This window comes from Pinus tabuliformis, chromosome Q (genome assembly GCF_031772625.1).
Source record: "Pinus tabuliformis cultivar Carrire ecotype Pingquan chromosome Q, CPIR1, whole genome shotgun sequence".
NCBI lineage: Eukaryota > Viridiplantae > Streptophyta > Pinopsida > Pinales > Pinaceae > Pinus > Pinus tabuliformis.
This window is the reverse complement of record NC_142296.1, coordinates 61,132,860-61,277,038: the sequence shown is the minus strand read 5'-3', so window position 1 is coordinate 61,277,038 and position 144,179 is coordinate 61,132,860. Positions and strand designations below refer to the sequence as shown.

General features: G+C 37.3%; 1 pseudogene; it reads right to left on the bottom strand.

Moving 5' to 3' along the window:
• Nucleotides 1-97,584: 97,584 nt before the first annotated feature.
• LOC149218291 (origin of replication complex subunit 2 pseudogene) lies at nucleotides 97,585-98,646 on the bottom strand (annotated as a pseudogene).
• Nucleotides 98,647-144,179: the final 45,533 nt, after the last annotated feature.

Sequence of the window (144,179 nt, the reverse complement as noted above, 5' to 3'; positions counted from 1 at the left end):
AGCTGATAACATCTTAAGAGCTGGTTTTTACTAGCCCACTCTGTTTTCTGATGTGAAAAAGTTTGTAACCTCATGCCACAAATGTCAGATCTTTGAAGGAAAAAGAAAACTATTGCCATTACCTTTGAAACCTATATCTACCGAAACACCATTTCAACAGTGGGTTCTTGACTTCATTGGTGAAATTCATCCCCCTTCCTCTGCCTAACGCAGATGGATCTTGACTGCAACAGACTATTTTACAAAGTGGATAGAAGCAATACCCTTAAGAAAAGCTACTGATACTGTCATAATAGGTTTCCTTGAGGCCAACGTTCTGTCTAGATTCGATTTCCCCACCAAAATCATCACAGACAATGCAGGGGCCTTTAAATCAAAGAGGATGATTGATTTCTGCAACAAATATCACATAACCCTTGGTCACTCCACAGCTTACTATCCCCAAGGAAATGGACTTGTAGAGTCTTCCAATAAGAGCTTAATGAATATCATCAAAAAACTGTTGGAAGATAACAAGAAAACCCGGAACAAGAAACTAGTAAATGACTTGTGGGTAGATAGGCTGACCACAAAGAAATCCATTGGTACCAGTCCCTATCAACTAGTCTATGGAATGGAGGTTCTCTTCCCATCTTCTTTGGGAACACCAGTGATGAAATTACTCCAAGAAGCATAGGTTGAGCCAAATGATATTCAAAGAAGGATCAACTAGACAATTCACTTGCAGAAAACCAGGGAGGAGGTGTATATCGGATCCTAGGTTGTGCAGGAGAGAATCAAGAAAGCTTTTTACAAATGAACCAAGGCAGAATATTTCTATCTAGGAGATAAAGTTTTGAAATGGAACTCAAGAAGGGAGGATAAAGGGAAACATGGGAAGTTTGAATTCCTATGGAAAGGCCCTTATATTATTTATGCTTTCAGAGGTAATAATGTTTATTTCCTCAAAGAATTGGATGGTGCAGAAGTAGAAGGAGGACCTGTCAATGGTCGGATGCTTAAGCACTATATAGATCCCTGTCACTAATTTCACTAATCACTTATACATAATATATCCTTCACAAAGTTTAGTGTGGATTGGATGGTAAATTTTGGAGTTGAAGCCCAAAGAGAAGGCCCTAAGCCTCAAATGTTTCACAATCAATAACTATCAATAAAGCAACAAAGTAAAAGGGAAAGTTACAGAGTAAAATCACAATGATTTAGAAGGCCATTGATCTACTAGTTCTTGACATTTCACCAGGAAATGCCATCCCCAAGTGGAGCCACTATTATGTTCCTATACCAATAGGTGTCATAATTTTTGAATGTCTGAGGTCAAATATGTAATATGTACATACCTTTGCTTTCTGCAAAAATTTTCCATATTCAAAAAAAAAAAAATATGTAAAGAGGGTATGTCCTAAAAGAAAAATCAAAGGACAAAAAGAGTAAAAAAGGTCAAAAAGATGAAAAATGAATCCCAAGGAAAAATAAAAAGACTATGAAAGTGTGCAAGCTCAAATGCCACCACTATTTACTTTTCTACATAATAATGATTGTGTGAAACTTGTTATTCATGCCACAATCAATGGTAACCAAACAGTTTAATCTTGGTTATTACATGTTTTGAATTTCATGCTTAGAGATAGAGAATAAAATCTGACCAAACTGTTTAACCTTGGCAAATAAGTAGATAGGTAGAGTAAATAAAAGGAGCTCAATAGATTAATCTGAGCCCTTGGATGTAATAAGGATAGACTTAGATAGATTTTTATTGTAAAAGAAAAGAAAAATGTTTTGAAAAGGGTTTGCGAGCTTAAATGCACCCTAATAAAGAGTAGAAGAAATGGTAGGATGAGTAGATGGGTAAGTAGTTGAATGGTTACAGAATTGTGATGAATGATTAGTTAAGATCATATCATTTATTTTCATCATCAAGTTGCTACAATATGGATGATAATTATACATTTACACAAAGTCAAGTGATTAATTTCCCCATTCATTTTACCTTTAATTTTACTAATTTCCTATAAGCAAAGTCAAAAGTACCTAACACCTTAAGTTAAAGGGGCTTCGATCATTTCTCTGACTTCTGGAGGGACCGGACCCTCGGCCCAATAACTTATGGGTTCTAAGTACTAAAAGTCGCCTCACAAACATTCACCCCCTCAATTCATCCATTTTCCCCTAAAAAATCCCTTTTTCTAAGGTAAAATGACTATTTGCGTGGGAAAAGTAACCCCCCCAAGCAAAACCCTTTTTTCATAAAAACCCACAAATACACATTTAGCCTAAGTTATAATTTTTAATGTAAAAAGAAAATAAATTCAACATACATTATACTTAGCGCACTTTGTCTTCTGCTTTCATTTCATATTGACTTCTAACCTTATTTATTAAATCCAAAAAAATACCCCTTTCTCGTATGTTTTATTAAAAACCCATATGTTAATAATATCCCGCCCCAAAGTTTGAAACATAAACTTATTCATAAACTAATTAATGGGATTAATTAAGTCGATCAGCGACTAATTAATAACCATGACCCATCGCCGAATAAAGAAATTAATTAATCAATTAGTGATTAATTAATAATCTTTTCCTAGCAATGAAATCCATCCCCATGTCACTAGGCCTCCCTAGTCCAGAATTAATTAATCCCTCCGTGCATTAAAACCCTGTCAGGCCCCTCCATTAAACCTCAGATCAAATCATTGCCCTGATCACAGTGTGACCTGACCCCTTCAGATCCAACAGTCAACACTCATATCGGGCAGCCTCCGAAGGTCGACCTTTACCCGCCCAAAATGTGGGTGGTTTTACTGTTCACCCTGCCGATACGTGGCGCCTGATGAATGGCATTGGACGACCTCCCCCCTAAACCACTTTACCCCAAAAGCAGTGTGATATGTTCCCGCTAACGACAAACTACCACGTTTCCCACTTAACGCCAAGTGTCCTTTTTCCAGTGTACCCGCCAAAATAATTAATTTTACAAATAAAACCAAAAAACGCATTGTTTTTTGTTTTATCCTGAAAAAGAGCACTCTAACATCCATGCAAGCACCAGAGTACATGCAACCATTAACCTATGTCCAACTGCTAATTTACCAAAGCTGCTGAACTGCAGACCACCTTGCAAACTTGTACGCTCCTTGCAAATAGTGCACAGTCGCCATTACTCAGTCCAAAAGCCAAAACTAGGTATTTATCCCAATTCACTGAAAAACCTTGTTTTGTTCTGCAACCTGGACTAAATTGCTTCCAATTCCTAAGTAATTTAGTAAGAAAATTACCTTGTGACTCCAAAATAATTGAATTAGACCACCTTTTCCCAAAATTTACTGAAAAGCCTTCGCCCCCATCCTTGAATCCATAAGAACCAAGGATGGATGCCCCAATTGCATTGAATTTCATGCCCATTTCTACTCCTCACAGGGATTTAGACCATCTCCCACTAGCAGACAAAGATTTCCAGATTAAAGATACTTTTGTCCAAGAATCCCCTTTGAAACTATTCTACAGATATAGATATTAGTACCTGAACCACGCAGACTACATTGGACTTTGGGAATCACGATTACCCAAGTACCAATTCCCCAGAGTTCATATCTTCCCATAGATTGTACATTACTGCCACATGAACTATGATCCTAGCCAAAACGCAGTGAGAACCCTTGACCAGTCTATATTATTTACCGTCACTACTGAGTCCGTAAATGAAATGCTACAATTATAACAAAGCCAAAGCCTGACTCCTCTTTCTATTGGATATTTGCTGAACAGATACCCTACACTCACCGCAATCAAACTTGCTCGGTTATACTAGGCTTTCATCAAAGAAGAATAATACACCCCAAAGGACTTTCCCCCTTGCCTATGGACTATATTATCTGACCTCGGTTGAGACATCATAGACATGATATCCAGTGTGCTAGGCTATACTACAAGTGAATTTGTTGATGAAATCATTATAGCCTTTGTGTCCATCTACTCTCCTGGGCAACCACCAACCATCATGTTTGACTATGCTAAGTTCATTGTTGATAAAATGCATGATCAATTCATGAGGTTGGCTAATGAAAGAGTGTTTAAATATTCTTCAGTTCTATATCATTTGTTCTTGTATTATCAAGCTGATAGATTTCCAATCATCCTCCAAAAGCTTGATACCAGAGGCAACCCCAAATCAGTGATCTTCTGGACTTCATTAATCCATCAATTTGACTCTCAATATTCTTATACTGATTTCAAAGATCTCTTTGTGTACCCAGTGAAAACTATGCTACTAGGAAGCCCTCCCCCTAGGATCGGTGCAGACATCAGGAGGATCCTTCAGTTATCAAAACAGTATAGAGTGGGGGATTGCTACTTGTACCAAAACCACACTGAAATCAAAATCTATGGATGTGAGTTGGCTCCCTACAAACTGCCCAAATATCTCCCTATGAGATTGTTTGCCCTGGAGTACTATAGGCAAATGATCAATTCAGATGAGGTACATTTTGTGAAATCCAAGAAGAAAGCTTAACTTAGGATAAAGGATCAGCTTGGCCCATTTATATGTAACAGTAGAGAAGCAGGAAAGGAAGCAGAGGAAATCCTCCAAAGTTTGAGACTGAAACAAAGTTTTATCTGGAATTATGACCCTTTAGACTTAATTTGCAATAGGAAACAAAAGAATAAATTATCTCCTTACATCCACCATAGAATCCCTGAAATTTAACAGTATGTTAATCAACTTAAATGGGTGGAGAACACTCTAGTAGACCGGGATAGCACAAAAACTTATGCCAATAATGTATTGATTGATTTAGATAGAAGAATTGATGAGGATTCATTTGTACAGGTGCCAGGAGAGTATCAATCTCAAAGCCAATCACAAGAACACAATGGGCAAATAGCAAAATAAGAGCCATCAGAGCAGCCAGAGGAATCAGAACAGCATGAGATTTTAGAAGAACTTGCTCAACCAGAACAAATCATGAGCAATCCTCCTAGTTTCCAGACTGCTCTAAATGAGAAGAGGAATCTTAAAATAGATAGAAGGGAGGCCACTCCTTCTGGTAGACCTATTTCCCAAACTCATGTCAAAAGGCAAAGGTTGAACCCATTTTCAGAACAGGAGTATACTGAGGAGACAACAGGAACTACAGGTGCAGAAAGAATAGAAAGCAGGCAGACCACACCTTCAGGAGGTACACAAGAACCTTCCACCTCACAAGCTCAAATGCTAGAAAGGAAACATAGCATGGAAGTATCCTCCTTCAGGGCTCCTACTAGCTAGACCCAAGATATCAAAGAGAAATACAGAAATCAAGGCAAGAAATGAAAAATTAAAAGCCCAAAGTTATGCACACTACTTGAAAATGTCTCCAACAAATCAAACAAGGATAATGTCACCATTTGACATAAAGGAAGGTAAGATGCAGATGAGTTTTTTGAAACCAATTACACAGCAACCTAGATCAATGGTAGATTATCTGAAAACATACTTTGAAGTATTGGCAAAGGATATCCATCCTATTGACCAAATAGAACTACACAAGCAGACTGGTGAAATGGTTACTCCACCTTGACCAACAAGGCAATTGCAGCCCACCAACTCCAAAATTCGCTGAATAATTTATCAGCACAGTTCCCAAGGATGTGAAAGCTGTAAAAAAGATTATCAAGAAGAAAAACGATGACATAGCTACACTGAAGAAGCATCCTAAAATTCCTCCTCTACATAATCCTCAGATAGTTGAAGTGTTGGAAACACAGAGGGAGGAAGAGCTTATGGACTTAGTCCTAAATCTGAATGAACAATTAAAAGATAAAGAAAAGGAGCTGGATAACTTGATACAGTCTAAGCAAAGTGAGTTGGCCACCACTCCTCAGACTGTAATCCCTACAGTGTCTACAGTAGTACCCTCCACATTGGCTATTGTCTTAGCACCCACAATTCTACTAGCTACAACTTTGCCAGTAATAGGTACATAAGTAGGCATAGGGGCATCTACAAGCGCAAGTACTTCCATAGAACAAACTGCTAAATTGGTAAAGGCCATGGAGGAAATGAGCATCCAAGCTGCTGAACTTAAGAAACATAGAGAAAAAGTGTCAAATCTGGAGACTAACTGTAAACTTGCCTAGATACAACAAAAGGAATAAGTTCATAAGAACCAAAGAATGGTAGAAAGAATAGAAGTCCTTGAAAAGTAATTGACATTGCAAGCGCCACTGGGAGACATGAAAGAAATTCTTTGGGCCAACATAATTGATTCCATCAATGATGTTTGGGCTTCTATTCAAGTTATTTTTTAATAGACTGAACTAGTAAAAGTGGCTACAGAGGTATTCCACAAGACAAGAGAAGAATTGGGGGATATGCCTGAAGCAGCCAACCTATTGATCACATTTTTGAATAGAAGAAACAAGTACCAACTTGATGAACTAGAAATTGATGATATAACAGCAATCATCATTGAAATAAAGAAGGTTCTCACCAAAAGGAACCTGATGGTAAATCTGGAGAAAAGGTGTCAAAGAATCTAAGAAGACATTGATAGTTTTATGACAAAGTATGGCATCTTAAGGGAAAAAAGACTTCCCAGACCTCTGGTAATAAATGACAAGCTAATGACTCAAGAGGATTATATTGAAATATTAAACAAGCTGGCCAGAAACCAAGCTAGTACTTCAGGGGTGAAATCTTTGCCCCCCGGGAAGGTACTATATGATGGTCTTGAAAATTTGTTTTACATAGAGCATGAGGTAAAGCACCTTTTTACCAGCAAGCCAAATTTTGCTAAGTATACAGAAGCTAAAACAATATATAGAAAGATAATAAGAATGAAGTTACCTGACAGTGAATGGTGGACAAAACTTACAAATTTACTATAAAGTTACTGCAGTAAATCTACATGGTAAAACATGGCTACCAGGTAGAACAGGTAAGACAGAGTCAAATCAGAATAGGTAAAGAGTATCAGTAGGTAAGAGATAGAAAGTGATTCCAGCATAGAACTACAAAGCAAGTAAAAGAGACAAATCCGAATTACAATAGCCAGCACAATCACAATAAAAGGGACCACAAGAAGAGAGTTCTCCATCTGTCTCTATCTTCTTGTTGAAGATATTTTCAGTTTCCTAGAATAGTTCTCATATTGTTATGAGATATTTTTTTATCATTTTTTGTATGAATACTTCACAAAATGAAGTCATTAGTGTGTATTAAAATACATTTCTGTAGACATTTTATTTTGAGCAAAGGAGCTATTGTACTCAAGACTCGACTGCATTTACTGGATATGAAATAAAGCTGAGGACATTTCTCTGGATTCTTGTGCACAGTTGGAACAAATAAGTATTATCTTTTCATGTTTAAATATTGTTTCCTTTTCATGTTATAAATATTGATATGTGTCACTTACAAAATCTAAAAGTAAACAAGGAATGATATCATCAGAATTAGCTTAAATGCTCTCTGTTTTAACTGTTTACTTTCTATATGTTTTCTACTAAACTATCTTGGCTTGGGAATTCTTAATTGCTCCCTTACTTCCATAGTTTACCCCTCTTTTAGTCAATAGTAAAGGATTCTTCATTACCCTTTTCTACTGATCATCCTTCCTTTCTTCATCTTAATCCCAGTTAAGGATCCTTCATTGCCCTTTGTCCTGGTTAGGACTACCTCATCCATTTGAACCTGCAGATTTGATTTTTGCTGTGCTAGCCTGCCCTGTGAACTTTTACTTTAGTGATTGATCAGATCCAGTTAAGCCACTCTTTGATTGACTCCACAACCCAATGGCCTGAAAACTTGCTCTGCCCATCTGTTTTCTTAATTCCACCACCCAATCAAAACAAAACAATCATGAACACTAAGAACTAGCTTGAAATATTATTCAAAACAAAGTTGAATTATAAAGAGAGAGCCCTCTATGGACTTAGGTTGACTAGAACCCGAGTCTAAAAGATTAGGTTTGTGGTTACCTCTGACTATTCCTTCTTTGATAACTTCTAAGAAAAATATCTAAGTGATAAAACCATCCAAGATGAATATTTTTTCTTGAAGGAGGCTTGTTTTTTAGGCATCTGTTTGAAGAATGAGTGGTTTTATAACAATGTACACATGGATGAAGATCAAAACAATGATATTTCATATGGCCAACTTTGTGAAAATGTTGGCATTTAACATTTTGTTGTGTCTGCTATGGATGAGGAGCAAGATATGGAACAACGGAAGGTGAACTGTCATAAAGAAATACAACACTTTGAAACTAGAAGGGATTTGAGTAATTTAGAATATGAAAGGATACGTCTTTGTCATCTCCAAGATCGGTTATGTTTATGTTATTAGCAAGCTCTTCCCAAGACATGATGATGGGATTGGGAAGTGTATGTTGAATGTCTACTTCTACATTCAAATCTGTTCTTGTACTGGGCTCAGTGATTTGAACAATTTCTGGCCGCTGATTACAGTCAACTTTGGACTAAAAACTAGGATTATTCTAAACAAGATCAAGCTCAGAATTATGTTTTTTTTATTCTAACACATCCTACTATAGTTGAGATTCCAACTGCAAAAATTTCAATGTTTTCTTGTGCATTTCGTAAATAGATTCTGATGTCATCAAGAGAGGATTTTTTGACTTTTATTGTGTCATTAGTAGTAGACCATATGAGAGTCTTCAAAAACTATAATAATTCATAAATCTTGGCCATAATCGCAATAATATAGACTCGAAGAATGCGATGTTGTCTTCTATTGAAGTTTTTCTTTTCCCAATAGCTAATGGCCAAAGAAATAATCTCCTTCAAAAGGATAATTACAAGAGAAAAATGTAAACCAAAAGCGTTACCTCCGTTGGACAAATTCAGTCTTGTTGAGGGACAATTCGACCCATAATCAAAAGGATCCCCTACTATCCATAGTGAGAATTGTTTTGCAAGCTTAACTTGAACTTGGCCTCCTAAAGGAATGCTAATGTCTAGAACAACTCAACCTCCTCAAGGAAGTAAAGTCCTACAAAAATGAATTTTCTCTAATTCACTTGATAATTTAACTTCAAACAAGGCAACAATTCAATTCAGGCCTCAGAAAGATATGTTCCAGTACCAATCTTGAATCCAAGAGAACTTATCTTAGAAACAACAACATCAATCTAGTTCAATAACAATATGTGATATGAAAAATCTCCAAGAACATACACCAATTCGTTCCACAAATGATAGACTTGGCCTCAATGAAGAGGGAACCCATCCTTCAAAAAATTTACACTGAACTCCTAAATAATTCCAAAATTACAATCCACAGTGATAAGCTAATTTCTCCCCTTTTGCAAAGAACCAATCGATATCACAAAATATTCAAAAGGAAATCTCTAGACAATATCTCAAGCTACACGAAGATTGGAAACTCGTCCCACAAATGGAAAATTCTGATTGCTGGTAAATTGAGAATTCAACCTTCTATATATATGATCAGTTGAACTCAACCCTTTCAAAGATAAGAATCTCAACCTCAAAGAGACAATAAATTCTTAACAATTCAACCTCTTCTTTCAGTGTAAGAAAATCTAGAATAACCCTCTCCTCTCTCGTTATTATCCTATTCTACATATTTGTAGTCATGGGTTTTCTAGTGCCCACCTGTTCCTGCTCACTCACAACAATGTAAAGCTAGACCTTTCCACATCATCTCAAATCTGTGGTAGATTTGATTCAACATGGGTAATTAAATTACATGAGCAAGTTTTTACCATATTAATAGGAAGATCGATGAATAGAGGACTTTGCTTGTAGTTAAGCCCACAATGTTGGGTCCTAATAAGATTTTCAAGCTAAACCTTATCATCACCCCAAGTATGCTAAAGGTGGCCAAAGAAGGTAGGGAAGAGACCATCAACCTGATGGTAGGGCCCTGGCTTTTCATCACGTTACTACTGAGCTTTGTTCAAATTTAGAATGTTGTGTGTTATGGCGCAAGAGGTGTTATGATGAAATATTGTATAAACACTTTTGAGAATTTTCCATGTCCAATGAAGATAACCCCACCAACAACCCACAAGGACCATGCCCCTTCTATCTTAAAAAGCACATACTCCTTCAAATAATTTTGTATCTTATATTTTGAGTAATCCACATCCCTTAATGAAACTCACAACCTTCCTTGCCAAAGCCCCGAAAGGTAGACCTAAAACCTTGTCCCGATATAAAATTATGCATTATAAATCCATAATACTCGGTGCGAAAAAAAAATTGATAATTTTGTATGTTATGTTTTGGGTAATCCACATCCCTTAATGAAATTCACAGCCTTCCTTGCCAAAGCCCCCAAAGGTGAACCTAAAACCTTCTCCCGATATAAAATTATGCATTAAAAATCCATAATACTTGATGTGAAAACAACTTGAAACCATGTGATAAATGAATTATTGTTTGGTGACCACTTTGGAATTCGAAATACAAACTATCTATGCTTATGTTCTATTTGGAATTTGGAAACCAACCTTTTTACATGTTTTCTTCCAATTACAAGTTTTTAATACTACATTTCATGGATAATTGAAATTTTTACCTGTCAAACAACCCATGAAACATAATTTTTCGCAATATTGATTGTGGCTAATGAACATCGCGATTCATTAATTAAATGATATTTTAATTTGATCTAGAACATTTCCCATCGCTTCGCTTTATTTTCTTCGTTTATTTATTTATTCACATCTACAACCACCAACATTCGGCTTCTAGCTTGCAAGGGTTGGGAGAGATATAAGAATAGAAGACCTGTGGCTGACTTATCACATAGTTTCAACATATTGCTTCTGTTCAATAGTTCAGTATCATATTACTCCATTTGTAGTAGGAAATTGTCAATGGCTCCCACTAATAGAGATTGTAGCAAGAGAGTGGTGGATGTGAATGGTGCAATGGAAGTGAATTACAGAGGTGTGAGAAAGAGACCGTGGGGTAAACATGGGGCTAAAATCAGAGATCCTTCCATTAAAAGACGCAAGTGGTTAGGTACCTTCCTCACAACCAAGGAAGCGGCGAGAGCATATGACAACATCGCCAAAATTTTGAAAGGAGCGAGAGAAAAGTATAACTTCCCACCTCCCTTGCTTCCTCTTGACACGGTCCACATCAACAAATGCAACCCCTCTGCCTCCACCTCTACCTCCCTCTCCGTCTGCTAATCATGACAACAACGAGAATATGTTGTTTTCCCATATCTCTGAACAAATAAAACCCTTGACAAACATTTATATGAATGAGGTATTGGGAGTACAGAGAGTTAGGGATCACAGGAGGAGTATGTCAAGCACTAGTTTTAGTATTCCTAGTATCATTCCCACCAATCTTATAGACTACACTATCCTTATGCAACAACAGCCACAACCGATGGTGATGCCCTTTTGGGGACAAATTGTGGTGCCTCGCATGATATATAAACCCAATGGAAATGAGTGTGTGGGAGTAGGTGTAATGAATAATATACTTCCTATAACTAACTCACAAACTAGTACTTTTGATTCGTCTTCCTCTATAGCAGTATTAAGCACTCAAGTGTCCCCTCCCAATCCTTCAACAATGGAAAGAGTGACTTCGATGACATTTGATTTGAACCTTTCAGAAGGAAAAGAAGAAGAGTGTTCACCCTTGTTGGATAGGCAGAGGAGACAGAACATAAATTCACACAAAAAACGCGAGCTACAGCTCTTCTATTGATCACAGAAAAATTGATCCTTAAAATGAACCCGGTGAAGGGTATTTAACCTTTTCCAATTAGCGATTTGCCTAAAATATCTTGACATGCAACCACATGTAGCCACACACTAGAAGTTGTCTATCACTTAACTCAACTTGACACAACACTCAAACACTCAACCCTCAACACTCAGTTAACTGACTCTCTAAGTTTAGCCAACTCCTCATGCATGAGTAATTAACTTATTTTAACACTCCCCCTTAATTATGACCGCTAAACTAAAACATGACTCATGACAACTCAAACATGCATGTTGGTCTATGTCTCAGCTAGGCTTACAACACCCAAGTTTCTTCTATGAAACTCAAACACATATTTTTATAATGACTTAGTAAATATATCAGCCAATCAATCACTAGATTTACAAGGCTTCAAGTGAACTTCTCCATTGCTCACAAGTTCTTTAACGAATTGATATCTAGTATCAATATGCTTTCTCTTCTATTGAAACACACTATTCTTGGTGTTAACACCCAGGTTGTTCCCTATGACTCCCAAGGGAATACGGCCGGGGTAACCACTAACCAATCTTTGGATCACAGCTTCTAGCCAAACTGTGATTAGAGAGGGCTCTCTCTTTATGATTTGTCTCTGTTATGATGGTGTTTTAGGCTAGCTATTATGCTCAGGTTTTGGTTTATGTTTTGGTTGAAGGATTTCTTTCAGGTCTTATGATATAGTGTTTAGATAGTGTAATACCATTGGGCAATGGAGTCTGGAGTTGTGAAATGCTTTGAAATGCAGGCTTGGTGGTGTTCAAACTGGAGGGCCGATTGTGTATCTCAGACAAACAAACTTGGATTAAATGGTGAGGCATGTTAGCCAACAGAAAGAAATTAAGAATTTTCTATTAAGCTGGTGAGGTGAAAGTGTAACACGCTGCACAGGAGCAAACTTGAATTCCTGTGACAAAGGCTACTGTGAAAGATGTATTCTGAAAGTGCAGCAATTAAGAATTACACTTATCAAAATTACAGCTGAAGAAAACATTCATAAACAACACAGATTGAACTCAGGGTACTCAGTGAATAAATCCTGAAAGTTATTCTTTTTCCTTGTTGCTTAGTATTGAAATCAGATAACATATATGGATTTTAACAAAACAACTAATTGACAGAGAGAGATACAGAGACTTATTGTATGGTGAAATACACAGGAATCCAGCAGTTATCAACAGACACCAGAACGCATCCAACACCTCAGAAATCCGAGAAATTCCATTGCTTTCTTTATTAACTTCTGAAAGGATTACAGCATAAGAACTTCTTCAGGAGAAATCAACAACAACCCTTGCAAGCTCATGCGAAGGGGGCTTTATAGGAATGCGTATACAAAATATCTCAGGCATTGAGTCATCTGAGAGAGAAAATATCTTCATAAATTTGTTCAGAAAGTAGAGAAGAAGTTATTACAACTTTAAATGCAGCATAAATGCCCTTTATGTCTGTCAGAGGATAATTTTGACCTTTGGAGGTCATTGAGTCGGTTGCAACGCTTAGCTTTAATGCTGATAAATGCGCCTTTATTTCTTGCTGCGCTATATTTTCTCAGCCCTGCCAGCTGTAGTCTTCTATCTCTGCTTTGTTGGCTAATCCATCTGCTGAGTTGGCTCAGCTTTAATCCGTCGTGCATGCTGATTTTGTTAAACTTTGCTTTGCATGACCACTGATATTTTTAAGAAACAAAATTGTTAAGTGACTCCCTGTTTACAAAATCTTCTGTATTGCGTTTGTCCACCATTCTTGCGTAGGGAGTTGATGCCTGAGAATAGCATCCATTGTCTCCTCTGCCTCTGTGTACTTGAAGAAATTGGGAGCCACCCCAAACAGGTGATTGATCTCATTCATTATAAAAAACAGATTCTCGACTCTGTCGTAAAGAGACTGTCCTGTGGCTGGCCCTGTTTCCTCTGAGGTGCTGGGCTTATCACTGATCTGGCTAGTGGAAAATGTATTGACCCTTTTAGCATACTGGTCATGTGTGAACAATCTCCCTGCGCTGTTCAGTAAGCCAGGGAGTCCTCTGCTTTCTAACACTTGAAACTTTTCCAAAAACTTGTTCACCTCAGTCTGCATATCCTGGGTTCTTCTCTCCAATGTCTGCACTAAGTTTCTCAGTGTGAGAACCCTTTTGACCATTTGGATAGTCTCAGTTCTGTTTGTAATTCCCATGGTAGCCAACTGAGAACTTGTTCTATGGTTAAGTACATTGATCATTCTGGTGGCCACTTCAGGCATATTGCCCAATGAAGCTCTTGATCTGTAAATCTCCTTCTGTGCCTTTGGGATGAGCTCTAATTGCTCATGGATTGTATCAATATATGGCCATTGCACATTGATAGATTGACCAATGTTAGCCCACAACACTATTTTAAGCTCAGCCACCACCTTGTCTAACTTGAGCTCATTCTCTAGCTCTTTGATCTTGTCTTTGAGGGCTTTGATTTCCCTGCCCTTTTCTGCCACTTCTCTCTTTGATTTATCATGTTTGTCATTTACCTTGGCCAACTTATCCCTGGTCTCATTTAACTCTATCATTTGAGCTTCCAGGATTTGGATTTCATTCTTCAGCTTTTGCATATCCAGGCTTTGGGCCTGCTCTGTAGTTGTTGGCACTGCTGAAGTAGATGTTGCTGTCTGTTCAGTCTGTTGAGGAGGAGGAGCAGTGATAGGAGCAGTTTCCTCAAGATTTATGATTTGAGGAGGAGGCTGAGAGGTCTGACCCTCTTCTCTTTGTTTTAATGCTGCTTGCAATGCTGCCTTTGCAGCCTCTGATTCTCCTAATTTCTCTTGTGCTTGAACAAGCTCTTTATAAATGGAGATCAAAAAATCTGTGGTGTCTTTCTCCTGCCTTTGTTGGGCTACTTCATCTGTCTGAGGGTGCATGGTGGCTGGGAGTTTGATTTTCTTCCTCATGGCAGCCATGTCAGCATCCCTTAACTTCAAGATTTCCTGTATCCCTGAAATATCTTTGGGATCATGCCCAATTTCGATGATTATGTCTTCCAGGGACCTTATTCTGTTGTCCTTCGCCTGGGATGATTCCTTCTCCAATTCCAGTTGAGAGGCTGTGGCATTGAGGCTGCTCTTTAGCTTATAATTTTCCAATGTTTCATCTGCTAAGGAGGCATACACCATCTCACCAGTTTGTTTGTGCAGTTCAATTTTGTCCATTGGGTGTATGTCTTTGGCCATGACCTCCAGGTTAGTCCTGAGATAATCTGAGGTAGATTGGGGTTGCAGTGTTGTGGGCAAAAAATGGCTCATAATCATTTTGCCTTCACTTACATCAAAAGCAGACATAAGTCTCTGCTGATTAGTAGGAGCCATGTTTAGCAGATGGTTGTACAGCTGTATTTTGATAGGCTCATTCCTCCTTTTGATGTCTATGAATTGTTGTTTGATGCTTATTTGTCCTTCTTTTTGCTGGCTGGAGGAGCTGATCTCCCCTCCCATAGTCCTGTCCTGTTCCTGCTGGAAGGAACTTGCTGAAGCTTCTCTGCTGGGTGGGCCCATGCCCAATGCTTGTCTTATTGCTGCATCATCCTCAGAAAAGTCATTTAATCTTTGTCTCTTCTCTCCCTGGTTGATAGATGAAGTGAGAGGAGTTTCTCTATCCCTTTTCCTAAAAACAAATGTATCCTCCTTTTGAGGAGTTTGGAGGACCGAGGCATCATTGGTGACTTCTGGCCTAGGAGGCACTATGTTCTGAGCCTGTTGCTCAGTGGAAGTTGGAGTATCAATCACCCTCTCTTGCTGTAAGGGCTGCTGTCTGTCATGTTGCCCTTCTTCTTGCTGCAAATCTTGTTGCTGTTGTTGCTCTGCCTGCTGCTGCTCTTCTTTATCTGTCTGCTCTGTTTCCATTTCCTTTTCTTTGCCTCTGCTGGATATATTCTTGGTGGCCTTGGTAGTTTGCTGCTTGACAGTTGAGGAGGATTCAGCTGCTCCCGTTTGTGTGCTTGGAAGTGTGAATACCTGTGAACAAAGCTCAAGGTCAGCCAACTTCTTTAGATTCCTTAGTGCCCTCTTGTTCAGATCTTCTTGTGACAAGGGCTCTTCTAAGGTCCCTCTCCTCCATTTGTCTTGGTTTGCATATTTTTCAATGTGAGGGATGCTATGGTGATCATAGGAAAATAACTTATATTTGAGCCTCCTCATGGATATGAAATGATTAGGGTCATAGGGTACCTATATGAAACTGGTTTGCAGGCCAAGGGCCTCAAGCATTGTCTCTGCTTCCTTCCATCCTTGCTCCCTCTCATTATGGATAAAATGGCCAAGTTGGCTTTTGACCTTCAACTGTGCCTTTTTGCCTTTCCCTGAAAAATGAAGCACATCAACTCTGCCAAATTGCCTAAAGTACTCTAGGGCAAATAGCCTCATAGGCACATACTTGGGTAATTTGAAAGGAGGTAGATCACACCCATATATCCTGATGACAGTGTGGTTTTGGTAGAAGTACCAATCCCCAATGCTATAAACTTTGGACAGCTGAAGAATTCTCTGCATGTCATCAGTGAGTCTCGGAGGAGGTGAGCTCATCAGCATTGCCATAGCTGGATGGATGAACAGATCCATGAATTCACAGTAAGTATATGGAGACTCAGGTCTAATGTGGAAGACAGATGACCAGTAGACCACTGATCTGGGATTGCCTTGGGCATCCATTCTTTTGATTGAAAAGTGAAACTTCTCATGTTGATGATACAAGATCAAATGGTAAATGTAGGAGGTGTATCTGAACACCCTATCTCTCCTTAAATTCATCAATTGCTCATGAATCTTGTCTGATATGTAGGTGGCGTAGTCATAGCAGATTGGTGACTTGCCAGGAGCAAACATAAGCATCAATACCAGCACAGTTGTATCAATATGCTCGATTGAACTATATCCCAAGATGGGAGAAATCATATCTGCAAGGTCTCTGCCCAGCTCATTGAGGTATACATGAAGAATTGGAGGGCCCATTACAATGTTAGTTTTGATGTATAATTGATTGAATTTGACAATTTGAGCATCTGTGAGTTTATCCCCTTGTTTTATTAGATTTACCAGTGATAAAGGAACCAACTTCTTCTGAGGGTTGAAGCAAAGCATGTCTCTGATAGCTTGAGGGGTAACATAGAAAAGTACTGCACCAGATGGGTCAACAACAGCTCGCTGAGAAACATCATATTGTTCAGCACAGAGGTGGATTAGTTCAGGGAACTGGTTGACCTGAGGGAGCTTAAAAATAGGGAGGAAAGAGTCCCATAAGCCCAGTATATCTGTCCCATTTTCATGCTTGGCTTTTAATTCATTCAACAGATGAAGGTGGAATTTGCTGCTCATAAGCTTCTCTTCTGCAATTTGGTAATCCATATCTGCCAGGGCTTGCCATTTCAAATTCTTTTGAGGGGCATTCAGGGGTTGAACATTTAACACTATGGGAGCCATAGGGGGATCCATGGTTCTTTTTAGGATTCCGTTCTTTAGGGGCCGGTGTTACTATGCAGAGTAACACAAAAGGAGCTTCTTTTGAGGAAAATGGGAATTTATGAGGACAAAGAGTGAATGGGAAAGGTTGCAGCAATTGCAATACTGCTTTTGAACAAAATAGAGCAGTAGCAGAACTGAGCAGAGTTTGCTTTGTGGTGAATTTGTTTCTTGCAGGTAGCTGGTTCACGATTGTGCGAACCAACGAGGAATTTCCACTAAATTTGCCCAATGTGGCCTCCTAAACGTGTAATGGTAGCACTGGTTTGGTATGAATGCTGGTACAGTGGAGTTTTAATGGTGAAATTGGCGTTTTAAGGTCTGCTCACAGGCTATACCGGAATTCACGAAAAAATGGACTTGCAGAGTGAAAATGGAGAATACCTGGTGAATTTCGTCGGCTTAATCTTGCTAATGCACGAGTGATGGACGCTCTGGTGGTCTCGAAATTTCCTCAGCAGGCTGGTGCAAGTTTTATACGTAAATTGCATGCAGAACAACCAGTGCAGCTTTTGCCAAAAATAGCAAAAAACGCGAAATTTTCGGTCTAAATATGGATTTTGGCGATTTTGGCGCGTTTTTGTGCTGACGTCAGCATGACGTCATAGGTGGGGTCAGGGTCGGATGACGTCAGCATGACGTCATCAGGCCAGGTGGCGGGCTCTGATTGGTCCACGGGGATGGTGAGGTGGCAGGATAGGTCAGCCAATGGTTGAGCGGGAGGTTGACGTGACGGCATAAGTGGCAGTGACGTGGGGTGACGGGGAAATGACGTGGTGATGACGTAATGCAAATGGAATGGGGGAAACCGGAAACCGGAGGCGGTTTCATATCGCACCGCTTACGGTACGGTGGCGGTAAGTGTCAGTTGTACCTCCGATGAGCCGTGGAGGGGACGCGTGGCTATCGCATGACGTAGCCAATAATACGGCCGTCGGAAGATATCGCCCGGACAGAGGATCTGCTCCGATGCAGTGATGGCCGTCAGATCTGGGGGGCATGATCGGACGGCTATCGGAGGGTTGATGTGATAGGGGGATAGGGCGGGTAACCAACGGTCGTCGGAAAGGGTCCGATGCCTTGAGAGCCGTTGGATCTTCAATTCTTTAATCGGACGGTCGTCGGGAGGACGAAGGGATCGACAGGTAAGGGGAGGGGCGGGGATTATTTTAATAATTATTCTGGGGATCTGTGCATGGGCGAAAAACTTTGGTATAGTGGGTTTTCGCGAATTTTCTGTGGAAATGCGCCCGCCCTTTGGACTTTAGGTAAAAGGGAAAAAGTGGGTTTTCCATGTTTTTAGCCATTTGAAGCGGGTAAGGGTATAAACAAGGCTTTTTTAGGAGGTTTTATGTGTAAATGGGGGTTAAAAGTGAAAAAATGGATTTGTAAAGGGGAAAGGGGGTTTGGCTTAGGCTTATCACAATGACCAGATGTCATTTGATTCCTTTAGAGAACATATGGCTATAATGCCAAGGGGAGGGATATTTATACAAAATTTGGGGTTTATACACCATGGTGTTAATACTAGTAGGGGAAAGGCAATATGGGGGATTTACATAGTAGAGTTAGAGTTAATATGGATGGGGGGAGTGAATGGAGGGAGAAAATACTAAGTTTACTTGAAACTCACTTAGTTTAGGGAGTAGATCAAAATGAAAAGATTTTAGACAAGAAATGTGGCTTCTAAAAGATTAAGAACCACCATGAAACCATAATTTTTCCATGAATCTCAGCTGATGAGGGGATGTTAGTAAATGACATGAAAAAGGGAAAAGGGAAGTTAGTCATGCTTTCTGTTGCAACTTGATGAAGAAGAACACCTTGTCAACTGATTGACTTTGCTCTGGTAAACATAGTCAACACATTTGCAATGGTAAAGATAACCTTTCTGCAACCCCAACTACTTACCCAGCTACTTGCCTAGCATTTTTTATTTCTTCTTGGAGGGTGCACTTGGACTTGCAAACCCTTACTTGCCTTTTCTTTTCTTTGGCTTTTTCTTTGTTTTTCCTATCTACTTCTACCCTTATCACTTCCAAGGTCCCAGATTAAGCTGTTGGGAGCCTTTTCTTCTCTACCTGAACTACTTGTCTGCCAAGATTAAACAGTTTGGACAGACTTCCTTTCTCTATTCTACAACTGCAAATTTAAACCATGGAATGATCCAGATTAGACTGTTGGACCATCCATCAAAATTTTAAGTCCATACCAAGCTATAAGCACAGATCAGACTCTCTAGGAAATATGTGATCTTTGAATCATCAAAGCAGAGCATATTTGGACCTTCCATAGCCAATCATGAAATATGAAACCTATTGGTATAGGTAGCTAACAGTGGCTCCACATGGGGATGGTTTTTCATTTGAAAGACCAAGAACAGCAGGTCAGATTGCCTTGGTCTATGGCTGCCCAAATCATTCTTGAAGTTTGCTGCTTTGAAGTGCCAAATTTTGTGCTTCTCTTCTTGGTAGACCTCTGATTCTATTTACCTTTTGCTGATAGTCAATAATCTTCAAAAAACCGCATTTTTACAATCTAAACAGAAAATAATATATACATCTGCATATATACAAGGGAACCTCAGGTTGCACTCATGGGAAATAGTCAAAATAGTGCTTCAGCATCCTGCCATTCACAGGACCTTCATCCAAATCAGTTTCATTGAGACTCTTAAGGAAATAAGTGTTGTTACCTTGTACTGCTTGGACAACAAATGGTCCTCTCCACAAGGAATCAAATTTTCCATGTTTTCCTTTCTCTTCTCTTCTTGCATCCCACTTGAGGACTTTATCACCAACATTAAAATCTTCTGCTTTGGTTCTTCTATCAAAAGCCTTCTTCAGTTTTTCTTGTAATACCTGAACTCTGCTGAAAACTTGATCTCTGGTTTGCTGCAGACATATGATTTGATTTATCCTTCTTTGCATATCATTTGGCTCAGCTTGGCTTTCTTGAAGAAGCTTCATAACAGGCACTCCTAAGGATGAGGGGAACTTGGCCTCTAATCCATAAACCAACTCATATGGGCTGGTCCCAATTGATCTTTTGGTTGTTAGTCTATCTGCCCATAAGGCATTGACTAGTTTCTTATGCCAATTCTTTTTATTTTCTTCCAACACCTTCTTTATGATGTTCACCAGGCTTTTGTTTGATGATTCAGCAAGGCCATTTCCTTGGGGATAGTATGCAGTAGAATGGCCCAAAGTAATATGAAATTTATGATAGAAATTCACCATTTTCTTGGATCTGAAAGCAACAGCATTGTCTGTTATTATTTTGTCAGGGCAGCCAAATCTAGCCAGTATGTTGTTCTCCAAAAACTGAATAATTATTGAATCATTTGCTTGTCTGCATGGGGCAGCTTCAATCCACTTGGTGAAGTAGTCTGTGGCTGTCAAAATCCATCTGGGTTGTCCTGAAGATGAGGGATGAATTTCCCCAATGAAATCCAAGCCCCATTGTTGAAAAGGTCTCTCCGTTGCAATGGGCTTTAAGGGAAGAGGCAGTAGCTTTCTTTTCCCCTTAAACACTTGGCATTTATGACATGAGGTTGTGAATTTCTTGACATCAGAGAACATGGTGGGCCAGTAGTATCCAGCCCTTAGTATCTTATCCACAGTGGACTTCCAGTACAAGTGTCCACCGCAGTCACCTGCATGAAATTCTTCCATGATTTTGTTAGTTTCATTTTCAATTAAACAGTGCAGCAATATACCTTCATGGTTTTTCCAAAGCAAATTGCCATCCATTACACAAAATCTTGATGTTTTCATTTTTAAGAACCTACACTTAGTTCTGGACAGTCCTGGGGGAGCACACAGGTTTTGTAAGACATAACAGATATCAGAGTACCAAAGAGATTGTTCAAAGGCTACATTGATCTTTGGAGTCGCCAGCTCTGTTTCACTGTCCAGCTGATTGATATCTAGGGCTTGGAAATTTTCTTCTGTCATTAACTTGGCCAGACCTTGCCCTTTTATTAGTTTAGTTGGTTTTATCTCAATATCAAATTCCAATATGTTGGCAATCCACTTTCCTCTTCTGCCCTCTAAGTTTTCTTGGGTGAGAATGTCTTTGACAATAGGACTTGGTACATAAGCCACAACATGGGAATAGAGGATATAAATCCTAAAGTCTTTAATGGCCTTGACCAAAGCATAGGCTTGTTTCTCCATGATTTGATATTTTAGAGGTGCATCTCTAAGAGCCCTGCTGAAGAAGGCAATAGGCTTCTCATTTCCTTGGTCATCTTTCTGTAATAAAACAGCAGCAATAGTATGCTGGGAGGCAAAAGAGAAGATGATGAATTCTCTGTCAAACTGAGGATTGGTCAACACTGGGGTTTGAGTGAGGGCCATCTTTATACCTTCAAATGCTTGATTTGCTTCGACTGTCCATTTCACCTTTGAATCTTTCTTTAGAATATTATTAAGCAATCTGATAAACTCGGCCAGATTTGGGATAAATCTCCTTAAGAAGTTGATTTTTCCCAAGAATCCTTGCAATTCTTTTATATTTCTTGGGTGGGGCATTTGTAGGATAGCTTGTATCCTATCTAGATCAATTCTTATGCCATCTTTAGAGATGATGTGGCCCAATAGTTTACCTTCCTCTAAACCAAACAGGGATTTTTTGGGATTCAACGAAATTCCATATTTCCTACATGTTAGGAAGATCTGTCTCAAATGTTTCAAATGTTCTTGGTCAGACTTGGAAAAAGGTGTGAGGTCATCTAAATAAATGACAAGGAAATCATGAATCTCCTTCGCGAAAGCAATATCCATTGCTCTTTGAAATGTTGCCCCGACATTCTTCAACCCAAAAGGCATTTTAACATACTTGAAAGTTCCCCATGGGGTTGTAAATGCAGTTTTGTCTTGATCATCAGGGTGTACTAGGATTTGGTTGAAACCCAAGAATCCATCAAGCAATGAGATCCTTGAGGCCCCTACCACTCTTTGGAGAATATGATCCATCTTAGGTAAGGGATAGTTGTCTTTGAGGGATACTTGGTTCAGATTCCTTAAGTCCACACACAGCCTAATTTCACCGGTCTTCTTTCTTGTAGGGACTAAGTTGGAGATCCATTCAGAGAATCTGATTGGTGCTATGATGCCTGCCTTAAACATTTTTTGTACTTCTTGTTCCATTGCTGGGAGAAGCATAGGATTGATTCTCCTCAATTTTTGTTTAAAGGGCTTTTGATCAGGCTTGAGAGGGATAGTATGCTGGATAACAGAGGTGTCATAGGACTTTAGGTCCTCATAACTCCATGCAAAGACATCCTGGAACTCTTTAAAAAGGTCAATGTATTTTGGCTTTTGATCAGGAGGTAAAGATGCAGACAATTTAATTATCTTGGGTTTGTCAATTGTACCTATGTTGCACTCTTCAATGGCTGCATTCAAGGGCTGCATTTTTGGTTTTCTGGGAATATCATTTGAATCAAAGATGTCCTCTAAGGGAGTTAGGCCTGTTGGTAGAAAGTTGTCTTTCAGCTCTATGATTTCAGTTTCAGCATTGGCCACTTCCTCACAATTGATTGATTGAATTTGCTGAATGTTGTCCTTGTCGAAAATAGTTGGATTTAGCATTTGTTTTGCTGTCCTGGGTGATATTGGGTGAGTAATCTCCTGAAACTGTATTTGTGATGGACTTGCTCCACTAAATATTTGTGATTGACTTGCTGTCTCAAGTATTTGTGATTGACTTGCTTTGTCATTGTCAATATTTAGTCCTGAAAATTCTTGCTGCAAAGTCAAGAAATTGTTTATTTGCTTGTCATCATCAAACACTTGCCAATCAATGATATTGTTTGGGACAGATGGTCTGTGTTTTATCTCAGCTGTAAAACAATGATGGGGCTCAAAAGGCAGCTTGCAGGTACTTGCAAAGGTAGCTAAACTATGAGCATGTAGATTGTGGGTCCTAGAAATCTTAGTGATTTGGAATTCAAAGAAGGAGTTTAGTACATCTGCAACAGCAGACCTATAAGACCTCAATCTTTTATCATTGGTGACAAAATTTCCCTTTACTTGTTGGATAACTAGGTCTGAGTCTCCTAGGATTGACACTTTTATCGCTTGTAGGGACTTTACTAACTTGAGACCTATTAAGAGAGCCTCATATTCAGCCATGTTATTAGTACATCTGAAATTCAATCTGTAGGCTCTGCCTTCTGCATAGCTATTTTCTTTATTGTGTATCCAAACTCCAGCCCCTGCTCCTAATTTGTTAACTGCACCATCAAATTCAAGGAACCATAGAATGTCCTGTTGGGAAGGAGTTTTAATGATCTTTTCATGGGCTGGCAATGTGAGTAGGAGTTGTGGTTTTTCCTTTAGGTCGTCTTCTAGGACAGTTTCATCATTTGATTGGGTATGCTTGGGATTTAGAACAGCAGCAGTATCTAGTGTTTGATTAACTGCTGTTTCATGGGTGGTGATACTTTCATTTGAGTCTTTCTCTTGTATGAATATCTTGGTTTCAACTTCACCTTTTGAGGGAGTTGTGGTGTCATTGAAGAGAATGTATGAGTCTATGTCTGAATGGATAGCATATATGGGAAAGTTTTGAGGCTTTTCCTCACTGCTGACCATGTATTTCATCAGTGTTTCTCTGTACAGTCTTTTTGGTTGCCCAAAAACAGAGATGGTGGCATATGACATGTCTAATTGTAGGGAACCTTGGAGTTTAGCTCCCCATGATCTTGATAACAGCATCCCATAATTGGGTGGGATATCAGCAACTACCACATCCATTAGGATTGTTTTGTTTGGGTATTGAACCAAAGACACACATAAATCTTTTATGAGACCTAGGCACTTGACTTGGCTGGAATCAAAGGAAAACAGGTCCTTGTATGGTCTAGTTATGTCCAAATTTAGTCTTTCCATGACTGCTTTTGGCATGAGGTTGTGAGAAGCACCTAAATCAAACATTGCATTGTGTAGTATTTTGTCATGAATATGTAGGCTGACATAAAAAGGTAGTACCCCTGTGACTATTGTTTTTCCATCCACTTCTGGGCCAAATAACAATTCTGGAGTGTCATCCAGCAAATTGACATCATCTATGTTGCTGGTGAGTTGAAGGGATCTTTTGATCTGTAGTTTGTAGATGTCATGCATGGCTAGTTCCACGAGAGGAATAGCTATCTTTATTTTGCCAATTTCAGTTTCTAGATCAAAGGATTTTTCAGATTGGGTCATGGGGTTATAGGTGACAGTCCTCTCCTTATTCATTAAATCTTCTTCTTGATTTTTATCTTGATTTTGGGACTTATCCTTTTTACTCATTTCTTGAGGAGAAATAGTTGAATAAGGATGAGAGGGGGGATTGACCATAGGCTGCTGTTTTGTGGACAGTGGTTCGGTGATCTCTTCAACAATCACTTCTTGTGTATTTGAATTTATTTTGTCATTAGGTTCTGTGCCTGTGACTCTTTCGGGCTGCTGATTATCCTTTTTCTTTTCAGGCTGGTTAACATTTACAGTTCTGCTCCTCAGCTTGTATTGTTTATGGACTTCATAAACAGCAGTGTCATAGCCTTGTTTGAAATCAAAGGATTCACCTGATTTAGTTTGGAATAGTTTGATTTCATCATCCTCATGATCCTCTTGTGTTAAGAAAACTTGACTTTCACCATCCAGACCCATTAAATTAATCTCAGGATCTTCATTGGGCTCAGTTGATGTGGAAGTTTCTGCATAATTTTCTTGGAAAGGGGGTCTTATGTCTTGGTCAGCACTAGCCTTGCCAATGTTTGGGTTTGGATTTCTCCTAAAATTTGGATTCCTAGGAGGATTGTTTTGTGGTGCTTCCCATAATGCTTTTCTCTCAACCGATTCTACCCTATCACCCAATCTCTTCATACCATTAAGTATTGCATCAAGTTTTTGATCAAGGGCTGTAGGTTCTTCTTTGTATATGCTTCTCTTTTCTAACCTTGCCCTGCTTCTTTTGGCAATCGGGTTTGCCTCCACTGTGACAGCAGCCTTTTGAGCGTCTTCAAGGGTTTCAGGTTCTCTTTCCTTCAACTGATATGCCATGTCAGGATCAAATCCATCAGGGAATTTGTACAAGGCCAAATCAGGAGGAGGTCTTAGGTTTTGTGGTATTGCATTGTACACATTGTTGAATCTAGCACAATACTCCAGAACGGTCTCTTGCAGACCTCTCTTGATTGTTTCATATTCTGCAAGTATGTGCAGGGGATCTTTCTTCTTCTCCCATCTGGTAGTAAAGGCTTGATACAGATCATCGGGAGTTGCAATGGAGTTTGCATTTAGGGATCTAAACCAAGTTCTTACATCCCCAGTTAGGCTTTGGACAAACATCCTCATTCTGACGCTGTCATCATCTATTTCATAGGTCTCAAAATGGTCTTGCATCTTCTTCGCATGCTGGACAGCTGTCAGAGGGCCATTGGAGTCAAAATATGAGATTTTGGTTTGGTAGTCTTGAGGTAGAGCTGCAGCATTAGCTGGTATTCGCAAGGGTGCATATCTGTTAGCCATATTTGGAGGGTTGGGTGTATTACTAGGTGCTGCTGGGATAATAGGAACGATGGGTACCACAGGGGTAACAGGTGAAGCTGAACCTAAAGTGTGGTTCAAGGGGATATGTGCAGTGGATGAAGATGTGAGAGGAGGACTGTGAGAAGTGGATGGTGAACTAGGGGAACCAGGAACAGACCGAAAAAGAACTTTTATTGGAGTAGAAATGGGGTTGGGATGAATTGTACGAGGGGTTAAGTCAGCAGGCTGCTCCTGCATTTGCTGCCTCCTAATATTTCTTGGGATGGTATTTCGATTATCAACAATGATAGGTGGATTAGGGTCAGGATTTGCCCTAGTATGCCGTGGATTTTTCTTAGGAGCCAGCTTCTAACTGTTTTTTAGGATTTTGTAGGAAATTTTATTATCTGGAAGGACTGGATGAAGATTTTGGAATGGCTATGTATATTTCAAAGCTAAGATGAAGATTCCCTAAATAAGCTCTTCCCTAAAGCTGTCACTGTGATGCAGAAACAGTTTTAAGGCCTCTTGGCTGATTTCAGGCTTGATGGTAGCTATGGAAGATAAATAGCAATTTAACGAATCCTAAAAAGTCCCCAGTGGAGTCGCCAATTATGTTAACCCCCAGGTTGTTCCCTATGACTCCCAAGGGAATACGGCCGGGGTAACCACTAACCAATCTTTGGATCACAGCTTCTAGCCAAACTGTGATCAGAGAGGGCTCTCTCTTTATGATTTGTCTCTGTTATGATGGTGTTTTAGGCTAGCTATTATGCTCAGGTTTTGGTTTATGTTTTGGTTGAAGGATTTCTTTCAGGTCTTATGATATAGTGTTTAGATAGTGTAATACCATTGGGCAATGGAGTCTGGAGTTGTGAAATGCTTTGAAATGCAGGCTTGGTGGTGTTCAAACTGGAGGGCCGATTGTGTATCTCAGACAAACAAACTTGGATTAAATGGTGAGGCATGTCAGCCAACAGAAAGCAATTAAGAATTTTCTATTAAGCTGGTGAGGTGAAAGTGTAACACGCTGCACAGGAGCAAACTTGAATTCCTGTGACAAAGGCTACTGTGAAAGATGTATTCTGAAGTGCAGCAATTAAGAATTACACTTATCAAAATTACAGCTGAAGAAAACATTCATAAACAACACAGATTGAACTCAGGGTACTCAGTGAATAAATCCTGAAAGTTATTCTTTTTCCTTGTTGCTTAGTATTGAAATCAGATAACATATATGGATTTTAACAAAACAACTAATTGACAGAGAGAGATACAGAGACTTATTGTATGGTGAAATACACAGGAATCCAGCAGTTATCAATAGACACCAGAACGCATCCAACACCTCAGAAATCCGAGAAATTCCATTGCTTTCTTTATTAACTTCTGAAAGGATTACAGCATAAGAACTTCTTCAGGAGAAATCAACAAAAACCCTTGCAAGCTCATGCGAAGGGGGCTTTATAGGAATGCGTATACAAAATATATCAGGCATTGAGTCATCTGAGAGAGAAAATATCTTCATAAATTTGTTCAGAAAGTAGAGAAGAAGTTATTACAACTTTAAATGCAGCATAAATGCCCTTTATGTCTGTCAGAGGATAATTTTGACCTTTGGAGGTCATTGAGTCGGTTGCAACGCTTAGCTTTAATGCTGATAAATGCGCCTTTATTTCTTGCTGCGCTATATTTTCTCGGCCCTGCCAGCTGTAGTCTTCTATCTCTGCTTTGTTGGCTGATCCATCTGCTGAGTTGGCTCAGCTTTAATCTGTCGTGCATGCTGATTTTGTTAAACTTTGCTTTGCATGACCACTGATATTTTTAAGAAACAAAATTGTTAAGTGACTCCCTGTTTACAAAATCTTCTGTATTGCGTTTGTCCACCATTCTTGCGTAGGGAGTTGATGCCTGAGAATAGCATCCATTGTCTCCTCTGCCTCTGTGTACTTGAAGAAATTGGGAGCCACCCCAAACAGGTGATTGATCTCATTCATTATAAAAAACAGATTCTCGACTCTGTCGTAAAGAGACTGTCCTGTGGCTGGCCCTGTTTCCTCTGAGGTGCTGGGCTTATCACTGATCTGGCTAGTGGAAAATGTATTGACCCTTTTAGCATACTGGTCATGTGTGAACAATCTCCCTGCGCTGTTCAGTAAGCCAGGGAGTCCTCTGCTTTCTAACACTTGAAACTTTTCCAAAAACTTGTTCACCTCAGTCTGCATATCCTGGGTTCTTCTCTCCAATGTCTGCACTAAGTTTCTCAGTGTGAGAACCCTTTTGACCATTTGGATAGTCTCAGTTCTGTTTGTAATTCCCATGGTAGCCAACTGAGAACTTGTTCTATGGTTAAGTACATTGATCATTCTGGTGGCCACTTCAGGCATATTGCCCAATGAAGCTCTTGATCTGTAAATCTCCTTCTGTGCCTTTGGGATGAGCTCTAATTGCTCATGGATTGTCTCAATATATGGCCATTGCACATTGATAGATTGACCAATGTTAGCCCACAGCACTATTTTAAGCTCAGCCACCACCTTGTCTAACTTGAGCTCATTCTCTAGCTCTTTGATCTTGTCTTTGAGGGCTTTGATTTCCCTGCCCTTTTCTGCCACTTCTCTCTTTGATTTATCATGTCTATCATTTACCTTGGCCAACTTATCCTTGGTCTCATTTAACTCTATCATTTGAGCTTCCAGGATTTGGATTTCATTCTTCAGCTTTTGCATATCCAGGCTTTGGGCCTGCTCTGTAGTTGTTGGCACTGCTGAAGTAGATGTTGCTGTCTGTTCAGTCTGTTGAGGAGGAGGAGCAGTGATAGGAGCAGTTTCCTCAAGATTTATGATTTGAGGAGGAGGCTGAGAGGTCTGACCCTCTTCTCTTTGTTTTAATGCTGCTTGCAATGCTGCCTTTGCAGCCTCTGATTCTCCTAATTTCTCTTGTGCTTGAACAAGCTCTTTATAAATGGAGATCAACAAATCTGTGGTGTCTTTCTCCTGCCTTTGTTGGGCTACTTCATCTGTCTGAGGGTGCATGGTGGCTGGGAGTTTGATTTTCTTCCTCATGGCAGCCATGTCAGCATCCCTTAACTTCAAGATTTCCTGTATCCCTGAAATATCTTTGGGATCATGCCCAATTTCGATGATTATGTCTTCCAGGGACCTTATTCTGTTGTCCTTCGCCTGGGATGATGCCTTCTCCAATTCCAGTTGAGAGGCTGTGGCATTGAGGCTGCTCTTTAGCTTATAATTTTCCAATGTTTCATCTGCTAAGGAGGCATACACCATCTCACCAGTTTGTTTGTGCAGTTCAATTTTGTCCATTGGGTGTATGTCTTTGGCCATGACCTCCAGGTTAGTCCTGAGATAATCTGAGGCAGATTGGGGTTGCAGTGCTGTGGGCAAAAAATGGCTCATAATCATTTTGCCTTCACCTACATCAAAAGCAGACATAAGTCTCTGCTGATTAGTAGGAGCCATGTTTAGCAGATGGTTGTACAGCTGTATTTTGATAGGCTCATTCCTCCTTTTGATGTCTATGAATTGTTGTTTGATGCTTATTTGTCCTTCTTTTTGCTGGCTGGAGGAGCTGACCTCCCCTCCCATAGTCCTGTCCTGTTCCTGCTGGAAGGAACTTGCTGAAGCTTCTCTGCTGGGTGGGCCCATGCCCAATGCTTGTCTTATTGCTGCATCATCCTCAGAAAAGTCATTTAATCTTTGTCTCTTCTCTCCCTGGTTGATAGATGAAGTGAGAGGAGTTTCTCTATCCCTTTTCCTAAAAACAAATGTATCCTCCTTTTGAGGAGTTTGGAGGACCGAGGCATCAGTGGTGACTTCTGGCCTAGGAGGCACTATGTTCTGAGCCTGTTGCTCAGTGGAAGTTGGAGTATCAATCACCCTCTCTTGCTGTAAGGGTTGCTGTCTGTCATGTTGCCCTTCTTCTTGCCTGTTGCTGCTCTTCTTTATCTGTCTGCTCTGTTTCCATTTCCTTTTCTTTGCCTCTGCTGGATATATTCTTGGTGGCCTTGGTAGTTTGCTGCTTGACAGTTGAGGAGGATTCAGCTGCTCCCGTTTGTGTGCTTGGAAGTGTGAATACCTGTGAACAAAGCTCAAGGTCAGCCAACTTCTTTAGATTCCTTAGTGCCCTCTTGTTCAGCTCTTCTTGTGACAAGGGCTCTTCTAAGGTCCCTCTCCTCCATTTGTCTTGGTTTGCATATTTTTCAATGTGAGGGATGCTATGGTGATCATAGGCAAATAACTTATATTTGAGCCTCCTCATGGATATGAAATGATTAGGGTCATAGGGTACCCATATGAAACTGGTTTGCAGGCCAAGGGCCTCAAGCATTGTCTCTGCTTCCTTCCATCCTTGCTCCCTCTCATTATAGATAAAATGGCCAAGTTGGCTTTTGACCTTCAACTGTGCCTTTTTGCCTTTCCCTGAAAAATGAAGCACATCAACTCTGCCAAATTGCCTAAAGTACTCTAGGGCAAATAGCCTCATAGGCACATACTTGGGTAATTTGAAAGGAGGTAGATCACACCCATATATCCTGATGACAGTGTGGTTTTGGTAGAAGTACCAATCCCCAATGCTATAAACTTTGGACAGCTAAAGAATTCTCTGCATGTCATCAGTGAGTCTCGGAGGAGGTGAGCTCATCAGCATTGCCATAGCTGGATGGATGAACAGATCCATGAATTCACAGTAAGTATATGGAGACTCAGGTCTAATGTGGAAGACAGATGACCAGTAGACCACTGATCTGGGATTGCCTTGGGCATCCATTCTTTTGATTGAAAAGTGAAACTTCTTATGTTGATGATACAAGATCAAATGGTAAATGTAGGAGGTGTATCTGAACACCCTATCTCTCCTTAAATTCATCAATTGCTCATGAATCTTGTCTGATATGTAGGTGGCGTAGTCATAGCAGATTGGTGACTTGCCAGGAGCAAACATAAGCATCAATACCAGCACAGTTGTATCAATATGCTCGATTGAACTATATCCCAAGATGGGAGAAATCATATCTGCAAGGTCTCTGCCCAGCTCATTGAGGTATACATGAAGAATTGGAGGGCCCATTACAATGTTAGTTTTGATGTATAATTGATTGAATTTGACAATTTGAGCATCTGTGAGTTTATCCCCTTGTTTTATCAGATTTACCAGTGATAAAGGAACCAACTTCTTCTGAGGGTTGAAGCAAAGCATGTCTCTGATAGCTTGAGGGGTAACATAGAAAAGTACTGCACCAGATGGGTCAACAACAGCTCGCTGAGAAACATCATATTGTTCAGCACAGAGGTGGATTAGTTCAGGGAACTGGTTGACCTGAGGGAGCTTAAAAATAGGGAGGAAAGAGTCCCATAAGCCCAGTATATCTGTCCCATTTTCATGCTTGGCTTTTAATTCATTCAACAGATGAAGGTGGAATTTGCTGCTCATAAGCTTCTCTTCTGCAATTTCGTAATCCATATCTGCCAGGGCTTGCCATTTCAAATTCTTTTGAGGGGCATTCAGGGGTTGAACATTTAACACTATGGGAGCCATAGGGGGATCCATGGTTCTTTTTAGGATTCTGTTCTTTAGGGGCCGGTGTTACTATGCAGAGTAACACAAAAGGAGCTTCTTCTGAGGAAAATGGGAATTTATGAGGACAAAGAGTGAATGGGAAAGGTTGCAGCAATTGCAATACTGCTTTTGAACAAAATAGAGCAGTAGCAGAACTGAGCAGAGTTTGCTTTGTGGTGAATTTGTTTCTTGCAGGTAGCTGGTTCACGATTGTGCGAACCAACGAGGAATTTCCACTAAATTTGCCCAATGTGGCCTCCTAAACGTGTAATGGTAGCACTGGTTTGGTATGAATGCTGGTACGGTGGAGTTTTAATGGTGAAATTGGCGTTTTAAGGTCTGCTCACAGGCTATACCCGGAATTCACAGAAAAATGGACTTGCAGAGTGAAAATGGAGAATACCTGGTGAATTTCGTCGGCTTAATCTTGCTAATGCGCGACTGATGGACGCTCTGGCGGTCTCGAAATTTCCTCAGCAGGCTGGTGCAAGTTTTATACGTAAATTGCATGCATAACAACCAGTGCAGCTTTTGCCAAAAATAGCAAAAAACGCGAAATTTTCGGTCTAAATATGGATTTTGGCGATTTTGGCGCGTTTTTGTGCTGACGTCAGCATGACGTCATAGGTGGGGTCAGGGTCGGATGACGTCAGCATGACGTCATCAGGCCAGGTGGCGGGCTCTGATTGGTCCACGGGGATGGTGAGGTGGCAGGATAGGTCAGCCAATGGTTGAGCGGGAGGTTGACGTGACGGCATAAGTGGCAGTGACGTGGGGTGACGGGGAAATGACGTGGTGATGACGTAATGCAAATGGAATGGGGGAAACCAGAAACCGGAGGCGGTTTCATATCGCACCGCTTACGGTACGGTGGCGGTAAGTGTCAGTTGTACCTCCGATGAGCCGTGGAGGGGACGCGTGGCTATCGCATGACGTAGCCAATAATACGGCCGTCGGAAGATATCGCCCGGAAAGAGGATCTGCTCCGATGCAGTGATGGCCGTCAGATCTGGGGGGCATGATCGGACGGCTATCGGAGGGTTGATGTGATAGGGGGATAGGGCGGGTAACCAACGGTCGTCGGAAAGGGTCCGATGCCTTGAGAGCCGTTGGATCTTCAATTCTTTAATCGGACGGTCGTCGGGAGGACGAAGGGATCGACAGGTAAGGGGAGGGGCGGGGATTATTTTAATAATTATTCTGGGGATCTGTGCATGGGCGGAAAACTTTGGTATAGTGGGTTTTCGCGAATTTTCTGTGGAAATGCGCCCGCCCTTTGGACTTTAGGTAAAAGGGAAAAAGTGGGTTTTCCATGTTTTTAGCCATTTGAAGCGGGTAAGGGTATAAACAAGGCTTTTTTAGGAGGTTTTATGTGTAAATGGGGGTTAAAAGTGAAAAAATGGATTTGTAAAGGGGAAAGGGGGTTTGGCTTAGGCTTATCACAATGACCAGATGTCATTTGATTCCTTTAGAGAACATATGGCTATAATGCCAAGGGGAGGGATATTTATACAAAATTTGGGGTTTATACACCATGGTGTTAATACTAGTAGGGGAAAGGCAATATGGGGGATTTACATAGTAGAGTTAGAGTTAATATGGATGGGGGGAGTGAATGGAGGGAGAAAATACTAAGTTTACTTGAAACTCACTTAGTTTAGGGAGTAGATCAAAATGAAAAGATTTTAGACAAGAAATGTGGCTTCTAAAAGATTAAGAACCACCATGAAACCATAATTTTTCCATGAATCTCAGCTGATGAGGGGATGTTAGTAAATGACATGAAAAAGGGAAAAGGGAAGTTAGTCATGCTTTCTGTTGCAACTTGATGAAGAAGAACACCTTGTCAACTGATTGACTTTGCTCTAGTAAACATAGTCAACACATTTGCAATGGTAAAGATAACCTTTCTGCAACCCCAACTACTTACCCAGCTACTTGCCTAGCATTTTTTATTTCTTCTTGGAGGGTGCACTTGGACTTGCAAACCCTTACTTGCCTTTTCTTTTCTTTGGCTTTTTCTTTGTTTTTCCTATCTACTTCTACCCTTATCACTTCCAAGGTCCCAGATTAAGCTGTTGGGAGCCTTTTCTTCTCTACCTGAACTACTTGTCTGCCAAGATTAAACAGTTTGGACAGACTTCCTTTCTCTATTCTACAACTGCAAATTTAAACCATGGAATGATCCAGATTAGACTGTTGGACCATCCATCAAAATTTTAAGTCCATACCAAGCTATAAGCACAGATCAGACTCTCTAGGAAATATGTGATCTTTGAATCATCAAAGCAGAGCATATTTGGACCTTCCATAGCCAATCATGAAATATGAAACCTATTGGTATAGGTAGCTAACACTTGGATAGTGCAATCATTGAGGTGTTGTCACAATATATTGTTGTTGATCCTTGTTGTTTCTTCTTGAGTCCATCAAATACTCTTCTTAACCACACTGCTTAACATGCTGCTGATGTTCTTGTTACATATTTTTCTTCTGCTGACGAAAGTGTCACAATGGGTTGCTTCTTAGATGCCCATGAAATCACACCTGAACCAAGATGGAACACAAAACCAGAAGTGCTCTTCCTATCATCCAAACTTCCCACAAAATCACTATCTATGTATCCAATCAAATCTTTCTTTTCTGTGCTTGCATACATTATGCCACAATCGCTAGTTCCTGCTATGTATCTCATAATTCGTTTTCCTGCACTCCAATGTGTGTCTTTTGGAGTCTTCATCAATTTGGAAATAAAACTCACTCCTTGCATGATATTCGGTCTTGTAGCTGTGAGATACATGACTCTTCCAACCAATCTTTTGAATAGAGTTGTATTGACATCTAATCCTTCATCATCCTTGCTTAAATTTGTACTCGCTACAACTAATGTAGGGACAGGTTTGCAATTTTCCATCCTAAATCTTTTCAGCAAATCTTTGAATATTTATTTTGAAAAACAAAAATTCCTTTTTCAGATTTCTCAACTTTTATTCCAAGAAAATATTTCATGAGACCAAAATCTATCATCTCAAATTCTTTCATCATGGCTGCTTTAAATTCATCTAACTCAAAATCACCTGTTAAAATCATGTCATCAACATATAAGCAATCAATCAAAAAGTTTCCATGCTCATTTACCTTTGTGTACAAGGTAGTCTCGATGTTGTTTATGCAAAATCCATTCTTAATCATGTAGCTATCAATTCTACTATACCAAGATCTAGGTGCTTTCTTCAGTCCATAAAGCGTTTTCTTCAACCTATAAAATTTATCTTCGTTACCTTCAACTTCATAACTTGGAGGCTACTGCACATAAATTTATTCTTCCAGAATTCCATTCAAGAAGGATGATTTCACATACATCTGATATACTTTCCACTTGTTCTGAGCTGTTGTGGCTAGAACTTCTATTACAACATCCATTCTAGCTACTAGCGAAAACATTTCCCCAAAGTCTATTCCCTGTTTCTACGAGAATCCTTTTTCTACAAGTCTTTCTTTAAATCTATCAATTTCAAATTTTTCATTCAACTTTGTCTCGTACACCCACTTTCACCAATGAGATTTTTTTCCTTTGGTAAATCAATCAATTCCCATGTATCATTCTTTTTAATAGCTTCAATTTATTCATCGATGGCTTGCACCCAATTTTCATCTTTGAATGTGTCTTCAAACGAAGAAGGTTGGAATGAAAACAATGCAAAATTTCAAATAACATCCAGATCATCATAAATATCTTTCAGACTTCTCATTTTTCTCTTACCACTGCTTGATTCATCACCTCATTGACTGTTGGGAGAATATCGATCTGTTGATCTGCTTGAAGATCCATGCTACTTTAAAAATCTTGGAGTCCTTGTTGGTGTGTCTCTGTTTGATGTCTTCACCTATGATTCTTATTGTTCCTTTTCTACTACATCATCTTCTTCCATCAGTGGCACTTTTGCATCAACTATTTTGTCTACAGTTCCATTCCATGACTCTTTTTCTTTGAACACAACATCTCTACTAATAATGGTCTTCTTTGTGATAGGTTTATATAATTTCTAAGCTTTTTATTACTCACTATAACTAGTAAATATGCATTTTTCACTTTTCTCATCCAATTTTCCTCTTCGCTCCTTAGGCATGTGTGAATAAGCTACACATCTAGATACTTTGAGATGAGATACGTTGCAATACATACTTGACCATGCTTGTTCTAGTACTCTGTTCATCACACTCTTTGTAGGAGATCTGTTGATCATATAAATAACACATGCAATTGCTTCTGCCTAGTACTCATTAGACAATTTTCTTCCTTTCAACAAGCTTCTTACCATGTTCATAATTTTCCTATTCTTTCTCTTTGCTACACCATTCTGCCGCGGTGTGTACTTGGTTGTAAACTATCTCTTGATTCCATGTTGTTTGCTGTAATCATGCAATGTGATCTGAAAGAGAAACTACTTGTTTTTGTTGTGCAAGGTATTCAATTCCATTAAAACATATTTGCAAACTGTTACTGATGTCATGGAAAAGAAACAAAGTGTTTTTGGTTATTTTTCTAAGCCTTTAGTGTGAAGGAGGGTTATTTCATTTTCTTGTTTAACATATCAAATCTGAAAAACACAACAAGAAAAGTTCACCACATATAACACAGAAACTGATGAAGCAGTTCACCCCTCCTGGGCTACATCTGTTGGGTCCAAGGCTCCCAAATGGGCATGTCCTTACTTTGATTATATGCTCAAAATGGTTATACAGTGAATAAAAATCCTAAACAAGCAAAACCAGCTGTGAAAATGAATTCAAAACATAGGAAACAGTCAAAATTGACTTTTGTTTCACCTCCAATGGATACACACAACCCATTACAACTCTAACACTGCCTAGGCCCTAGTGGCTCCTAGAACTTCTTCACTAAAAAGGTACCTGAAGATGACCTCTGATGGCTATGAAACCTATCCCAATGGCTCTGGAATGCTTAGAATGCCCAAAATCAAAAATAAAATTCGCATCAAAAGGCCTCTCCTAGACAAAGTTATGGCTCATTCAATTTTTTTTCCAGTTTTCCTCTGAAAATCTCCACTAAAACTGGCTAACTTCCAGTTAGCTCCACTAAAATTGGCATAAGCACCATAATTGGCAGACTCTGGTAATACTGATCGTAACCGCTGCTGCTAACCACGCAAGTGATTGGGAATCTGGTGTTTGGTTGGCGTGTTAACTAACCATCAGGTTTAGAGCCTTAGGTTTTTGCGCCATGGTCATATGATATGGGGCTAGCCCCTTTCTACCCCAAATGAAAGTTTGTTAAGAGTTAAATATATATGGTGACCATATGATGTTAAAATTCACTGTGCAGGTGCACTTGTCGGGCCTGTGGACTTGCAGCGGAGAGACCAAGGTTCAAATCCGTGGAGTTGGAAATTTTTTTCCATAACAAACTTTGTAGTCTAGGGGTCACGTGTCAGCGCATGATTGGACGTCTCAGAACAAAATATTTTGGGGAATATTCTAGGGAATATTCTTTTTTATTTTTTTTAAATAAAAAATTGAAGAATATTGGGCTTTTTAAAATTGCGATAACTTCTCCATACGGTGTCAGTTTTACAAACTTTTTATGGCACCAAAATCAAGAAGACGAGATCTATCCGGTCATTTAGGTTGCAACCAATTCTGAGCAATTCAAAATTTGAGCATTTTTTTCCACTTAGGACATGATCACCTGATCACACCTCCCAAATGGGAAGATTTTGGACCCCAAAAGCTCTTTGATTACCGAAAATGAAGATGAGGAGACTAATTCTCCACTCTTCCAACCTTGAATAAGTGAAATCTTCTTGACTTCATCAAATTGAGCTTCTCATAAAAAGACAAATTTTCCCTTCAATTCACTGACTGGCCGTTGCTAAGATTGACTGGGTCATGATGAAAATTCTTGAAATTTGCAGAATAGCAACTATATTTTGCAGAAAACATGTTTTTTCTACAATGGTCAAACTTCAAAGAAGAAATAGAATAAAGTTCACCTTGTCAACTGTTCACATGGCGAATTTTTGCTAAATGAGCCCTGTACTTGTGCCGAATCCCGACCAAGTTTTCTCGCCATACCAATCTTCCATTCTAAAACCAACATTGACCCATCTTGAATTGTGTGCCCTCTTTGCTTGCATGCTTTTCCTTCTCATGGAATCTTGCACCGCTTTGCACCGACACTTCGTTCTCTGCACCAATCAACACCAAAGGTATCTTGTGCAACCTTTTGTCATCTTCTTTCAAAGACAAACTATTATCATACTGAAATATATCATCATTTATATCAGCAATAATATGAAAAGAAAATTGTACAAAATCTTGTTGTTTAACCATCAACAAAGTTTGATTTTGACTTTCATTAACTAGCCTTTTCAATCGCCCTGCGTGGACTAAAGAAGATTCTAGCTTCTTCTTATGTGCTCTCACAATGTACTCTTTTCCATCTTTGAACAAGTGATACATTTTCTCATGGCGATGGAAGATTGTCTTTTTGTCAAATAAATATGGACTACCCAACACAACACCTGTAATGTCAAGCGGTACTACATCCAGTTCAACCAAATCAACATAATGAGCTATTATGGCGAAGCACAAGATGCACTTCTTTGAGACTTGTAAGTTTGCATCCTTGCATATCCACCCAAGTGGATAAGGCTTTGGATGTGGAATTGTCTCAAGTTTCAGATGTTTGACCAAGTCTTCTGAGATGAGATTAGCTTGAGACCCACTATCAAAAGGTGTGTCTATCTTTGTGTGGTTTGAGATTATCCTCACATGAAATAGCTCTATCCTCCCCTTTTCATCTTGAGTTTCTTTGTGACAGTTTAATGTGCCAGAAATGGGATTTGTTTCTTGTACAACATCTTTCCCCTTTATGTTCTTAAATATCATGGTGATACCTTTTGTCTCATCACCTTATTCAGACCCTAAGTCTTGTTCAACAATTGCTACCGTTTTTTCCTTTTCTTTGGTTTTATCTTTGGTTTTATATTTCTATGGTTTCAGCTCTGGATGAAGCTTACAACAATGGTCTTCATCGTGGCTTGTTTTTGAACAGTTCTTATAAAATAATTCCCCTTTTTCCTTTCTAGCGTTTTCAAACCTTTTTCTTCCTTTGCCTTTAAAATCACTACCCTCATTTCCATCAAAAGTGTTTTTCCCTCTAGCCTCTAAATGTGTAGCTTATACACAAACTTCGCCTAGACTAGCAAGATTGAACATAAGGATAGTATGTTGAAGGTAGTTGTGCAAACCTCCTATATATTTCAGCAAGGTGTCTTGACTTTGTAAGTCTACCGCTAATAAGAGCACTCTTCTCCTAAACTCTTGGGTGTAGTCTTGAACATTTTGTCCTTTTAAGTTGTCTAAGATTTTGCCAATTCATTATAGCCTTTTGTAAATGAGCAAGAGGATAAAATCGCTTCTTAATTGCGGAAATAAATTTAGCCCATGATAAAGTAATCTTACCATTTTTCTTAATTTCATCCTTGGTCTTGGCTTCCCACCATACCAATGTTGCTCCTTCCATTCTTAAAGAGCCTAACTGAATCTTGGCATTGTCATCATGTAAGTTCTGAATCCTTAAATAAACTTCCAACTGTCTTATCCAGTTGTCAAGTTTCTATACATTGACTTCACCATTAAACATGGGTAATTCAAATTTAACATCCAACTTTAAAAATGGACTTTTTCCAGAATATTTAGGCTTATGAGGTTTACTTACCAAAGTAGAGGATGATGATGGGGATGGTGGATCACCATTTCCTCCATGTCCTTTCTTTGAATTGTCATCACCTTTCTTTCCTCCTGAAGAGCCCTCTCCTTCTTTCTAATGCTTAGACCCTTCTCCAACCAACCTATCATTCCTTTCTTGGTATAATATGTTGACCATCTCAGTCCTGTCCAAAAAAGCTTTTCTGAATACTCGTTCTTCCTCTCTTGGATCCATGTCTGTAGGAACTTCTCCTTCCTTTTCAGACATACTTGAAGCTTCTTCCAAGTCTATTGAGGGTGAATCAGAAGGTGGAGATAATGGCACGCTGGCCCTCCTTGGTTGAGGATTATCTTGTGCTCTAACCAATTGTTCTTTCCCTCTTTGAAGATTAAGCCTGGTAAGCATCGAAACTTGTAAAACAGTCAAAATATCTTTGCACAAAACTAATACTCAAAATATAAACTAAACCAGAGATTAACTGAAGGAGCTTTTATCTACTTTGCAATTGTATAAAAAAATTGTTTCAAAGGCTTCCTAGCTTGCTTCAGACTCTGTCTATAGTTTATATTACTACTCATAGATTCACAGAAACAATAACTAAGCTCTGATACCAACTTGATCTGAAAATGAAACTACTTCTTTTTGTTGTGCAAGGTATTCATTTCCATTAAAACATATGTGCAAACTGTTACTGATGTCATGCAAAAGAAACAAAGTGTTTTCGGTTAATTTTCTGAGCCTTTAGTGTGAAGGAATGTTATTTCATTTTCCTTTTTAACATATCAGATCTGAAAAACACAACAAGAAAGTTCACCACATATAACACAACAACTTATGAAGCAGTTCACTCCTCCCGGGCTACATCTGTTGGGTCCAAGGCTCCCAAATGGGCATGTCCTTACTTTGATTAGATGCTAAAAATGGTTATACAGTGAATAAAAAGCCTAAACAGGCAAAACCAGCTGTGAAAATGAATTCATAACATAGGAAACAGTCAAAAATGACTTTTGTTTCACCTCGAATGGATATACACAACCCAATACAGCTCCAACACTGCCTAGGCCCTGGTGGATCCTAGAACTTCTTTGCTGAAAAAGTACCTAAAGGTGACCTCTGCTGGCTATGAAACCTATCCCAATGGCTTTGGAATGCTCAGAATACCCAAAATCAAAAAAAAAAAATCGCATCAAAAGGCCTCTCCTAGCCAAAATTATGGCTCATTCAATTGTTTCTCCAGTTTGCCCCTAAAAATATCCACTAAAACCGGCTAACTGCCAGTTAGCTCCACTAAACTTGGCATAAGCGCCATAATTGGTTGAATCCACTAGTCTTGACCATAACCACCATCGCTAACCACGCAAGTGACTAGGAATTTAGTGTTCGGTTGGCAGGTTAACTAACCGCCGCGTTTAAAGCCTTAGGTTTCCGCGCCAAGGTCATATGATATGGGGCTAGCCCCTTTCCACCCAAAATGAAACTTTGTTAAGATTTAAATATATATGGTGACCATATGATGTTAATATTCACCGTGCAGACGGGCTGGTCGGGTGGTGGGCTGGCAGCAGACAGACCAAGGTTCAAATCCGCGGAGTTGCAAAAATTTCGCCATAACAAACTTTGTAGTCCAGGGGCCACGTGTCGGCGCGTGATTAGACCTCTGAAAATAGAATATTCTCAAGAATATTTTAGGGAATATTCCATGGAATATTCTAAGTAATATTCCATGGAATATTCTAAGGAATATTCCTTAGAATATTCTTTTTTTAATTTTATTTTTTAAATAAAAAATTGAAGAATATTGGGCTTTTTCAAATTGCGATAACTTCTCCATACTGTGTCAGTTTTTTGAACCATTCATGTCACTAGAATCAGGAATACAAGATCTATCCATTCATTCAGGTTCCAACCAATTCTGAGCAATTCATAATTTGAGCATTTTTTTCCACTTAGTACATGATCACCTAATCACAATGCCTTTGAGCCATATTCTCCACCACGATCTGACCTTAATACCTTGATCTGTCGATCACTTTGGTTCTCTACTAAGGCTTTGAATTCATTAAACTTTTCAAAAGATTCATACTTCTGCTTCAAGAAGTAAACCCAAGTCTTTCTACTATAATCATTAATGAAAGTAAGGATGTAACAACTTCCACCAATCGACTGTGTCCTCATAGGTCCACACAACTCTTTATGCACTATCTCAAGAGGTTGCTTTGCTCTATATGCAACTCCCTTTGGAAAGCATTCACAGTGTTTCTTTCCCAAGATGCAACACTCACAAGTACTAGTAGGTTCTTTGATGGGAGGTAATCCTCTGACCATTTATTTCTACTACAATAATCTTAAACTAGAAAAGTGAAAGTGTCTAAATCGAAAGTTCCATAACCAATAATCATCGAAACATGAAACTATAAAATAACTCACCTGACCACTATAATTCATAATTAGAGGAAATAGTTTGTTCCTCATCATCTGCACCTTTGCTATCAACTACTTGCATGGGGGCTTGTCATATATAACACATTATTTATATTGAAAGATAACTTTGTATCCTTTCTATGTCAATTGACCAACACTTATCAAATTATGTTTGAGACTAGGAACATAATATACCTATGAAATTGTCTTCGGCTCCCCTTGCATGGTTAGAATGTTGACCACTCCTTTTCCATCTACATCCATAGTCTTGTCAGTCCCCAACTTTACCTCTATTTTCACAGATTGATTGAAATTTGCAACCAAATTCTTGTTGCCTGTCATGTGGTTACTATAACCACTATCTAATAGCCACACACTATCAGAAGGTTCATTAATCTAAAATGAAGTAGATTAGTAATGTTGTTTTAATTCCCCATTCATAATAAAACCCAATATTCTTATCATTTTATTATCATGTGCTTAAGGATTCCCCAATTTTTTTTAACTAACTAATTCCCATGAGAGGTTTTTATGTAAATGTTATAAACAATTTAACACAAAAAATATGATGAACAACAACAAAATAACAGCAATAACATCAAAAAACAACACACAACATAGAGATTTGATGAGGAGTTCACCCCTGTTGGGCTACATCTCCTTAGTCCAGCTTCCAATGCTTGGGCCTCTCTATTATGCTCAAAATTACAACAAAAGTGAGTTTACAATGCTCAAATGCCTCTGAACCCTGCCTCAATGAGTTCAAAATAGTCAAAACTACTAGAATTGACTCTTTTTTCACCTCATTTGGATAAGAACTGAAGAAGTTATGACCTCTCCCAATTCTCCCACTATTCATTCCACAAAATGCTCCACATTTGACATGATCGTACAAATTAGCCTGAAAATCCGCTAATTGGGCAAATATTTGACCGTGCAGTGGGCCATAACCTGTCAGTTGTATACCAAATCGCAATCCATGTAAAATCCCATCGGATGGTCTTGTGAACAAAGCAATGATTGTGTGATTGCCATATCAGTGGACCCAATGACATTATTACCTGGAATGCATAACTTGTCGCATTTGGGATCCCATCGTTCATATCAATCGACGAATTCTTGTCAGTAGTCATAAATATGAGGGACTTGTGTGCGATTTCGATCTGTGATATCACATCACAACCCAAACCTGTCGGGGGCCGATTATTGAAATGCCTTCCCTTTTCTGATTACGATTGAAATATGCGATTGCCTTATCGCATCACAACCCTAGTTGTTCTGTGGCTGCTTTTAAACACATTCCCACCTAAGACTTGCAATTTGCAATATGTGGAGGCCAATGGTGGACTAGCAGTTGGCACCCTCCTCATTCATTGAAGGGATTTTCCATGTCATCTAATCCTACCATCTAGACAAGACAAACTTGAACTTTTACCTGCTCTAACTTCTGCATACAAGTTTGGATTTGAGTTTGGTTTGCACCATTAGAATCAGTATGACGCACTATTCGATCTGAAGTTGAGTTTAAAAAAATTCTGACACTTTTATTTTTGAGTATAAAGTTGAGAACTTGAGCACTCCTCCCCACTAGAAGCCTTTTGGACCCCAAAAGGATCATATTCAGTCGTTGAATAGATGAGGGTATTGTTCTCTCACCTTCCCCTCTTCAATCCATTTGGCCTTTGATGGATTTGTACCTTTAAGACCCACTTGAAGATAATCAACATTTCCCCTCTTTGATGACCTTATTATTCTGCCAAGTATGGTGTCTTGTTGAAGCTCATTAAGAAGTTCTGGAGAAAATTCTTCAATTGATGGAATCTATACACTTTCTCCTTGATCTTCAATCAAAGGAGGCTCATACAACCTCGAATTTTCAACACTAACAACGGAAAAAATTTGCATATATGAAAGCAAATCAAGCTTGAAAGCATTATTACCAATCTTTTCCAGAATTTTAAATGTACCATAATGGATTGGTTTCAGCTTTTTACCTTCACCTTCAAGCCTTTCCTTGCTAATTAAAGCCAAACTTCATCACCTACTTGAAATTGATGATCCACACGATGCTTATCATGCCTTGCCTTGACTCTTTTCTAGTTGTTGTTGAACTGTTTGGTGAATCAACTGAATTTTCTCAATGAATTTCTTTACTTTGTCTATGTCTCTATGTCCATGTACAACTATATCTTTCTCAAATATGAAATCCAAAGGCGATTTAGGCAAATAACCCAGACATGCCTCAAAAGGCAAAGTTAGAGTAGAAGAGTATTTTTCTTGGTTGTAAGCATGTTGAATATAATGCAACTGTTCATGCCATAACTTAGGATGTTTTCTGCAATATCCTCTTAGAAAATGAATAATTGTCATGTTAACCACTTAAATTTGACCATCTGTTTGCGGATGGCAGGCTATACCTTTCTTCAACTTGGTGTCCATCAAGTTCCATAAATTTGACCAAAAATTCCCAACAAATCGGGAATCACGATCTCTTACAATAGAAGCATGTAATATAAAATGAACCCATACATTTTGAAAGAAAAGTTGAGTTGTTGTTCAGCTGTAATTTGTTTTTTACAAGGCATTAATATGCACATCTTGCTGAACCTATCCACAACTACGTACAAATAATCATGACCTTTTCTTCATAAAGGAAGACCTCCTGCAAAATCTATAGAAACACTCTCCCATGGACGTGAAGGCGCTAGAAGTGGTTTGTACAATCCTAGTTTCCTATTACTAATCTTACTGACTGCACACAATGAACAACCTCTAATAAAATGTGACACCCTTTCAAGCATACAAGGCTAGTAAAAATACCTCTGAAGATTTGTCATTGTTTTACTTACACCGAAATGTCCAACAATAAGAGAAGTGTGCGCTTCCGTTGTGACATTTGCTCTCTCTCCCCATGGAAAACAAAGTTTTCCCAAATGATACAACAGATTATCATGTACATGATAGTCTAATTCCTCAATTTGGTGGCCTTGACTCATGTTTGAATATACCTCTTGAAAGTCAACATCATGTGCATATTGTTCAACATAACTTTTAGGCAAAACATAATGATTCTTGAGTAAAATGGATACATTAACAACCGGTCTAGAAAGCATATCAACAACTCTGTTATAAATACCTCTCCTGTACCTGATTACCAAGTGGAATTGTTGTAAGAATCCCATCCAACGAAAGTGACTTGATTGCTGTAATTTTGTTTGAGATTGCAGATATTGCAAAGGTTGACGATTGATGTGAATAATGGTTTCTTTTCCCATTAAGCAATGCTTCCATTTCTTCACACTTTGTGATAGGTTCCAACCCTAACCCCTTTATTTATGTAATAAACCCAATAGATTCAATTCATAGTCATAGTTAGTTAAAGATTCAATAATGCCTGTATTAATAATTGTAAGTGGTGGACCCGCATTTAAGAAAGGGACCACAGTTAGTTGCGAATGGGCCATAATTAATAAATAAAGTAGTCAACCCATGTTATGCAAAGGACCACTAGACATTAGGTTGTTGAAGGTCATTTATCTATAAATAGTCGTAGTTAGAAGGGAAATATCATCAACTCTTATTTTCTAATTGAGCTCTACTCTGCTGGAGGTTGCCCCCTCAAAGAGGCAAGTGAACATTTCTCTTATCTCTGAATAATAAAATACCCATTGTTTTTCTCATTTTATTTTGTGTTTTGGCTTATATTTCTTTGAATATTTGGTATTTTGGAATTTCTCGCAGGTTAAGAGCGTAACAAGTGTTATCAGAGCACTTTCCAGGGCCGCTGGTACCTCCATTTTTGCTAAATTTGTTTTTAGACTAGAGACATGTTCCGGCATCTTTAAACCACAGGATCTGTCATTGAGTGCATAAACCTGCAGATTTTTGGGGGCATGCACATAGGAAATACAAGAGGTGGTCATGCTTGTTGGACTCCCTTGTAACCCCTGTTGATACCCCTTCGAGTAGTAGCGCATTAGAAAGAACTATGCATGGACTGCACTCCCACGTACCCTCTGGGTATATTGGAATCCCCCTAGGCTCACATGAAACCTTGCCTTAATTAAGCCGTCATCCATCTTGCTGCTACAATACATTGAGAACAACACTAGAGAAGACTACTCGCACGTACAATAGGGTAGTCAGGTAGTACGGCTAAGGGTACAGTTGATCCTCCTTAGTTAGTGCCCTAAAATATTCGGCCCAGTACTATTGTTGGACCCTTATGTATCTTTCAATCTCAAGCACCTAACACTCCTTTGTGACCATAGTTCCCTCGGATCTTTGAAGATTGCTCATTATCTTATTTACCAGATCAAATCCACAAGTTGGGGTTCTACCTCCACAATACAATTCAGATCTAGCAGTTGGGTTTCTGTCGTCGTCGCACCAATCAGATCCAACAGTTGGGGTACTACCGCCGCAGTACAATTCAGATCTAGCAATTGTAGTTCTATCATAATCGCACTAATCAGATCCACCAGTTGGGGTTTTGATGCCGCAGTACAACTCACATTCAGAAGTTGGGGTTTCGCAAACAGATCTGACTCTTTGCGCAGTGAGGCTTGTTGTTGCTATAGTCTGGGCCCGATTTTCGCAGGACATTGGGCAGGATCTAGTTTTCTAGAATTTGGCCATTCAAGTGTTGATCCGTGGGGAGTAAAACTCTATTCGGGACACTTAAAAGAGACTTAGCCCATAATATTCAGGACGACGAGCTGATCGCAGTGGTACCATTCACTAGTTAGCCTCAATTTTCGAGCAGCCCCAAATTTTTTTGGAGTGACTTCAAGTGACCAGGATTTCTGTATGGTAGAAACGAGAGCTCAAATCATGTCCAATGAGAAGATCGAGTGCCTTGAAACAAGGTTGGATACGTTCAAGGAACAATTGGACAACATGTCAAAAACACTTGAACAATTCACCAAGAGCATGACGGGGTATCATCAAGTGGCGCATAGTATTGATGAACACCTTGAAGGAGAATCTAGCTATCATATTCACCTTCGTGGAAATCACCAACATTCCCACCCTCGGCCACCCAAGCTAGACATGTATAAATTTGATGGCTTTAATTCGGCAGTATGGGTAGCACAAATGGAACAATATTTCACCCTGAATGATATCCATGATGATCAAACTAAACTACGTATGGGAGCCCTTTACTTGGACCAAGAAAGGTGGAAATGATGGCAGCGGCATCGGAAATGTTATCTCGGTAACATAACATGGCACGTGTTCTTAAGTCCTTTGTGACCGCTTTGACATAGAATCTAATTTTTTGGGTCGTCTCACTAAGCTCCGACATACAGGCACAATCAAAGAATACATTGCAGCCTTTGACACATTGGCCTTTAGAATGGAAGGTCTGGGAGATGAATTCTACTTGGAGTGTTTCATCAGTGGTCTCAAAGAAGCTATCCAAGTGCATGTCCAGATGCACCACCCACCTACATGGATAAACACTTGCAAAAAGGCTATTGAGGTATAATTTGCCTTAGCAGCCCAGTCTACTCATCCAAATTTCGTAGCCAAGCAGCATTCCACCCAGGCTCAGGGCCCTACCCAAAAACCTAAGGTTGAAAAGGTGTCTCCAGCAGAAATGGTTCAATGAAGAAAATAAGGATTGTGTTACTACTATGATGGAAAATACTCCCCAGGGCATAAATGTAAGGAACCAAAATTCTTTCAAATTAATGTTACTGATCATAAATCATTTGATGAAGTCCCACCCCTTGGGGGGCTAGAAGACGAAGTTGAGGAAACCCAATAGGACAATGATCTCATAGCTACGCCAGATGAACCAGTTATCTCGCTACATGCTTTAGCAGGCCTTTCTGCACCCCAAACTCTCAAAATCAGAGGCTTGCGAAGCTGTTCATTATTTTGTAAGGGCAGTCTCTAATTTCTAGGTCCTTATTGCAGATGGGGGGACAATGAAATGTGAAGGCTACTGCAAAAATATTAAACTTCAAATGGGAGACTACCACCTAAAAACCCAAATGTTTGCGATTAACATGGGTGGTTGTGACATTGTCTTGGGTGTTAAATGGCTTCACACACTAGGCCCAATCACAATGGATTTCCAGGAGTTATACATGAGCTTTAAGTAGAATGACCACATTCATACATTTTTTGGAATCCAGGGAGGTGCTCCTTCTATCATCAGCTCACATCGAATGGAAAAGTTGGTGAAAAAGGGCCATCATGGAGTCATCCCCCAGTTTAATTCCATCCAGGACATAGAATCCACTACTCTTCATATTCATTCGGAGATGTAACAGGTCTTAAACCATCACTAGCAAGTATTTGACAAACCTAAAGAGCTTCCACCCTCTATAGGGGAATATGATTATAGAATCAATTTGTTCTTAAGGGCCCAATGACCTAATGTGCGCCCATATCAATATATTTTCGCCCAAAAGAATGAAATTGAAAATATCATCAAGGAACTCCTTGAAGCAGGTATTATTCATCCTAGCATCAATCCTTATTCATCACGAGTGATCATTGTGCTAAAGAAAGATGGGGAATGGTGCATGTGTCTGGACTTTCGAGCTCTCAACAAGCTCACTGTCAAAGAAAAATTCCCTATTCTAGTTGTTGATGACCTGCTTTATGAACTACGTGGTGCTCAATTCTTTAACAAGCTATATCTTCGCTTTGGCTATCACCAAATACGCATGAAAGAAGTAGAAATTACCAAGATTATTTTCTAAACTCATGAAGGCCATTATGAATTCTTGGTTATGTCATTTGGTCTCTGTAATGCTCCATCTACTTTTCAAAGACTCATGAATCACCTGCAGAAACCATATCTCTGAAATTTTTTCCTCATTTTCTTTGGTGACATTCTCATCTACAACCTAACCTGGGAAAAAAATCTTCATTACGTACAGACCTAATCTTGCAACTCCTCCAGAATCAAAAATTATTTGTCAAATTGTCCAAGTTCTCTTTTGGCATGGAAGAAGTCGAGTATTTGGGATGCATTGTGGTCGTGAAGGTGTTAGGGTTGATACCAAAAATATAAAGGCAATGCAAGATTGGCCCCAACCAAAAACCTTGAAGAGTTTGAGGGGATTCTTGGGTCTCACTGGCTATCGCAATTTTTTCCATAATTATAGTCGCATTGCTAGACCCCTTACTAACCTTCTCAAGAAAAATTCATTCCTGAACTGATGCATCACAACAGGCATTTGTGGCTCTCAAATAGGCCATGTGGTCCACTCCAGTATTGGCACTACCCGACTTCACCAAGTCTTTTTTTATTGAATGTGATGCTTCAGGTACTGGTATTGGTCCTCTTTTAATGTAGGAAGGTCGACCCTTGGCTTTAACCAGCCAACAACTAAGTGGGAAACATCTAGGACAATCTACCTATTGGAAAGAGATGATGTCCATCTTACATGTAGTAGATACCTAGTGACCATACTTATTGGGGCGACATTTCCAAATCCACACAGACCATCAAAGCCTCAAATATTTTTTGGATCAATGTCTATCCTCACCACAACAAAATAAATGGTTGACCAAGATGTTGGGATATGATTATGAGATAATTTACAAGAAAGGATGCGACAATGTAGTAGCAGATGCTTTATCATGCCAATTTGAGGATGAAAGCACCCTGCTATCAATCTCTCTTCCCATACCAGATTGGATTGAAGAGGCCCGCAAGGATTGGTTTTCACACCCTTCTATCCCAACTCATTAATAACTTGAGAGCAGATCCTAATTCCTCAGTTGGCTACTCTTGGAAGGATGAGATTCTTTGCCATAAGGATCGAGTAGTTATATCACCGACATCCACCCTCAAAACTCACATTTTGGCAGAGTTTCACTCATCTCTCACTGCAAGGCATGTAGGCTTTCAAAAGACTTATGCTCACGCTCATCATTCTTTCTTTTGGATAGGAATGAAAAATGACATTCTTACTTCTGTAGTTGAATGTGATGTGTGTCAATGCCACAAAGGAGAAATAGTGAAGTTACCAGGAACCTTACAACTGTTGCCAATCCTTGCCTCCGTCTGGATGGATGTGTCTATGGATTTCATTACTTGTCTCCCAATGTCAGGAAACAAGTCTGTCATCGTGGTGGTTGTGGAGAGACTTTCTAAATATGATCATTTTTTCACTCTACCCATCTATTTACCCCCACTTTGGTGGCTCAAGCTTTCATGGACCAGATATTCAAACTGCAAGGCATGCCAGCTTCCATTATTTCTGATCATGACCTGACTTTCACTAGAAAATTTTGGCAAGAAATTTTCACGCTACAAGGCACCCAATTCCAACTAAATACTACCTATCATCCCCAAATTGATGGTCAAACTAAAGTAGTCAACAAATGTTTGGAGACATACCTAAGGTGCTTCACTTCAAAAAAGCAACATCAATGGGTACAATGGCTACCGTTAGCTAAATGGTGGTATAATACTAACTATCATGAAACCACCAAGATGACTCCATATGAAGTAGTATATGGCCAAGTCCCACCTTCACCTATTCCTTATATCCCTAGATGCGCTAAGGTGCAAGCAGTTGATCAACTCCTATAGAACCATGCCACCATGCTAGCACATCTCAAAGATAATCTCCATCAAACTCAGAATCGAATGAAGCAACAGACAAACCAAAATTGTTTAGAGTGCACATTTCAAGAATGGGATCATGTATTCCTACGATTGAAAGGATATAAGAAAACATCACTCAAAGAAAAGGGTTGTCGAAAATTAACTCCAAAATTCTACAAACATTATCAAATACTTTAGCGCATTGGAGTAGTAGCCTACAAGTTGGCCTTGCCACCAACCTCAAAAATCCATCCAGTCTTCCATGTATCATGCCTCAAGAATGTGGTGGGGAACAATTGTAGAATTCAAACCAGTTTACCCGAATTGGATGAGGAAGGTTCACTTTGGCTCCAACCTGAACAGATCCTCGATACTCGTGAAAGACATTTGCACAGCCACACGATCAAGGAAGTCCTTGTCAAGTGGAAAGACACCTCTCCAGAAGATGCGACCTGGGAACCAACCACTATTCTTGAACAATTTCCAAAGCTTCAGCCTTGAGGACAAGGTTGCTTTTGATGTGGGAGGGCATGTTAGGGTCCAACCCTAACCCCTTTATTTATGTAATAAACCCAATAGGGTTGAGTCATAGTCATAGTTAGTTAAAGAGTCAATAAAGCCCGTATTAGTAATTGTAAGTGGTTGACTCACATTTAAGAAAGGGACCACAGTTAGTTTCAAATGGGCCATAATTAATAAATAAAGTGGTCAACCTATGTTATGCAAAGGACAACTAGTTGTTAGGTTGTTGAAGGTCATTTAGCTATAAAAAGTCATAGTTAGAAGGGAAAGATCATCGAGTCTTATTTTGTAATGGAGATCTGCTTTGCTAGAAGTTTCCCCCTTGAAGAGTCAAGTTAACATTGCTTTTATATTTAAATAATAAAATACTTCTTGTTTTTCTCATTTTATTCTATGTTCTGGGTTATATTTCTTCACATATTTGGTATTCTGGAATTTCTCGTAGGTTAAGAGCATAACACTTTACACCAATATGTAAATCTCTTTATCATATGTAGGATAATTAATAACAATACCAATAAAAATCTTAGAATAAAATGAAATAGGCTTACCGTGCTGTAAAACAACTGCACCCATTGTGTAGTCACTTGCATATGTTTGTATTTAAAATGGTTGTTTCAAATCCGACAATGCTAAAGCTGGGGCTAAACTGAACTTTTGTTTTAAAGCATCGAATGCTTTTTGTTTTTTGCCTCCCCACTGGAAAACAACCTTCACGCTGGTCAAAGCATGTAGTGGAGCTGCTATGGAAGAAAAATTAGGAATGAACTTCCTCCAATATTGCATTGCTCCCAAAAAACTCACTTCTATGATTGATTTGGGTATTGGCCAATTCAAAATGACCGAAACTTTAGAGGGGTCAATGTTCAACTCACCTCCTCCAACTATGTGGCCCAAATACACTAAGGAAATTTTCCTGAATTCACATTTAGACATCTTCAAAAATAACTGTTCTTTTTTCAAGACATCCAACACTTTCCTCACATTCTTGACATGCTCTTCTCGTGATTTGTTGAATATCAAAATATCATCTAAACAGACAATTACAAACTCATCAAGAAAGGATCTTAAAACATCATTTATAACTCTCATGAATGTAGCTGGAGCGTTGAAAAGATCGAAAGGCATAACCAGCCACTCAAACAAACCCTGTTTGGTATTAAAGGTAGTCTTCCAAATATCCTCCTTAGCTATTATAACTTGATGATACCCACTTCTCAAGTCTAATTTAGTGAAATATTTTTCATTCTTCAATTGATCTAGCAAATCATCTATTATGGGCAGTGGGTATCGATTCTTTATTGTAATTTTATTCAAAGCTAGATAATATACACACATGTGCCAAGTTCCATCTTTCTTGGGTACAAAAACAATTGGTGAACCATATGGAGAAGTAGAGGGATGAATTACACCTTTGTATAATAATTCTTGGACTTGTTTCTTAATTTCTAAACTTTCCAGAATTGGCATTCGATACATACCGATATTTGGGAGTGGAGAGTCTTGTTGTAGCTGAATTTCATGTTAAATTCCCCTTTTTGGTGGCAATCCCTTTGCTTCTTGAAAAACATCTCCATATTTATTGACCACATCAACCAATTCGGCTTTCAGCTTCACGTCACAGCCTACAAAGGATTAACGCTCCGTGTCATTCTCCTACTTGATCATAAGGAGCACGATATTCTTGTGACAATTGACCAGTCACTTTATTTGCCATACACTTGCTAAAGACAAATTAAGCTTTCTATGATGGGATATCACAATACGCTCCACTCCATCTTTGAAAAAATTATATATGTTCTCAAATATATGGAAAACGACTTTTTCTTCATATAGTTACAGGCTTACCAACACAATTCCAGAAATATCGAGTGGCACTACATCTAATTCGACTTCATCAATGAAATTGATAGCAATAGAAAACATGAAAACGCGTTTCCTTGTGACCTGAATATTTTCATCTTTGGTTATCCAACCCAATAGATAAAGTTTATAGTGAGGCACGATTTCTAAATTCAACTTCTTGACCAAGTCTGTAGAAATTAAATTTAGCTGGGATCTATTGTCAAACAATGTATCAATCTTGGAGTGTTTGGAAATAACTCTAATATGGAACAAATCAATTATGTTTTCTTCATTTGAAGCATTGTTGGAGTTATTTTCTACGCTAGTTCTTGCCACAAATTCTTCTTTGCTTGTTGTTTCCACAAATTTTCCTTTAGTGACTGTGGCTGCATTATTTGTTTCATCACTTGAGTCACAACCCAAGTCTTGTTCTACAACAATGTTTATCTTCTATTTCCCTTTATTGTTAAATTTATTTGGTCTTAATTCAGGATGAAGCTCCCAACAATGCGCTTCATCATGGCCCTCTTTGGAACAATTATCGCACACATGTTTCTCCCTTTCTTTCTTAACAGAGGCATTTTTCTTCTGCTTTCCTTTAGATTTATTTCCTTTTTCACCACTCTGGAAAGGCTTCTTCTTACCTTTTTCGTGTACATTTTCCCTCTTACTTTGAGGTGTGTAGCTTGAACATAAACCTCCTCAAGATTCATGGGATTAAACATAAGAATGGTGTGTCGAAGATAGCTATGCAAACATCGTATGGTTAAACATAAGAATGGTGTGTCGAAGATAGCTATGTAAACATCCTATGTATTTCAGCAAAGTATCTTATGAATGCAAGTCTACTCCTAGCATAAGAGCGCTTCTCCTAAACTCCTGAGTATACCCTTGCACATTTTGACCTTTTAACTCTCTGAAATATTTCCAATTCATGATAGTTATTTGCATACGAGCTAAAGGGTAGAATTTTATTTTTATAGCAGCAATGAAATCAGACCAAGTGATAGAGATCTTACCATGTTTTTTGATCTCATCTTGAGTCCTTTCTTCCCACCAAATGAGCGTTGCACCCTCCAATCTCAATGAAGCCAACTGAATTTCGATATCATCCTCTTGAAGGTTCTGAATTCTGCAATACACCTCCAACTGATGAATCCAGTTATCCAACTTTTCTACATTAACTTCACCATTATAAATAGGTAACTCGAATTTAACATCAAGTTTAAGTAGAGGTGATTTTCTATCTCCTTCTGAAGAATGATGATGAGTATGATTAAGGATTGTATTAGTGGAAGAGCGTGAATATGCTCGTGAAGAATAAGGTGAGGAAGATGGTGGAGAGGGTGGAAGTTTGTCTCCATTCTACCTCTATTTCCATTACCTCCTCCTAAAGAGCCTTCTCCTTTGGGAGGTTTGGAACTTTCTCCTTGCAATCTTCTATTCATTTCTTCATAGAGGACCTTCACCATCTCTATCATATCAAATAAATCATTTCTTAAGGTCTTCTCATCTTCTGTCATGTTTGTAGGTTCTCCTTCTTGAGATATGATCTCTGGGGTCTCAACTAAAACTTGAGGCTAAACCGGTGTTGGAGATTGTGGCAACCTTGATCTTCCTCCCCTTAACCCAACTTCTAGGATTCCAACCAACTTTCCTTCATCTCTTTTGAGTTTTAACCTTGTTAGCATGACACAAAACTAGAAAACAATACTCCTTCTTTGCACAAGAAAATCCAAAAAGAAAAAACCAGTGCTCTAATACCAACTTGATTTGAAATGGAGCAGATTAGTAATGTTGTGCTAATTCCCCATTTAGAATCAAACCCAACATACTTATCGTTCGCTTATCATGTGCTTTAGCATTCACCATTTTTTCTTAATTAATTGATTCCCATTAAAGTTTCTTATATAAATGTTATAAACAATTTAACATAAAACATATGATGAACGACAATAAAATAACAACAAGAACATCAAAATACAACACACAACACAAGGATTTGATGAGGAGTTCACCCCTCTTGGGCTACGTCTCCTTGGTCCAGCTTCTAATGCTTGGGCCTCTTTATTATGCTCAAAATCACAACAAAAGTGAGCTTACAATTCTTAAATGCCTCTGAAACGTGTCTCAATGAGTTCAAAATAGCCAAAGATGTTCGAATTGACTCTTTTTCCACCTCATTTAGATAAGAACTGAAGAAGTTATGACCTCTCCTAGTTCTCACACTATTCGTTCCACAAAATGCTCCACATCTAGCATGATCCTACAAATGAGCCCCAAAATCTGCTAACTGGACAAATATTTCACTGCGCGACGGGCCATAACCTATTGACTATATCATAAATCGCAATCGATGTAAAAACCTGGCAGATGGTCTTGTGAACAAAGTGACGATTGTGCGATTACAATATTGGTGGACTCGACAGGATTATTAAGTAGAATGCATAACTTATCGCATTTGGGATCCCATCGCTCATTGCAATCGATGGAGTCTTGTTGGCGGTCGTAAATATGTGGGACTTGTGTGCGATTGTGATCTGTGATATCACATTTCAACTCGAACCTGTCGAGGGATGATTACTGAAATGCCTTCCCTTCGCCGATTGCAATTGTGATATGAGATTTCTTTATCGCATTGCAACCCTAGCTATTATGGGGCCAATTTTAAACATCTTCCTGCCTATGAATTGTGATTTGTGATATGCGGGGAACAATGACAAACTCCCACTTGGTACCTCCTCATTCGTTGAAGGGCTTTGCCATGTCATTCGATCATGCCATCTCGACAAGTCAAACTTGAACTTTGACTTGCTCTAACTTATGCATACAAGCTCAGATTTGAGTGACGTTTGCACCATTGGAATCAAAATGATGAGATCTTCGATATGAAGCTGAGTTTTAAAAAAATTCTGACTCTTTTATTTTTTAGCATAAACTTGAGCACCTGATCATTCATGCATGGTATAGAAAGCTAGGAACATGGAGTTAGTACTCTCTGTAGTGACATTAGCTCTCTGGTTCCCTTGTTCATCTATCTTCTTCCTATAATCACGAGCATAATGACCAAATTTATTGCAATAATAACATCTCACCTTTGATTTGTCAACTCTTTGATTATTGTTGAAGCTTTTGTAGTTGCTTCCACTTTCATATTCATGATCTTCTTGGCCATCTCTCTGACCACCATATCTTCTGCTTCGTCCTCTGCCTCTCGATCTACTTTTGCCTCGACCTCTATCTCTTGAAATAGAAACTTGACTTTTGAAAACGGTCTCTAAAGTGGAATCCTTATTTCTGTCTATCCTTGCCTCATGTGATAGAAGTGATCCCATCAACTCATCAACTATCAATGATGTCAATTCCTTGGCTTCTTCTGTGGCTACTACCACTACATCAAATTTGGTAGACAAAGATCTGAGGACCTTCTCAACCATTGTTTGATCTTTAATTTCTTCACCATAAATCTTTAATTGATTTACGACAATTATGACCCGATTCATGAAAGAATCGATGTCTTCTATCTCCTTCATTTGCAGACTTTCAAAATCTCTCCTAGTATTCTGCAACTTAACAATATTGACTTTGGTCATACCTATATAGTTTGTCGCCAAAATATCCCATGCTAATTTTGCTAAAGACGTGATCATAATCTTCTGGAACACTATTCAGTCCACTTCCCGTTGGATACGCTGCAACGCTTGTGCATTCTTCTTCTTATGTTTCTTCCATTATTCCCTCTCTACATTATTGAGATATTGTTCTGCTACTTCATCCTTAGCTTCTGAAAACCCAAGTTGAACATAATCCCAAACATCATGTGCTTACAACATGGTCATCATATTAATGGCCCACACATTATAATCTTTCCCTGTAAACAGTGGGAACTGAGGCTAGAAATTTGAGAAAGTCATCTTTCTTTAAAACAAAGTCATCTTTCTTCAAAACTTATCTTCAGGAACTCTAAATTTCTCTTTTTTATAAGCTTGCAAAACCTCCTTTATAAAAATATATATATATATTTATGAAATAAAATCCTTTATATTTTTTAATATAAAAGTTCTTTTATATAAAAAAATATTTATAAAACAAATACTCTTTATAAGCACTCTTCGAAAATTCATGTGATAACGTGAGAAATTGGATTTCAGAGATCTGTGGTTTGTGTTATTTGAATTTCTGATCGGAGAACCCACAGTAATGGAGTTTTTACACCAACGTTTCGAATCCCAAATGGGATCCATCATAAGTGACTATGCCTTTTGACTTTCAAACATGAAACTGTTGACTCCGAGTTGACTTTCAAACATGAAAATCGTTGACTCTGAGTTACGGAAAATAATAGCTGTATTATAACACTGAATAATAGTTCAAGGCAAACACGGTGGTTTACCGCAACTGCAATTGTACTTTATATCTTTTCATAGGCTCTTCACAATAGCACGACTGCCGCTAAGCCTGCACAACAAATATGGTAGCTATGTAGAGTGGAGGCCAGTCACGGCTCCCTTAACCCAAAAAAATAACAGTGATTCTCTTAACCAAAAAAAATAACAGTGACTTTGCAGACTGAAACCTCGCCTCGATACCAATTTGTTGGACAAACAGAGGAGACAAAACATAAATTTACACACATAACAGGAGATGCGGCTCTTCTATTGATCACACAAAACTTGATGCTTACAATGAACCCGAAATTTGATGATTACAATGAACACTCTGAAGAGTATTTAACCTTTTCCTATTAGAGACTTGTCTAAAATATCTTTACATGCAACCACATGCAAGCACACACTAAAAATAGTCTATCACTTAACTCGACTTGACTCAATGCTCAACCCTCAACACTCAGTGTAGTGACTCTCTAAATTTACTCAACTCCTCATGCTGGAGTAATTAGCTTATTTTAACAACCCTCTCATACTCTTTCTCTTGCATTGGATTTTCACAAAAATTCCTGTTGAACATGAAAATTGATTAATAGGGTTTAGATGAGTTTGAGTTTTGTTCTTCTATTTGGATTTTGTTACATCTCACTCTCTTCTCGTGTTTTAGATTTTAAGTGGAATTTGTTTTTGGGTATATCCATTCAACTTGCTTCTTGGTAACTTACCTATTATTCATGCTTTTTTGCAACTAATTGAATGGTTTGTACAGATTTAAATGTAATATGAAAAATCATTATTACTTAGTTCTAAACTTCAATGAGTAGCTTGTACAAATTTATTGTAATAAATAATTTGTTATTATTAAATTATAAGCAAAATATCTTTATGGGCCTTTTTAAGATGAACATGTCTCATGTTTATATATTTATTTAGATTAATTCAGTAAACTTCAATTTTTTTTGTTAACCATTTTTATTTATTTATTTAAATTTGTTTTCCAAAATAACCCATTCTCAATGAGAATGTATACTTTTTATTTTCCTACTTAATTAAAATATTTAAGCTTCTTTTCACTAAAAGTGTTTAATCGTTTCTTTAAAAAAAAAATTCCCAAAACCCAATGAATACCTTATGCAAATTTATTATGCAATACTCAATGAGTAACTTGCGCGGATTTACCCTCTTGAGAAAAATGATCATTAATTTCTGTTTAGAGCTTGCACTCGCTCAATCTTAAGTGCTTCGTTTCTCGAACTTACTAGATGATTGGAATATTGAATTATTGCCAAGTCAAATAGGTTTTTTCCTTCCCATATATAAATTATCATTTTTTATGATTTAGACTTTATCCATTAATTGTGTGTTTTTAATTAGTATATGTGGTGACATATTTAATTGGGAGTTGTCTATAATGCGACTTTTTGGAGATTCTGGTGACGGAATCCGGCGGAAGAAATTGAGGTTAAATCTTGATTTGTTGCAGTTAAAATGGTTTTTTAACTGCATATTTGGATTCAGCACCCTCGAAAACCCCTGGGACGCTTTCATTGTGCAGAAACAGCTATCAAACTTGCGATTCCAATAAATTCCTGCCAGATTTCGACCGGGAAAACCCGCCGGAAAGGCTTTTAAAAAGTCGCGTTATAGACAACTGTATTTAATTATACTTATTTTATAATTTAAAATTTTCACTATTACTTTTACTTTTTAAATCACATAAAGTTTATGTATATATATATATATATATATATATATACCTTTTTTCAAGAGGAAAGGGTGAAATTTTCTAAGAGTAAAAGGCCATATTTTATGCTAGGAGGTAAAAATAGTGCACCTTTAAAGCGTTTCAGCTACCACCTTTAAAATTACAGAAGTTACAAGTTAAGAAGAAGATTGGTTGTTGACTCTCAGAATTTTCTTTTAATCCTAGTCTCATAACTTTACATATGTATTGAAAGGATTTTTTTTGATGACTTTACATATGTATTGAAAGGATTTTTTTATGAGTATTTTTTTTTTCTTTCTTTTAAAGTTCCAAGTCCACCTCTCATTCGAGTTTTGGGAGTGTGTAGGTTTCCTGATTCCGATGTTGGTAGACATTGTTAAAAGATATATTTGTGAAAAGAGTAAATATGTTTTAATATTTCTTAAGATAGGTGGTAAGGAAAAATGGTTTATCATATATATCTTTCATCGGGCTTATGACCACAAATAAGTCCCCATATATGTGAAGATTTCTAATATTATTTTTTTAATGCAAAATGTAATAAAAGCTTAAAACTCATGAAGTCTCCATAATTGTTTGTGGAGGGCCCACCCGTTCCCAAAATGAAATTTGTGAATTCGTAGACACCTGAACGATGCCACCAGCACCTCCCACAAATGGGTGTGACTTGTGGTACCCCATGGAAGCAAACCAATAGAAAGTTAGTGTGAAAAGTGAGCTTATTATATAGCAGGAAAATAGTAAAGTTTAAGTAGGTTTTTTCACAATTAAAAAAAATATTCCACTCATAATTTACTCCCTTTTATTTAATTTTACATATTTTTATTATTACATTAGTTTTCTGTTTTTTTCTTTTCTCAAAAAGGCTCATCTAATTTAATTAATGGCTTATCTAATTTAATTAGTTATGACTTAAGGAAATACATATTTTAAGGTATATTTATTATCTTTTAAAAACTCATAATTTAAAGGTGTTTTTAGAACCATTTTTTATTTTTATAATTTATAAAGTAAAATATATATTTATTCACGTCATTGTTTTAAGATTAATTTTAAGTTTTTTATTTATAATTTTTATTTAACTATGTTGATCGGTGTACTTATTTTAAAATAATATTTGAAAAATTTAAATTTAATTATCAATATTATTGAGTGGATGTTAGAGATTTAATTTTCATAAATTATTTTAGGAAATTTTTAGTAATAGATTAGAGGTTAAGATTTATTTTAAAAGTAGTTGTACATTTTTTATTAAATTGATTAATTGAACAAAATGTCATATTGACCCATGATATTGTCACAAAGCTTATTTACATACTAAAAATATCTATGGTAAATAGAGATGAATCTAATTACATGTTTTTTTAAAGGTATATATCTTCAACTCATTAATTTTTTAATAATAATAATAAATTTATAGTTTAGTTAATTTTTATGATTTTTTATTTTTTATTTTAGAACTATGAGATTTATCATGAAATGCTTTGATGTCTATCAACATCTACAAGCTATTTAATTTATACTACACTCATTATTAAAGAAGTGTGTATATTGAAAAAAACAATAAATAATTATGCCATAAGGTGTTCCTCTTTGAAAAGAACTCCCTTGACTTCCACTCTACCCCAGTTTGCATTGTAAGATTGTATGTTAGATAATTGAATAATTATGTGTCACTGGATTGATATAGTTTCAACCATTTGAAATTGATACAATTACCTTTCTTTGATTAATTAAATGATCATCCAAGATTGCTTAGTGAAATCTGGGGTAGTCACAAAAGACAACAGTGACAACAGTAATAATAATAACAGTAGTGTTGTTACTATTGGTACTGTAGAGAGCCGCCAACCAGTCTCAGTTTGCGGTGTGCCCACTTCTGGGATAGGGATGGATGGAATGGAAACAATGAAAAATTTGTAGCAACATGCAGAGTGGTACCACTATCCAACACCAAGTGTCCCGTTCCACAGAATGGTCCATTAGGGATCCCTGGTAATCCCCTCCTGGAAGGTGGGTATGGGGGAATCAACTCGCTTTATCATTGCCTTTGATGGCTTGCACATCATCTGGTTCTCAGACTCAAGGAAGAAAGTGGGGAGCACCAGAGAACAGTATTAAGAAAATCGTTGAGCGGGATTGGAAAGGATTATTAAGAACCGCGAGTCAGTTTCATGATCCACGTCAACAAAGCAGGCACGATGATTTTCTTTTTCTTCTTTATGTGGCCCTGATAGATTTACTTAATGGAAGTTGTTCCATTTGATTATCTCCATTTTGTGTTGTTATCCTTTTGTCCCATTTGGTTCTGTTTATCCGACATTTGATCTTCTTTTCACATGAATTAATTACCGACAATGATGAGAGGAATTGGATTACCAAATGCAGGACTCCAGCGAGGATGAGTTATTTTAAAGAAATCGATACAACCCGTGGGGAACTGATTTGTTTATAAATGTAGATAAATACCACCCATGTCATTGTCTATTCCACTCGATGTTCAAAATAAAAACTACAATTCAAATTCATTTTCTTTATAGATGGTATAATCTCTAATGGAATTTCATTTTCTTTAGAGATTTAAAGCCACAAAATCTAATGGTGGACAAAAGTAAAGACTTACTTAAAGTTGGAGATTTAGGACCTTGAAGAGATTTCGTTGTGCCTGTGAAGTGTTACACCCATGAGGTCTTTCCTTGAACTCTCTTCCATTCATTTTGTAATGCATGCCTCATTTAATAGATCATCCTTTAATTTTTTGGGTTATTATTTATTCCCTTATATGTATATTTTGTAGATTACCACCTTGTGGTATAGGGCTCTAGAGGTATTATTGAGATCCACCCACTATTCCACTCCTATTGACATTTGGTTTGTTGGATGCATTTTTGGTGAGTATGGCATTAAACAAACTTGATTTAGAATATTTTTTCCCATCTTCAATTTTTTTTATTGTCTCGATCTATTACAATATTTTTGCTTTAAGCCAGTATATTGATATTCAACAGAATATTATGTCTTGAATACTTCTCGCTGAAAAGGTAGAAAGAAACCACTTTTATGTGGCGATTCAGATATAAGACAATTGCATCATATTTTCATGTATGGTTACAAAGTGGTTTGGATAACTTGTTTACTCACTTCCTCAATCATAAATTCACAAAATGAACTAAATCGAATTCCATTTATGATTTGAAGGTTGTTAGGAACCCCAAGTAAAGAAATGTGATCTCGAATTAGAAGTATAAGTGTCTGCCATGAATATCCTTAGTGGGAGCCTATGAATCTAGCTTTCACAGTTCCCATTCTGTTGCTCACTGGTCTCGATCTGCTCACCGCAAGTTCAGTGGTATCTTTGAAACTTATGGGATTCATCATATTTTTTAATTTTATTTCCTTTAAATGGATTAATATAGTGACAAAATATAGTTATGGCTTGCAGAAAATGTTGTAGTATGATCCATATAGGAGAATTTCAACAAAATAGGTCCTGGGTCATCCTTACTTTGATGATCTTGATAAATCCCAAATATGAGGATTTTCTATTTCATTATTTATTATTGTTCAGAGGTCCTAGAGTTTTTAGGTTAGTATATTTAAGGAAGTGGGTTTCAACACTTTTTTGCTATTGATTAGAAGTCACATATGTTGTTTGCAAAAGAAAACAAATCTTTCAATATTTTTTGTTTTTCAGGCTAATATATTTGTACAACAAATGCTCCTACATGTTTAAAACAATTATGTAAAACTCTTACCACAATCTGATCTACTTCAAACTTCCTCCACGAGATGTTGTTTCCTTTTCTGAATGAAACATTATCTAAACATGAGAGTCATTCTATATATTTCAAACTTCTTCTTCCTAATGTTGTTTTCTTTTATGATTGAAATTCATTATATAATCTTAGCTAGAGATAATAGTATGCATCTGGAGTCTCCCACCTCCTTTCTTCTTCCCTATAATTTTTAACTTCCCTCTCTCCCAGTTGACTTATCCCTCTTTCGTTTTTATGTGATATCTATCCCTATTTGTTCCTCATGCCCCACCAAATTTTTTTCTCAAGGAGGAGTGTAGGGGGTCGATATAGCCTCAACAATGCTCACGATTGATCGAGAGTGCATGCTTTAGCTGGCACATATTGACTACACACTTCTCTTGTGGTGCAACATGAAATTGAGGATATTGAACAAGAAGTGGCTAAGGAACAAAACGATATCTACAATGAAGAAGTTAGGTCATCATTATCCAATTGGGTCCAGAAATCGACACAAATAGAAGCCTCCACAATTAGTGTGTGTAGAAATTCTACAAATTCTCTACAAATCTACCTCTAAGATCATGTAGAAAATCTGACTATAGATTAACCCAATAATGCAATATGCCAAAGCAAAATACTATAACCTACTTCTACTATCAATTTGTGGTAGCTTAAAGATTGATCAAGATCAAGCTGAACACATATAACCAGAAGAAGAAGAAGAATAAATGCACATGAAACACAAAAAATACGCAAGGGAAAGCCTCAACTAAAAACCCCACTATCTATATTATCATACAAGGTGGAAATACATCAGAATTATACAAAGCCTTAGCTCTCATAGCTAGCCAATTCTCAATACAATCCTCCTAGATGCTCACAGGCAATCAAAGCTTCTCACAAGCTTTCTCCTCTGCCCTCCAAGCTTTATTTCCTTGCACAATTCCTCTGGGATGATCTCCTTCCCCCAGTGGAACACTTGTCTCACACACTCCTCTTACACACTGTTAGAACTGCACAATCCTCAAGGAACCTTACCTTGATTGCATGCATGAGTTTCCTTTATAGGAAAACACATGCAACTGATAGTACATTGTCCTTGACATTACTCTCAACTGGGTCTTTCTCAGAATAGACATGCATGAGTTTCTAATGAGGGAATATTGAGTTATTTGGAGTACACTGGTTGAGTGCATGCATGCATCAACTGAGTGATAACTCACAACTAGTTCCTCAAACAGTTTGGAACTAATTTAACTAGACTTAACTCAGTAAACTGAGCTAACTAATTACAACTCAAATATAACTCAATATTATCTCCTTAATTAAGGAATAATCTCCTTAATTTAAGGGATAACTCTTGCATGACATCAGAAAGACTTATAACCTAAATTTATCCAACTAATTAATCCATAATGACTTAATTAATTGTTTCCAAGCAGCTGGTGAGACTAAATTCAATTTTAATTCAAGGAAAAATTAAAATTGGAATTTCTGGATTCTATTTTTATCATTTCTTGTTTCTATTTTCAACACTCCCTCTCAACAAGAAAGGAATTCAACTCGATCTCGATCATGAAACTTTGGAATGTTATGCATGTAACACTTCCCTCTAGTGTTGTTTCTCCAGCAACTCTAGAAACAAAAAACATCCAACCTGAATCAGTATGATGCATCTGTCATCAAAGTCTCTCACTCCTATTTCCTCTTACAACTAAAAAATTTGCGCTTCGACTTACTCCGCCTTTCTGCACTGTTGTCAATCCTTCTTTGCGCTCTTCAGTATTTGATTACTCTAGCCTTTGTCACCTTGATCTCTGACTGCATCAGTCCCACTGATTCCTCCCACTACTATGTACTTTGGGCTCCAGTAGAAGGGTATGATCCATGAGATAAAACCTCTCAATGGACCCTGCATATTTTCAGCCTTCATGGGACTATCACTTCACAGCACCCCACCTCACACTTGGAGGTATGGCTGCATGTGATCCCTCTGCCCACTTGAATCGAAATTCCCCCCTAATGGAGGTATCTGCATGAGTGGAACTCTTCACTCGGTCTCCTCTCTGCTTCTCCAATTGTGGCTCCTCCAAAATTGTCTGAGACTTCTTTTGGGGCTACATGTTGAGAGGTAATTTACTCTCCATCTCAACTACCAAGTCTCTAACATTTTCCTTTCTCCTCAAGGCTTTGCATGCATCTTGAACCTCAAGAGCATACAAGGTCTTAACTCATGAACTGATCTGTTTCACCTGTCTCATGGTGATGTGTCTAAGGAACACCTTTCCTTTACTGAAGACAACATTGTAGCATTTTTCCTCCAACATCACAACCGATACCAAGTTATTATTTAGTCTAGGCACATACTTCACATCTGTCAAGGTGATAGGAACTCCATGCTCCCTTTGAAAAGCAACCATGCACACTCCTGAAACACTATACTTTCCATCGTCACCCATCTCTATGCGCATCTTGAGGTCTTTCTCCTCCAAGGTACTGAATAAACTTTTATCACCGGTCATGTGGAATGAGCCTCCACTGTCAATATACCAGACACAACCCATCATTGATGACACCATGCATGCGATGAGGGTAAAGTCCATTTCGAACTGAGAGGCTAATGCCTCACCTTCCAATCCATTCGAGAATCCCCTCATGGACTTCTTCGATGGGCAATTAGTCGCATAATGTCCCATCTCGATTCGAAGTATGATATGAATTCGATTTGAACCTCCAACCCCAAACTTCAAACTTTGAATTCTCTTCTTCGTATACTGTTCACAGCTTCGATAAACCTGGCTCTGATGTCATGTATAAATTTCTCTATAGATCAGCTAGCTCTGATACCATGTAGAAATTTCTCTATAGATTAGCTAGCTCCGATACCGTGTAGAAATTCTGCAAATTCACTACAAATCTACCTCAAAGATCATTTGTAAAATCTGACTGTAGATTAACCCGATAATGTAATATACCAAAGAAAAATACTATAACCTACTTCTACTATCAATTTGTGGAAGCTTAAATATTGAGCAAGATCGAGCTGAACACATATAACCAGAAGAAGAAGAATCAATGGACATGAAACACAGAAAACACTTAGGGGAAAGCCTCACCTAAGAACCCCACTATCTGTATTATCATACAAGGTGGAAATACATCAGAATTATACAAAGCCTTAGCTCTCATAGCTAGCGAGCTCGAAGTACAATCCTCTTCGATGCTTAAAGGCAATCAAAGATTCTCACAAGCCTTCTCCTCTGCCCTCCAAGCTCCTATTTCCTTATGCAGTTCCTCTCGGATGATCTCCTTCACCCAGTGGAGCACTGCTCTTACACACTACTCTAACACACTGTCAAAACTGCGCAATCCTCAAGGAACCTTACCTTGACAGCATGCATGAGTTTCCTTTATAGGAAAACACATGCAACTGATAGTACATTGTCCTTGACATTACTCTCAACTGGGTCTTTCTCAGAATAGACATGCATGAGTTTCTAATGAGGGAATATTGAGTTATTTGGAGTACACTGGTTGAGTGCATGCATGCATCAACTGAGTGATAACTCACAACTAGTTCCTCAAACAGTTTGGAACTAATTTAACTGGACTTAACTCAGTAAACTGAGCTAACTAATTACAACTCAAATATAACTCAATATTATCTCCTTAATTAAGGGATAATCTCCTTAATTTAAGGGATAACTCTTGCATGACATCACAAAGACTTCTAACTTGAATTTCTCCAACTAATTAATCCATAATGAATTAATTAATCATTTCCAAGTAGCTCGTGAGACTAAATTCGATTTTAATTCACAATTTTAATTCAAGGACAAATTAAAATTGGAATTTCTGGATTCTATTTTTATCATTTCTTGTTGTTATTTTCAACAGTGTCTCCTTACAATTCATCTTTATTGGCTCCTCAAATAATTATTGGGAAAATTGACATAATGACACCCAAGATGAACTCCTCCTTGACATGGACGAATCACATTTATTCTACCAAATCATGGATGAGCGCATGCAATGCATGAAAGTTATGCTCCTACACAATCTACATCCTCTAGTTGATCGAGATCCTCTAGCGCAAGGAAATTAACATAGGTATTCTTACTAGTTACATTGTTAATAACATTCTACTTTTCAATTGAGTTTAATTTGTATTTTACTTAATGTATTATTTGTGTCTATGGCTAGAACACCCTGTTTTTGTAATAGTCTTACGAGATATTGTTTGTATGCCCAATAAATTTTGTTAGTCTTACGAGATATTGTTTGTATGCCCAATAAATTTTGATATACATATGCTGGAACCTAAAATTTTGCCTTTCTTCTCGTTTTCGAACTAACATACCAAGGCATTATGAGGTGTTATCTTTATGTATGAGATGTAAATATTTTTCTAAATTAATAATAGAATATGAGCTTATGAAAAAGAGATAAAAATAAATTAAGAGATTGTCTTTATTAAACCTAAGAATTTTCGAACTAACATGATTATGAAATGATGAATAAAATAAACTAAGAGATTATCTTTATTAAACCTAAGAAAATAAAGTACGGAAACTCCAAAACCATCCAATAATGAAAAACTTAACCTCTTTATAAATCACCCATAAATTATGTCGAATACTATAATTAATTTGATTATTAATTAATAACCAAAACAATAATATATTATTATTAAAAAACAAATACCAATATTTTTAAGAAGTGTAAGATTATATAAACCCCTTCACAATGTGCCATGTCCAATGAAGATAAGCCCACCAACCCCACAAGGCCCATGCCCCTTCTATCTTAAAACGCACATACTCTTTCAAATGATTTTGTAGGTTATGAGTAATCCACATCCCTTAACGAAATTCACAACCTTCCTCGCCAAAGCCCCCAAGGTGGACCTAAAATTTGTGCGAAAACAACTTGATAATTTTGTTTGTTGTGTTTTGAGTAATCCACATCCCTTAACGAAATTCACAACCTTCCTCGCCAAAGCCCCCAAAGGTGAACCTAAACCCTTCTCCCGATATAAAATTGTGGATTTTGAACCTAAAACCTTTTCCCGATATAAAATTGTGCATTAAAAATTCATAATAATCGATTCGAAAACAACTTGAAACCATGTGATAAACGAATTCTTGTTTGGTGACCACTTTGGAATTCGGAATACACACCCTTAATGCTTATCTTCTATTTGGAATTTGGAAAACCAATCTTTTTACGTTTTATCTCCCAATTAAGAGTTTTTAATACTATATTTCCTGGATAACTGAAATCTTTATCAGTCAAACAACCCATGAAACGCCATTCTTCCCGAGATTAATGAACGCCGCTATTGATTAATTAAACGATATTTGACTTTGACCTCCAGCATTGCCCATTGCTTCGCCTCATTTTCTTCCTTTATTTATTTATTCACGTCCACGACAACCGCCAACATTCGTCTTCTGGGTTGCGAGGGTTGGGAGAGATTTACGAATAGGAGACCTGCGGCTGACTTATTACACAGTTTCGCCGAACTGTGTCTGTTCAACGGTTCGGTATCATCTTACTCCACTTGCAGCAGGAAATCGTCAATGGCTCCCACTGACAGAGATAGTAGCAAGAGAGTGGTGGACGCAGATGTGAATGGTACGAAGGAAGTGAATTAGAGAGGCGTGAGAAAGAGACCCTCGGGTAAATACGGGGCTGAAATAACAGATCCTACCATTAAAAGACGCAGGTGGCTAGGTACCTTCCCCACAGCCGAGGAAGCGGCGAGAGCATATGACAACGCCGCCATAAATTTCAAAGGAGCGAGAGCAAAGACCAACTTCCCACGTCCCTCGCTTCCTCAAGACACCGTCCACATCAACAGATGCAGCCCCGCAGCCACTACGAGAGTCGCTACCCCTCCGCCTCCCATCGCCGCCAGAAATTTGAAAGGAGCCAGAGCAAAGACCAACTTCCCACCTCCCTCGCTTCCTCTCGACACCGCCCACATCAACAGATGCAGCCCCGCCGACACTACGAGACTCGCTACCCCTCCCTCTCCCTCTCCCTCTTCCCCTTCCCCTTCCCCTTCCCCTCCACCTGCTGATCACGAAAACAACAAAAATGGGTTGTTTGCCAGTATCTCTGAACAAATAAAGCCCTCGACCAACATTTATATGAATGAGGTATTGGGAGTACAGAGAGTTAGCGATCATAGGATGAGTATGTCAACTAGAGGTATTGGTATTCCCACTATCATTCCCACCAATCTTATAGACTACTCTATCCTTATACAGCAACAGCCGCAGCCTATGGTGATGCAGCAACAACAGCATCTGATAGTGATTCCCTTTTGGGGACAAATTGCCACGCCTCACATGATAAATAAACCCGATGACAATGAGTGGGTGAGAGCAGGTGTAATGAATAATATACTTCCTACACCCAACTCAGAGACTAGTACTTGTGATTCGTCTTCCTCTACAGCAGTGTCAAGCATACAAGTCTCTCCTCTCGATCCTTCAACAATAGAAAGAGCCACTCCGAAGACAGGCACTCAAGTCTCCCCTCTTGATCCTTCAACAAGGGAAAGAGCGACTCCGAGGACAGGCACTCAAGCCTCCCCTATTGATCCTTCAAGAATGGAAAGAGCAACTCCCACGACATTTGATTTGAACCTTTCAGAAGGAGAGCAAGAAGAGCGTTCACCATCTCTCATTCTCTCTCTTGCATTGAATTTTCAATGAAATTCCTCATGAACATGAAGATTGATTGATTTCATTCCTCATGAACATGAAGATTGATTGATAGGGTTCAGATGAGGTCGAGTTTTGTTCTTCTGTTTGGATTTAGTTACATCTCACTCTCTTCTCCCCATGTGTTTTAGATTTTAAGTGGAACTTGTTTTTGGGTATGTTTATTTATTCATTATGGCTCACGTGTTTTAGATTTTAAGTGGAACTTGTCTTTGGGTATATTTATTTATTCATTAAAATTATATAGATGGAGGGACTATGTTGTCTTAATGTATATAGTGAAAGGAACCTACTTCTCTTACGTAGGCATATTCATTCAAGAAGAAATTTCAAATGGAACTTGTTTTTGGATATATTTATTCATTCATTGCCACTCATGTGTTTTAGATTTTAAGTGGAATTTGTTTTTGAGTATATTTATTCATTCATTACCGTTATATAGATTGAGGGACTATGCCCTCCTAATGTATACAGTAAGAGGAACCTACTTCTCTTACCTGGGTATATTCATTCAACCTTCTTGGTAGCAGAGTTTACCCATTATTCATGCTTTCTGCAATTAAATGAATGGCTTGCACAGATTTAAATGTAATTGGAAATTCTAAACCTCAATGAGTAGCTTTTACAGATTTATTGTAATAGAGATTTAAATGTAATTGGAAATTCTAAACCTCAATTAGCATGTACAGATTTATTGTAATAGAGAAATTGTTATTATTAAATTATAGGCAAGTTATCTTTATAGATCTTTTAAAAATGAATATGTTTCATGTTATCAGTGTTTATACATTTATTTAGGTTAATTTCTTAATATTTATTTTGTTTTTGTTTAATAGTTTTTATTTATTTATTTAAATTCATTTTGCAAAATAACTTACTCTCAATGAGAGCCCATACTTTTTTCCTAATTAATTAAAATATTTAACATTCTTTCCCATAACAATGTTTACTAGGTTATTTAAATTTTCTCAAAAAGCAATGAATATCTTATACAGATTTCCTTCCTATATATACATTATTATTTCTGATGAATATCTTATACACATTTCCTTCCCATATATACATTGTCATTTCTGATGATTTAGGTTTTCCCATAATGATATTTTTTTTTAATTAGTACATGCTGTCACATATTTAATTTTACCATTTCTCATTACTTTATAATTAAAAAAAATTATTATCACTTTTAGATTTTATTTCAAATAAGGTTTATCCAATTTAATATATATAAAAAAATTATATATATTTCTTTTCCGAGAAAAAGGTTAGATTTTCCAAGAGAAAAAGGCCAGATTTTATGTTAGCAATACAAAAAAGAGTGCACCCTCAAGGTGTTTCAGCTACCACTTTTAAAACTAGAAAAGTTACAAGTTAAGAAGTACATTGGTTGCTGACTATCTGAACTTTCTCTTAAACCTAGTATATTAATTTTATGATAACTTTACCCATACTGAAAGGATTTTTTTTTAATGAGTATTTGTCTTTTTTTTTCTTCCAAAGTCCATCCCTCATCCTAGTTTTGAGAGTGTGTGAGGTTACTATTTCATGTGTGTAGACTTGCTTAAAAGATATAAGATATATTTCTGAAGAAAGCAAGCATGCTTTCAATATTTCTTTAGGTTGACGGGAAAAATTGTTCATGTATATGTTTTTCATCCAGTTTATGGCCATAAATGAGTCTGATATATGTGAAGATTTCTAATCTTATCTTCTTATATAATATGTAATAAGAATTTGAAAGTCATGAGCTCTACATAATTGTTTTTGAGGGCTACACCCCTACCCAAAATGAGATTTGCGAATTTGTAAACAAATGAAGGATGCCACAGAAGCTCCCAAAGATGGGTGTGCTTTGTGGTACCCCATGGAAGCTCCCAAAGATGGGTGTGCTTTGTGGTACCCCATGGAAGAAAGAAAATGAAGAGTTAGTGTGAAAAGTGAGCTTAGTATGTAGCCTGGAAAATGGTAAAGTTTAGGTTGGTAAAGTTTAGGTGAATTTATGATAACTTTCTTCACAATATAAAAAAAGAAATATTTTACTCATAATTTTTTTTATTTATTTAAATTTACATATTTTACATATTTTTATTATTACATTAGTTTTTCTTTCCTTTAAAAAAAGGCTTATCTAATTTAATTAGTCATGATTTATGAGATATGTTATTTTTTTAAAAATCATAATTGGAAAGAAATCCTTTTCCTCTTTAGAACAATTTTTTATTTTATGATTTATAAAATATATATTTATTTACACTATTGTTTTTTTTAAGATTAATTTTAAGTTTTTCATTTATAATTTTTATTTAATTGTGTTGATAAGTATGTTTATTTTAAAATAAGATTTGGACAATTTTAATTTAATTATTAATATTATTAAATAGATATTAGAGATTTAATCTTCATAAATTATTTTAAGAAATTTTTAGTAATAGATTAGAGGTTGATATTTATCTCAAAAATAGTTGTACCTTTTTTATTAAATTGATTAATTGAACAAAATGTCATATTGACCCATGATATTGTCACAAAGCTTATTTACATGCTAAAAATCTCTATGGTAAATGGAGATGGCTCTAATTACATGTTTTTTTAAATGTATATATGTTCAACTCATTAATTTTTTAATAATAATAATAAATTTATAGTTTAGTTAAATTTTGTGATTTTTATTTTTATTTTAGAACTATGAGATTTATCATGAAATGCTTTGATGTCTATCAGCCTTTACAAGCTATTTAATTTATACTACACTCTTTATTAGAGAAGTTTATATATTGAAAAAAAACAATAAATAATTAAATTTAATATGACTCCATGTCTTTTTTCTAACAAAGATAATTATTACATCTCTTTTTTGTGGGCTCCAACCTATAGGAGGATGCTACCACAATTCTCCAAGTTGCAACATGCAAGGAAGCTCCAACTCCCATATGTTTACTATAGCCGTCAACTCACATGATGCTCCTACCTCAACCAACTTCAACTCGATATTTATCAAGACAGAGTTTGAAAGGAGACTACCATCCCCTCATGCAAACAAGAAATAACAATGTGTTGGTTTATGATGTAGGAGCATTGAGCTCAAGAATATCATTGTATTTTAGTAGACATAGGGGGTCTTGTATTTTAAGGAAGTTGGTTTCCTAAGTGTTGAATTAATGTAACTACTTAGGTTTTGAGTGATTTTAATGAAAATAGGAATTAATTAAGTATTGTGAAGCATATTGTAATGTTCTCGAATGTAGTAGAACATGAGAATATCAGGATAGTTGAAAGATTGAGAGATTTGAGAATTAATTGTAAATCCTAGATTAGGAGCTAGTTCATGATTTTGTGGACTAGAGAGGATCCTTAGAGATCAAGAAGATATTTTAGGGTTTTCGCCGTTGGGTCAGGAGGCTCCGTTCTGCCTATTTATCTTGCTTAGTTGGATCTGTTTCTTCAACTTGTCCTGACGATGAACCACACTTGTTGGTTCGAAACGCGTCGACAAATGATTTTCCATGTGATTTTCGCCGAAAAATCTCTCTCTAAATTGATATGGATCACAGAAGCCTGAACTCTATTATTTTAGGGTTTTGTTGAGAATTTTATGGATTTAAACGAGGAATTGGCTGTAGAATCCTTTTGTATAAATGTAAGCCTAAAAGAGATAGTGAGAGGTTAGCTAGTTAGTCAAGTCAAGTTAGTAGTTAGAGGTTTGATTGTAAGCCTACAGGCAGATTGTGAAACAAAGGCCACTGATATGTGAAATCAGGCTTGAGAGAAGAAACTGTGTAAATACCTATTTATTAATACAAACAACTCGATTATGAGTTTATGTGTGTGTATGTAGTAATTTAGTTATAATATGTGTGTGAACTAGAGTAAGTTATATGTAAAAGAAGTTGCATGTGTAGAATCAGAGGCGAAATATAGAGAAAAGTAACAGAGAGGTGTTATGGATTTGTACACATTGATAGTACACGAGGAAGCCTTTAATGTTACAGTGAAGGTAAAGGAAGCATAAATGTGCGAGTGGAGTTAAGCTCAGGAGGAAGTTGTGTGGCAGAACACCGAAGGACCACAACCCTGAAGAACGCCGAAACCACAGAAGAACACTGAAGAAACGACATAAAAAGAAAGTAAAGAGAAGGACGAAGAAATGAGGTAACGATGCACAGGAGTCGTTGGATCTAAATATCAACGAACGAGGCTGAAGGTGATGGGAGACCAAGATTAAGTCATACAACATAAGAGAAAGAAATGACTGGCAGAGATTAAATCCAAGTACTTGTGGAAGGTGAATCACGGGAATTGCTCTGGATCATCAGATCGAGAGATTTGGTAGATCGATGGTGATTAGCAATTGCAGCGGGGTAGGAGAGTATAGGATGCCTTGCTCATGGTTGAAGGCCTGCACTCAATTTTAACTGTCGATCTCATTAGTCAATGCTTACGCCACAGTAAACTATGGTATTAGGCATGTAATTAACCTGCGTGTTAGTTGAAGGGCCGCAGACTGTCGGATCAAATGGGTCTTGATCTATAGCGTAGGATCACCGAGTAGCTGTGTTGATCAGGGAAGACATCAACCGTTGGATTAAAGATAATATTGACGGTGGAGATTGAAGTGATAAGGCTTGGGCTAGAGCAGTGCTGAGAAGGTTATGGGCAAAGTTTTATTTTATTTGGAGTTCGGTTGTGTTTATCGCATATCGCATGCGAGATGAGGAATCTTAGGAACGCGATAGAGTCACTTGTTGGTGTGATCCACGATATTGCGATAGCCGTTGATCTCATGGATGAAATCAATGGTGGAAAGAGCAATCACATATCACAAATCGAGAGTTTTGAATTCATATTCTATTGAGCCTGTTGAAACTCTGCGATTGCGATATATGATGAGTTGGCACATAGAGTGGGGTTTGGTTAATATGCGTGGGTATAGAATTAACCAAAGTTGTTATAAAGGTTGAAGGGTTGAGTTATAAGGTTCCGCGAAAAAGGATTAACAAAGGGTCAGACTGGGGTTAGTTATTAAATCGTTCTACATGAGATTCAATTAAGGGGCCTTAAACCTTAATCTATGAATGCTTGACTAGGCACGGTACTATAAATTCTCGGAACAGATGAGATTATGCATTTTATATGCATACTGTGGGTATTGTCGGCTTGGCCCGACATCATTTTGGTATGAGAGCAGAATTGTGGTTGAGACATTTGGTAAAGCAGCACAAACAAATTCTGTGTGAAAATTTCTTTGAAAATAATTTAGAACAGAGTTATGTTTTAAGATGTGTATGTAGGCAAGAAGTGATCAGGTTTTAATCTAACAAACAGTAGGCACACAGGGATAAAGTGTAGCAGAACTTGCAGATTCAAGGAAACAGAGAACAATCCATTCAAAGTGCAGGTGAATGGTAGAACAAGATCATGCAGAGGTATTGTTGCAACTTGCAAAGGCAATTCCACAGAGGACGTGGGTAGAATTGCTAAGGGACAAAAGAAGTGGGTAAAAGTGTTGGCATTATGATGTATGTGTTGTACTTGATGGCAACCCAATTGTAGCAAAACAAATCACTTATATATGGTAACTAGATGAATCTATAGAAGAGATATCAGATGTGACAGAATGCATGACAGTAGTGTTTACAGATTTGATGAAATGCAAGGTAGCTTCAAGGAATTAGTTCAGAAGGAAACTCATTCAGATGAAAGATCACAGTATAGTAGGTAAACAACAAAGAATTACAGAATGAAGAAAGAGAGGTATATGCATGTTCACCATTGACCAAGCTATGTATACATGCAGGTTCATTGTATCAAGTCGCGTATACATACACATGCACTTTCACTGAAAAACATGGATACCTTGGAAAACTAAATTTTTGGTCCGAAGTATTTGGTCCATGGTATTTTGATTCATGGTATTGGTCCAAGGTATCTATTCTGAGGTATTGACCCCAGGTTTTAGGTCCAAGGTATTGGTCCTAAGTGTTTTTGGTCCATGGTATTGAGAAAGGCCTAAAACTATAAAAGGAGGAGAAGATCATTAGGCCAATGTGTGCAAGTATCGAATATTTGATGAGTGTGAGATCTAGTATGCAAGTTATTGGGTTATGGTGCATTGCTGGATCTGAACCAAGGACGAACCTTAGCTGCCGATGAGGGATCAGATCTAATGATAGATCGGGATCTTAAGGAGTAAAAAGAATTATCATTAGGTGTTTTTCTCATGAATATTCTAGATCTGAATTCTGACACATATATTATTCTGTAAATGATATGATCTGGGTATAACTAAAGTCTAGAATAGTTGTAGAATTCTTAATTTATATTTGTAGATATATACACTGGTTGGCTTTGAGGAAAGTGTGTATACACATAGGTTCAACACATGAAAGTAATGTATACCTTATAAAATATTAGTTGCTTCTGTTTGCTATTGTAGTGTTCTGGGTTCTGGTTACTCTATTCTGGTGACAACATTCTGAATGATCAGATTGATGGGTTGTCAAAGTAATTGATTGATTCAGTTGTGGTTGGTTCAAAAGGAAATTGGTTGATGCAGATATATTTGATGAGTGAATGATGTTGTTGATGGATCCAGTCTGAAAATTTATGAAACGAGGTCCCTGAAGGAAGAAAGAAGGTCGTAGCCTTCTATAGGTCGGTGCCTACGTACTAGCAAACATATCGGTTAGTACAAGAGCTAGGGGGTTGTAGCTCCCTTCCAGTAGAAGTTGGAGAATGAGAGAAGGTTGTAGCCTTCTGCAGGTAGAAGCCTACGTACTGGTATAAGACTGCACCCGTACAAAAATTGTAAACAAAATTTTCTTATTATTAAAAGAAGATAGAGACGACTACAACAGGTGGTTTTCACCCACATTGGGTTTCCACCTTATATCTTGGTGTTCATGTGTGTTGCTTATTTGTGATTCTTTATTTTGCTTTTACTACACTGCCTAATGAATTCTCAATATACTGATTAAAGTTCAATACATGATAATTTGGGTAAATTAAAATATCTCCACATATACACTGGTTTCATTAAGTATATTTGCGTATACACGCTAGTTCACTGAGCTGAAGTAGCATATACAAATAATTTTTGAAAATTAAATGATTGATCTGATAATATTGATTCACCCCCCCCCCCCGCTCAGTATTATTTCCAACAATTGGTATCAGAGCAAGTCCTTCAAAAGAAGCTTGATCACTTGAAGGAAGATCCATCATCATGAGTAATCAAGAAAGCAGTGGATCCATCAGACCACCAATATTTTATGGGATAAAATTTGTTTATTGGAAGGTAAGAACCACAACCTATCTTCAATCTCTTGGAACAGATGTCTGGGAAATCGTGTGAGGATATACATTTCCATCAGCAATTCCTATAGATACGATAGGTAAAAGGCAACATGAAACCAATGCCAAGGCTGTCAATACATTATTCGGAAGTCTATCACAATCAGAGTTTGTCAAATTTATGCAACTCAAATCAACCAAAGAAATATGGGACAAAATCGTTCTAAGCTACGAAGGAGACTCTCAGGTAAAACGTACTAAACTGCAAACTCTCAGAATTCAATATGAAACTCTCAAGATGCACAATGATGAAAGTATAGCTAGTTACTTCTTACGTATAGATGAGGTTGTTAATTGCATGAAGAATTTGGGTGAAGAGATAAAGGAAGTTACCTTAGTTGAAAAAATTTTAAGATCCTTATCTGCTAAATTAAAAGTATCTGCCATAAAAGAAAAGCAGGATCTACAGATTATTACTATGACACAGCTTCACAGAATCATAACTGCCTTTGATATGAGAAAAGGATGTCCATCAGACATGAGAGAATCCGCATTTAAACCTTCAACAAAAGGAAAATAAGAACTCAATGAATTAGGAATATTTCAAAAGAAGAAGAGGAAGTAAACTTTGTCAAGAAGTTTCAATGGGGTTCCGGAAGATTCAGAGGTAAACTACCTTTCAAATGTTTTGACTGTGGTAGAGTTGGTCATTATGCTGCCAAATGTCCTCATAAAGATAAATATGATAAAGGGAAGGAATTTGCAACATGGAATATAAAACAAAGTGTAAGTAAAAAGGGCTACTATACTCATGAAGATAGCGATGTTTATCTAATAGTGATGAAGATGAAAATAGTAATGACTATAGACTTTTGATGGCTTATGAAGATGATGATTTTTTGGATACCTTAGATGAAGATGACCTTTATGAAGAAATCTCTAAACTCAAAATAGGTTTAGAAGAAATGAATATGATTATAGATACCTTGACATACCAACTTGCTGAAGAGAAACACAATGAAAAACTAGAATGTGAAATTGTGGGTCTAAGAAAGGATCTTGAGAAAACAAAAGATCTCAATCTTAAATTTGCTAAAGGATCATAAACCTTAAATGAAATTATCAAAGTGCAGCGCTCTCCTCTAATAAAGACAGGTCTTAGATATACTAAAGAAGCATCTCAATCACAGAAGCCATCAACCTCCACTAAAAGCTATCTTGATGCAACAAAGAGAAGTGAACAATTTGACAATCGTTAGCAAAGGCATAAAGTAGATCACCAGGTAAATCAGGCTTAAGTTACTTCAAGGATGAACAAAAGCCACAATCAATCTCAGGTAAATCGTACTCAATTTGCTTCAAAGATAAATATCAATAGAAACTACAATCACCAGGTTAGTAGGTTAGATAATCGCAGGAACGTCTTTAATGATCAATGTTTCTCATGCCATAATTTTGGACACAAAGCTGCTCAATGTGTTTCTTACAAAACCATCATGACTAGAGAAGCACGAAATCAAAGGAATGTGACAGGGATCAAGAAAAGTTCCTATAATAACTTTTCTCTTCTTGAAAATGAAATAGAATGCTCAATCTGTAACAACTTTGGCCATGAAGAATCTGAATGTAGGAGTAAATTTCGGCAAATATATCAAAAGGAGAAGACTCAATTAAATCAAAAAATACGGAGAAAGAAAGAACCGCAAATAGAAAGATGTGGTATAGCCCTATATGCAGAAGGACAAGAAAACCAATGGTACATCGACAATGGATGCTCAAAACACATGACAGGTGACAAAGAAAAACTACACTCATATAATGTTGTAGAAAAGGAAAAGAGTGTCTCATTTGGAAACGACACTCCTGTTGTCTTCAAATGTAAGTGATTTGTTTTCTTGAAAGAAAAATTTAAAGCTGGGAATGTTATGTATGTTGATGGCTTAAAGCATAACCTGTTGAGTGTGAGTCAAATGTGTGATCAAGGAAATGAAGTAGTGTTTCGATCAAATGGATGTGTTGTTTGTGAGCTTGATACAAGAGAAACCGTGATCAATGGTACAAGAACTCCAAACAACCTATACATACTCAAGGGAGGACAACAACAGTGATATCTAAGCAAAAATGATGAAAATTGGCTATGACACAAAAGATTGGGACATCTAATCTTTTCTCAAATAAGAAAAGTATGTAGATTCCAGGATGTTCATGATCTTCCAAATACCAACATTCCTAAAAATACTACATGAAAATCATGTAAATTCGGTAAGAAAACTAGATCTCACTTCATCGAAAAGGAAGGGTCAGCTAGTAAGCCTCTTGAACTTGTTCATACTGATTTATGTGGACCATCAAGGAAAAAGTCACCTCATGGAGAAGAATAATTTATATTGTCCATTGATGTTTTTTGCAGAATGTGTTGGATAGTTCTTCTAAAGCATAAAGATGAAGCATTGAAAAGTTCAAAGCCTTCAAATATTTGGTTGAAAATGAATCAGATCATAAAATCAAATGCCTTAGATCTCATCGAGAAGGTGAATTTACCTCGGATGAATTCTTTGACTTTTGTGAACAACATGGAATAGAAAGGAAACTCTCCACTGCAAGGACTCCTCAACAAAATGGAGTGGTAGAAAGGATGAATAGAACTATTCAACAAATGGCTTTTGCTATGCTCGATGAATCTGGAACTCCTGCAACCTTCTGGGGTGAAGCTACATTCACCACCGTCACTATTCTCAACCAAACAAATGTTCGAGTAAATAGCACTCAAACTCCAAATGAACTTTGGTATGTTGGAAATAATACTGAGAGGGGGGGGGGTGAATTAGTATTAGCAAGTTAATAATTTTTCATTTCCATAATTAGATTCTTATACGCTACTTCAGTTAATGGAACTCGCGTGTATACGCAACTGTGTTTAAGGAAACTAGCGTATATCCTGCAAAATTATGATTCAGTTAATTCATCATATGTTGATCTTTAGTCACTGCATTAGAACCATATAAATAGTAACAAAGTGCAGTAAAAATAGAACAGACAATCACACACATGAACATAAGATATAAGGTGGAAACCCAATGTGGGTGAAAAACTCCTGTTGCAATCGTCTCTATCTTCTTTTTAATACTAAGAAACCTCTTTTTACAATTTTTGTAGTGGTGCAGTCTTATACAAGTACGCAGGCTTCTACTTGTAGAAGGCTACAACCTTCTGTCATTCTCTAGCTTATCCTGGAAGGGAGCTACAACCCCCTAGCTCTTGTACTAGCTGATATGTTTACTAGTACATAGGTGCTGGCCTACAGAAGGCTACAACCTTCTCTTTTCCTCCAGAAACCACATTTCATAAATTTTTAGACTGGATCCATCAATAGCATCATTCAATTATCAAATATATTTGCATCAACAAATCTCCTTTGCACCAACCACAACTGAATCACTCAATCACTTTGAAAAACCTTCAATCTGATCTTTCAGAATGTTGTAACCAGAATATAGTAACCAGAACCCAAGCCAAAACCTAGAACACTGCAACAATAAACAGAAGTAGGTAAAACATATTTTATAAGGTATACGCTACTTCCATGTGTTGAACCTGCGTGCATACGCTCTTTTCTCAAGGCGAACCTACGTACATATCTGCAAATCAAATTTAAGATGTATACATTGTTTTGATATGCAGAAATAGTGTGTATACGCGCCTTTTCTAAAGTGAACATGCATATAGATCTATAAATGATTATTTAAACATTACAACAATTCCAGACTTCAGTTATACCCAGATCATCATATTTACAGACTACTACATGCACCAGTTTTTCAGATAAATGATCAAACCATATAAAGATACTTCACTTTAAGCCTTGACATCTTGACCCATCATTAGATCTTATCCTTCATCAAGTGCTAAGGTTCATCCTTGGTTCAGATCTAGCTATGCACCATAGCCCAATAACCCGTATCCAGATCTTACTCTTCATCAGATATTCAATACTTGAGTGTCATGGCCTAATGATCTTCCCCTCCTTTTATAGTCTTAGGCCTTACTCAATACCATGGACCAAAACCACTTAGGACAAATACCTTGGACCCAATACCTGGGGTCAATACCTCGGACGAGATACCTTAGACCAATACCATGGATCAAAATACCATGGACCAAATACCTTGGACCAAAACTTAGTTTTCCAAGATATACATGCCTTACATTCTGTGAAAGTGCGTGTGTACATATATGCGACTTGTATATAGTTAAACCACATGTATACGTGGCTTGGCCAATGATGAACCTACATAGACCTCTCTTTCTTCATTCTGATATGAACTTTGTGTTGTTAAACTGCTGAACTGTGATCTGTCATCTGAGTGAGTTGCTTTCAAGGACAACACCTGTGTCATAATGCCAACAATCTCCCCCTTAGGACTTGATGGCAACCCCAAGTCACTCTCCCCCTTTGTCACCAAGGAAAAAGGGTTATGCTCCCCCTGAGTACATGTTGAATTCTCTGATATGCTGAAGAGTGCTAATTGAGTCCATGCTCCCCCTAAATATAAGAAAGGTTTGCAAAGAGATGTTCATGACTCTATACATAAGTCATAAATGACCTTCCTATCACCAATGACTCATACATACATCCATCTCCCAACCAAGTGGGGATATACCAAGTTTGACTCATCAGGCCAACCAAGGGGATATACCAATTGTTTATACATGTCAACACAAGAAACATTACATCATCCATCCCATGCATAGTGGGGTAAAAAATTAGGGCGTTTCATGACCTTTTCATTAAAAGATATACATGACATATATAACAAAGACCAAATATCTTAAACAAAACCATGATAGTCGTCAACAACTATCATTAGTAGCATCTATCAATCAGCATCCAGACCAACAACCACATTCTTCCCCTGAACCTGTTCCACCTGAATAAAAAACAACTGTGTGAATTTGTACCAAGATCTTCTAAGATAATGCCCACAATGCATTATTAGAAGCATATGCTCCCCGTGAACTTGTGCCAGATGATCATTGTCAGATCTGATCATTTCATATAATAGAAGAGTTATCAAGGAATCTTATCAATCAGATATACATCATGTTATCAACAACTTATGAGAGCCAACATATTTCCACATGTCATCCACAACTGTAACCATAATCAACCAGAGAAGATAATTCACTGAACCATATCAGACCCCTTTCTTCCTGAGTCTGGCCCATTTCTTTTCTTCAAACCAACAGATATGCGACTGTATCCATAGAAACTAGCATATTTACATGACTATGCTTCTTGAAACTCGCGTATAACCACCTTTCTCTGAAATAGATAGGATTTAACAGTAGGATGATGCATCAACTACTCCCAGCTTTTGTCTAAGATATTCAAATGTCTCTCTAGGCAGTGGTTTGGTGCATATATCAGCAACCTATTCTTTGGAGGGAACATACTCCAATTTGACCTTTTGTTCAAGCACTTGTTCACGTAGAAAATGATATTTGATGTGTATGTGCTTGGTCTAGGAATGCATGACTGGATTCTTTGAAATACTGATGGCACTTGTATTATCACATAGAATGGAGATGGGTGGAGTACATGTGATCTGAATTTCTTGCAATGTTTGCATCATCCAAAGGGGTTGTGTGCAGCAAGATGTAGGAGCCGCATATTCTGCTTCAGCTGTGGATAATGCAATTGAACTTTGTTACTTGCTAAACCAAGACACTAATCTGCAACCCATATAAAATGCAACACCACTAGTGCTTTCTCTGTCATCAAAACTTCCTGCCCAATCTGCATCTGTATATGCATGAAGTTTAAGATCTGTATCTCTAGGATACCATAAACCAAAATTCTATGTTCCTTGAAGATATTTGAAAATCCTTTTGACTGCCTAAAGGTGTGATTCCTTTGGATTTGCTTGGAATCTTCCAACTATTCCTATTGCATGCATGATGTCCGTTGGGTACCTGTTACATAAAGCAGACTGCTAATCATGGATTTGTAAGTTGGTTGATGTACTGCTGTTGATTCATCATTTGAGCTGAGACTGCATCCTGTTACCATTGGGGTACATACTAGTTTATAATCTTCCATGCCGTATTTTTTCAAGATCTGTTTGAGATATTTGGTTTGTGACAGAAAAATACCATCTTTATTTTGTTGAACTTGTAGACCAGGAAAATATGTAAGCTCACCAAGCAGGGACATTTCAAATTCTTGCTGCATTACCAAAGCAAAATTCTGACTCATGGCTTCTTCATTGCTACCAAAAATGATATCATCAACATACATAACAAGTATTAGTAATTTATTATTGTCAATATTTGTATATAGATTGCTATCAACTGATCCCTTTGAAAAACCTTGTCGATGGAGATATTTGTCAAGACGGTAATACCAGGCCCTTGGAGCTTGTTTTAGACCATAGAGAACCTTTCTGAGTCTGCATACAAGTTTTGCATCATTCCCAAGAATGAATTTGTCTGGTTGCTCAATATAGACTTCTTCTTCTAAGTCTCCATTAAGAAAGGCAGATTTTACATCCATTTGGTATACTTTGAATTTCTGAAAACTAGAAAGAGCAAGGAACATTATTATGGCTTCAAGTCTAGCAACAGGTGCAAAAGTTTCTTCAAAATCTATACCTTCTTGTTGAGCATATCCTTTACAAAAAAGTTTGGCCTTGTTTCTAATAACTACTCCATTTTCATTCAGCCTGTTTTGAATATCCATTTAGTTCCTATGATATTCTTATCATGAGGTCTAGGAACTAATTCCCATGTATTATTCTTTTCAATTTGCTCAAGTTCTTCATTCATGGCCTTGACCCAACATTCATCTCTGCATGCTTCATTTACATTTTGAGGATCGGTGGAGGATAGAAATGCTAGATAGCTTGAAGCTTCTGTAATAGTTCTTCTTGTCTACTCACATGCCTCTTTCTGTCCCAAAATTTGAGTCTTTGGATGGATTTTCTGAACATATCTGGATGGAATGTTTTCTTCTACTGTCATCTCTTCTTCTGGTGCTTCATTGGTTTCTTCTTCAGAATGAGTCTAATTTGATGTGGGAGGATAATCCTCATCTTCTTCATAATCTTCGGTTTTTGTTTGTTTTGGATTTTTGCATGCTTCATCAACCACAACATCAATACTTTCAATAATTTTCCCAATTCTTTTATTATAAAATTTATATCCTTTACTTCGGGAAGAGTAACCAAGGAGGATACCTTCATCTGCTCTGGGTTCAAACTTACCAAGTTTTTCATCAGTCCTTTTGATGTAAATTTTCTTCCAAAAACTTTGAAGTATTTTACAGTAGGAGTCTTACCATACCAAAGTTCATGTGGAGTTTGAGTGTTGTTTACCCAAACATTTGCTTCGTTGAGAATAGTGACGACAGCGAATGTAGCTTCACCCTAGAAGGTTGCAAGAGTTCTAGACTCATCTAGCATAGCACGAGCCATTTGTTGAACAGTTCTGTTGATCCTTTCTAATACTCCATTTTGCTAAGGAGTCCTTCCAGTGGAGAATTGCCTTTTTATTCCATGTTCTCCACAAAAGTTAAAGAATTCATCCAAGGTAAATTCCCCTCCTCGATCAGATATGAGGAATTTGATTTTGCGATCTGATTCATTTTCAACCAAAGCTTTGAAGGCTTTGAAATTTTAAAATGCTTCATCTTTATGCTTTAGAAGTCCTATCCAGCACATTCTGGAAAGATCATTAATGAACAATATAAAGTATTCTTCTCCACGAGGTGACTTTTTCCTTGATGGTCCACATAAATCAGTATGAACAAGTTCAAGAGGCTTACTAGCTAATCCTTCCTTTACAGGGAAGTGCGATCTGGTTTGCTTACCAAATTGACATGATTTGCATATTGTATTTCCTAGAATGCTGATATCAGGAAGATAATGAACAACCTGGAATCTGCATGCTTTTCTTATTTGAGAGAAGCTTAGATGCCCCAATCTTCTATGCCATAGCCAGTGTTCATCATTTTTTCTTAGATAACATTGTTGTTGTCCTCCCTTGAGTATGTATAAGTTGTCTGGAGTTCTTATACCTTTGATCATGGTTTCTCCTATATCAAGCTCACGAACAACACATCCATTTGATTGAAATACTACTTCATTTCCTTGATCACACATTTGACTCACACTCAACAAGTTATGCTTTAGACCATCAACATGCATAACGTTCCTAGCTTTAACTTTTTCTTTTAAGAGAATGGAGCCTTTACCTTTTATGACAGCAGGAGTGTCATTTCCAAATGAGACCCTCTTTTCCTTTTCTAAGGCATTATATGAATGAAGTTTTTCTTTGTCACCTGTCATGTGTTTTGAGCATCCACTGTCGATGTACCACTAATTTTCTTGTCCTTCTGCATACAAGGCTATACCACATCTTTCTGTTTGCGGTTCTTTATTTCTCCATATTTTGGGACTTAATGAAGTTTTCTCCTTCTGAGATGTTTGCTGAAATTTACTCCTGCATTCAGATTCTTCATGACTGATGTTGTTGCAGATAGAGCATTCTATTTCATTTTCAAGAAGAGAAAAGTTATTGTAGGACCTTTTCATGATCCCTGTCACATTCCTTTGATTTTGTGCTTCTCTAGTCATGATGGTCTTGTAAGAAACACATTGAGCAGCTTTGTGTCCAACATTATGACATGAAAAACATTGGGCATTAAATAAGTTCCTGCGATTATCGAATCCACTGACCTGGTGATTGTAATTTCGATTGATATTCATTCTTGAAGAAGATTGAGTATGATTTAGCTGAGTTTGGTTGTAGCTTTTGTTCATCCTTGAAGTAAATTGAGCCTGATTTACCTGGTGATCTGCTTTATGCCTTTGCTGATGATTGTCAAACTATTCACTACACTTTGTTGCATCAAGATAGCTTTTAGTGGATGTTGACGACTTCTGTGCTTGAGATTCTTCTTCAGTATATCCAAGATCTATCTTTATGAGAGGAGAATGTTGCACTTTGATAATTTCATCTAAGGTTTCTAATCCTTTAGCAAATCTAAGATTGAGAGCTTTTGTTTTCTCAATATCCTTTCTTAGACCCACAATTTCACATTCTAGTTTGTCATTGTGTTTTCCTCTTTCAGTAAGTTGGAATGTCAAAGTATCTATAATCATGTTCTTTTCTTCTAAATAGATTTTGAGTTTAGAAAGTTCTTCATAAAGGTAATCTTCATCTAAAGCATCCAAGAAATCATCATCTTCAAAAGCCATCAGAAGTCTATAGTCATTACTATTTTCATCTTCATCACTAATTGATAGACCATCGCTATCTTCATGCATATAGTAGCTCTTCTTACTTACACTTTGTTTTCTATTCCATTTTGTAGATTCCTTACTTTTATCAAACTGATCTTTATGAGGATATTTGGTAGCATAATGACCGACTCTTCCACAAGAAAAACATTTGAAAGGTAGTTTACCTCTTAATCTTCCGGAACCCCGTTGAAGGTTCTTAACAAAGTTTGCTTCTTCTTCTCCTTCTACAATATGTCTTGATTCATTGAGTTCTTATTTTCCTGAAGCTTTAAATGCAGCTTCTCTCATATTTGATGGACCTCCTTTTCTCATGTCAAAAGCAGTTCAGATTCCGTGCAGCTGTGTCATAGTAATAATCTAAAGATCCTGTTTTTCTTCTATGGCAGATACTTTTGATTCAAACTTAGCAGATAAGGATCTTAAAACCTTTTCAACTAAAGTAACTTCTTTTATCTCTTCACCCAAATTATTCATGCAATTAACAATTTCATCTATACGTAAGAAGTAACTAGCTATACTTTCATCATCATGCATTTTGAGAGTTTTATATTGCATTATGAGAGTTTGCAGTTTTGCACGTTTTACCTGAGAGTCTCCTTCATAGCTTAGAATGATTTTGTCCCATATTTCTTTGGCAGATTTGAGCTGCATAACTTTGACCAATTCTGATTGTGACAGACTTCCCAATAATGTATTGAAAACCTTGGCATTGGTTTCATATTTCTTTTTACTTGCCACATCTGTAGGAATTGCTGATGGAAATGTATATCCTCCTTCCACGATTTCCCAAACATCTGTTCCAAGAGATTGAAGATAGGTTGTGGTTCTTACCTTCTAATAAACTAAGTTTCTTCCATCAAAGATTGGTGGTCTGATGGATCCCTCTCTTTCTTGATTACTCATGATGATGGATCTTCCTTCAAGAAATCAAGCTTCTACTGAAAAACCTGCTCTGATACCAATTGTTGGAAATAACACTAAAAGGGGGGGGGGGGGGGGTGAATCAGTATTAGCAAGTCAATAATTTTTCATTTCCATAACCAGATTCATATACACTACTTCAGTCAATGGAACTCACGTGTATACGCAACTGTGTTTAAGGAAACTAGAATATATCCTGCAAACTTATGATTCAGTTAATTCATCATATGTTGATCTTTAATCAGTACATCAGAACCATGTAAACAGTAATCAGGTGCAGTAAAAATAGAACAGAAAATCACACATATGAACACAAGATATAAGGTAGAAACCCAATGTGAGTGAAAATCACCTGTTGCAATCGTCTCTATCTTCTTTTTAATAAAAAGAAACTTCTTTTTACAATTTTTGTACTGGTACAGTCTTATACCAGTACGCATGCTTCTACCTGTAGAAGGCTACAACCTTCTCTAATTCTCCAGCTTCTCCTGGAAGGGAGCTATAATGCCCTAGCTCTTGTACTAGCTGATATGTTTACTAGTACGTAGGTGCCGGCCTATAGAAGGCTACAACCTTCTCTTTTCTTCCAGGGATCACGTTTCATAAATTTTCATACTGGATCCATCAATAGCATCATTCAATCATCAAATATATCTGCATCGACCAATCTCCTTTACACCAACCACAGTTTAGTCAATCAATCAATTTGACAAACCTTCAATCTAATATTTCAGAATGCTATAACCAGAATATAGTAACCAGAACCCAGAACACTGCAACAGCAAATAGAAGCAGCTAAAACATATTTTATAAGGTATACGCTACTTCCATGTGTCGAACCTGTGTACAAACGCTCTTTTCTCAAGGAGAACCTGCGTACAGATCTGCAAATCAAATTTAAGATGTATACACTATTTTGATATGCAGAAACAACGTGTATACGCGACTTTTCTAAAGTGAACCTGCGTACAGATCTATAAATGATGATTTAAACATTACAACACTTCTAGACTTCAGTTATACCCAGATCATCATATTTACAGACTACTACATGCGCCAGTTATTCAGATAAATGATCAAACCATATAAAAATACTTCACTTGAAGCCATAAGATCTTGACCCATCATTATATGTTATCCTTGATCGAGTGCTAAGGTTCATCCTTGGTTCAGATCCAGCTATGCACCATAACCAAGTAACCTATATACCAGATCTTGCTCTTCATCAGATATTCAATACTTGAGTGCCATGGCCTAATCACTCTGATTCTGAAGAAGAAACAAATGAAGCACTAGAAAAAGAGATAAGGAGAGAAGAAAAAACTCCATTCAGGTATGTTTGGAAAAATCATCTAGAAACTCAAATTTTAGGGGAAAAAGGGGTAGGTGTGCAGACAAGAACCATTGTCGAAGCCTCAAGCTATTTTTCATTACTATCTTCCACTGAATCTCAAAATGTAAATGAAGCATGTAGAGATGCATGTTGGGTCAAGGCCATGAATGAAGAACTTGAGAAAATTGAAAAGAATAATACTTGGGAATTAGTTCCTAGACCTCATGATAAGAATATCATACGAACCAAATGGATATTCAAAAACAAGCTAAAAAAATGGAGAAGTTATCAGAAACAAGGCTAGACTCATTTGCAAAGGATGTGCTTAACAAGAAGGTATAGATTCTGAAGAAACTTTTGCACCTGTTACTAGACTTGAAGCCATAAGAATGTTTCTTTCTCTTTCTAGTTTTCAGAAATTCAAAGTATACCAAATGGATGTAAAATCTACCTTTCTTAATGGAGACTTAGAAGACGAAGTCTATATTGAACAACTAGAAGGATTCATTCTTGAAAATGATGCAAAACTTGTATGCAAACTCAGAAAGTCTCTATATGGTCTAAAACAGGCTCCAAGGACCTGGGATTATCGTCTTGACAAATATCTCCACCAATAGGGTTTTTCAAAGGGGTCAGCAGATAACAATCTATATAGAAAGATTGACACTGGTAAATTGCTAATAATTTTTGTTTATGTTGATGATACCATTTTTGGTAACAATGAAGAATCCATGAGTCAAAATTTTTCTTCAGTAATGCAGCAAGAATTTGAGATGTCCTTGCTTGGTGAGCTTACCTATTTTCTTGGTCTACAAGTTCAACAAAATAAATATGGTATTTTTCTCTCACAAACCAAATATCTCAAAAAGATCTTAAAAAAGTACGACATGGAAGATTCTAAACTAGCATGTACCCCAATGGTAATAGGATACAGTCTTAGCTAAAATGATGAATCAACAACAGTACATCAACTAACTTACACATCCATGATTGGCAGTCTGCTTTATCTAACAGGTACCTGATCGGACATCATGAATGTAGTGGGAATAATTGGAAGATTCCAAGAAAATCCAAAGGAATCACACCTTCAGGCAATAAAAGGATTTTCAAATATCTTCAAAGAACACAGAACTTTGGTTTATTGTATCCTAGAGATATATATCTTACACTTCATGCATATACAGATGAAGATTGGGCTAGAAGTGTTGATGATAGAAAAAGCACTAGTGGTGCTGCATTCTATATGGGTTCCAAGTTAGTGTCTTGGTTCAGCGAGAAACAAAGTTCAATTGCATTATCTACAGCTGAAGCAGAATACGTGGCTACTGCATCTTGCTGCACACAACTAATTTGGATGATGCAAACCTTGCAAGATATTCAGATCACATGTACTCCACCAATCTCCATTCTATGTGATAATACAAGTGCCATCAGTATTTCAAAGAATCCAGTTATGCACTCCAAGACCAATCACATTGCCATCAAATATCATTTCCTATGTGAACAAGTGCTTGAACAAAAGTTCAAATTGGAGTATGTTCCCTCCAAAGAACAAGTTACTGGTATATTCACTAAACCACTGCCCAGAGAGACATTTGAATATCTCAGACAAAAGCTGGGAGTAGTTTCTGCATCATCCTGCTGTTAAATCCTATTTTTCAGAGAAAGGTGGTTATACGTGAACTTCATGAAGCATTGTCGCGTACATACATGAGTTTCTATGGACACAATCGCGTATATGTTGGTTTCAAGAGAAGAAGTGGCCCAGTCTCAGAAAAAAGGGGTCTTCTATGGTTCTGTCAATTATTTGCTCTGTTTGATGATGGTTTCAATCTGCTAATATATTGGTCCTCATAAAGTTTTTTATCACTTGATGTATATCTATTTGATGATGATGCTTTGATATCTCTTACTGACATATGCAATGATAAGATCTGACAGTGAACAGGTTCAGGGGGAGAACAAGGTTGATGATATTTTGAGAACTAATAATGGAAATATACAGGTTGCTGGTTTGGATAATGTTTCTAATGGTGTAGATCATATGATAGTTGCTGATGACTATCATGGTCTTGTTTAAAAGATTTGGTCTCTGTTTGTAAATGTCATGAAAAGACCTAATTTGTAACCCCACTATGCATGGGATGAATGATGTAATATTTCTTGTTTTTGACATGTATAAACAATTGGTATATTCCCACCTATTTGGGTGGATGAGTCACATTTGGCATATCCCCAATTGGTTGGGAGATGGATGTATGTATGAGTCATTGGTGATAGGAAGGTCATTTGTGATGTATGTATAAAGTCATGTTCTTCTTTTAGAAAATCCTTTTGCAGACTTTGCTTATGTTCAGGGGGAGCATGAACTCAATCATGGGAGCTCAATCAACACACTTCAGCATATCAGAGAATTCAGCATGCACTCCAGGGGAACATGACCCTTTGTCCTTGATGATAAAAGGGGAGAGTGACTTGGTGTGGTTGTTGTTGCCATCAAGTCCAAAGGGGGAGATTGTTGGCATTATGATGTATGTGTTGTACTTGATGGAAACCCACTTGTAGAAGAAAAACTCACTTGTATATGGTAACTAGATGAATCTACAGAAGAGATATCAGATGTGACAGAACCATGATAGTAGTGTTTACAGATGTGATGAAATGCAAGGCAACTTCAAGGAATTAGTTCATAAGGCAACTCACTCAGATGAAAGATCACAATATAGCAAGTAAACAACAAAGAATTATAGAGTGAAGAAAGAGAGGTATACGAAGGTTCACCATCGACGAAGCTATGTATACACAGAAGTTCACTATATACAAGTCGCGTATACATACACACACACTTTCATAGAAGGAAAACAGCGTATACCTTGGAAAACTAAATTTTTGGTCCAAAGTATTCGGTCCATGGTATTGGTCCAAGGTATCTGGTCTGAGGTATTGACCCCAGGTTTTGGGTCCAAGGTATTGGTCCTAAGTGTTTTTGGTCCATGGTATTGAGAAAGGCCTAAAACTATCAAGGGAGAAGAAGATCATTAGGCCAATGTGTGCAAGTATCGAATATTTGATGAAGTGTGAGATCCAATATGCAAGTTATTGGGTTATGGTGCATTGTTGGATCTGAACAAAGGATGAACTTTAGCTGATGATGAGGGATCAGATCTAATGATAGATCGGGATCTTAAGGAGTAAAATGAATTATCATTAGGTGTTTTTTCTCATGAATATTCTAGATCTGAATTCTGATGCATATATTATTCTGTAAATGATATGGTCTGGGTATAACTAAAGTCTAGAATAGCTGCAGAATTCTAAATTTATATTTGCAAATATATATGTTGGTTGGCTTTGAGGAAAGCGAGTATACGCGCAGGTTTGACACATGGAAGTAGCATATACCTTATAAAATGTGTTTTAGTTGCTTTTGTTTGCTGTTGCAGTGTTCTAGGTTCTCGCTTGGGTTCTGGTTACTCTATTCTGGTGACAACATTCTGAATGATCAGATTGATGGGTTGTCAAAGTGATTGATTGATTCGGTTATGGTTGGTTCAAAAGGAAATTGGTTGATGTAGATATATTTGATGAGTGAATGATGTTGTTGATGGATCCAGTCTAAAAATTTATGAAACGAGGTCCCTGAAGGAAGAAAGAAGGACGTAGCCTTTTGTAGGTCGGCGACTACGTACTAGCAAACATATCAGCTAGTACAAGAGCTAGGGGGTTGTAGCTCCCTTCCAGTAGAAGCCAGAGAATGAGAGAAGGTTGTAGCCTTCTGCAGGTAGAAGCCTGCGTATTGGTATAATACTGCACCAATACAAAAATTGTAAACAGAATTTTCTTATTATTAAAAGAAGACAGAGACGATTGCAGCAGGTGGTTTTCACCCACATTGGGTTTCCACCTTATATCTTGGTGTTCATGTGTGTTGCTTATGGGTGATGCTTTATTCTACTTTTACTACACTATCTAATGAATTCCTGATATACTGATTAAAGTTCAATACATGATAATTTAGGTAAATTAAAAGATCTCTGCATGTACGCTAGTTTCATTAAGTACAGTTTCGTATATAGGCTATTTCACTGGGCTGAAGTGTATACAACTCAATTTTGAAAATTAAATGATTGATTTTGATAATACTGATTCACCCCCCCTCTCAATATTATTTCCAACAAAAAGTTTCTAAATGAATGCAGAATGTGGCAAAACCTTGAGGAATTTCAACAGAGGTTGGATAAAGAGGATAGTTGTGTTTTTAGAAGATGTAGATGTGTTGAAGCCTAAAAGGAGTAGAGAGAAGTGGTCAAAGGATGTTCCAGAGAGAGCGAACCAAGAGCTTGCCAAAAGACCAAGTACAGAGGAAAGCTCGATGAGGTAAGTCGCAGCAGGGAGGACTTGCTGTTGCATAGGCTTTAATGCAGCTCATAGTGAATGAGTGAGGAAATAATAGAGATGGAGAAGAAGATGACTACTGATAGTCATACTGGAGGTTCTGAGGGAAACGATAATAGAAGAAAAGTGAAGAAGGATAATTCCAAGGCAAATGGCAAGAGGATGAGTCAAGAGGAAATTGACAAAGAGATTGTTGAGATGAAAGAACAACTTAATGTATTAAAGATGATACTTGAGGAAAGCCAAAGACTTGGTTCGGAATTGAAGAAAAATCCAGTGAAGTGGCATAAGTTACAGAGAAGGCTAGGATAGAAGCAAGTAAAGTGGTTGATGGAAAAACTCATAGAAGTTGAGTTGGAAATGGAAGTGTCCATTTGTGAACCAGATTAGGGTGAAGTTCTAGGTGAAGATGAAGACTTGAAGACTGAAACTTCAAGTGAGACCAAAGGGTCACATGATTTTAAATCTGATAATTTGTGTATGTTTGCAGGTGAAACATGTGAAAAAGGACAATTTGCTAATATTGACATAAAGGAGGAAGAAGATAGGCATAATCTAAATTCTGTTTTGAAAGAATAAGTAGAGAAGGATATCAAGCAATCAAGTTAAGGACTTGATGAGATTGAAGAGAAGACCATTGAAATATTTCTACGTCATGTAAAGGACTTGGAACAGCAGGAGGACTTGGTGATTAAATCATCAAATGAGATCATGTGGTCTTGTGGTTTTACAACTCCCAAGTTGTGTGTGAATGTAGGTATTGCAAAACACAAACCATATTATGGAACTGCCTTGAATAAAGCTTAAATTTTCCAAGTAAATTATTATGATGACTGTCTTTCAAATGAAGATCAAGTTGAGTTATTACAGTAGAAGGAGTTCATAAATTCCTTTCTTAGTGGAAGAAATATCTTCAGTAGGGATGAGACAATTATGTCTTATGATAAGGAATTTTCTATTGATGAGGAAAAAGAGGAATTGATTCTCCTAAATGGCCAGAGGGAGAGTGATGGACATACATCTAAAACTATCACAAATATGGAGGATCAGAATTTTATTCTAATCAAGAATGAAGAAGTAGTGTCAACAAGAGGTTATACTTGTTACAAAGAAGAAGATAGTGAGGATTGTACAGAGATTTTAGGAGAAATTCCAAGTGAGATGGTAAATTTATGGCATGAGTTAAGTCTTTTGGAGAAAAGGCTAGAAAACCAAAAAGTAAGTGTTTAGGTTGTAAAATCAGAGCTGAATGAGAATGAAGAAGTTCACTACAGTGGACAAGGACAGGAAGACATAATTGAAACATATGGTGTGGAGGAGAGACTAGCTGAGAGTCTCATGAATTCTGTTGAGAATTCAAATCAACATACTGATGTGTTGATAGAGGAGGAAGGATCAGACCAGCATACTGATGTGTTGCCAAAGGAAGAAAAGGCACAGAAGTCTTATGATTTTTATTTTAATAATTTTTTGGTGAGTGCAGGTTTAGTTGTAGATGTTGGAGAAAATTTGGCACAAATGAGCAGCCAAATAAAAATGAAAGAGGAAGATTTTGTGGAAGTATTTAATCCATGAAACATAGATGTTCAATTGCTAGAAATAATGTTGGACATTTAGGATTCAATACAGAAAGAGATAATCATGAAAGAGGGTAAGGATGAAAGGGAGATATAACAAGTAAGAATGAGAGAACAAGTAAAAATAAGCGAAGGAAAAGTAAGCGTAGGAAAAAGAGTAAGTGATAGAATTCGACAACTTTAAAGAGAAGAACAATAGTTTGAAGAGTTAGTAGACAACAACAACAACCTGAAACAAAGAGAAAGAGGTAACAATGAGTGGAAAAGTATGGACCAGCCCAAGAATGTGTTGGAAATGGAAATTGAAAAACTATGGCAGTTGATGATCAAACAATCCATATGGAGAAGATTGATAGCAGCAGGAAGGATGATCAATCAAAACTTGAACCTGATTGACAAGGAGAGGAAAATAAAATAGAATATAGTTGACATACAACAACAGCAAAAGCGTAGAGCATTTATACAACTACAAACTAAAGTTTGGGATCCTCGAAGTTTTCTATAAACATATGAAGACACATGATTAGGAGATCATGAACGCTTTCTACTTTGGGAGTTTGATGCGGGAGCATTCAGCTCAACAATATCATTGTATTTTAGTAGACATAGGGGGTCTTGTATTGTAAGGAAGTTGGTTTCCTAAGTGTTGAATTAATGTAATTACTTAGGTTTTGAGTGATTTTAATGAAAATAGGAATAAATTAAGTATTTTGAAGCATATTGTAAATGTTCTTGAATGTAGGAAATGTGAGAGAATCAGGATAGTGGAGAGATTTGAGAATTAATTGTAAATCTTAGATTAGGAGCTAGTTCATGATTTTGTGGATTAGAGAGGATCCTTAGAGATAAGGAAGAGATTTTAGGGTTTTGTTGAGAAGTTTATGGATCTAAACTAGGAATTGGTTGTAGAATCTTTTTGTATAAATGTAAGTCTAAAAGGCGTAGTTAGAGGTTAGCTAGTTAGTCAAGTCAAGTTAGTAGTTAGAGGTTTGGTTGTAAGCCTACGGGTAGATTGTGAAAAAGAGGCCACTAATATTGGAAATCAGGCCTGAGAGAAGAAACTATGTAAATACTTGTTTATTAATACAAACAACTTGATTATGAGTTATGTGTGTGTATGGAGTAATTTAGTTATAATCTATGGTGAACTAGAGTAAGTTCTATGTAACAAAAGTTGCATGTGAAAAATCAGAGGTGAAATACATAGAAGAGTAATAGAGAGGTGTTATGGATTTGTACACACCGACAGTATAGGAGGAAGCCTTTAATGTTATAGTGGAGGTGAAGGAAGCATAAAGCCGCGAGCAGAGTTAAGCTCAGGAGGAAGTTGTGTGGCAGAACAACGAAGGACTAGAACCCTGAAGAAAGTCGAAACCACATAAGAATATTAAGGAAATGGCATAAAAACAAAGTAAAGAGAAGGATGAAGAAATGAGGTAATGATGCACAGAAGTCGTTGGATCTAAGGATCAACAAATGAGGCTGAAGGAAATGGGTTACCAAGATTAAGTCATATAACATAAGAGAAAGAAATGACGATGAAGATTAAATCCAAGTACTTGCGGAAGGTGAATCGTAGGAATCGATCTGGATCGATAGATCAATAGATCTGGTAGATTGACGATGATTAGCAACTGCAATGGGGTAGGAGAGTGCGGGATGCCTTGATTGTGGTTGAAGGCCCACACTCTATTTTAACCGTCAATCTCATTACTCAATGCTTACGTCACAGTCAACTATGGTATTAGGCCTGTAATTAACTCGCATGCTAGTTGAAGGGCCGCAGACCGTTAGACCAAATGGGTCTTGATCTACAACACAGGATGACCGAGCAGCTCTGTTGATTGGGGAAGACATCTATCGTCAGATTAAAGATAAGATCGACTGTGGAGATTGAAGCGATAAGGCTTGGGCCAGAGCAGACCCGAGAAGGTTATGGGCGTAGTTTTATTTTATTTGGAGTCTGGTTGTGTTTATAGCATATCGCATGCAAGAGGAGGAATCTTAGGAATCTGATAGAGTCACATGTTGGTGTGATCCGCTATATTGCGACACCCATTGATTTGATCGCTGAAATCAATGGTGGAAAGAGAAATCGCATATCACAAATTGGGAGTTCTGAATTCATATTCTATTGAGTCCATTGAAACTTCACGATTATGATATATGATGAGCTGGCATGTAGAGTGGGATTTGGTTAATATGCACGAGTATAGAATTAACCAAAGTTTTTATAAAGCTTGTTGGGTTGAGTTATAAGGTTCCATGAAAAAGGATTAACAAAGGGTCAAACTGGGGTTAGTTATGAAATTGTTCCACATGAGATTCAATTAAGGGGCCTTAAACCTTAATCTATGAATACTTTACTAGGAAGGGTAATAGAAATTATGGGAACAAATGAGATTATGCATTTTATATGCATACTGTGGGTATTGTCGGCATGGCCCAGCATTAGTTTACCTGGTCATAAATTCTTCATATCTCCATCTTCATTTTTGCATATTCTTCCCTTCAAATCCGATTCCACTCGTCTTCATATGTGACAAGTAACTAATGCATAATAGTTCAATCAATTCTCTCACATTCTCCCATACTCTAACCTCTTCAATGCCTTCCAAAACCATGTATTTTATGGAGATAGTTTTCTGGCTATTTGTATCCCACATAAGAATATGAAGTGAATAAGCTTAACTCTTTGCCTTCCACTCATTCGTTTCCAAACTCTTCATGTCTTGAATATTAGGAGACAAAATTAAATAATCCATCCAATATTAATTTAAGCCACATGTAATCATTAAATGCATCAACCTAATGCCAACAAAAAATATCAATATTTATCATTAATGCATCACAACAATCTTTGAAACATCTTTTCCTTTGCCTTGGAGTCTTACCTTTGCATCACAACAATTAAGATTAATCAACAATTTCACATCACAAATTCTTCATTAGACAATCCCTGCAACATTATCTAAGCATCAAGCCATCAACATGCGATCAAGGTATTTGTTGCTCCGTTGTCCCTCACTTTGTTGCTCCTTTGCTTGTTGTTCCCGTGTTTCTCCGGCTACTCCTTTCCCATCATTGACAATATTGTCAATAATCTCCCCCTTTGGCATTGATGGAAACACATTAGTCCTTCCCCTTTCCCCTCAAACATATTTCTCATTATTTCCCATAACCTTTGCTTACCTCCCCCTCTGACATTAATGGCAAGGGGTTATAGATGTCGTGTAGCCTGTAAAAGAGTCCTCACTATGGCTGTCATCATTGCTTTAATGATTTAAAACCTACAACGTATTGTTCAACATCATTGAATGAATGCTACTCCAGATGGCTTATTATAGCTCCTCCATATTGAGTGAATGCTGCTTCAAAGTGAACAATGCTCTATATGACATATAAACATTATAACAGCGGTGCAAAATATTGTTGTGAGAATATTATGAAAGAAAGAATACTATTGAGAGAACACTTTGTAGGAAAACATGGTATGCATGAAAAATGTATGATAATTTAAACCAATAATTCAGATTTTCTTCTAGTCTTGAGTACCAACATTATGGCATCAACAAAGAATTTAACCCCCTTGAATAGTCTTCTTGAATGTGTGTTTGAGATGCTGGCTTGTAGCAACTTCAACAATATATCTATTTTCAAGCGTGCTTTTAACAACATCCTTAACTTGAGTTATAGTATAATCATTAGTTCCTTTTATTTGAAATTGTACATGAGTGGGGATTCTAGTGCTCTCCTAAGTTTGTTGTAAGAATATAGTATTCATAACAATGGCCAAAAATACAGTTGTCGAAGTAAAACACTTCCTTTATTTCACAAAAATAAGTAAAAAATCGCTTTGTGCATAAGATATATAAGCCTTGAAAAGGCAATCCTTTTTCCTCAACATGGAAAAGTTGATAATCAACAAGTATCTTAAATATGCTCCATGCATTTGGGGTCAAACTCTGTAAAACAATTATTGCATTCCATTCATTTACCACAACTCCTATGTTTGCAAGAATCAAAAGCAAGAAAGTTCCTTTGATAGTGTATGGTGCATATGTTGTGGTGTAATACCATCACCACTTCAATTGTGCTCTAGCCCTTTTCTTATCCCATAAGAGTGGTGCATTCTCATTATCAACAGAAGCCACAAATCAAACTCATGATGAGGATGCAACAACAGCACTGTAGTGCTTCACTTTCTCTAAGGCTCGGTCCATCAACGTTATTTACAATAAAACATATAGAAAAGTCAGACTCACTGCCACACTACTCCATCAAGAAATATGGATTGAAAAGTAGGGTAATTTTTATTTTATTTATTTTTTACTTGTTTCTTGCGTACATTTTGTCCACTTGATCCCATAATACTTTAGCAATAGTAGATATAACACTTTTCATATTGACATATGGAAGGTATCCATTTATCACAACTACTCCACCACCAGTCAAAGCTGAGGAAGCAAAGTCTCCAAGAAATTTACTTTTTCGATCCAAACCCATACATGAGAAGTCCAAACCCACACCTCAAATGGAAAAGGCCACCTAGAATAAAAAAAATTATAACTCTTCATCATAGCTTCTTGTTCATTCACATGTTTTGGAACTAGTGCCATAAGCGCATCCCTCAATTCTTTCTCACCAACCCAATCAATACCTAATATTTTCTTGCCAAACTTCTTTCCAAGTCCACCAGCTTCTTTGGATAGGAAGTATTTTGGAGAGAATCTGAATTCTTCACTTCCTCCAATGCCTTCAACAGTATCAAGAAAGCGACCCACTTCATCTTGTTGTTGATGCATTATAGTTACAATACTGCACACTCACTATATAACCTTGTAGATTGGACAATATTATCCTGTTCAATATTTCACCAAGTTGAAGCTTTTCCAAGTATTTCCTAAATTAATCATAAATATCCATGCTTTGGCCCAACCAAGCCTCAACATATATTTATTAGTAACAAAAACCTAAAGATCATTTGTGGCAGCGCTATTGAATGGATAGTGAACTTTATTAAGTACCCTTGAGGTGCCATTTCTAAATAGATAATTTCTGGAGCTAGCAAAAGTTGAAGTAGATATGATGGTGGAAGATGAGCTTGGGCTGCTAATACAGTTTTTACTTTGAATGTGTTATTCTTACTTGAATGGTGCACAAATCTCGATGAAGATATAATAATCGTCAACAATGCTTGAGATGTCATCTTAGGAGAGTCATAAGAATCGACTCTTCATAAACAATGTCTGCATTAGAGATCCATACCCAAACACTTACATCACCATATTTCTTGATAGAGTGACATAACATGACATAGAGTCTTGCGCCAATGCTTTCTATAATGAACCATTATATGACATGAAGTGGCTAGAGAATAAGAACCATAATATTTTTGGATTTCCACCATATGTACTATAATCTGAAGATTTCCAACATACATGGTAGGCCAATCAATAATGTATACAGGTCGTTGAGACTCAATTTAATTCTTTCAACCATCGAGCTATTTTCAACCACCATTATATGTCGATATACATATTATAACACTAATGCCATATCTCCAATTTCCATGTCTTGAAATATGAAGACAACAACAATATGGGCGCACCAAATATATAAATGCAATAAGAATGTATTGTTAAACAATAATATTAACCATGATGACATATTAATTGTTGAACACCCAGCGTGGGCACATTAGGCTGCAGAAAACAAAACCAGTGGGTAAAGGTGCATCGGTGGAAGATGTGTGCCGCCAAGATCCAATAGTTGAGACATCCATACATTCGACAATGCAAGACATATCACAAACTAAGTTGCATGCATGCAAACATGTGGATGTAATGCAAAGGAGCCCACATGTTACCACCATAGGTCTCTCGCTTGCCTCTCGAACCTTGAAATTTTATCATTTTCCCAATGGAAAATATAGCCATGTTTCCAACTCACATCACCTGCGGTGCATTTCTATGCCACATTGCCTTGTTATTAAAGCCTTGTCGTCACGCCAGCCTCAGTGTGGGCCTTTTTGTATACCTCACCTCCACATTCACCTCATTCTCCATGCCACTACCATATCAACAACCATGTCATCACTCCGCTTTCCTGTCACCTCCCATGTGTCTTGTTTGTGCCATGAAAATGTGCCAGCTTGATGTCAAGAAGGCCTCAATCAAATGCCCAAACTTCTCATAGAGGTTTTCCACGTTAAACTTTACACTATGAGACATAGTATCAAGGATTCGAAAAGAGAGTTTCTTATTTGGAAAGATCAATTTAATATTTGGTATGGGAATGATCTTATATATTTTCAATTGTAGGGTGGGAAGACTAGAGCTCTTTTCATTTCTTGTCTAGTCCATGGTGCAGTATATAATAAAACTAATTATTTGAATCTTGGTTCCTACAACATTTACCATGAAAAAAGAATTGATAATGTGGCTCAGAGTTGTCTCCAAAAATCATTTTAAAAAATTTCCTTTGTTGCAGGTTTCCAAATATCCTTCAATGAGCCTCTGGACAAGAAATTTGTCCTCGAATATGGATTTGAAGATGAACCATTGTTGTCAATAATGATAGATGTCAGTGGTTTTGATGGGAGAAGATCTATCTAAATAAGTAATTTTCCTAGAAGCCTCCCATGAGAGCCGGTAGAAGATAATTTTTTTCATACTGAGGGACTGCTTATTGTGTGGCTAGCTAAATGGGTGAATCATTTTTTGCTACCAAATTTGTCAGAGAATGTTCATGGATCTTATTTGTATCTTTGGGAAGACTTCTTGATTGTTGTTTTATGTTTAGCAACAGGGGCTACTTCAGCGAGCGCTTAATTCCTTCGGTCCAGTTCTTCGCTTGTTCATTTTCTCCGAGGATTTTCCATTTCTTATTTATCCACATGTTAGTCTTTAAAAGAGGTTGTGACAAGCTACTGAATGTTTTCTGCAAGAATCTAGATTACGAATAACTAAACTTATCTCCAATAAGTAACCCCTCCTGTCTTTCAGTAGTGTATCAACGTTTGAATACTATTGCATTTGACAAAGATGCACGCTCGCAATCTAACAACATAATTGAAGGAGCTAAGAGAAGTGTTGCATAGTCATAGGTGGTTGGGATTTCACTTCTTTAACTCCTCTTTTGTGAGATATTGCAGTGCAATATTTATTGCTCAAACCCTATGGTGAGATGTTATCAAAACACAGATATTTTGACTCAATAAAATAAATATGAAAATATCTATTGCCAAATGTTGAAGAAGTTGAACTCTGCAGGTAAGATATTTTGATGTTCTCGGGTGTACTCAGTGCATTATTCTTTGGCATTCTCAGTTATTTTCGTCCTCGTAGAATCCTTTGTCCTGACATTTGTCAAAATCATTATCATTCTTCTTTACTGTGTTCTCATCATATCACTAAGTGTTTCTCTGTCGACTTGGTCACATGGGAGTTACACAATTAAATATCCTTTGAATCATAGATCTTTGTATTCTGTGTAACTGTCTTGTGATTAGTAGGCAGAAAGAAAATAAAATAAATAAATAAATCACATCATCGTATGTTGGCATACAAAGCTCTAACATTTCAATTCCATGACATATGTTCTGGACTTGCATTAATTAACATGTAACGTTCCATCTCAACAATGTTTGCTGCAAATTGTATGTTGGTATACAAATCTCTAACATTTCAATTCCATGACATATGTTTTGGACTTGCATTAATTATCATGTAATGTTCCATCTCAACAACGTTTGCTGCAAATTAATGTTGGGTTTGTCTCTTGGAGGAATTTCCAATGTATTGGCCAGCTATATTGGATTGGGTGGTGCTGTCGCAATTAATACACTACATGTAATATACCAATATATGCCAATAACGAGTGTTGTAGTCGAATATGCACATTAACAAAAGTATTAACGCTAGCACAATGTAAATGCATGCGAAAATGAATTTTCATGTTCACTGCAATGTATCTGACATGCTCATACTTCGGATACATTTTAATGCATTCTTCAAATAATACATGAAATGTAATGCTAGTTTCTACAATATTTTTGTGGTCCCTATGTATCAAACATGGTCATAGATCGTGGTTTTGAATTTTTCTTGAGATCATGGTCTCCTTTGTTCAGCTATCAGACTTGGATACTTGGATTTATTTCTCCCCATAGTCAATGAAAATTGTTTGCTTCTTGATAACTACCAACACCCTCTTCTTCATTTTTTTTTTTTTAATTCGTAATTGCAATACTTTTATGTTATTGTTGTAGGCTTCATGCCATTTCTTTATAAAAAAAGGAGCCTCGTTCGACCTGTTGTTCTTCACCAAAATCTTGAAAATGGTAATATAAGAGATCACAGTGAGAAACACTCATTACTGTTCATTGTCTCCCATATTGCACTTCAATATTAGAAACACCATCAATTGGCTCCATAGAATCAATGTTTAAAAAGAACACTTCATTTGTATACAATGCCTAAACTATATGTGTCTATTTTGCAGGATTTGTTGTTGGCTTGAGTGCACCAGCGCTTTCACAACAAATTTCACAACAAATATGTTCATTCGCTTTACCAAAAGCCTCACATTTTCTACAAGTCCAACTAGAGATCTGCAAACAATCTGATGGACCATCATTCAACCATTCATCAATCCCATAGCAGGATTGATGCACATAAATTGCACAACTCTTTTTGTCATTACTTGACATAGAGACTCCTTTTTTGTTCTATCGTTTCCCTTAGATTTTTATTTTTTTATGCGATTCAGACCCTACGTCGTTAATGCAGAACCATGGGTAGCAAGCTTACAACCCCAAACTATTTGTTTATTTTTTTTTGATTTGTTTAATTCTGCTGCAGAGTCTTACTGCAAAATCATAATCTTTATTTCCATTGTATGCTTTTTCTTTGCATAGTTTGTCTATATACACTTTTTTGTAGTATTTATCTATACAAAATAGCTTGTCTTTCATAGTTTCTCTAAATGGAGTTCCTGCTCTAAATGGAGCACTGTTTGGGCTTTGTTTAATCAATCATTTCTTTAAAAATATTTAATAAGCCCTCTTTCATTGTTGATATATCGAGTTAGGATTGATACTTCCAAATGTCCATTCTTAGGTCCTCAAGATCTTTAACTGCATACTTCAAGCATTATCTCATATCTTGTCAAAAATATTTATATAGAAAATTCCTTTGTCATACTTCATAATTTTAGTCTCCTCATATTTTTTATTTCTCCAATGCATTTTTGAAAGTGATCTCCCCCTTAAAGAGTGCTACTATAAGTTAGAGAAAGTTTTTCATTTCTTCCATGAGTAGCTCCCCCTTAGACCAAGCTAGGTCACTAGTTGTTCTTTATTCTTCCTCTTCCATACTTTAGTGGACTCCCTACTGCTATGTGTATCTTCATTTCATTTTGGCTTATTGTTTGGTTTGTCCTGAATGAATTCTTCGTTTTGTTTGGAGTTCTTTAAGATAGAATGAAACTTGCAATCCTTGGCTATGTGGCCAATATTGCTACATAAATAACACCTTGTTTGGCTATGAAATGGAGGAGATGGTTTGTTTCTTCTTGGGTTCATGTTATTATTTGTATACATTTTTCATTCAAGAGCTTTATGTCCACATCCATTGCATAAATAAAAGTAACCATAGAAATTATTTATGTACCTGATGAATGAATGTATTCTCTATTTTCTTGCTTGAGGGATCATTCTTATTTCCTGCATCTTCTGCTGATTAGATTTTATTTGTCTTCTCTTACATTTTGTTGTTACATATCCAGGTCCATGACAAGAAAAACATTTGATATCTTTTACATGAGCATAGATTCTCCTTTGAGATATTCTAAATTCATTCAACTCATATTCAGGAGGAAATGACCTTTTTGCTACAAACCCCTTCTTAGCCACATTCTTTGGCTCTTGATGTTGCTGCTTGTTTTTGTGTGCTTCTTTATAGCTCATGTTGTTGTTGGATTTTTATTATGTAGATCCTTTTAATGCTGCTTCTAATCTACTTTACTTTTCTGAGTTTTTCATAGAGACAACCTCCTCTTCGAGCTACTTACACAACATGTTCTTTTCATCTAATTCCTTTTTTGTTGAATTAGTCTCAACCTCTAACCTTTCACACTGTACCTCTTTCTCCTTTAGTCAAAAATTCATCATCTCTTCTATTATCCTTGCCCCTCTAATTTGTGTCTTCAAATTAAGAATCACTTCCTTATCTGCACAAGTTTTTTAGGTCTCTGTTTTCAATGTTCAATCTATCTATTTCTGCCAATGCTAAATCAAGTCTAGATTGATGTTCAAATAACTTTTCATTTGTATTTTCCCCATGAAGGTTAGGCACACTCACACATGCAAATATTTCATTTAATTGAACACTTTCCTTTTGACATGACTTTTTCTTCTTCTTCTTCCTCTTTTCTTTTTCTACACTGCTATTTCTAGTATCTCGTTCATGCATGCATGAGTTGCAATCTATTTCAGATTTATATTGAAGAATTTAAGTCTATTACTGTATCAAGATCCTTATTATGAATATTGTTATATATAGTACATATACAAGCTTCCATACACCAGGTCCATAAGCTATCAGTTCAGTTTTAACCTTATCTCTCCATTCATGAAGGTTTGATGTACTAAGCACAGACACACTTTGATAGTCCATGGTTCAAATAGATGTATCTTCAAGCTATTAGCATTATACCAAAGGAACCTGCTCTATACCAATTGATGAAAACGTGACTAAACTCAGAGGAGGTGAATCAATTTAGTATATTCATGGGCATTAAATTGTTTTCTTTTTTCTTATTAACTAAAACATTGCATGATCATCCTAACAAATAATGGCCAACATATTGAATATGTTAATAACAAGTAAGAACAACACATATTGAATATGTGAACAAAATGATAACTACACATTTTGACACCAGATATATGTGGAAACCCATAAAGGGAGAAAACCATGATTTTATTATTGTTGTGATGCAAAGGCAAGCTCCTACTCCTTATTAGATGTGATTTTCTGTAGGCTTCAACCTACACGAGGCTGCTACATCAACTTTGTGCAAGATGGATGAAACATGAAAGGAAGCTCCAACTCCCATATGTTTTCTATAGGCTATAACCCACAGGAGACTAGTACCTCAACCCGCTCCAACTAGATATGTATCAAGCCACAACTTGAAAAGATACTACCATCCCCTAATGCAAACAAGAAATAACAATGTGTTGGTTTACCTGGTCATAAATTTTGTATATATCCATCTTGATTTTTGCATATTCTTCCCTTCAAATATGATTCCCCTCAGCTTCATATTTGCCAGGTAACTAATGCATAATAGTTCAATGAGTTCTCTAACATTCTTCCATATTCTAGCCTCTTCAATGCCTTCCATAATCATGTTTATTATAAAGATAGTGTTTTGGTTGTTTGTATCCCACATAGAAATATGAAGTGAATAGGCTTGACTCTTTGCCTTCCACCCAAAATCTTCATATCTTGAATATTATGACACAAAAATAAATAATCCATCCAATATTAATTTCAGCCGCATGTAATCATTAAATGCATCAATCTAATGCCAACAACAAATATCAATATTTATCATTAATGCATCACAACAATCTTTGCAACATATTTGCCTTTGCTTTGGAGTCTTTCCTTTGCATCACAACAAGTAAGCTTAATCAACAATTTCACATCACAAATTCTTCATTAGACAATCCCTGCAACATTATCTAAGCATCGAGCCATTAAGGTGTTTGTTGCTCCTTTGTTCCTTGCTCTGGTGCTCCTTTTCCTGTGTTGCTCCTTTGCTCTATATATATATATATATATATATATATATATATATATATATATCCTTATTCTAATTTATTGACAAAATGGTAATTTTCACAAATATGAGATTTTTAAAAACTTGAGTTTAAATTTTTTTAATAATAAGATGAATTTTCCACAACTTTTAAAGAGAAGAAAGTGTATTTCCTACCCAATTCGTATCAAAAAAGTGAATTTCCCAGAACCGTTGAAGGGAAGAGAGTATGTTTTCCAGGACAACAGTTTGTTGTAGTAAGTGAAGAAAGCATCTTTCATGACATCAATTAAATACATCAGAATTTCCTTATGGTAGACTAAGAAAAAAAATGAAATTATTAATTAATTGAATGCATCATATTATAATTTGGGAGCTTTTACAAACACATACCTGAACTGCAAATAAAACTTATATAAAAAATTATTCGACGTCATTAAATTTTGTGCTCAGATGTGTCCACCATAGCCATGCATGATCTTGCAACAAGAAATGGTTAGTCATTCACGGCCATAGCCATGCACGATTTTGCAACAAGAAATGGTTATCCATTCACATTAACAAGTTACATAATTAATAATCCACTGGTGTTGCATTTAATAATTTAATGGAAAGTGTTACGCTGCGACAAAATATCTTTGTTTGTTGACAGCGTTGATAGCACATATTTTTCTATGAGGTTGCAATATGCTCTGATACCGATAACATCATTATAATGTGACACTGTTTCAATATAAATCATCGTGATCATGTGAGAATGTTGCAATAAGATATTGAAGTTTTTATTTGATCAAAAAGTTATATATATAGAGAGTGATGGTTAATAACTAAATTAAATACATAGGATATAAATCCGCCCTCTACTGTTGCGCTACTGCTCTGTGTGACCTGCCCGTAGCTGCCTCTCAGCAGCCCCCTACTGCTGAGACCTTGGAGCAAATGGACTCTCTATAGGATAGAGAGCCACCACCAGATCATCATCAAGAACGTGAAGATTCTGCAAATGCATTTTCTTCTCTCATATTTGCAATGGGACATCCAAAAAACAGGCCATCTGTAACCAAGTTTGTCAAAAGATTGGATGACACTCTTGAAATCTCGCTCTCGCTTAGAGCAGTGCTATCTCTTGTTGAATGCGGCCTAGTTGGGAAATTTACTGGTCTATGGCCATCACCCAAGTAGGTACAGAAATGGGTTGAAAGAAGCTAGACCTCGTCAATCAATGGGAAAATTTCAATAAGATTTTGTGGAAGAGGGTGTTACACCTTCCATTTTGAAACCAAGGAAGACTGAGATCTAATTTTAAGGAATGGCCCATACTTCATGGATATGAGAGGACTGTATTTAAATCGATGGACTCCAGATTGTGACCCTAAAATGGATGTACCAACACTGTGCCGGTATGGGTTAGGTTGCCACACCTTCCTCTCCACTGCTGGGGAGATGAATCAGTAAAGGTCATTGGAAACGTAGTAGGGAAATATATAGACAGATGTGAACCAAAGGAGAACATGCATGCTTGCACCAGAATATGCGTAGAAGTGGATCTACGAAAAGGGCTTCGGAGGCGATAAAGATTAAAGTGGATCAATGGACGCACATACAGCAGCTGAATTATGAACAGATCCCATTCAAGTGCAAGGTATGTCATGAATATGGTCATTTTTCCAATAGATGCTTAAAAAAATGAAAATGAAAATGTAGAAGAATGAGAAAACAAATGGGAATAAGTTAAATGGAAGCAATCATCTAATAAACAACCTGTCCCTACTTCATCGCAGCCCTAGGTCTCCATAGAACCTTCTCCTCCATCACCTAATGCAGACATCCCTTCATCTCTCATAAACCTAAACCCCTTTGGGCCCTTGGAAGAGCCTTCAGCTCTCTCTTCACCTTGATCCCCTCTACATCCCCATAGCTCCCCCATTATGACCCCTCTTCCTACAAACATCTGCACTCCCCCTCCCCCATTTGTTGATTGAATACTAACTAGAAACCAGTCCAAGGAGTCCCTTCAAACTATTGAACATAAAAAAAAGCAGGAAGGAAATCCAATAAGGAGTTGAGGGATGAAGCAACAACCAAGGAGATGGCTCTAGGTACAGAACAACCAATGGATTCTCTTTTTGGGAAAAGTTTTGGAAACAATGAAAAAAACCAGTAGAGAGGGAAAGGTCCCACACACCACCAAACAAATAAGTAATGATAGTGGTCTCTTGGAATTGTCATGGAGTCAGAACAACTTACAAAGTAAATGAAGCAAGAGACATTTTAGCAAAAGAATCCCCAAATATTTTCATGATTTAGGAGACCAAAATAAATAGCCAAGAATCTAAAAAAATGATAACAAAATTAAAAAATTATGAAGGAGTAGCAATACAGGCTATAGGAGCCTCAAGAGGAATTTGCACGCTCTGGAAAAAAGGAGAACGAGAAATGATACAAAAAAAAATGAACAACATTGGATCAAAATAGACCTAAAGGAAACAAGCACAAAGGAGTAGTACAACTTCATCAATATTTATGCCCCAAATCACTACAGGGAAAAAGAGAAATGGTAGAGTATAGTAAAAGAAACTCTAAATGAAGTCAAAAATGGGAAAATGATCTTAGGAGGGTACCTAAACTTGGTTTGAAATATAGAAGAGAAATTTGGAGGGTCATATCATGCTGACCCATCTAGGGAAGCTTTGGAAGCAATAATGGAACAACACAACTAAATTAATATCCCTCCAAGAAATGGGAAATATACATGGAGTAATAAGGGAGTGGGAAAAAGTAATATAAAGGTGAGGCTGGATTGAATATTGGTCCAAGAAAACATTGCATCAGGCTTCAATTCAGTAAGATCCAAAATTCTTCACACAACAACATCTGACCACAAGCCAGTGGCAATCATATTGGGCAAAATGGATAATCAAGGGCCTCTCCCATTTAAATACAACCCAATATGGGACAACAATGAAGACTTCAAAAATCAAATCACAGATTCTTGGGCACAAAGGATTACAGGATCACCCCATTATGTTTGGGAAACAAAACTAAAAAAATTGAGAATTAAGCTAAAGACTTGGGTAAGAGAAAATGAAATACAAAAAAATAGAAGGAAAACAGAGTTGCAAACAAAAATGGACAGCATGCAAAAGGGAAAGGAAAACAAAGAGGAGGAAAAACAAGATTACTTAAAAGAAAAGGAAAATTTTTGGGAAATATATAGAGAAAATAGAAAAGAGGAAGAAGAGATGAGACTGAAATCCAGAAGCCTCTAGCTGAATGCAGGGGACAAAAAGACAGCCTTCTTCCACAACACAATGAAAATAAGAAGATTAAGAAATCAGATAGATAAAATCCAAGTGGATGGGCAAGAGATAAATGGAGTGGAGGAGCCGAAAAAAGCAGCATATAATCATTTCAAAAACCTCTTGACAGCTAATGAAAACACAACAGATTATGAGAATTTCCTTCACCACACAAAAAATAAATAAGAGAAGATCATAATTCAGAAATAAACAAAGAGATTTCAGAAGAGGAAGTAGTTGCAGCCATATGGAGCCTCCACCCAGACAAGGCTCCTGGGCCATATGGTTTCACAATTTCCTTTTACAGGCAACATTGGGATATTATAAAAAAGGATTTCTTAAGAATGGTAAGAAATGTATAAAAAAAAAACTGGGAAGCAATACAAAATCATCTTATCTGGCTCTAGTTCCAAAGGAACCCAATCCCTCCACCTTCAATAGATTCTGTCCTATCTCCTTTTTTAACTCCTCCTACAAGATTATTACAAAAATAATAGCGAACAGAATCAAGAATGTGCTCCTGGAAATAATATCTAAAAATAAGGGAGGCTTTGTTCCTAGCAGGAAAATTATTGACAATGTAATTTTTGTACACGAAGCCATTCATACAAGCATGCAAAGGAAAGAGAAAGGAATCATCATAAAATTAGATATGGTCAATGCCTTTGAGAGGGTCAGTTTTCCATATCTAGTGACAGTACTTGAAAAATTCAGGTTCTCCCAAGATATAATAGAAGTCATCTAGGCCTGCATTTCGGTCCCATGGATTTCACCTCTTATAAATGGAAGACCAAGCGATTTCTTCCAGAGCACAAGAGGTTTGAGACAAGGGTGGCCGCTCTCCCGTTTTCTCTATATCACTATGGTTGAAACACTAAGAAGAGCCCTAGAAAAACAAAGGAGAGAAAGAAGCATCACAACTCTCCAAATTGCAAGAGGAGTCAAAAGAATCAATCACTCTCTCTTTGTGGATGACACCCCCTTGTTGGGAGGTTCTTCAAGTATACTTGAAAGAATATTAAAAAATGTCTTGGGGGGCATTTAAATAACTCAAAGTGAAGAATATATGGCTGGAACACTCTCCCAAAATCATGCAAAGGATCTCGCAAATTCTTGAAATTCCCACTGAAGAAAAATGGACCCAATTTTTCTATCTTTGGCTTCCTATCTCAAAAGAGAATGTGAAGGCAGAATTATGGATCAAACAGATTGAAAAAATGAAAGACAAAATCCAAAAATGGGGTATGATGTGGCTCAATATGGAAGGTACGGTGATTTTGATTAAGGCATTACTCACTACGCTCCCAATCTATCAGTATGCAATAATTTTGGCACCAGCAAGTGCACATAAGAAAGTTGAATTAATAATAAGAGTTTTCCTATGGAAAGGAGGGAAACAAGAGAACAAAAAATTTAGTTTGGTCAAATGGGAGCAAGTCACATTACCATATGAACAAGGAGAAATATCCATAAGACTCCCCAACTTAATGAATGGTGCATTAGGAATGAAAATCATATGAAGAATGATAATAGGAAAGGAAAGTTGGTGGAAAAAAACTCTCGCTATAAAATACATGAACGGATCTAGACCAAAGTTATTGACTAAAAATATTCCCTTAACGCCATGCACACTAGTTTGGAAGCTTGTGAAAAAGACAATCCCTCTCCTCAGAAATCATATCTCTAAAATCCTAGGCAACAGGAAAACGGTCTCAATCTCGGAGGATAAAATTGTGGGAAAAGACCCTTTAAAGCTCCAAGTGGATCTTGAAGGCATTCAAATCTGGATGACAGAAAGAGGCTTGAACACACTTCACTCAATCTCCACATGGGATCAGTGAAATTGGCATGAATGACAAACTATAATAATCCCTTCAAATCTGAAAGGCCAATGGGACAGATTAAGACAACACCTCAAAGGAGCAGCTCCCACAAGCATTGAGGAAGAAGATGCATTTTCTTGGGATCCAAGTGGAGGAGGCTACACAGTCAAGATGGGTTACAAAGCTCTCCAAGATCATCAAAACCAATAGGATTGGGCCCCTTGGAAATCAGTATGGAAGACTGAAAGCCTACCTAAAATCAAAATATTTATTTGGACCCTCTTAAAAGGAAAAATCCTAACCTCTAAAAATCTAAAAAAAGAGGTTTCCATGGTCCATCTAGGTGTTCTATGTGCTTGAGGGAAGAAGAAACCATCCAACACCTATTTCGGGATTGGATGATAGAAAAGGGATGCTGGAAACAACTCTCAAGTCCTCTGGAAATCAACTTAAATTTCACAAACTCCTTTCCAGATTTCTTCCAAGCCTGGGAGAAGGCATATCCCTATCCAACAAAGAACAAGGCCACAATTAACAGGTTCTGGAAATGCCTACCAATAGTATTATGTTGGAAAATATGGCTTACAAGAAATAAAAGTATCTTTAAAGATCAAACTCCAAGAATAGGAAAATTTTTATCAAAAACTTTGAGCTTAACATCTAAAATCTTAAGCACAAAAGGGACTACAACAATGGACTATAACATCTTACATCAAGAGGAGAAAGATTGGATCAGGAAAGCTATAATAAAAAACAATGGGAAAAAAGGACCTAAGAAAACACCCACAACACAAAGTTGCAAAATCAAGCTAAATGAAGAAGAATTTGAAAATTGGAAAGAAAAACAAAAAAGATACAACCTCTTCTTTGATGGGGCATGAAAAAACAATCCTCGGAAAGTAGGGGTAGGAGGAATTATAAGTGATCTTGATGGGAAAGAGATAGTCTCATATGATTGGGGTCTGGGAGAGACAACAAACAACAAAGCAAAAAAGTATAGTTTGTTAATGGGATCAAGGATTATTAAAAAGAGAGCCATCCGAGACCCAATTATAGTAGGAGATTCAACAATCATTATAGAGGCAATTGTTGGGAACAAGAGCCCCAACAATTCATGCATAAATAGAACCTATGAGAGGATAAGAACTAATATGGAAGGTTCAGGAATGGTTACTTTCAAGCATGTTCTGAGAGAACACAATAAAATGGCTGACAATTATTCAAACAAAGAAACTGAAAGAACTAAAGGAACCACCAGGGAAAATGAAGAGATATATTATAATTTAGTTCCATAGACCAAATCAATTGTCATGAGAAAATATTTAATCATTAAAAAAAAGAATGAAAACTACCAAAATATCCTCAAAAGCACAACAAAAAATCACCGGGAAGATACTTCAGCAGTAACTCTCAGATGGAGATCATGGGCTCCCCATCAAAAAATCTGGAGAAAATCAGCATCTAACTCTAGCCTGAAGACCAAGGAGGATTGAGATCCTATTTGAATGAATGACGCAATAAACTATCTCATCCTTTACAAACATCGATGCAACTCTCCTCCTTAAAGTGTAAGAATTTCACCACTCCTCTCTGCTGTATTAGTGTTAAAACTATCTCAATCTCTCTGTTTTAGTTATCGCGCAGTGCCATCAAAATCCCTCCTGCGACAACCCCTCACCTGATCCTCCATCTGAACTCTTCACTCAACACTCTCTTCCCGTATAATCTTCATCCTGAGCCTTACAGAAGCTCTCATCCTCTGTTGGCAACCAAGAAGTGCTCGTCCTATCCTCTCCTCCATCGTTCTCCCTCACACCATTTCGACCTCTCCACTTCATTACTCGCAGACACCAATAAGCTCACTGCAAGCCCTCCATCCAAGTGGTCCCAATGCTCCTCTTGTCCCACAAATCGTGCATCCTTGAGCTCCTCACCCAATAATACTCTATCAGCCAACTTTTGCTATGTTTCCTCCTATGATTCAAAGAAAGGGTAGCATATGTAAAAAACAATAGTCCCTCTAAATCTAGAAATCAACAGATGAGTGTGATACAAAGATAGCAGAGGGAACATTCTAGGCAACATAAATCACAAGAATAACATTCGCAAAAGGAACAACAACTACATCAAAATCACAGAGAAGGAGTTGACAAAGATGGAATTCAACCCAATTGAGAAAGAAACAAGGAATGACGGATGTGTAACATGTAAGGCAAACAAGTTTATGATCCGCCGGTTCCAAGATGCTCTTCAAGACCTTAAATCAGAAATGAAAATGGAATTCAATTATCAAAAGAGAAATATGGAAAGCTAGAAAGCGGAGATAATTGCACTCAAGAAAAAATGTGTACACTTGGAGGAAGCAGTAGCCTACATTAAATCCTCCAACCTAAGCCAGGAGGGAGAAAAATCAGTCCACCAAGACAAGAAGCAACATTCCTCCCAGGAACTATGAGTCCATAAACCCTGAAAAAACAACAAGTAATACAATGTTTTGTAAATTTATATTACTTGCAGGTCAATATGTAAGGCAATCTGCCAGGATAGATATAGGAATAAGTAGAATTTTGGAATTCAAGCATAGAAACAGGGACTGTGTTCCCCTTATACTTCTACAGCTTGAATTTAATCTACACCGAATGTAAGAGGAGGATGCTCCTTTCCACCCCTTTTTTGGTAATACAATCCATATTCAACCTTGTAAAAAAATAAAAAAATAACTAAATCAATAATAATTAAAATCACACAAGAAGGATTAATAGTATATGTGTATATTGTATTTATAAATTATTTTGTATATATATATATATATATATTTCACTAATCTCAAAACTGAGTCATAATAATTAATTATGGATTAGAAAGTAGGAAACTAGAATTTTTAAAGGGATCTAGTTCTTTATTTGAGGTAGAAATATCAATTTCATGTGATCATTTTGTTCCATCTATCTAGAGAGCTTCAAGTAGCATGATCTCCTTTAGGAGGGAACTATTTTATCTATTTCTTCTACTTTATCCTCCAATGAAAGAGTTGATTCTTGAGGGACTTTTTGTGGGTCTTGATTTACCTTATTTTGATCAAGGTTAATCTCCAAACTAAAGGCCTTGAAAAATTCTCCTTTCTTTTTGTTAGGGTTCTATTTATTCTACCAAGGAAGGAGTCGACTTTATTCTATTCAAGATCAACCTCCTAACTCAATTCCTCTACAGAATTCCCCTTCTTTTCTTTTGATTTAGTTCCTTTCTTCCTCGGAGGGCAAGTGTTAAACAAAACAATGCCGAAGACAGGAGATATGAAAGATCATCCTTGAGTGCATTATTATTCACAATGATACATATTTATACAAGTCTAGTGACCCTTGGTTTCATAGTCCAAGTGGTCTCTTGGACTTCCTTGTTCAACTTCTACACCAACCCTTAGAGGATTAGGAGTCAAACATTCCCCCCCTTAATCTGAAGGGGTATGTGTGAGTCCAAGAAGAGAGTTGTAATACAAAAATGTGCAAAAATGCAGGGCAGCAATATGTTGAATGTTCTATCTGAAATGTTGGTATAAGGTGGTGGTTTAAGGATGGCCTCCAACACTCAAATACTTAGTGCAATTCCCTAAATTCTTCCAAATCTGGCAAGAAGCTGGAATCTTCTGCTAGAGGAAGTGTTCCTAATGTTTTGGAGAGGGAGACCTTCAACCTCGTAAAGGGAAGTCTACAACCTGCCATGGTTTAAGGATGACCACCAACTATGGAATGCTTAATGAAATTTATGGAAGTCTTCCAAAACTGGGAAGAAGCTGAAGTCTTCTACTAGAGGAAGTGTCCCCAATTCTTTGAAGAGGGAGAAGCTCAACCTAAAAAAGGAGGTCTCAACCCCACATAGATGGTTTAAGGCTAACCACCAACCAAAGGCATGCTCAAGGGCACCACTGTCTCTGACTACAACACTGAATATAGTATGGCAGGTTGTGGCTCAGGCTTAATTGATGTGGCTTTGAAGCTTGTATTTGACCATCACTTCCCCCCTAGTCAAATATAAGGTGAGAAGATGGATAAAACTCAACTTAAGGACTATTAAATACTCTAGAACAAGTTCTAACACATGACTAAAATATCTTCTTAGATGTTGAAGCCCATTGCCAAGAAGCCATCCATCCATGATGAATCTTTGTTCTTGCAGGAGATTTGTTTTTGAAGCATTTGTTTGAAGAATGAGTAGTCTTATAAAAATGATCACATGGATGAAGATCAAAAAAGTGATCTTTCATATGGCCAACCCTGTCACAATGTTGTCATTTAACATTCTGTTGTGGTTGTTGTGGAAGAGGAGTAAGATCTGGAACAACTGAAGATGAACTCTCATAAAGAAATCCAACACTCTAAAACTTGATGGGATTTGAGTAATCTGGAATATGAAAGGACACTTCCTTGTCATATCCAATATTGGTTATGTTTTTGTTATTGACAAGCTCTTCCCAAGGTCTTATTATGGGCTTGGGAATTGTATGTTGAATTTCTACTTTTGCATTCAAATCTGCTATTGTACTGGGTTCAATGATCTGAACAATTTCTGGCTACCAATTATATTCAAATTTGGACTAAAAAATGGGATTATTATGAACAAGAAAAAATTCATAATTATGTCTTTTCTTTGCTAACTCATCCTCTTATAGTTCCAATTACAAAACTTCAATGTTTTCTTGTGCATTTTGTAAACAAATTCTAATGTCATCAAGAGATGATTTGTTGACTTTTATTGTGTCATTAGTAGTAGACTGTATCAGAGTGTTAAAAAATTCTAATACTTCATAAATCTTGGCCATAATTGCAATAATATAGACTCGGCGAATGAGTTGTCTTCTATTGAGGTTTTTCTTTTCCCAATAGTTAATGGTCAAAGAAAGAAGCTTCTTGAAAAGGATAATTACAAGAGAATAATGTAAAGCAAAAGCATTACCTCCATTGGACAAATTTGGCCTTGTTGAGGAAAAATTCAACGCACAATCAAAAGCATCCCCTGCTATCCATAGCGAGAATTGTTTTATAAGCTTAACGTGAACTTGGCCTCCTAAAGGAATGCTAATGTCTCGAATAACTCAACCTCCTCAAGGAAATAGACTCCTCCTGCAAAAATGAATTTTCTTCAATTCACTTGATAATTTAACTTCGAACAAGGTAAAAAGTGATAATTTATCTTCAAATAAGGAAACAAGTCAATTCAGGGCTCAAAAAATATGTTAGGGTGCCAATCCTGAATCCAAGAGAAACAACAACTTCAATCTAGTTCAATAACAATCTCTGATATGAACAACATCCAAGAACATACACCAATTTGATCCAAAAATGATAGTCTTGGCCTCAATGAGGAAGGGAACTCGGCCTTCAAAAAAATGCCAATGAACTCCTAAATAATGCCAAAATTACAATCCAAAGTGATAAGTTAAATTTGTCCCCTTTTGCAAAGAACCAATCGAGATCACAAAATCTTCATAAGACAATCTCTAGGCAATATCTAAAGCTACAGGAAGATTGAAAACTCATCCCACAGTTGGAAAATTTTGATTGGTGTTAAATTGAGAATTCAACCTTATGTAAATATGATCACTTGAACTCAGCCCTTTCGAAGATGAGAAACTCGAACGCAAAGAGACAATAAATTATTAACAATTATTTTCCTATTATCCTATTCTATGTATTTGTAGTCATGGGTTTTCTAGTGCTCACCTGTTCTCGCTCACTCACAACAATGTTAGTCTTGTCCTTTCCCCATCATCCTAAATGTGTGGTAGCTTCGACTCAACATGGTTAACGAAATTACATGAGCAAGTTTTTACCATATTAACAGGGATATTGAAGAATAGCAGACTTTGCATGCAGTTAAACTTGCGATGTTGGGTCATAATAAGATTTCCAAGCTGAACCTGATCATCACCCCAACTAAAGGTGGACAGAGAAGGTAGGGTAGAGACCATCAACCCATTGGTAGGGCCTTGAATTTTCTTTGCAGTACTACTAAGCTCCGTTCAAAGTTAGAATGTGGGCTGTTATGGCACAAGAGTAGACATCCACAATACGGGAGGCAAAAGTTAGAGTATCGTTATATATATGATAACCATTCAATGTTATGTGGTTGTTAAGTAGTGGCAAAGTCATAATATATGTCTAGCATTAAAGAGTCAGGCATGGACAGGCGGGCAACGTTCAACGTATGTTCGACAAGAGGAAAATGTAATGGGGGATAACATTCAACATTGTTTCCAGGAAAAGTAGTGTCTTTTCAATCTGCTAGTCCCACTAGGATTGGCAGCGATCCTAGAAACAAATAATCAAAGTAATTTGTGATTTCCTCTATGTATAATAAATAAAGAGAGGCAAAGGGACCAACCTGAATCATCCGCTTGACTCCTTTCTTGATTTCTCTCCCCCTTGATAGAGCTTGCAACTCTTCTCCTACTTGTCCCACTTAGAGAATATCTGTAGAAACAAAGTAACAAAACACCATCAAAGCATCTCGATCTATTATATCATAAACAATGCAGAATCAGAAATACATTGAACATACAATAACATTCACAAATAATAAGATTCACAAATACACGATTGTATGGAGGAAAACTAAAAGAACTTTATTAAAAAAGAAGGGAGAATTACAACCCAGTTGTCTGATCCAACATCATCCTCCCAGCATCAAAGCCCTCTTCACCTCATGAAAAGCAAAATCACCCAACAATACAATGTTTTTTCTCAAAGACAAACTATCAGCACTTCCTTACAAATTACAAAATTCCAGCCTCTAGATCTCTCAGATGAGAGATCCATTTATAGATGTCTGCAAGGGTGTGAGTCATCTCTGGGTTTTTGATTAGTGTCATTCCACTTGTTGTTCTTGGTTCCACTTGGAGATTTCTTGGATCTCTTACTCATCCTTGGGTGAATTTAGAGAGGCAAGTGTCATAGGAGAAGTTTCTGGAAGATTCCATGAGCATCCACTTAGAAAACTGTCTCGAACATTTGTCCATCCTTGCTCATTACACCCCACAGAAGGCCTCTTCAGTATGCATTGCACCTGGCTAGTGTAGAAGTTAGTATGCACCGCACCCTGACAGTGGAGAAGTTAGTATGGTCCAGTTTTGGCTAGTTTTGAGTGGTTTTTCAGGTGGAACTTTTTGGGAATGATGTAATCAGTTGACCATGATCCTTTAGGGTATGAAACAAAAATTTTAGGGGTTAACAAGCTCTTGGTTTATCGGCATATGAGATTGGTGTTGCAATGCCCAAATATGTGTATAACAGTTGTCCCCCGAAAGCATGAAGTCGTAAATCTTTTGATGTCGGGTGAAATGCTTTATCATGAGGATCCGAGGTAATCGAACTGGAAGGTGACTTGTATAAGATACAATACAATACATCATAATCATATTATTTTCATGATCTAGCCGAGGTGGGCATTCCCATGCTCAGCTTTATAAATTCATTTTCATGTACATAGGATAGACAATCGTCTGCAGTTGCAGACTGGTGATTCTTCATATGAAGAATCATCTTCCCTGGCTTAGATGACTATCTGTGCAGCTTTTGTGTACATTTGATGTCTTTATATACCTGAATATATCACAACTTGGATGGATGAAACTAGATCCGGGGTCTTCAAAACTCGTTCAATCTTTGCCTGATGTACAAGTCGATCCATGTGAAAAGATGTCCTGAAGTCGAACATGGAAAGACATCGCCTCATTACTAGCCAATAATGTAAGTTGTTAACAGACGCGAGAGGAATCATCGATAATGATAATGACCCTCAAGGTACTACAGTACAATTCACATGGTGTGAATATATGATCTGATGTTGAACACCATGCAAAATCTTTCGGTCGAAGGCCATTGATGTAAACCTGTCGCCGGAAGTGAGAAACTTGCCATTGGGGCATGCAAGCTTCAAAGTACTGAAAGGGTTGTTTCTAAATCAACTTCTTGGATAATGAGTTGATGTCAACAAGAAGTGACCCGTCGTAAGAGGGCCTTAATGTATCCCACATCTATGACATGGAATGAAGCAAATGATTTTCTGGAGGTGAAAATGATCTGATGATACAAGGTTCAGGAATGGCGGCCATGAAAAATGGAGGGTGAAGGTATTGCAGTGGATGAGGCATTAACTGCATGGTGAATTCTCTGAATGATTTCTCTTGAAGATATCAGAAACACTGAGATGGATTGGTAGCGTTAACCCCAAAAGATGGATGGTATGGAGGACCAATGGCGATATGATTGGTGAATGGAATAACCCAACCTAACTTAATCATGGTAATGGAGTGAAAGTGTCATGTTCAAGAGTGACCGGCTACCAATAAAATTCTTCAATTTTTCTTCCCTTTTTCCCGAGTCATTACTAACCAGTACTTGTTTATTTTTTTCAAGCTTAAGAGGATAACATATGATTTTTCTATAATTTTCCCTTCAGGCAAACCTGTCGCTATGTTTTAGGGAGCCTAGCGACTGTCTTGGAGTGAAAGTGTCATGTTCAAGAGTGACTGGCTACAATAAAATTCTTCAATTTTTCTTCCCTTTTTCCCTAGTCATTACTAACCAATACTTGTTTATTTTTGTCAAGCTTGAGGAGGATAACATATGATTGTTCTATAATTTTCCTTCGGGCAAACATGTTGCTATGTTTTATGGAGCCTAGTGACAACGAAACTCGTTCTTGTCTGGGTGGAAAAGTTTTTCGCTATTATTTTAATGAGTTTAATGACAAAGATAAATCAGTCCTTTTCATGTTTAGAGAGTTTGAAAAGGGACAAAAATGAAACTCCAACAGTTCTTTTTCGTAGAACAATCCCTTAAGTCTGAAAAAGATTAAAATAATACAAAAGGGATGAATTTTCGATCACTTTAGCAAGTTGAAAAAGACAAGCGCTCGATGTTTCTTATGAGATAATCCCTTAGGTCCGAAAAAGATTAAAATGTACAGGATGGATGGCGCTTCCAATCACTTTAGTGAGCTGGAGAGGCCAATAGCTCGACAATCTTTTCATTTTTAGTGAGTCTAAAAAGGGTTTAAAGAGGACTCGTTTTGAGGAATGAGTGGTGTTTAGGGTAATCTTGGAACTTCTCAAAACATGGTGATGTGGAGAGGGTGGCTAACAGGACCACTCATTGCAGCTGTTCCTCAAAGTGGTAAACAATCAAGTGGAAGCGTATGATTAGCTAAATAGATGGAGGTGATGGAAGGAACACAACCAAGGTTCAAAAGGCTGATATAATGGCAATCACAAAGGTTATTTATCGAAGGTGGGTTCATTTTTTAATGAGCTTCAACTCTGGGGGAACATATGCTCAGTTGGCAGGTTTATTTTTTAACGAGATTGAAACTTCGGGAAACATTGCTCTCTAGCATGTTTATTTTTTAACGAGATTGAACCTTGCGGAAACATTGCTCATTGCCTTTTTATGTAGGCTAGAAATGGCCAAACTACAAAGCTAAAAAACACTAAAAATCTAAGGAACTACTGAGGTTAGGTAGGATGGTTTCATCAACAGTTTAGAAAAAACACTTCCTTTGCTTCATCCGTTGCATAGACGAAGGTGAATGGTGAATCAAATGAATCACCTAACCTAAGAAGTTGAAAAACTAAAAAGCTAAAAAATCTAAAAAGATAAAAAATGAAATTGGTAGTTTTTCACTTGCATAAAAAGGTTTGCATGACCCTAGGCATAGAGAAAAGAAGAGTCTCTAGTAACCATACGGGAATCACTGTAGTTAAGCAGGATTGTTTTTGTCAACGGTTAGACAAAAACACTTCCTTGGCTTTGTCCGCCAATTAGACAAAGGTGAGTGGTGTGTCAGCCCAATCACTTAAATTATAGGGAAATTCATATGGTAGGATGGTTTCGTCCACAGAATAGACGAAACACTTCCTTGGCTTTGTCCGTAGCACAGACAAAAGTGAATGGTGTTTCAGACCAATCACATAACCTACAGGGAAACCTATCTTTTTAGCTGGGTTTGTTTGCCAAATGGACAAGGGTGCATGCCCCCTAAGCTTTGTTACATTCAGTGGACTACTCACGGTAATTAGGTGGATGGAATGAAGGTTGAAGAGACACTCTTGATGCAAAAAGACCATTTAGGGATGATGATTGACTCAGAGCTATGTTTGAGCCCGGAAATGAAAGCTGGTCAATAAGCTGGACCATTTTTCCTTCATGTGGGAAACACATCACTCGAAAGAGTGTGGAAACAATAGCTTCCATGCTATAAACATAGTCACATGAGTAGATTGTAATCTAATGGTCCTTGGACTACCATCACGTTCAAGTGAACGATTTTCTTTCTCAAAGTTATCGGAAACTTAGGAAGGATCCCTAATGGTCAAGTGGTTCCTTTGTTAAAGCCTGACAAATTCTGTGTAACAGGTATAAACGATGGCGAACTAAGAAATTTCCAAGAAGTTGAGGAAAGGATACTCACTGAAGCCCCTTCATCTATGATAGTGCCAGACGTGATTGTTTTGTAAACTTGTGCTATGATCTGGAATGGTACATTAGAAGGAAGGCAGGATCTTGCTAGTCGATTCCAATCAAAGGAAGTAACCAGACCGCTTGGAGGGGGTACCGAATAAATGGTTGAATTAACCCCTTGAGTCGCGAGAACTAGGGGATTCTCTTCCTGTTGTGAAGGAACGAGTGGATTTCCCCCAAGTTCATCGGACTCTGAAGTGACAAAAAGAATTTGAACAGTATCGTTCTCACTCTCTTTGGGAATGATATCATCTGAAGGTGGACCTTCTGAAGGAAAGATTGGGTCGAATGCCATCTTGGCCTACTGACCTTGGTCTGGTATGGACTCAGAAGATTCACTTTCAACAATAGGTGCTTCGACTGATGGTTGAGTTATGTCTGTCGTATTTTCAACTAGTAAAGGACTTGAGGTGAGTTTCTTGTATCTAGATGGAAGTCGCTGCGGTGAAGCAGGACGGTTACGTAAGACTCTTTTGGCCTCATCCAAAAAAGGACAACGGGGAAGGTGATGGTCCCCTTCACGTAATCCACATGGAGTTTTGACCTTTCCTTTCTATCCATGAATTTCATTTTCACTAGTTGATGGTGTGCTGTCAACATGATCACCAGAGGTTGATGACACCAGACGATGCGAATGGGGAGACCATTCTCTCAAGATCCGCTGAATGCAAGGACAATCTTGATGAAAATGGCTTCCTTTGCAAATTACACAAGGACATTTTGGGGATTTAGTGTGCAGATTTTCACCAGATGATTCATGGTTGCCCCCTTGCTTAACTGATTTCTTCTTCTTCTTCTCCTTCCCTTTCTTCTTCTTCTCAGCTACTTGGTTACTAGTATCACTATTTTCACCAAGCGAAGAGGAAGAAGGGGAGGGAGAAACAAACGATGAAGGAGGCAAAGGGTCAACTTTAGTATTAACTGGTTGCTGATTCGATTACTGAGGAATCATATTATTTTGAACCACAGAGGTTGAGAACAACCATACTAGCAGGGCAATAGTCAGACCTGGCAGAGACAATGTGGCCATATGAGGAGCACCAATATTTCCCCAAGAAGTAAAGGGACTAGGATTCCCCTCGAGAGGGATTCTTTGATTGGTGGACTCCATTATCTCAAACCTAAGATCAACGAAGGAAGCAGGGATGTTATTCCAAATTTTATAAATTTTTAATGACACTTTGACACAACTTTGTTTTTTCAATTTTTAAGAGTCGAGAAAAAGCTAAAGATGACTCTAGTCCCCTTCAATTTTTAATGAGCCTGAAGTGACAAGTGCTTAGATGGACCTTTTCTTTTAAGGAGTCGAAAAGGAACGAAAGTGACTACTTTAGAAATCTAGACAGAGGGATTACCAAACCAATCACAAAACTGCAAAATACGCCTTGGTGATAAATTAAAGAGAAATTACCAAGGACTTATGTACGGCAGTCAATCTTCCCGAATGTTGTGTTCAGTTCATTGCAATTGATAGGGTGGCAGACGTGGCTTCCTATGGATAAAGGATATAAGCTTATTGTGGTCTCCCAATATATACTCGACAGTACAAGGAGCATAAGTCCATGCTAGCACTTGTCGTATCAAATAGGAGGAATCACCCAACCTTCGATGAAAACGATAGTTACTAGATTTTACAATGCCAGAACACGTCTCTAGCCTAGACCTCTAGATGTGTTGCGTTACGTTTCAAAGAGTTGTTAAGTTCATTGAAATTTATTTTAGAGTTGATCTTGCTTAGAAGTTTGCCTTTCAATGGTTCACCATGTGATGTATATGTAAAATTCCTAAAAATGTAATCTAAAATGATAAACAATTGTTGTTTATTTTTAGCAATGAAAATCCTAGCTACTAAGGAAAGAAGATTATGTTTCTTTCAAACAAAGAGCAAAAAATACACACTAAATGCACTTTTCCTAATTCATTTTTCGCACACAGTCTAAATGCAAATGCAAATGCATGTATTTGTTTTTCGTTCCCTTAATGTGAGAAATGCAAAAAGGAAAACTAAGTATAGATCTGAAATATTTTCTTCAAAGTGACATTTCGACAATTTCTTTTCAAAATAGAAAGGAAGACTTAAACAAAACTTTTTGATTTTGAATAGAAGATGCTTTCGACACTTCAAATATCAACAAATCAAATCAAATACATGAGAAAAAGTTCAACCGACTATCTAGAGAAGGAAGACTTTACGACACTCCTCTTTTGACACAAAACAACAATTCGATTTAAACAACTTTTCGACAAAGGATTGCAAATGGTGGACAAATACATAAAAATAGTTAGTAATCCTAATCAATGTAGGTTGGTCTATGTAATGCAAGGAGGCTTCAATAATGAGATACTGTTCATAAGCAGCAAAACAAATAAAGAGAGTTGAAAACAAGGACAAAAAACTCAAATTTCAAGGAAAGAAATAAGATTACTCAGTCATCACACCTGTGCTTCACAGAAACAGGGATGCATCTCACTTTCTACACTTGGGAAGTGTGATGCATACTGGCTTCCAGTGATAGATAGTGCGATGGGCCAGGGAACGCAACTAAGATGGGTTTTGGCTCAAATATGTGGTTGATTTTAGTGAGTTAAGCTAAGCTATTATGGAAAGTAAAGAAAAAAGTACAGGGGTATGATCTTGAGAGGTTATTGAGCTACCAACAGGACATCTAGAATGCTTGTAAATCAGATGTTCAAATCATAAACTAAACCGGAGATCGACTGAAGCAGCATTCATCTACTTTGCAATTTCAGAGCAAGAGCAGTTCGAAGGCTATCTGGCTAACTTTAGGCTCCTTCTATAGTTTATAAAACAAAAAATCAACAACAAACAAACAAACTATTCAATCCCCAGCGGAGTCACCATTTTTTTTCCAAGAAAACTAGTGTCCTTTCGATCTGCTAGTCCCACTAGGATTGGCAGTTATCCTAGAAACAAACAATCAAAGTAATTTGTGGTTGCATCTATGTATGATAAATAAGAGAGAGGCAAAGGGACCAACCTGGATCTTCCGCTTGACTCCTTGCTTGATTTCTCTCCCCCTTGATAGAGCTTGCAACTCTTCTCCTACTTGTCCCGCTTAGAGAATATTTGTAGAAACAAAGTAACAAAACACCATCAAAGCATCTCAATCTATTATATCATAAACAATGCAGAATCAGAAATACATTGAACATACAATAGCATTCACAAATAACAAGATTCACAAATGCATGATTGTATGGAGGAAAACTCAAAGAACTTTATTAAAATATAAGGGAGAATTACAACCCAACTATCTGATCCAGCATCATCCTCCCAGCATCAAAGCCCTCTTCACCTCATGAAAAGCAAAATCACCCAACAATACAATGCTTTTTCTCAAAGACAAACTATCAACACTTCCTTACAAATTACAAAATTCCAACCTCTAGATCTCTCAGATGAGGTATTCATTTATAGATGTCTTCAAGGGTGTGAGTCATATCTGGGTTTTCGATTAGTGTCATTCCACTTGTTGTTCTTGGTTCCACTTGGAGATTTCTTGGATCTCTTACTCATCCCTAGGCAAATTCAGAGAGGCAAGTGTCATAGGAGAAGTTTCTGGAAGATTCCATGAGCATCCACTTAGCAAACTGTCTCGGACATTTATCCATCCTCACTCATCGCACCCCACAGAAGGCCTCTTCAGTATGAATCACACCTGGCTAGTGTAGAAGTCATTATGCATCGCACCCTGACAGTGGAGCAATCAATATGGTCTAGTTTTGGCCAGTTTTGGGTGGTTTTTCAGGTGGAACTTTTTGGGAATGATCTAATTAGTTGACCATGATCCTTTAGGGTATGAAACAACACTTTTAGGGGTTAAAGAGCCCTTTTTTTATCAACATATAAGATTGGGGTTGTAGTGCCCAAATATCTCTATAATAAATGTAATGGCGAACAATGTTCAACATAATGTGTAAATGTGTTAGAAAACCTGCACAAATGAATCTAGCTAGTAAAGGTTGAACACACATCTTTGCAGAGCAAAAACACTAAAGGAAAATCAAAAGAACAAAAAGAATGACTAGTTCAGAAAATAGGTTACAATGCTCATGATATAGCATTACTGGGTGAAGGTCCCAAGGTAATGCGCCATAGTGGTGATCAATGAGAAGACTCAACACCTACAACAAGTTCTAGAGAGAACTAGCCAGTTGCGGAGTGAAAGGAGGAGAAAATCAGGGAGTAAATCATGCAGAAGAATTAGCCAGTTGCGGAGTGAAAGGAGGAGCAAATCATGGAGTAAATCATGCAGAAGAAGTAGCCATTTGCAGAGTGAAAGGAGGAGCAAATCAGGGATTAAATCATGCAGAAAGGATCTTGCATGTAGTCCCATGCTCTAACTAAGTGTCTACATGTGCTAGTAATGACGGTCCTAGGTGTGTAGTACCTCCAACACCCCCCCTGAACACCACTATGGGGAAAAATAGAAAATGGGCCCTCACAACTAAGGCCAAAGGTCACCCAAAATACAGTGCAACTTGTACTAAAATTAAGGAAAGAGGGAAAACATCCCCGTCAAAATACAATGTAATCAAAAGAAAAGAGGAAGAAAATACAGTTGCTAAGCAATTGTGTCCTTCACTCCAAGATGATCGCGCAAAGAGTGAAACTTCTGCTCAGTGAATTTTTTGGTGAAGATGTCTGCTGTTTGTTTTGCTAAAGGATAGAACTGCAAATGAATGACCCGATCATGTACTAAGTCTCTGATGTAGTGCATATGGATCTCTATTTGCTTCGTCTGCTGCCGCTGTACTGGATCCCTGCAAAATTTGAGAGTGCTCTGGTTGTCACACCAGATGACAGTGGGCTGGTGGAACTAGATGCCCAACTCAGTGAGGAAGTGTTGTAGCCACAAAGCCTGAATGGTTTGTTGACTACTCCTCTGTACTCGGCCTCAGATGAAGAGAGAGCAATAGCAACCTACTTCTTCCTCGACCAACAGATAGGGCCAGACCCTAGACTGAGTGAATATCTGGAGGTGGACTTGCGATCAATGTTGTCACCCACCCAATTAGAATCTATGAAGCCAAGGAGATTCAATGCAGTTCCTGCTGCATAGTGAATCCCGAAGGTGATGGTGCCTTGCACATATTGGAGGATGTGCTTGGCAGCATTCGAGTGTAGCTCATGTGGCTCCTACATGTATATGGAAACTGCCCCTACTGCATATGAGAAATATGTTCTGGAGTGGGTGAGGTACAGTAAGATCCCCACTAGTTGTCGGTAGAGAGTACTGTCAACTAATGGAGTGTCACCTCCATCCTCAAGGTGGACCCCAGACAAAAAAGGAGTCGGTGCTGCCTTGCAGTCAGTCATGTGAAATCTCTCGAGGAGACCTCGTGCATACTTAGCCTGAGAGAGTTTGATGCCTATGGCATCCTGGCTGATATCAAGACCAAGAAAGAAGTGTAATGGACCCATGTCCATCATCAAGAACCTATCATGCAAGGCCCTGTTGATTGCAACAATGGCTAAAGCTGAGTTACCGGTGATCAGGAGATCATCCACATACAAAACTAAGATAAGATGAGAATCATGTGTCCTGAGCATGTAAGCATTTAGATCAGAATTACATCTTTCGAAGTTTTGTGATAAGAGAAAAGAATCCATCTTCGCATACCATTGCTGGAAGCCTTTAGCTACTAGCTTGGCTTTCTATCTAGTGATTTGCCCATCTGCAGCACTCTTGTTTCTGTAGACCCATTTTCATCAGACAAGTTTCCTTCCTGAAGGAAAGGGGACCAGATCCTAGGTTTGGTTCTCAAGGAGGGAGCTATAGTCCTTCTCCATGGTGGACTCTGAAGAGGGATGCCCAACAGCCTTAGCATAAGATTGTAGATCAAAAGACTAACCAAATGACAATGTCAGGATGGCGTTGGTTCAGTGGAAGTGAGGGCAAGAGGAGGCTCAATAAACTTTGAGCTAGTCCTATGCAGATCAAAATTATCCCCCACAATACCATTTCTAGCAGCTGGGTGGTCTTGTGCATATATCTCACTTAAGCTCCTTGTTATCTCATTTATGATAGGGGAATTTGATTCACTGTTGGAAGCCCGATCTGGGCTTGGATGTGGATCATCATATGCATGCACTGGATTTGTATTTGAAGACTCTGTCTCTGCATCTACATGCTCTACCTCGACATCTGCATGCTCTGTATCTGCATCTGAGTGTACTGAGTCATCGTCTCGGACATGAGGTAGATAAAAGGTGTCTGCATTCGGCAATTGAGGTGCACGTGAGAGACTTTCCTCAAATTTGACACTTCGCTCAATGATGAGCTTGTCTGTAGAGGAAATTAGGAGTTAGTATCCCTTCACACCATCAAGGTATCCAACAAAGATGCACTCAATGATCTGTGGATCAAGAGCTTTCCTCTTTTTAGAGGGGATCCTAGCCCATGATCAGGAGCTGAAAACACGGAAGTGGGTGACCTCTGATTTAGTGCCGCTCGAAGACTCAAAGGGGTTTGATGCTTGATAGATCTATGAGGAGATTTTTTCTGGATGTAGTTAGCAAAATTAAGTGCTTCAACCCATAGCTTATGAGGTATTGACTTAGCATGCAGCATGCAGGAAGCCATCTCTTTGAAAGATCGGTTCTTTCTCTCAACAACTTTGTTATGTTGTAGATTGTATGGAACTGTGTGCTGCAACTGTATGTTGGACTAAAGGAAAAGGCTTTGAAGTGTGGTGTTAACATATTCCCCCCCATTATCTGTACGAAGGGCTTCGATCTTTCTCTCTGAATTTGTCTCAACTAGTGCTTTGAAATCTTCAAAGTGCACAAAAACTTCAAATTTGGCCCTGAGAAGATACACCCAAGTATACCGTGAGAAATCATCAATAAATGTAAGCACATCCCTTGGATTGTATATGGAAGGATGAGGAAAAGGCCCCATGAGATCACTATGGATCAGATCTAGAGGAGAGGAGGCTCTGTGAGTCTTGGTGGTGTCAAACTTTTCTCTAGGATGTTTTCCAAGAACACATCCTTGACAAAGTCCTTTGGAGAAACTGATATTTGAAGCCTTCCACCATCTCATGCTTGCTTAGCTATTGCATATACCTATAATTTAAGTAACCAAACCTCTCGTGCCAAAGCCTACTACTATCATCAACATGTGTAAGCAATAAGGAGGATTCAGATTCAATAAATTCAAAAAATGTATACAGTTTAGCTCCATTGTTTACCTCACCGGTTGCAATTTTGGAGCTGCTATGTAGGTCATATATGTTCACTACATCTAGAGTGAATTCCACTCCCTTTCTGGTGCCGGAATGAGTGATCTGATAAATAGAAAGCAGGTTTACCCAAATTTTTGGAACATGAAGCACATCTTCAAAGCTTCCGTGTAAAAGTTCCACTCTACCTTTTCCGGTGACCTCAATAGGTGAGTCATCTCCCATGAGGATGGGAGGTCCTTTGCATGCATCCAAAGAGGAATAGACTTCCTTTGCAGCAGCCATATGATGTGATGTACTAGAATCTATAATCCATGCATCAGGGAAAGAGTTAATTGCAACTAAAGCATGAAAATTGTTACCTTTCCCGTGTGGCGGATCCTCAATTTTCCTCTTGGTGTCGTGAGGGATGTGGTCCCCAAGGTTGTGCTTCTGAAGGATTTCTTCCATTTGGTCAATTTGTTTCTTCATGCAGGAGGATTCCAGATGGAATCCTCGGTGACAGTAGGTGCATTTGTCTCCTTTCTTCCCTTTCTCATTTCTACAACTGGAGGAGTCATTGCAGGGTTTGGTGTACCCTTCCTTCTTTGGATGGGAATGCACTTTTCCCTTGTCTTTTTGCTACTGATTTTTCTAATTTGAATCAGATCTATGATTTTTATTGTGGCTTCCATCATTCACAGCAAGTGCATGCGCTTTTGAAGGCTTCATTTTCCCAATGCCAATGAGTTTATCTTGCTCAAAAGTGAGGGACTCCATGAATTCTTTAATAGAAGGCATAATGTAGGATTTACCTGTTATGAGCCTTACTGAATGAAATGTAGAGACAAAGACAAAGTATTCTGGTCTAAGCTTTGACATAATAGAGAGAACTTGGCGACTCTCCTCCTTGGATTTGTCAATTCCACAACCCTTGAGTTGCAACATTAGATCATTATATTTGGTGAAGAAGTCTTGAATTCTGTCATAGTTCTGTTGATCCAATGAGAGCATCTCCACTTCAAGCAGATGTCCTTTCATCTCATCCTATTTCCCATAGAGTTCTTCAACCTTTTTCCAAATCTCATTGGGAGAATTGTAGGTAGATAGATGAAAATACAACTGTGGGGAGATTCACATGCATATGGATCCGTGGGCCTCATCCATGTGGTTGAGGTACTTGGATTTCTCTATGGCTAAAGTGGGTTCCACTTTTGCAGCCATGGTAATCCTGTACAACCCTTTTTGATGAAGGTATCGAGCCATTTGGTCCTTCCATTCGTGATAGTTGTACGGTGTTAGGATCGATGCTTTGGGAAACTCCATTTTTCTGTTGATCTTGGATCTCCAAGCTGTAATACCTGCAAAATAAAGTATTGGTGCACTTTTTATCTAGAAACGTGTGGACTCTGATACCATGTAAATGTGTTAGAAAACCTACATAGATGAGTCTATCTAGTAAAGGTTGAACACACAGCTTTGCAGAGAGAAAAACACTAAAAGAAAATTGAAAGAATAAAAAGAATGATTGATTTAGAAAATAGGTTACAATGCTCATGATATAGCATTACTGGGTGAAGATCCCAAGGTAATGCGCCATAGTGGTGCTCTATGAGAGGACTCAACACCTACAACAAGTTTTGGAGAGAACTAACCAGTTGCGGAGTGAAAGGAGGAGAAAATGAGGGAGTAAATCATGCAGAAGAACTAGCTAGCTGCGGAGTGAAAGGAGGAGAAAATCAGGGAGTAAATCATGCAGAAAGGATTTTTCATGAAGTCCCATGCTCTAACTAATTGTCCGCATGTGCAAGTAATGAAGTTCCTAGGTGTGTAGTACGTCCAACATAATGGGAGACATGATGGGTGGTTACAGGTAGTATACCAACATAGCCTTAGTGATATATTGTGTTGTGAGAATATTAACGTTATACAATTGGATGACACCAATGGTATGGAGTATGGTATCCAACATATGATATTCAACGCAACAGAATCTGGTATGGCGCTATAACTATAATATGCATTCAACGTGATACTTGCAGACAAGGCAACAAAATACCATTAAGGCAAGGAGTCAAATGAACAACATTTACAGTGGGAGTAGTATTAACTGTGGTATTAACCGGCATATGGACAATGTATGGGAGGAGGCAATATGGCGCATAATAGTCACCACCATTCAATGTAATAGCGGAGTTGGAACATTGTATATAAAAAAATGTTTATATATACTCACACTGCAACACTTCATAATATTCATAATAGAGACACATTCAGTAAAAATCAACATACCATTCACGCAGGAGAGATTTAATGCATTTCTGTTCGACTCTCACTGCACCACAAATCGTCGAGGAAGAAAATCTTTGGCATCCTCATGCGTTCAACATCTAGAGGCACCAAAATCTAAATAGGAGTAGAAAATTGGCAGAATACAAGAGTTACAAGTCTAAAAAAGGACATGTGCTCTAATACCATGTTAAACACAATAATGACGAAGATAGGTAGGGAAAATTTTAAGAACCCCCCCTAAATTTATGTGTATAATAAATGGGCGAATCTCCATGGTATATAGGAAAAATGGAAGGAAATTTTATCAGTAATATAATATGTATATATAATTTTTTAGCGAATCTCTCACCAGGCATGGAAAATATTTTACTCAATTAGAAAATCTTGTAAGATCTTGGTGAGTCTTTCACTAAATAATAAAACTTTGTAAGGTCCTAGTGAATCTTAGCATTGTGAACTCTTAGAGAATTTTTTGAAAAGGTATAAAACCATATATGACAAGAGCCACATGGTGGTAATATCACTGTTTTTTTCACATTTCCATGAAATGGAACTTGTTTATAAAATTATAAAAAAGCCAACCAAGTCCCTTATAATATGCAGGTAAGCTTATAATAGAGTCTGATTCATCTACTATGTTTGTCTTCATTCAAGCATCATAGTTGCTATACTTAACACTGTGAATCACAACTCTCTTAGAACTCAACTCTATAGTGTTATTAAAACCTTTGGAAATTGAATTTGACAACTCTATAAAAAGGATTAGTGAAATAGAAGCTTTTGTGAATGAGCCCACTAATTATCACTGCTAAACAATCAATCTGGACTATGAATTCTTCCATCCTGATCACAATCGTGCTCACGATCAAGGGAGTGCAACCACCTAACCTGACATAATGGCCATCATAGCTTCCAATAATCAACAACCACCTTGCAAGGACATCCTAGCTCATGTCTCATGAATTTTATTCATCAATCTTAACTAATATAAATCTTATAAAGATAATATTAGAATCCTCTTCGGATTCACTATTAATAGAAGGGTAAAGGAAATTTTCTAGCTCAAGGCACTAGCCAATACCAACTTTGGTATTTGTGACCCCTTTGTCGAGATGCACCTACCCTGCCCTTTTGGGTTTCTACCTTGTAACATAGTTCAAGGATCACAAGACTTTCCAATCTTCTTACTCCATTAGACACACTTTATATGTTGTACATAGTGAATGGAAAAGAAGCATTATAGAACACACAATTTCACAGAAGGAAGAAAAATCTTAGCCAATTCAATATCAAAATCTTAACCACTGATTAATAAGAATAACAAGTAGTGTAATGAATTGTTCCGAGTTATTTACTTACAAGCTGTAAAGAATGTAGTGGAATGGAAAATATTACTTAGGCAACCCTTCAATATTTTCTACTAATATGTTTGTGCATGTACATATGAAATTAAGAGCATTGTTGAATACAAAGTTTCCTTTTCTCTTGCCTCCATTTTGACAAATCAGTGTGAAATCAGTGTCACTTTGAATCTCCTTTCCTGTGTGGATGTTTTGACAAATCAATGTGAAATCAAAGTCACTTTGAATTTCCTTTCCTGTGAGGGATCACCATAGTAAAATATAATCTACCATATATTATGTTCAAGAAGCTGACTGCAATATATAGTGGAAACGAGCCCTCAATTCTTATTCTGAATCTGAACATCTCAGGACAACATAAGAGATAAAAATGCATATGGCCTTAGTAGCTAGAAAACAATCACTCCATCATTACAAGACCAGCTAGATTTTGGCACTTAATCTAAATAATGGCACTAGTTCTAGTGCTTATTTGCATTAACACCATGGAAAAGCAACAACAATGTTTCAAAGTACACTTACTAGAAAAGTTGTAACGTTTTGAGAATATTTAATGATAGCATCTGAACCTCATAGCTATGGTGGGGAAACTAGGGAACCCAAATATTGGAAGATATCTCATACCAAATCTTAGAAAAAAATAAAAAAGGGAAAAAATCAAAATCTATAAATCAAGCAATGAATTGTTTACAAATCAAATACAATTCCTTTAACTAACAGTTAAATTGTGGTGATATATTTAAATATTTAGTAAGAGGGTAACTTCAAACCATGTAATATTACCTTTGTCATTACTGTCCCCTTAGTGACTGAGATTACAAATCAATACTTATGGAAAGATTGTAAGAAATTCTGTGAAATAGTAAAGCGTAACCTCTATTTTCAAGCAACAAAATCAAGACATTGTTACATCAAGAGCCATAATTGATACATAATCAATGAATCAAGTCCTTGTATGGCACAAGCTTGTTTCACAACCTCTATTTTCTCAATAACAAAATCAAGACATTGTATGTGGTTATTTCCAAAAGGAAACTGCGTTCTAATTTGGAAGAGGATCTTATCAAAAGACATGGATTTATTCAAAGCTACAAAGCCTAATGGGTTATTGAAAAATAAGTTGGAATATGGGATCATGATACTTAAATTGAAAAAATATGCTTTCCTTTTAGAAACATTACAGTTATACAATGTTTTTTGAAAGCATTAGAATTTGAAATTGGGCCTTTCTATCAAGACAAATTTTCATTAACAGAATGTACTTTCCTACCTGAAACATTGTAGATATCCAAGAAAAAATTGAAAAGCATAAGAGAACTTAGCATAATGTACTTTCTTTCCATCCTTAACATTCTTAAAGAGTTGAGGTTCCCCAAGTCATCAGGTAACTTTCGAAGGAAATGACAGTTAGTAATAGTCCAATTCACAACTGAAGATGTGTCACAAATATGAGGGGGCATCTCCTCCAAATCACAAAAGTGCTCTAGATTAAAATCTAGCATTATTGGAAGCTTAATGCTCGACTGGTCGTTATTGAACCCAGACATTTTTCCATTCTTCACTAAAAGCTTAAAGATAGCTTCTCTAAGTTCTACATGACTTTACTATGCTCTTGAAGTGGGGGCACATGCAGGCTCTCCAAGTGAATAGTCTTAAACTAAGTGAAGATAAGGCCGATAGATCATTCAGTGTGGATCTCTTTAGCCCATAATTGAATACTATGTCTCTCTTGAACCCATAATTGAATACTATTAGGACTTTCGAATTTTTCATGGAACTCAAAAATGTTGGAAGAAAGTATTTGCTTCCAAAAAGAGTAAAACTAAAGCCTCTGCTTGAGGACAATTGATGTCACACCACTAACACTTCTCCATGGAATCTATATAGGTAAACCTACAAATGCAGAATTCCATTAGAATATTGTGTTTATAGAATACACAAATGAAATCATTGCATTTCTTTAAAATATCCTTTGAAATCAAAATTACTGAAATTACATATCGATAACCTAGTGGGTGTAGGATAAAATTCACCCGTGTCATTCACAGAAAGCATGAGAAAAAACCTAATACTATATATAAAACCAAGAAAAATTCAAATTCATCACTTCTAGAGACCTCGTAACCACCCTGCCAATACACAAGTATGTTCCTGTTTGCAGTTAGAAAAATTACCCAAATTACAATTTGTTTGCTCCAGCATATGTTGGAAAGTTATAGAAGGATGACTAGTGCAATCAATCCATTCCTTTTAGCCCTAGTTTTGTTTCAGTTTAAAACAGAAGTATACAAATATACTTGTCCAATGTCTATGCTTTAACCATTCACCTTAAGATGCTTTTACAATATAATTTTCTAAGTCTATTTAATATCTTCATTATCATAAAAATCAACCTATATCCATCTTAACTCCACATCTACCACTCTTAGGGGGATGAAATCTATTTATCCCTCTGAGCACTTGGTAGACCTAGAATTAAGATGGATCTAAGATGATAGAATTTCCCCTTTAAATAGTCTATGCTCACATGAATACCATGGTATTACCATGGGTCAATACCATGGCTTATCATAAACCTGGAGCTTAAAAATTACTATTACTAATTTATAAAAATTAATAAAATTAATAGTTGAATTTTATTTTATTTTTTATTTTAACCAAGCTAAAATGTTTAACATACATTAAATTACAACATCCATTTTTATTCTTGATCCACCAAGCCTCGAGAGGGATCAAATATTTTTTCACTCTATGCTAGTTTGCATATCACAATATTTGATACCTCTCGGGGTTTAGTAGATCCAGAGTAAAGATGGATCTATGCTGGTTTAATTCCCCCATTTAAATAGGCTACATTCTAGGTGAATACCATGGGTCAATACCATGTGCCATTTTGGTGAATACCATGGGTCAATACCATGTGCCATTTTTATTTTTATTAATACTAATATTAGGGTTAATAATGTTTTTTTGCAAGGTATTAATAACAACCTAGTCCATGGTAATTGTCCCATAGTACTTTTCCCATAGGTTTCACCTAAATATAACACATTTTTAGTATTTTTCCCATAGGTTTCACCTAAATATAATGCATTTTTTGAGTGTTTGTAAATATAAGGTGACTTATGGAGTAAATATAAAAAAAAATGTTTTATTTGTTTACCATACCTATCGTTTATTTATATTTTTATTAATTTACCATACCTCTTTTACAAATATGGTATTTGGCCCATAGGATTGAGTTAAATAAAACCTCTTTCTTGAGCCTTCATAAATAGAACAAGGGTTATGGACTAAATATAAAAAGAGGTTTTATTTATTTACCATACGTCTAGTTTATTTATATTTTTATTTATTTACCATAACTTTTGAGTAAGTATAAAATGACGTTTTATTTATTTACCATACCTCCACTTTACTTATATTTTTATTTGTTTACACCCTTGCATGTATATAAGGTGACTTATGGAGTAAATATAAAAAATGTTTTATTTATTTACCATACCTCTCATTTATTTATATTTTTATTAATTTACCATACCTCTTTTATAAATATCTTATTTGGCCCATAGGATTCACTTAAATAAAACCTATTCTTGAAAATGGGCGAATGGATTTGATGAGCCCCAAACTTGGTAACATTTTGGGCTCATTTGTCCTAACTACCCTTGTTCAATCCTTCATTTTTCATAACTTATGCATTATTTTCTAGTATGTTTATGTCATTTGTACGAATAAGGGTAGTCACTATTCCTAGGTGGCTAACACGTGCTCATTTCAGGATTTTTTGACACATGTTGAAGCAAAACCGAGCAGACATGGGCTAGGAGACAGCCAAGCTTGGGTTGAGGATTCGTAAGGGGTTTGTCTATGGCATTAAATATCCTCCCTCGGGATCTTCACCCCCAACTCCGAGCTCCAAAGGCCACCAAAACCAGATCTAGAAGGCAGCCAAGCAGATTTCTTGGAAGGCGTTGTTCACTCACAGTTTGGGCAGCCAAGTCCCATAGATTTAAGAGACGAGCTAGGGCCTCGTAGTGTATAAATGTTAAGGCTTTAGCCTTTGAAAAGGACTTTTGAAAAACTCTTGCATATTCTGCACTACGTGCTGCTAGCTCTGTTTTGTTCTTTTGTAGCCATTATTGGCATAACTCTTGACTTATGATTATTTTTTTGATAATGGGAAGGAGTCAGATTTGATATCAGTTCTAAGTTTTTTATAGGAGCCATAGCTCTCGGGGTTGGGCCCAACCTGAGAGCCTAGGGCCTCCTTATTTGTATTGTTATCTTTCCTTTCAGTACTGTGATTTTCCTTTTATGCATCTAAAACAAAGTTTGTTGAGCTAGATTTAGTTGTGTTGGTTAAGTAGGTTATTGTTGAGGAATAGAATTACTTCAGATGTGTAGAACAGATTGATAAGATAAATATTGATAAAAGCTCCATAAAAGGGTTGCCTGCACTCTCAGTTTCACCTCTCCCTTATTGGATCAGGGGCTGGAATTGTGGAGCGAGGCTGCTCAACAAAAACACTAGTTTGCTTGACCATGCAATCATTGGTGTAATGTTTTTCATTTGTAGAAGTTAGTCATGCGTTTAGACCTTTTTAGATGTTCCTTTGATTAAGTGCTGTACATGGTTCTCTTTGGAAATAAAGCTACTGTTCATTTGTTTCATTGACGGTTTGGATAGATTAGCTAAGATTTCGATTGTATGCAGGATTTGGTTGATTCAGTTAAGTGCACACCGTGCAGGGCATATCCATCTTTCTCTCATCGACCTAAGCTTCGTCCAGGCCAGCTGCTCCATCTCCTAGTCAGCTTCTTCGTCTCACAACTCCTCTTATGTCCACGTAACCCTACCTTCTTGCTCTTCCATTGCCTTAGCCTTCCTTAAGACAAGTTAGCCGTCCACACCCTCTCATCAGTTCATCCATCAGTCACTGGGTCATCTCAGACCCCTACCCTACCTCCCTATCCATTCATGTATCCTATTTCCCTCACCCATCTTCCAAAATCCAATGTCAGAACATCCTGTAGAAATTTCTGAACATCCTGTAGAACCCCTGCAGACTTCCTGTAGAAGCTCACAAGTGAGGTTGATGGATAGCCAAACTTGGTGAAACTCTCTGGAAGGGTGTTAGGGACTCCTTAGACCCTCTCTGAACCTTCCCAACCTTTTCCAAGCATTTCTCCTCCTTGATCCACCCCTACACAGTAAGAAGCCAGTTAAAAGTACATGTATGATAATTTTGATAACGTAATCAAAAATACAAAAAAGATGTGTTCTTTAGGTAGAGATAGCATAGGCATGTGCATTTCACCTTTGTAGAAGTAATGACATCTTTTTCAATAGTTTGCATCCTCTCCTTTGCATCAGTAGGACTGGCTGGTAGAATTAGGGTTTGCGAGGGTTTATGTTACTCTTTGACTTTCAGTTTCTTTCTGCAAGTAGATCAGCTTCCTTTGAGTTAGCTTCCATTCATCAGGTACAAAGCTTCTTCTAAGAGCTCATAGAAGTTGGCTTGAGCCCCTAGCGGACTTGTGCCAGCTGACCAAGTGACAGCTGCGGCAAGAGCTAGTACTTGTGCATACAGCACCGTCGCTTCCAAGTTTGTTACGAACTAATGGGTTGATAAGAGTAAAGAAGGGAGTCCCAGGAGTTGCAGCATTATTGCTGCAATACTGGAGCCCACCAGGATTCACTTAAATAAAACCTATTCTTGAAAATGGGCTAATGAAAGGTTGTACCTCCTAGTTTCAAGGGCTAAATTTACCTTTTTTACCCCCTCCCTTAAAATAAGGTGGGCTATTTGAGGTGATTTGTAAAAATTTGCTATGATACAAAATATTTGCCCACTAAAAATTTAAAACCCCTTAATTTGGCCAAAGGGCGAACATTCGCCCCTAAAATTTTCTATGAAGATATGTGATATGAAAGATCAACCTTGAATGTATTATTATTCACAATGATACATATTTATACAAGTCTAGTGACCCTTGGTTTCATATTCCAAGTGGTCGTTTTGACTATTCAATTTCCACACCAACCGTGAGATGATATGAAATATCAACCTTGAATGCATTATTATTCACAATGATACATATTTATACAAGTCTAGTGACCCTTGGTTTCATATTCCAAGTGGTTTTTTAGACTACCTTTTTAGTGTTCAACTTCCACACCAACCCTTAGAGAATTAGGTGTCCAACACTAAGAATCATTTTATCTTAAAGACATCTTTTACCCCAACACATTCCAAATATCCTAAAAACCTACAAATACCAAAATTGTAATGACATAATGGGTTCAAACAATCGAAAAGTAGGATTCTAATCATTGACATAATGTTAAAACCAAATTCTAGGATCTAAGTAGTTTTAAAAGGTTCTACACACCCAAATCCAATGACATGTCTCAAATATTTTCATTTAAGGAACATAATCATAAAATTGAATAACAAATAAACCCTTCGAGCATAAAGAGATGTCACATTTCTTTATCCAACTCAAATAAATACACTAAAACCAACTACAATGTATAATGTGGATACCCATTAATGCTATAATCCTATGTTTTTCAAATAGTGAAGGTAAATAAGTTACTCGGATGTTGCAATATTCACTTATGCACCAAGTTTATGATGAGTGCCACTATATAAGAATTATGAGTAGGAGAAGGCTTACAAACATTTAGCTTGACAATATTGCTTATAATGGCATCCTTAAATGACATAGGTTTTGAAGTTAAAGGAATCCCTAAATTGCTTCTATTAAAAAACACAATACTAAATTGAGAATAAAAACTTTATCAATATTGTAAACAAATAAAAGATTAGATTCTTTGTATGTAAATTAATTTCCAATTTAGATAAAAGAACGCCATCTGCATAATATAGCTTTAAAGAAAACATATTGTGTGCCTAAACTTACTCATACACTTCATTTGTATACATTTCATCTCCACATGCCAAATTCCCACAATAAGTTGACATTGGTTATGTATATACATTTTAAATAAAGAAGCTTTGGAATTCATTAACCTATATTTGTAAGGCTTATCTTCTAGTGAGCATCCATTGTTCCTATACATTAGACTATTCTAAATCCTTTTAATAAAGCAATAAAATGTTTTATCTTTCATTTTCCAGTTTTCATTGGTCTCTTATTGTAGAAGGTTCTTATATTTTGCAGTCTAGGCATGGGTGTTTATAGACTCCTACATTGTATCAAAGCTTTAACCGTAAGTGCCTTCACATTTTTTTTGGGAGAGATTACTGTAATATGGATCAGATCACTTTTGATTTGGGTAGGAGACCACCTTTTTTTAATAGATCTATTTTTTTTGAAAGGTGTATTCATGATCCTATGGTTAGATCTGGATATGGTTATGAAAAGAAGCCCTAATTTCTCCAAATATTTAGTGTTTTCAGGGATATTGGTAAAATGCATTTTTTGTTTGTTTGTTGAGAAGAGTTTCTACTTTAGACGAGCAAAATACCATCTTACTCAACTATAAATCTATGTTAAGATTCACGATAATACCATCTTATTCTACTACGAACCTATGGTAAGATTCCTCTACCATGGAAACCATAGGAGATCTTAGTCTGCATTTGTTTTATTCGACTTGTCATCTACATGTGAGGAGGCTCTGAACTAGCCGATTTTTTTTTAAGTTGGAAAACCACTGAGAAGCAATAGGAGAGGCGACATCACATAGAGGGAGGTATAGCCTTACCAAGCAAACCAAAGCTTCAACTCGTTGCGCATTAAGTTTGAAAAAGTCACCAATTGATTCATGGTTATCTTCTTGAGCTCAATGTTCAGGTATAGCGTTTTGTTTGGCAAAGGGCTCCTTGCTCCAACCATACTCTCTGCCTTTTCCAACTGTCAGTTCTATGGCTTAAACCACTAGACATATAGTTGTTATGATGGGTCTCCGCAATATCACTAGATACATGTAGGGATCTGCATTATGGGTTCTTCTATTTGAACCCTTGTCGTACACTCAGGCTTGTTGCTTTTGTGGTGGAAACTTGCAAGATGTTGAAAAATTAATCTCAATCAACGTGTTAAATAAACTGATTGCAGCGATATCTATGGTACACATGCAAATCAACCAAGTAGATTTTTTTTGCAGGTAGCTTATTTTGTTTGCAGAATGAAAGACAGATTAAATGAAGTTCAGAGTAGCAATACAAACTCTCCCTTAAGCATAAATTAAGAAGGAATGTGCACTTAATGAACGAAGGGGTTGGTAAATACTTATGGTCAAATACTTATCCGTACTCTGCAACATAGAACAACATTAGGCAACAGAGAAAAACATTTTCTGTACAATCGCTAGTGCATTAATGTTTTGTTCGGTCATGTATTAATGTAAATGTAAATGGAGCAAATTTAACATTTTCTATATAATTACCCATGTTGTATGTTGATTAAATGTAAGTGAAGAAAATTTTAGTGGGTGCCTGAAACAAATTTGTTACATGTTTTACAGTGAGTTACTCAGCAACACCCGGTAAATGTAAACCAAAAAATTCTTGTTTTACTTGGTAAGTCCTACAACCTCCCTTTTATCATGCCAATATATTTTCATGTGTTTTGAATTAACCATATGTTGTGTTTTTAACTCCATTTTAATTGCGATTTGACCTCTACAACTGAAAATTAAATGTTTCACAAGAAACCTGGTTCTGCTCAGGCCAAGAAGAGACAAGTTAGTGATAACATTCCTGTAAGTGTTGAGAGGTCGTTTTTTCCGCTCGTCCCCAAGTGAAACACAAAAAAATGGTGGTAGAAGCCATTTCCGACCAATTTTTTGGTCTCGTGGAATTTTTGAAGTCTACAATTGTCGAGGAATCGATTTTCCTCACAAAGCACTGCGGTGAGAAATCTAAAGATTCAGAAGCCTCTCGTTCCAAGAGGCTTGGAGATGATGTTTTCCATTTCTGTAGGTGAAGAGTCTCATTAATTTCCAAGACTAACTGTAAATCGGCCAAGGATAATTGGAAAAAGTTTACTGGCTATTATTAATTTTTAAATTTTCTTATCAAAGCAATTTGAAGTGCAACTTGTTTTTAAATTGTGGAGACAAATCTCGTTTGCACACAGAATTTAATAAAGTAAAATTATTTTTTTGGAAACAAGATATTTGGGCAATTTGTTTTTAACTAGTTTTTTATTTGTAAAGAGGTCATTAGGAAGACTATGTAATTTTTTATTTTATTAAAACTATAGGTTTTTTTTTAAGTTTTTTCAATTATATTTTATTTAACTAGTATAGATCCATCTTAAATACCTATCTAACATGAGTTTATTCCAGTGTTGTACTAATCACGATTAAATCATAAAATCACTATTTTTTAAATTCATGATATTATTGGTTGATTAATACACATTTTTTTTTCGGTGATTTTTACGAAAAATCTATTCGATTTCAAAAAATTGTTGAACTCACCAACAACGCATTATATAACAAAGAAACACGATTTTTTTAATTCATTTGCACAGCAGAGAGCAGCATGCCAACATCTACGCGGTTTTACAATAGCTCAATGTGCTAATTGGAAGAGAAATACGGAGTGAGAGCTAAGGAAGAGATGGATTTTCTCCATCAAACCAGTATGGGCACCAACATTTTGGGTTTTGTAATATTGTTTTGGTTTTTTCTATGTTTTTGGTTGGGTTTGGAATCTTGATAACCCATTGCTTATCAAAAGAATTCAATGGGTTATCAAATATTTTTGAATTGATTTGAATCCTGATGAGGCTTTTGTCATTTGATTTTTCATTTTGTTTGTTAAAATTTCTTAAATTGTCAAAAATTCCATGTGTTTTACTTTTGTTATAACTTATGTTACTCATGTATGTATTTTATTTTTTAGTTTTTGTACAATGTAAATTGTAAGTTTGTAACTTGTAAATTGTAATCCTTATTTTTCCATAGGTTCACCGAATCACCATTCAACTTCAACTTCAAAGTTCAAAGTTCAAAGTCAAACATGCCAAGGAAATTGGACCCTCTATGGGAATTTGGTGACCATGATGGAGAGATTGATAGAATGAAATTGTCTTGCAAGTTGTGTGGGCAGCATATGTCGGGGGGTGTATAGATTGAAGTATCACCTTGCACCAATCCCTGGATTTGATGTAGGGCCTTGCATAAATACAAATCCTAAAATCATCTAAAAAGCCATGAGATCATTGGAAAATTTAGAGCACAATAGAGAGGCCAAAGAAAAAATGAAGAAGCAACTAACAAACTCACGTGAACAAGGAAGTGGCATTGGTTCTACTTCAGCATCAACCAACTATGTAGGTGCCTCATCATTTTTTGTTCTAAGAACCACGCCTCGTTCACAACCATCTATCACTTCAATGATTAAAAAAACTGAGAAAGAACAAGTTGACAAGTTGTTGGCCAAATTTCTCCTTTGGAGTGATATTCCTTTCAACATTGTAAGGAATAATCCATTTTTCTAGCCTGTTGTTGATGCTATTGTAACTGTTGGCCCACGGTACAAAATTCCTTCTTATCATGACTTTAGAGGTCAGATTCTTCAAAATGAAAAGGTTGATTGCACCAAAAGATTGGAGGAGTTTAGGGAATCATGGGCACAAACAGGATGCACTGTGATGTTAGATGGTTGGACTAACCAAAAGGGGAGAACCCTTATAAACTTCTTGGTAGACGTGCTCCATCGGTTCCAAAACCTAACCTACAAGAAGCCATCGACTCCTGGCATGAAGAATCAGGGGATTGAGTGCATCAACACTTGCGACTAGTGGTTCCCGGCAATGATCAGCAATGTGAGGTGTAGAGACCAAGGGAAGAGTTTCAAGGGTAGAGAACATGGGGCTTTAGATTATACCTTACATCGGGAGATAGATTATATCTCGATGGGTAGTTATATTGGCTCAGTCGGACAATACTCAACAAGAGAGAAAGTTAGGATTGATCAATCCATCCTCTTGCCTCTCGACAGCTAATACACTCTATTCTCCTTGCCCTCACCCCCTGTAGGCCTTCATCCCCTGAGTGACTAAAATGAAAAATGAGCCAAGTTTTTTCAGTCTATCCCACCCGAACCAACACCATATGGGCCAATCTTGTACCGACTTTAATGCCTTGGTAAATGCTAAATGAATGGAATCCACCAACATCATGGGTCCCAAGGGGACTATGTTTATGAAATCTGTTGATGCATATGCACATATCAAAGATGCAAAAAATTTATGTGATTCATTTTGGAGGTGGGTGCAGAACATGTTGTTCAAGTCATAATGGACAATGCTGCAAATTATATTGTTGCTGGCAAGATGCTTATGGAGAGGCATCCTACTTTATTTTGGACACCTTGTGCTGCGCATTGTATTGATTTGATGTTGGAGGACATAGGGAAAATTTCCTTTGTTAAAGAAATTGTTGAGTCATCGAAAAGCATTACAAAATTGATATATAATCATACATCTGTGCTTAGCTTGATGAGAAAATTCACCAACAACAAAGAGTCGGTGTGCCCCACCATTACATGGTTTGCCATCAGTTTCATATCTCGTCAATCTCTCTTGAATTCTATATGGGATGTGAAGATAATGTTTCTTTCAGAGGAGTGGTGTGCTTTGACAATGAGCTGCAAACCAGAGGGAGAGGCCATATGCAGACTAGTTTCATACCAAGAAGACTTCTGGGCAGGAGTACAGGAGGTGTGCGCCATTATTGAACCTTTGGTAAAGGTTCTTTGATTAGTTGTGGTGAGAAGCCCGCAATGGGATATTTGTATGAGGCCATGGATAGGGCGAAAGAATCCATTTGGGCCTACTATGATGATAAGGGAGATGAGGGGTTTCAGAGACAACTCCTCCTACAGGGAATGATTAATGAACGATGGAACAACCCACTCCATCGTCCCATTCATGCTGCAGGGATCTACCTAAACCCCACATTTTCTTACGCATGTGGGTTCGTATTTGATGCTAAGATCGTGGATGGATTCTTAACCTGTGTTCAGAGGATGGTGCGATCT